This window comes from Macrosteles quadrilineatus, unplaced genomic scaffold (genome assembly GCF_028750875.1).
Source record: "Macrosteles quadrilineatus isolate MER2022 unplaced genomic scaffold, UCM_ALF_1.0 Scaffold_4__1_contigs__length_99947679, whole genome shotgun sequence".
NCBI lineage: Eukaryota > Metazoa > Arthropoda > Insecta > Hemiptera > Cicadellidae > Macrosteles > Macrosteles quadrilineatus.
The window spans coordinates 33,071,778-33,175,601 of NW_026542597.1; the positions used below are offsets into that span (position 1 = coordinate 33,071,778).

Sequence of the window (103,824 nt, forward strand, 5' to 3'; positions counted from 1 at the left end):
TATAACAGCCAACTTCATGCCACCAAGTCACAACAACCCCCCAAACATATTTTTCCCAAAACATTTCGAACAACTTCTTTTATGTGTGCCAACAGAGAAAATCCTTTTCTATTCCTGAAGCTAAACGTCATTGCAAACGTGATATCCCGGATAGATGGTCCAGGTAGCACGCTCTGCGGCAGGAAGAGTCAATGATGTGTCCGAGGGGGGCTCGGGGGGCGCCTGCGTACAGGGGCGCTACTCACGGCCCACCGTGGACAACACGCTCTGTCGCTCTGTCAGGCTGACATCGATTTGTACCATGGACAAGTGCGAGAGTGCGTGTGTGTGCGCGTAGCTATGTCGACCGTGACAGCAACCGCGCCGGCCAAAGACAATAATGACGAATCTCCTAAGAATCTGTAAGTAACGGACACTCTTATGTGGATATTTTGTAAAGTTTAAAGTTTTTTTGTGTTTTGGGAGAAGAAATATAAAATTGTGAAATATTGTGTAATACAAGTGTAAAACCAATGTGAGTGTCAAAACAACTGATAGTGACAAACACAACAGGTTTTTAAAGTTGTTTATAGTAGTTTCAACTGAGCAAATTTCTAATAATGTCATAAAATATAATTTTAGTTAAATTTCCGGTTCACTATTCAAACAAAATTGTTTAATCATAAACTTCTATTAAATCATAATTATAATAAATAAACCGAATATCAGTTTTATTTTTAGTTTTATACAATTTTGTATGTTAAAAAATGTAAATGTGGAAAATGTAACACAGACTATTTTTTATTTGCATAAAATTCGTCGTCAAATGTCACACGGCTCTCATTTGCGTTACATTGTCCCCGTTAATTTTCCTTCCTCAGAACTCACTTTACTTGTTGAACATTTTACGCTTCTTCAAATAACACTTTATATAATCCTCGTTAAATATACTTTGCTTCTACAATTGAACACCATAGACAATTTGTCATTTCCCAAACAATGTAACTGTTCTTAAGCAGTTTGTAATTATTTCCTCCCCTTTCAAACTGGCAAGTTGTTATTATTTTCGGTCAAATTTAAACATTAAACAACTAATAAGTTTGACAAAACGCAAAATCTAACCCTCATACCTTGCACGAGTAGCAATGCTAAATCAATATGTCCCTTAACGTAACTGGGCAGATATGTTAAATGTGGTACATCAGCACGTTTCGAACCCCCTCGCCTAACCTTTAAGGGGGGTTTTACGCCTCACTCATCCCTTATTCCACCCCATACCATTGTAATGGGGGGGGGTTAAAAGCACCCTAAAAGCCATTGTTGATATCGCTCTCACTTCATTGTTATCATGTTTGAAATTTGGGATTCACATCTTCTCCATTTTGCGCCTGAAAACTGTATAATTTTTAAACACCCTTAGTCCAATCAATAGTATGCCAAAAATATTTGTTAGGAAATTCCTACGCTGATAATTTTAATGCAGTTTTGCCTGCAATTATATATATATACAACCTTATTGTAATGAGTTAAATTGATCTCAAATCACAAAACTATATATTTGTGTTTAATTTCTAGAAACACATATTATTATTTGGATCTTTGAAGATTAAGTTTAAATTTCGTTCTTAATATTTATGACTGTACCACTGAACACGTAGTTAGGATTAAATTGTGAACGTCCAATTCCACCTACATAGAAATTACAAAATAATAGCCTCTACGTGACAAGGACTGCTAAGTTTGACTGGAAGAGTTTTTACGAAAAGCCAGGAGACATTAATTTATTTAATTTATTATTTTCGCTTCAAACGTGAGACTTAAACTACTTTTACCCATACAAGGAGGATACATTATAAGATGTTACTGATCGCATTACAACCTACAATTTAAATAAACAACTTTTTATGTTTAAGTGTTGTCTTAAAATTATAGATTTTACGATCCAAGCCCATACTTAAATTCACCTAGAATAAGAAATATTGTGAACAAGGAATATAAATTAGAAATACAACAAAGAACACGTCTAGGTTATAACAATATATATTAAGTGTTTATCGATGCCAGTAATTATTTTCCAGTCCATAAACTCGAGTTGTAAATCAAATTTATACGGTTAAAGTTTCTGGCGAAACTTGCACATTCCAGTTCTAAAGCTATTTTCAATTATTACTACAAGAATTTAGATGTTTAAGTTTTGTACTAACTTTTCTCATATACGTAAAGCATCGATTCTCCTTAAATTGTGTAAATACATGCTCCTCAACTTGCTAAACCTATATTTTACCGCAACAACGCTTGCTTGGGAATAATTGGATCACCTTTTTATTAGGATACTGTATTATATAAAGCTGTACGATTATATAATTGTCAATGTAACTATGAATATATTCTATATTGGGAGAGTAATATAACTAATTTTATGATTTAGTTGACTGAAATTTACACAACGATCTAGGCATGATTACCCATTATATGTTTTAATGCGAGATAGATTAAAATATAAATATAACAAGGAGGTATGACATATGGTCTAATTCATTCACTTTTTTTCAACAAATAAAAAAAGTAATTATGGTTGTGGTGAGTGCGCCAATAGACTGTTCAAAACCAGCTTGACAATGATTTGTTTAAAAAATATATTAATTTAGGTTTTGTTTATTCCAATAAATTTCCATAGTTTCCAAATTAGTTCATTCCTGGTTTTTGTACTTTATAAATTTATGTTTTTGTCATAATTATTAAATTCTATTTGCTGTCTGATTCTTAAATCGTTTTATCATAAAAGTAACAATCATAGTTAAAGAAGATTACCTACTTCTTCAATTGTGTTTAAAATAGATATCAGGGAAATAGTTTTAATGTATTAAAATATGTAATCGGACTTTTAAAAAGAAGTTGTATCTTTTTTATCGTTAGGAAGTTGGGTGATTCAGTACCTAGTTGAATGTCAAATACAATCCCAGATTGATTAAATAGTTATTTGTGCAACTAGTGAGAAAAGTTAGCAATTGACTCACTCGAGAGAAATCCTTACTCATGAGCCGTAGGCGAGTGTGGAATGGTTTCTCGAGTGAGGCAATTGTACTTTGAACTCGAGTTGCACATTATACTTTTCCTACAGTTACCATAAAACAAATAAATTAGCGAAGAAACATAACCTATTTTTACACAGAAGTGGACTTTTAATATAACATTTAATGTGAAGTGACAAATACAACAGTACAACAGCTGACCAGCTGATTTACAGCCAGTGCTGCCAACGTATTTCGCGCGCATACGACGTTGCCTGCATGTTACGCGCCCGCTATTTCGTGCCTTCACGTTGCAAATCTGGAGTGAGACAAAGTAATTAGAGTGAGACAATGTTGTCTCACTGATGAGCGAATTGGCCACTTTGCTTTCTCAAATCAGTGAGAGAACATGTACATTGTTAGGTAACTGTAGGAAAACTATATTGTAAAGGTGAATTAAATAAATAACGAAAACTGCTGATGTGCATCTAAAGCCTGTAAAAATAACGCTTGATAATCATCACTTCACATGTAGTTTTGAGTAGTGGTGAACTAGCAAAGATACCCCACTTTAGGCACGTTTTCCCCATAAGAATAACATGGGGATCATTTTTTGGCCACCAATTCCAAAAATCCTGATCTTTGCCTAAATATCCCTATATAATTGTTAAACCTTATTTCTTACTTATTCCCTATATATATTTGATATTAAGCAAAAAAAAATTATTGACCCATGCATGTGTATATGTATAGTAGTATAGGTTGTCGCCGCCGTTTTTTGGGGGTCGAGGTTTTTTGAGCCAACTCCCCGCCCATGCCTAATTGCTAGTACATCTAACATTCCCCTTTCTAGTTGATATGTTGATATGTTGTAGTCTATATTTCTGTCTTATCTATATATATTAGTTGTATGAGTTGTTTAATATTTTCATTTCTTTGTCTTTTGGGATATACCTCTTAAACTTACTCTTGGGCCTATACAAGCCTATATAAATGTACAACTCCATATCTATCCTACTAATATTATAAATGAGAAAGTTTGGATGTATCCTACTAATATTATAAATGAGAAAGTTTGGATGTATAGATGTATGGATGTATGGATGTATGTTTGTGACAAGTGAACGCGAAAAATACTGGTCGGATTGGGCTGAAATTTGGCATGATGATAGCTCACATTCCCGATTAACATATAGGCATATTCTTATTTCAAAAATCCTTTCGGGCTCCGCCCCAGTGGCTCTGGAGTTTCCCATGTTAACCTTATGAGAAATGGAATTATTGAATCTTAACAGCTGTTTCAACTAAACAAGTTGGTTCTGTTCTATGATGTTCAATAGCATTAAAGTTACAAGGATTACCAACAGGGTGCAGCACTATTATTTCTTTTACATTTATGTCAACAGCTAATTTGCAACCAAAAGGTGAGTGAGCGTAGCGAACGAACTTCAACCTGGAGGCGAGTTAGCGTAGCGAACGAGCTCCAAACTAAAGGTGAGTGAGCGTAGCGAACGAGGTCCAACCTAAAGGTGAATGAGCGTAGCGAACAAACTTCAACCAGGACGTGATTGAGCCATGCGAACGAGATAATCTTGAAAATTAAGAAGTTAAACGGGGCAAAGCCCGCGGGTTACAGCTAGTATTGTATAATTTCAAATCCATCTCCAACACCCATTCACATGTATATTCTCAAAATCATCAACTTGACAGTGCGAGGTTTGTACGCGAACTCGGCCGTGCTCCCGGCTCATGGCGTGCCCCTGGCTCACGGGCAAGCTCCTGCTTCTTGCTCCTTGTCCCTAGTGGTAGCTCTTGATTGAGTCCTGGGTGGGAAACCTCCTGTTGAAGTAATTTCTTAATTAAAAAAAAATTATAAATTTCAAAATGTTTAAAGTTAAATTTTGTAAATTAAAAATGTTAAAGTTAAATTTTATAAATTAAAATGTCTAAAGTTAAATTTTATAAATTAAAATTTTCTAAATTTATAATTTTATAAATTAAAGTTTTATAAATTTATAATTTTATAAATTAAAATTTTCTAAATTTATAATTTTATAAATTAAAATTTTTAAAATTTATAATTTTATAAAAATTTGGAAATTTCCCAAAAGTCTATATATAGAGGTGGCATCAGCCCGAGACCTCATTCCTAAACATGAAGCCGTCATGTCAACACTGCTCCGTGTCGCTCTCCACTAAAAGCAACCTGATTCGTCACTATAAGGTAATGCATCAAATGAATGTGAAACTGTGCAAGGTTTGTGATTTAATCTGTGATAATAACTTGGCTCTAAAATCGCATATATTACAAAGTCACAAGAGTTGTAATTTTTGTAAGAAAAATGTTGTTGGACATTTTAGAAGACATGTCAATTCTTGTAACAAATGTCCATACACAATGATTAAATTTGTTGGTGAATCAATTAGAGCTGAACTTGAAAATACTCTCAAGTCTTGTCCTCTGCCAATAAAATGGACTTTAGTAAGGAGAATTAAATTTATAAAATATTCAATGGATCAAAATGGAAAATTAGTTAATGAGAAAGAATGTATAGCAGATTTTAGAAGTCTTACTACCTTAACTATTGAGAAGAGAGATTTAAAGTCTCAAATTGAAAATGCACTTTTAAAGATTGATGCTTCCATACACAAATATCAAGCCCAAGGCAGTGGATGGATATATGACCATACTAAATATTGGCAGTTGCATGTTTACAAGTATAAGCCCCTAACTCCAAAGTCATATATCCCCACACCAAAAAGTATTCAATCAAAACATGCTGTTTTAAATATAAAGAATTCTGACAATAAATGCTTTCTTTGGTCAATTTTAGCAGCTTTATACCCAAGGAACTTTAATGAACATGCTGAAAGGGTCTCAAACTATACACCCTATGAAAATCAGTTGAATATGACAAACATAAAGTATCCTGTGAAAATATCTGATATAGATAAATTTGAAATACAAAATAATATAAGTGTTAATGTATTTGGAGTTGAAGGCCAGAAATGTGTATATCCATTAAGAACAACCAAACTGAATAGTAATACCCACATCGATTTATTGTTATTACAAGAAGGTCGTAAATCACATTACTGTTTAATTCGTGATTTTGATAAGTTAATGCTGCGGTCTACAAAATATGACCATAAGAAACATTTTTGCAAGTTGTGTTTGCAACATTTTTACACTAACGATATATTAGAACGCCACACAATATATTGTAAAAACTTTGATGCTCAACGAGTGGAAATGTCTAAACAAGATACATTACAATTTAAAAACTATAAATATCAACTTAAAGCCCCATATGTAATTTATGCAGATTTTGAATGCTTTATAAACTCTAATATACATATTCCATCGGGATTTGCATTTGTCGTAGTAAAAGATTCAAAAATTATTTCTGAAGAGTTGTACAGTGGCACAAATGTTATGGATGTGTTTTTTGAAAGATTATTTCAGACTTATGATTATATTAAAAATCAAATGGCAATATATATTCCTCTTCAAATGACCCCTGAGCAAGAGGCCCTTTCCAAAACTCAACACATTGTCATATTTGTGAAAAGCCCCTATATTTTGATCGGGTGAGAGATCATTGCCATTCTTCTGGCCAATACCGTGGAGCTGCCCACAATGATTGTAATTTAAATTATAAAGTAACAAAGAAAATCCCAGTATTCTTCCATAACTTGAAAAATTACGATGGACATTTAATAATGCAACATTTGGGAAAATTTAATAATCGTAAAATTAATTGTATAGCTAAAGATATGGAAAAATATATATCATTCTCTGTTGATGATTTAGTATTTTTAGATTCATACAACTTTCTGTCCCTTCCATTATATAAATTGGCTTCCAATTTGAACACATTTAGATTCATACAAAATCCACTACTACAACGTAAAGGTGTATATCCCTATGAATATATGACGGGACCAGATAAGTTCGCAGAGTCTCTACCCCCAATTGAAACATTTTACAGTTCTATAACTAAAGAACATATCTCTCCCAATGAATATGAACATGCTAAAAATGTATGGACCCATTTTAATATAAATAATTTACAAGAATATCATGATTTATATCTTAAAACAGATGTATTGCTACTGGCTGATGTGTTTGAGACATTTAGAGACCTGTGTTTAAAAGATTACAAACTTGACCCTGTACATATGTATTCACTTCCTGGACTTACATGGGAGGCCTGTCTTAGAATGACAGGAATAAAATTACAATTATTCAAAGATATTGATATGCATTTGTTCATAGAAAGTGCGATTCGAGGAGGAGTCAGTATGATTTCTACACGTTACGCTAAAGCAAATAATAGATATATGGGTGAACACTATGATCCCAATCAAGAGAGTGTCTATTTAATATATTTAGATTGTAACTCGCTATACTCCACAGCTATGTGCGAGCCACTGCCTGTGGATGAATTCCGTTGGACTAATGAGATGGACTACAAATATAATCAAAATGATGAGTTTGGATACATTTTAGAAGTTGATTTAAAATATGATAAAAGCTTACATGATTTACATAATGACTATCCATTAGCACCAGAGAAAATGAATGGCAAATTAATACCAAATTTAAATGACAAAACTAAATATATTTTACATTATAAAGCATTACAAAAATATGAGGAATTGGGTTTGATTGTTACAAAATACCACAGAATTTTAAAATTTAGACAATCTAAATGGCTTGCACCCTATATTAATTTTAATATTGAAAAACGAAAAAGTGCTAAAACTGATTTCGAAAAAGACTTTTACAAATTGTTAAATAATAGTCTGTTTGGTCGAACAATTATGAATCAACGCAAGTTTCGTGATATATATCTCAAGGATGAGTCACTATTAACAAAATATGTCACTAATCCAAGGTTTGATTGTAGCAAAAAGTTTGATAACAATTTACATGCTATACATTTAAATAAATTAGTTGTAAAGTTTAATAAACCTATATATTTAGGAATGACCATTTTAGATATTAGTAAAGTAATAATGTATGATTTCCACTATAATTATATGTCAAAATTTAAGAATAAAAGATTTCTAATGACAGATACAGATTCATTAATGTATGCTATAGTTACAGAGGATTTTTACAAGGAAATAGAATGTGACTTACAACATTTTGATACCTCTGGATATAGTAAAGACCATTTCTTATACTCTGATAAAAATAAAAAAGTCACTGGAAAGTTTAAAGACGAATTAGATGGTCATATTATGTATGAATATTGTGGTTTAAGACCAAAGTTATATTCTTATATTCCTCTAAAATGGTTATATGAAGAAGACAAGCAAGCTTTAGAGGTGAAGAAAGCTAAAGGAGCTGATGGTGCTACAGTTAAACATCTCCTCAGACATCAACATTATTTGAACTGTCTTGCAACTGGGCAAGATTACTATGAGAATGTGACAAGAATTAAATCTACAAATCATCATCTTCAAACCTTGACCATGAACAAGAAAGTACTATCTTTTGATGACGACAAGAGGTTTATTCTAGAAGATGGCATCAATACTCTTGCGTTTGGTCATTATAAAATTGATGTTCAAAATGTGTAGATATATAATAAATACAAATGTTAAAAAAAATCTTTCATTTATTTACCCTTACCATCCTCTTGATAGAATTGGTCAAACATAAATCTATATTTGCCATTATTCTTTGACCTTTCTTTGTCTATTACGAAAAAGCCATATTTAGTTTTATCCCAACATTGGTGGCAGAGATTTTTAAATTGGTCAAATGAAAAGTCATTACCAACATGATTGTGATATACATGTTTTAAATTTAAATCATCTTGTTTAAATAATATTAGGAAATTTACATTATCACGTAAATGTTTGTGTACTTTGCTGTAAGATTGACACAAGTAAAAAAAGTTAATATTTTTATGTCGACCCATTGAGAAAAATTGTGTAATATTTGGACTATTTATGTCATCAAACACAACAACTGACTGTGATTTTACATCATTTGGTGTGATTTCACAGTCAGTAAACGTGTGTAATTTCACTTCGTCACACAAACTAAATATTTCAATTATTTTTTTATATTTTTCTTGTTCTAAAGATTTAGATATTAAATATAAGTTTGTAAATTTTAATCCTTCCTTTCTTACAATTAAGTTATAAATTACAACCGTCTTCCCACTTCCACTTGGACCACAAATAACACATCGAATATTGGTAGGAAATAGACCCAACTTCTTTGGTATATACTCCTTAGTATGTGATATTTTAAATTTTTGTTTTTGTTGAATAAAAGACATTTTTTATATAATAAAAATGGTAAAAAATGTTAATAAGAAAACATGTAAAAAGGGCAAAGATTTATTCCTAAAGCCTTACAGGGGTCGAGGGTTATTGAATACTCTTATAAATAACCTTCCATTCCCACTTCACATACCATCATATCGGTACTGTGGACCTGGAACGAATATACGTGAGAATATAGCTAAAAATGTACCTCCAAAAAATAAACTAGACTCTTATTGTAAAGAGCATGACATATTCTACATGAATAATCCCGATACCGCTGCTCGGAACAAAGCAGACATGAGATTAGCAGACTTAGCTTGGACTAGAGTAACGGCGAATGATGCAAGTCTTGCTGAAAGAGCTGCTGCTTATGCCGTGACAAATTTGATGAAGGCAAAAGCAAAGATGGGAATGGGATTAAAATTTAATAAAAAAGATGGACAACTACCAGCTGTTAGAGGCCGCAAAAGACGTGCCTCACTTCAGAGGGGTGTACCTAAAAAACGAGCTAAAAAATCTAACACCAAGAGTAAAAGAGTGCGGAATAGTTAATTTAGACAGTTCATCTGGCACACATTGGACAGCTTATCGTAAAAATAAAGATATTGTAATTTATTTTGACCCATTTGGAATCCAACCTCCAAAAGAAGTAATTAAATATTTTGAGGGATATAAAATCTACTATACAACTGATCAAATACAAGATTTAAATAGTTCTATTTGTGGAATTTTATGTTTATCATTCATAAAAAATATTTCTTTATAAAAATGGATTCATTTACTATAACATTTTCGGGTACAGAGTCAGAGCTAAAGTCAGTGTTCTTTCCTCCCATAGAATTAAATGATGATTATGTAATTGGATTAGTAGATTTTCAAAGTTATAATTCTATATTTAATGTGAAAAAACCTCTAAATACTTTAACATATTACAAAGTAGAGAAAATAACATTACCAAAAGGAGAGATCTCTGTCGATGATTTAAACCAGTTATTAAATGGCAAACTTAAAGTTATAATAGATAAAAATGGAGAAGCATTAATTAATACTAAATCCAAACTTTTATTTAAAGGGCTTATTCCAAAATTAAATCAACTTAAAGGCAACAAATTAACCATTAGAGAAGGTGATGATGTTTTCTATTATGACCACAATGTTCCAGTTACAATAGAAATTTCTGAAGGAACATATGAGGTGGTTGAGCTTGCAAAGGAAATTCAAAAGCAAGTCCCAGACTTTTTCCTTACAGCTAATAATAAAACTATGAAAGCGACATTACTTTCTAGCCACGTGTTTGATTTTACAAAACCATGTTTAGGATCTTTTTTATTGGGATTTAAAGGTGTTTCTACTCCTGGTGTTCAGTTTGAATCTACAAATAAAATAAACATTAATAATGTAAATGTGATTAGAGTAAAATGTAATATTGCAAACGGGTCCTATTTAAACGGAAACAAATCACACACCATACATAGCTTTTATCCAGAAGCTCCTCCTGGCTACAAAATTATTGAAGTTCCAAGAAATATTATATATTTTCCTGTAAATAAGAGAAGTTTAGATGTTGTCAGTATTACATTTGCCGATCAACACGACAAGGCAATTGACTTTAACGGAGAAGAAACTACAATTACTTGTCATATAAAAAAGATATGAGAATTTATAAGAATTTATCTGTAAGTGTGCAAAATGCTAGGTTCCTAAAGTCAATAGGACTAAAGTTAAAATTTTCTATTAATAAAAATGGAAGATTTTCTAGACGTTACAGGGAAATCCCAATTCGACGATAGTGTGGTTAAAATTACAAATCACTCCTATGTTCCCCACAATACTTTAGCAATAAATAATTCTGATGAAATTCGAATATGTATTAATAATCAAGATTTGCTAACTCTCCCATGTAGGAGTTATCTGTATATTAAGGGAGAAATTGAAAATCATGATAAAGGTCATTTTATAAATAATGCATTTGCGTTCTTATTTGATGAAATTAGATACGAAGTTGCAGGTAAAGAAATAGACATTGTAAGAAACCCAGGAATTTCTAGTCTTATGAAAATATTGAGTTCTTACAATAAAACTACTAAATTGACAAATGTAGCATTTGATTCTGACACGAATTTAAAAGAGTTCCATAAAGGTGGCAAGTTTAGTACATGTTTGCCATTAGAGCTGTTAATGGGTGTATTCGAGGATTTTAATAAGGTATTAGTAAATGTCAAACAAGAATTGGTGTTGAAAAGATCGAAAAATGATTTGAATTGTATATTAACAACTGCTAGTGCTCCAGCCAGTGGCACTGCTGATACGATTCCTAAAATTACACTTAACTCAATTCAATGGGTGATGCCACATGTGATACCATCAGATGGAGAGAAGTTACAATTACAAAAGATGTTATTACAAAATAAAAATTTGCAAATTGCATTTAGAAGTTTAGAGCTGCACGAACTTCCTTCATATCCCAATACTACAAGACATACATGGTCAGTAAAGACATCTTCAAGTTTAGAGAAGCCTAGGTATATTATATTTGGTTTCCAAACAGCTAGGGATAATAGTGCACGAAAAAGAACTGATGAATTTGATCACTGTAAATTAAAAAATCTCAAAGTATTTCTAAACTCTGAATATTATCCTTATAGTGATTTAAATCTCGACTTTGAAAATGGAGATGTCTCTAAAGCTTATGAGATGTTTATGAGGTTTAGAGAGACTTACTATAATACTATCCCAGATCCTATGATTAGTAGGGCTGAGTTTATGAAGAAATATCCACTAATTGTAATAGACTGTTCTAGACAGAACGAAACAGTGAAGGAAGGAATTGTTGATATTAAATTAGAGATTGAAACTGCAGAAAATGTACCAGCAAATACATCTGCATATTGTTTGATAATACATGATAAAGTGTTTGAGTACAATCCTTTGTCAAATGAGATAAATAAAATGTAAATAAAAGATGAAAAACATTCAACAAGAATTGGTTGACTCTGCAAATCAAATACGAGAGAAATATAGAGCTTTAAAACGTGGCAAGTTTCTAGAGGCTGAAGAGAGGTTCCAAACATTCCAACCTTTACTAGAGCCATTACAAGAGTTAAAAAAAATCACATCAGAGAGGCCTCGAATGGAGATTCTTCCAATGACTCCATCTAGAATACCAATAATACCAAGATTACAACCATTACAACCATTACAGCAATCCACCCCACAGAAATTAGATTTTGGTCTTTTAGCATCAGACTATTTAGGAAATTACCTCAGTAAAAGTAGTATGACAGACACTACATATGGTATTAGACGAGAAGCAAATAAATTTTTTATTGGAAATAAGGAAGTTGATATTGCCAATGATGATGTTACAGTTGCAAATAAAACCTACAAGGGGACAAAAGGTTTGTGGCAGTTGTTAACTTTAAAAGAACCTGAGAACTATACTCAAGCTGATTTGCAAAATTATAAAGAGATTTTGGAAGCTACAAATGGACATTTAAAGAGTTACAAAGATGGTGCACCAATTTCAAGTAATAGACATACTAAATATCTTAATATAATTAAACCTCTTTTTAGATCTGTTGGTGAAGGTTTGAGACAAGTGACTGGTAATAAAATAGACTATATTTATTGGGATGATCCTAATGAGCTTGTAGATAGGTTAAGACTTCTTTGGCTAAGTCGCCAAGCCGGTAACTCTGGAGTGGATAATGAAATAGATTCCATTATTGAGGAATTGAGAGAAAGTGGAATTATTTATTAAATAAAAATATGTTTATAGATAAATTTTATCGTTTATATAATCCATATAATAAGCCTGCAGAACCCAGGGCGGCAACCATGAGTAGTGAACCTACTTTAAATTTACAAGATGATAGTTGGAATGGTTTAAACCGTAAAATTGGTAATGTTAAAGATGGGGAGATGGTAGAAGATGTATCAACTTTGGGACAGACATTAACTAGAAAAGGTGATGTCTTTTTACAAGGTAAAACTAAATATGAGTTTTTAGAATCTAAGAATAAAAATTGGAATGCTAAAAAACAGAAAATTACTAATGTGGAAAAGGGTGAAAGTTTAGATGATGTGCCCACTTTACAACAGACTTTAATGCGAACAGATGGTGGTACATTTTGTACAAGACAATAAAAATTATGAATTTTTAGAATCAGAGAATGGTGTTTGGAATGCTAAGAAACGGAAAATTACTAATGTGGAAAAGGGTGAAAGTTTAGGTGATGTGTCCACTTTACAACAGACTTTAATACGAAAAGAAGATGGTAAATTTGTACAAGACGATAATAATTATGAATTTTTAGAATCAGAGAATGGTGTTTGGAATGCTAAGAAACAGAAACTTAGCAATTTGATGGAAGGTACAGATAGTAAAGATGCTGTGAATGTTTCACAAGTTCCAAAAATGGAAGCAGGCTATTGGAATTTTAATAATAAAAGGTTAGTACGTGTTAAACCTGCCATTGATGACACTGACTGTGTTACAAAAGAACAGACTATAACTTATAATAAAAAACTATATTGTTTTGATGCCAGAAATCTATTTATAAGAAATCTACCAAAAGGGGAACATTCGGATGACATTTGTCTAATGTCACAAGCTATGCGTTATGATGGATCGAAATTTGTGTGTGGAGAAAAAAATTTTAATTTGATGGAATATAATCCTGATTTATTAGTTGCTGACCCCACATCTTTGAGTGGATTTAAGTATATAGATAATAGACCATATATACCAGAAAACTATGTATTTAAAAGAATGGAAGATAATCTATTGATTGGGGCTAATGGTGATGTATTTAGAGTTACAGGAAAGGATGATGTTATAAAAAATGAATGAAATTGCATACGAACTTCATAAGCCTGCAAGAAAGAATTTCATTAGAAGGTCTTTTAAAGTATTGGGTATAAACGAAACCATACAAATAGATTTAATTGATATGCAAAACTATGCTAGAGAGAATTCTGGCAATAAATATATTTTAACTTTAATAGATACATTTTCTAAAAAAGCTTATGCTGCTCCACTAAAGAATAAGACAGGGTTAGTGGTTACAGAAGCCATTAAAACAATTCTACCAAAGGGGGTTAAAAACATTCAATCTGACAATGGAAAAGAATTTTTTAATCAATATTTTAGCAAACTAATGAAAAACTTAAATATTAATCACTATCACACTTTTTCTACAACAAAGGCTGCAATTGTGGAGAGGTTTCAGAGAACTTTAAAGAATTGGTTATATAGGGAATTTAGTGCTCAGGGAAGTTATAAATGGTTGGATTTACTTCCAAAGTTAATTCGAAAATATAATAATAAAGTGCATAGATCTATAGGAATGAAGCCTAACCAAGTGAATATTAAGAATAGTAAATATGTGCATAAGAGGTTGCATGAAAAGACTTCTAAAGTAGTGCAAGTTAAAAAGCCAAGATATAAGGTAGGTGATAGTGTGAGGATTTCCAAGTATAAACATGTTTTTAGTAAAGGTTATACTCCGAATTGGACAGGGGAACTATTTACAATAGCAGAAGTTAAGAATACAAAGCCTGTGACTTATATCTTGAAAGATGAAAATGGCAATATAATCAGAGGAGGCTTCTATACAGAGGAGTTGTTAAAGACCAAGTATAAAGACATGTATTTGATAGAAAAGGTAATTAGAAGGAAGGGTGATTTATTGTATGTCAAATGGCTTGGATTCCCAAGTAGCCAAAACTCATGGATTTCCACTAAGGATGTCCAAGGGGGCGCGCCATGAGCCGGGAGCACGACCGAGTTCGCGTACAAACCTCGCACTGTCAAGTTGATGATTTTGAGAATATACATGTGAATGGGTGTTGGAGATGGATTTGAAATTATACAATATAGATATGGAGTTGTACATTTATATAGGCTTGTATAGGCCCAAGAGTAAGTTTAAGAGGTATATCCCAAAAGACAAAGAAATGAAAATATTAAACAACTCATACAACTAATATATATAGATAAGACAGAAATATAGACTACAACATATCAACATATCAACTAGAAAGGGGAATGTTAGATGTACTAGCAATTAGGCATGGGCGGGGAGTTGGCTCAAAAACCTCGACCCCCAAAAAACGGCGGCGACAACCTATACTACTATACATATACACATGCATGGGTCAATAATTTTTTTTTTTTTGCTTAATATCAAATATATATATAGGGAATAAGTAAGAAATAAGGTTTAACAATTATATAGGGATATTTAGGCAAAGATCAGGATTTTCGGAATTGGTGGCCAAAAAATGATCCCCATGTTATTCTTATGGGGAAAACGTGCCTAAAGTGGGGTATCTTTGCTAGTTCACCACTACTGTTTTGAAATACTCCCTATTTGACTTGGTATGAACAATCTATAGGAATCCGAAACTTTGCACAACTATAGAAAATATACCACATATTTTGGTGACAGGTAGAGTTTTATCATTTCCTTATAAAATGGATGTGTTTAAAGGCTTGGTGTTAGGTTATCAATTTAATTCAATCAATTATCAATTATGTTAGATGGGGACGCCACCTACATACTTATTTTAATGAAATAGGTCTATGGATAATCTCTAGTATTTCGTCTCTAGTCCTGCACAATTTCAGCTCACTTTGTTTTGTACTTTTCTTGGATTCATACTCAAAAACATCCAAATTTCACGTTTATATATTAGTAAGATAATTTTTCTATTTTTGCAGAAGAGCGGCTTATCCTAGATTACATGTTTTATATAAGTCTGTTAACAGCTAAGCTCGTTCTTAACGCGTCGTTGCCTCTTGGCCAAAACACTTCCAAGAAGCTAAGTGAAGCGCTCTCGTGCGTGAAGGGTTGGTACTCGAGGCGTTAAGGCATAGAACTTACACACTCTGTACTCTAACACTGCCTATATATTATACTGCTGCAGGATGACAACCCTGTTCTCTTGTTGTTCAAAGGTTTTTTGTTTGGAGTCCTGTTCTCTTCTTGAAAGGTTTGACAGTAATTTTTTAATTTCATATGAAGTTTAATAATTCAATATATCCTTACTTGTTTTGATGTTTAAGGTCAATAGGCTGTCACCTCAAATCAATCTTGAATCAATTTCTGCACCCAATCTTTGTTAAGGATTAAATAATCAAAATGTAATAAAATGTGAAAATAGTCATAAAATGTAACTAAATTTTATAGGTTATTGCCCACCTATGAAATATTATATATGTTTTTTATAGGTCCAATTACGTCGACTATTTTGCAGTTGTTAAAATTTCTACTTAAACAAGATACAAATTAAATCGATTATATTTAGTGCCTTCACTGGCTCCGTATTTAATAATAGTCCTGTATGCTGTAAATTATTATCTTTATATTTTGTCCAGAAGAAATTGAAAAACGATTAATTTTAAGTGGGTCAGGGAAAACTATAGTTTGTCAATAATAAAATAATATCAATAAGAAATATAGGCGAATTTTCTCGAAAACGGCTCAAACGATTGTGATATTTTAGTATGCTTTAGCCCTTTAAATTTTGAATAAAATGGTATAACGCCCATTGTCGTACGAATTACGGTTTAGAAGCTATTGTAACTTATGTTATTTTCCCATTAAAACCGAATAAAATACCGGAAAATCGGATAAAAAAACAGTTTTGATTAAAACAAATTACGTTATGGTCCTAATAATTCTAAACAAAATAATGCAACTCCCTATTGCTGTAAAAATTACAGTTCAAAAGTTATTGCAACTGTTGTGCTTTTCCCTATAAATAGCATAGTTACTCCCACCTTACAAATAAAAACGTCGTTGACAAGCTAAAGGGTTAAATTATGTGTCAGATTGCTGATACCGTTTATTTTTGTAAGGCATTGAATAACAGAATTTTAAGATCGTATATTTATTGATTTGATTTGTATATCAGTAACAGCAAATAAAATAGACTTAGTTTGCATTATATTATGTAGCAGTCACGGATATTACAACAGAAACGGTTTTGACCATAAACAAATTACTTCACTGGCCAGAAAGTAAACATTTTGTTATTAATATTGAAATGGAACGGTCACAAAACTTCCAAACCAGCTGTTACGACTATTTGTATAGATATTCGGGTTATTGGCATTATTTGTTTATGGCTCATGTCCTTTCTGTTTTAATATTCGTGTACAAAACAATGAGAGAAAGCCATCTCAAAATCGTATGTGACAGTGAATAGTCAGGACTATAATTGGCCTATCTCCAACGTCCATGTAGGCAGCACCCTGTACCAAAGGCGGATCAGCAGCTTATGTTGGATTTCAAAAAATAATAACTTTCAGTTTTTTTTTGTTTAGTTTTTTTTTCACTTTGGAAATAATAACTTTAATACTTTTCGATGAAATGGCGACCATACAAAGTAGGTATTTTAAGCCAAGTATGAATGGAGATGAGTGTAGGATGAGGGGCGCGATCTTGTAGTCTTGTTAGTGACTAAGTGTATATATAATTTAAAACCCGTTAACCAACCATAACCTCGCAACTCGAGTAACACAATGAGGTACAATAGTAGACCGTTCACATAACGTTGGTTCTAGTTCCAAAACGAAGCCCACTCCGTTTCCATTGTTCACTCAAAGCAATCATTTTCCCTCTCTTTTGTTGCGTAATGATTCCCTTTTCCCGCCTTTTTAGCAGCAAAGGGACCATGAGTCGTTAGGAAACTCGTAAAAGTGAGATCTGGATGAATTCAGCGTTTATTTTAGTCCAATTTTAAAACTTTTGAAATTAAAATTTTAAACTTAAAAAAAACATTCAAACTGAGCCACCGACTCACCAAAACCCTCACTGTACTCATTTAAAAACCCCTTTCAATAACAAAAACTTCTATTTCCTACTATCAATACTAGATTTATGCTATAATTCATTTTTAGGTACTTATATGTTTATTGATAACGTGTTAATATTTTTGCTTTAAATCATGGTATTAAGTTTTATCAACTTACTCAGGACTGTGCTCTGAAGTTGTCAAAATATGTTTGACCTCATAGCCTGTTGGGTTTTGCAATTTCGAAAGCTGCATTGGTTTGAATATATCATCATAAACAAAAAATGTTTGTGGGATCCGGACTGTATAGTAGTTAGGAGACTACTAATAAGACTTCTGCCATAAAGAACCAGGTTCAAATTATACAATTTATTTAGATTTTTCTATATTATAATACTGTAATGCGAAATGGTAGCTTAGAGCATCGTGTAAACATTAAGTCCAGGTAACAAGTAAGCTAAACAATTCCTGAGGAGACACTATCTATAATCACTACAATAACACATTCGTCGGATTAAAAATATTTATTTTCAATCATACCAAATCGATTCCCTAGGATAACGATCCAAACAGGACATAGCATCATATGCATCAGATGACCGACCACACACGAGCAAAGGGGAAACACCCCATCGTTTGACCAGATTGACGGTGATAACGACCCAAACAGGACATAGCATGCATCAGATGACCGAGCACACACGAGCAAAGGGGAAACACCCCATCGTTTGGCCAGATTGACGGTGATTGTTGTGTTAAGGTTCGGAAACACGAACCCCCAATTCACAACTTCATTACCAAGCACCCCATCCCTGTCGGGTATCAGCACAGATGGTGGTTGCCATGGTAACGATGCTGATGCTGCTGATACTAACTAGCCATGCAGCGTCAGCAGAACTTGTGACCACGCTCTGTTTAGAATTTAATTTATATCGAATGTTCATAGATTTTTAAACTTTTTTAGGGATGGAATAAAAGAGTTATTTGTACGGATGAAATTCAATATCAATTACATTTTCGATATGTTTACACTTTATTGTAATATTAATAGCTACACTTACAGCTGTAGTTATTTGTAATAAAAGTGTAGATGTATCGAGCAGTGTTGATAGACGTATTTTTGTTTTATTCATAAAACATCACCAACAGTTTAAGTCCTTACCTAGAAGTTATTTAAACATTATACTATTAAATTATCTTTGGCTATTAATACAACTTCTAATGGATACGTGGTATTATACTTTATAGTAACGTCAATTAACATATAAAATCATAGGCTAACCAACACGTATGTTTTATCTAATGCCAATAGTAAATGTTTGTGCAATACAAGCTAATTAATGTAAATTTATGTCTCGTTAATTTCAACTAGGTATTTAAGGGTGTTTGGTCAAAAATTTGATGTCTTATTTTTTGTTATTGTTCAATTGTACTAAAAATTAGGGATACAAATATATAAGAAAAAATTATTTATTTTGAATATTAAGCGAGATATGGAGCTTGAAAGTAGTAAATTTTTAATCTTTGGTACCAGTTCACAGGGAGAATGGGTAATGCGATTCTCACCAAAATTTGCATTCAGGTGTGGAAAAATAAGATAATAATCACTAGCTATTTAAAATTAAAAAATTAAAAAAAAAATTTATTTTTTATTTTTTATAAATTTTTTAAAAAATTAAAAAAAAATTAAAAAAAATTTAAAAATAGCTCTTTGTTTTTGGGAAAAATGTATCTGTATGTTGAAATAAAAAAAAATGTGATATGTTAACTCGTTTGGGCTGTGAATTCGTACCTTTGATGCCTTGCGCTGTCGGAGCACTACTCGTTGAGAGTGTGTACACTAACACCGGGGCTTTAGAATTCAACGATAAACGTATTCTTTCAATGTTAAAGGATGTTAATAATTACGTGATGTTAAAGTATTCTAAAGCCCTGGTGTTAGTGTACAAACTCTCAACGAGTAGTGCTCCGACAGCGCAAGGCATCAAAGGTACGAATTCACAGCCCAAACGAGTTAACATATCACATTTTTTTTTATTTCAACATACAGATACATTTTTCCCAAAAACAAAGAGCTATTTTTAAGTTTAAAAAAAAAAAATTTTAATTTTTTTAAAAATTTATAAAAAATAAAAAATAAATTTTTTTTTTAAACTTTTTAATTTTAAATAGCTAGTGATTATTATCTTATTTTTCCACACCTGAATGCAAATTTTGGTGAGAATCGCATTACCCATTCTCCCTGTGAACTGGTACCAAAGATTAAAAATTTACTACTTTCAAGCTCCATATCTCGCTTAATATTCAAAATAAAACATGTTTTCTTATATATTTGTATCTCTAATTTTTAGTACAATTAAACAATAACAAAAAATCAGACATGAAAATTTGCGACCAAACACCCTTAATCAAATCAAATAACGAAGCCATAAAGACTGTTGAAATGTTAAGGTGTTCCAGTGAAAAACAAGTGTGCTTTTAAAATCCTAACCTGTCTAAAAACAATAAATTTTCAAACAAATCCTGGTTATAACAATGAAGTGAGAGAGGTATTTACTCAGGGGAGGTATAGAAGAGGCTACGATGACAGCTGTGGGCTTCTTATTAGCTGAGGGAACGCCATTACCGTAACAAAACGATCTAAAGACAAGTTTGGTTAGTTCGGTTAGGTTATGATGGATTAATTTTAGAATTAAAAAATAATAAAATTGAATTTGAGGCATTTATAATTTAATTTTATGAACAGAACTATTTTTGCGATTAGTAGGCCTAAACCTTCATTGCCAATGTACTCTCTACTACAGCGCTGTTCACGGAGGAATTTTGAACTAATGCCTCATTCGTACCTCCCCTAAGTCAGACCCAAGTGAGAGAAGTCAATAACACCTTTGTTGTCAAATTAACTTTATTTTTAGTTTATTGGAAATGCCAATTCATACATACGTCTTTTTAACAAACTTAAAGAAATATTCACTTTTTTCAAATTCATGGAACATCACGGTCATTGGAAAAAATCGGATTGTTAATTTTCCAGTAGAATTGATATAGTGCTGGAATCTTAATTATATTACCATTTTTAAAAGTTACATTGTACTCATTCGATCTCTTTTCTTCATCTTCTCTTCCGCCTTATCTCCCCAATCGATTTCAATCATTGTCCCTATTCTAATTAATTACGAAACCATGCCATCAACGTCAATTTTGTACCATTATTGTACTTTGTGTTGAGGGAAAAAATAGGTAATTTTATTAAACGTTTGTTCAATTTTAGTTACATTTTGCAAGTTAATAAGAACATTTATGAAAACATTGCGATGGTTGAATTAATTAAAAATATCTAAGAGTTTACAGAGAAAATCTTAAATTTACTTCAGCCGTGTAAAGAACTCATTTACATCACACATGCATCAGTACGAGTCCGCGAGTCTAACTGCACTAATCCAACACTCGATTGTTTTGCCACCAAATCCTCCCTTACTTCCCGCCTTTTCCACCCCGCTACCCACAACCCTCTTGAGCCTTCCAATATCATCATCTTACTCATCATCCGCACTAATGACTATGTTTATATAAACACTCGCCGGAATTCCTGTGGATCATTAAAATGATGCGGGGGAATGTTTTTTCTTTTATTCCCTCTCAGTTGGAAAAAGAGGAAGGTGAGGATTTTTTATTTCAAAGTGGACTATCTCACTCTGAATTATGTTTTAGTTATGAGTGAGTTGAGTTGCTGTTTTAGATATGGAAGAAGTTTTTTTTTTATGTGGTTAGGCTAATTTATATAAAATGCAATATATTAAAGTTTTAAAGACTTCAGTATTCCGATAGGATAGAATGGTTTAAGTTTTACGTTGTGTTATCGTTTGACTAATCTAAGGCTGTGAGTTAGTTTTTGAGTGTTAGTGAATCTTAAAACTTCTATTTTAATCGTGGCGATAACTAATAACATTGACTATTTACGAAATTACTAGAATAAGAAGTTTATCTTAAGCTGACTACGAAATATTATATACTAACATAAGTTAGTAATTCTTAAGTTATGAATAAACCATAAACCCGTTGAGTCTATACATAAATATAATGTAAACGTTAGAAAAATCTTATTTCGAGTACATAGTCTAGTAAAGTATGTTTTGAGTACAACTATAATAAAGAAGAGTTTTAGTGTATTATTTAAAGAACTAAAGTTTTGTTTTTTTTCGTTATGTCCATTTGTTACATTCTTTCATGTTAATGTTTGGTGGAAGTAAATCATTATTTTTCTTATTATTAAACTTGATTTTATAACAGGATGTGTTATTGATAGTGTTATAAATTGTTTGAGTGCAGGAGAGACGTAATCCACCTTTTGCCAAAATTCGCCATACAGTTACTATCACATTTATTACTTTAGTATTATAGTATAAGTATATAGCAGAAGTATATAGCATAAAGTAATTAATGATAGTTTCATGGATCTCAACTCGTTGACAACGTCATTTTCCATCAAACAATTTGTACGATGGACACAGCAGTTGCAATTATGTTGCCTTTTTCGAGAAATAATTGTTATAGCTCCCAGTAGACCATATTAAATGTATGTATGACAGCGGTTAGGATCAACATACCGAATTTCAATATCAAATTTCGGAGGCAAAGTTAGACCTGCCTGAAGGCGCTACCGAACCAGCCACGTTGTCATGGCAACCAATATCATCGATTGATGGTGATTATAAATAGTCGGGGATTACTTTTGCTTGAATTGCGACGTTACTTTTGAGCCTCATGCCTCGATGCTGCATTGAAATGTGCTTTTCAATCCATCTTTTGTGCCTAAACTCGATCGGCTTTCAATTTAGATATTCAAACTCAGATGATATGTTGGATGGATATTAACAGATAGTCTTCAAGCTCCAATCAATGTATTTTAATTAAATTTGATGCTTTTACTTTAATTGGTATTTAATAATTTTTGTAGCTTTCAGAATTGCTGAATTGTAAGGAATTATGGACCCAAATCAAAATTCCATGCAATTATTTTCCAATTACATCAACGGTCAATGTTAGGAAAATTAAATGAATGAACCTTGATTAGTATCGTTGGTGGCTTATCTCTGTAAGCTGGTATAGGTGATCATGGTACTAGTACTTTGTTAAAGGTGTTATTTATTCATTTGGCATATTTAGTTCACTTGATTATGCGAAAACGATTACGAAAAAACAATTCCTCTTAGTTTATCAGCAATGCGAAATTAGTTCAATATCATATCTACAATGTACGAGTCTAAGCCATAAACCACATATTTTATGTGACGATACAAAAGGTTGTTCCCAACAATTTTCAAATAAAAAAACTAAAATCGTTTTACTATGTGTACCTTCTGTACAACTAAAGTCAATCGTGTTAGTACTTAGATGGTAAGTACACCCTCCAAAACACAATATACAATATTATTCAAATAAGTCATCAAACATGTTGTAGTTTTTTTTAGCGAATTTCCCATATAGGGAATAAGCTATTACCGTAGTACTCATGGTAAGACCTGGACGCGGGACCGATTTTTTTTTTCGTTTTGAGGTCCCTAGAGGCCAAAAACACCATCCGTTCAAATTCATATATATATATGTGTGTCCGTCAGCACGATAACTCGAGCAAAAATGATCCGATTTTGATGAAATTTGGTACAAACGTGTATACGTACGTTTATTCGTACGAGTTCGCGATCCAGCATGATCGGACCATGGGAACGGGGGTTTACGGGGGGTTTTATGGGGTAAAAATAGGTTTTTCCCATTTTTGACCCAAAAAACATAAAATTTAGCAATTTCTTTCCAAACCATTTTGTAGAGCTTAAAAAAACAAATGATTTAGTATATTGAAGCGTTATTATGCGCCTAATGGTTACGGAGAAAATTCAAAAAAATTGTAAATTTAAAATTCCCATGTTATTCTTATGGAGAATAAGTAAACTGTTGTAGTTTGCTTGTTTATGAACATATTTTGATCAAATTTGGAAAATGTTTTTATTTCTTACTAACTATTCACATTTTACAAAAAAAAAAAAAAAAAACAGTTTTACCCTCCCTGATGCAGCAAACCTAAGTACTTGTTAAACTAATTATATTTAAATCAAGAATAAATGTTATATTTTTAAGTAGACATTTCAGTGTAAATCCAATCAGTTAAATGGAAATTCGCTTAGTCTGCAGGTTTGCTGCGGCGGGGGTATTTTCTACTATTGACATTGTGATACAGTCTCAAAAAGCCAAAAATAAATTTTTTATCACTCGAACCTCATATGTCTAAATAATGTAAGTTAAATCGAACAGATTCTGGATGTAAAAAAAGGTGGAAATATCTTTGGTAAAGTGCGTGAAAATGCTCAAAAAATTAACTTTTATTAAATGATGACAAAATATTGTGTATTTTGTGCTGTTTAAGAAAATATATAACACTTTATACTTTGGATATTTTCTTACATAATGAGGAATCTTTAATTCTCCATTAAGATAAATTAAGGAAACTACACATTTTCCCGGGTTTTCCTGATTTACTAAGCTTGTAATAGTCTTATCTTCAATCAAACTGCATATTTGCATTTAGGATTAAAAAAAAACTGAACAATTTGAGTACCCATAGTCTATTATTGTAAATAAAAATAATATTCCAGGATTTTTGAAAGAGGGCCCTTCAGGATTCTACTGATCCTGCCCTTCAAGGGTTGAAATTTGAATATTCGAAGTTAGTTTTTATAAGTTTAGGTACCATTCTAAAGAAAACTACCTAACTCATCAAGCCCGAATTTTTCACAATACTTCCTGTTACCATGGTGAATAGTTTCATGCATTTTTAGAATGATACCATTAATTTTACTTTAAAAATAATTTTTTTATTATAAAAATAACACAATTGAAAATTAGTAATTTTAATTTAATTTTATATTTTAACAACTAGACCTAATTTCTTGTTTAGCATGAAATCGTGGAAAACAATCTAAGGAATGAATATAAAAAAAATTTAAGTCAATATCTCTAACGGTTTTAAAATAAATGTACCTATGTAATCACATGTTTTCCCATAAGAATAACATGGGAGTGGTATTCGCGCACTGCTCCCCTTAACAAACTAATGTAGTAAATTAATAAACAATAGATAAATTGGTCTTAGAAATTTAATTAAATACTATTTCTCATAGAAATAATGCCGCAGATACAAATGGGTATAAAGTGATACACACTGTCAAAAATTAACTGTTAATATTGTTCACTTTCCTATTAGTTAGTGATATTTGGTCCTAAGTGTGTAAGAGCTCACTATATCGCCGATATAAAACCTGAGGTTGTATTAAAAATTAATTTCCCGCGTAGGCGGTTCTCCGAGAAAAAGAGCATCTTGAACTCTCAAGACCTCTCAAAGCACTAAGCAATTTGATCGCGTCTCCATGACAACGGCAACAGACTATCAGCTGTTTTTACACAAGCAATTGTTGACAATGCTATAGAATCATTGCCAGAAGATTTTAGCCTTTTTATTGAGCACTTATAGGCGCTTGGATTGTGAACCATTTTAAACAACATATATAGTTAATTTGCTTCAGATTGTATCACAAAAACTAAAGTTCATCTTTTGAAAGCACTCGGCCTATTTATTTTTATGGCATGACGAATAAAAAAAAACTAACTTTTCTTGTTGATACTTTTTTGAGAATCAACAATGTCATAACGATGTTTTACGATACAATCGTAAACGAGATCTCCAAAAGCAACGTACATCTGGCCTTTATTGACCCTTAGTCGAAATTGTTACTCTAGTTATTGGAGGTGTGACATAAAAACGTGACTGCAGTGGCATAATTTGTTCTAATGAGGAAATACGATTAGGATACCACGAGGACATTTCTTAAAATGGTGTGGATTTTTATCATGTATGTCCTCATTTAAATATGTTTAACATACAACAGATATGCAAAACAATATTAAATTGTATCTAAGCTCCAATTCTTAGACTTCCAAAACTGCTGATATCCTTTGGAGGTTATACAGCTGCGAACGATATTTGAAATATTTTACATATTTTAAATAGTATATACATAAACCAAAGATATATTACTGTAAGGACACAGAACGAATGCCTGATTCACGAAAACGTGTTAATGTTGCAAAAATAGGTTCTAGCAATAAACAGATTTTCCGCCGAAATCAGCTGATTAGACAAACTCAACTATGTACCAGAAATGTTGCGTCAACTGCAAATATAAAAATATATCAACCCCTTTGCGACTATACTACAACTACTGGTGCTGTAACTATGAACTATAAACATGAAAATATATTTTAACAGTGGAAATTTTGTTAAAATGGATCAGTGAGAATAGTACAAACATACTTTGCCACAATATTCTCCTCGGTATTATCTTTACAGCTTGTCCTTAGCAACGACTTTCTGCAAAGAAATTTTAGATTACAACATTCACAGTAATGAACGAGAGGATTGCGACAATCTTGATAGCAATTTTAACCAGCTGTTTGTTACAACAATCGAAAGAGCGTGTTTATACGTTTTTACAAGCTTATGATTTGTCTCCGTTGCTTAGTCAATAATTTGTGATATAGAGAGTGATTGAACTAATGCTATTGTTAGGGTTCAACCACTGAGCTATAATTCTAACTTGAGGTAGCATTGAATGTCAAAGATGCGTGTCGCCAGCCGCCATGTTTGCGTGAGGTGTGAGTTATAAGAAGCCATGTTATTGGTTAAGAAAACTCACTGCTATACCAACCTAGTTATAGAAGCCATGTTATTGGTTAAAAAAAACTCACTGCTATACCAACCTAACAAAATCAGCGACACGCTCTTGACAGACTTCTGCCATGGCAGTTCTACCTCCAGTTATAATTTTAGCTCAGTGGGTTCAACGGAGCTTTCAGACATGATTTGGGAAGGAGTCTCATCATCGGAACTGCATAGCTCATTGAGTGAGGCAATTCAGGATTGTTGATAGATGTTTGTGAGACGGGGAGAGATCGGGCTGTCCCCAGACTCCTCCAGACGCTGTGGAGAGAATCGAAACTACGTTTGTATTAGAAATTGTTTACAAGATTCATAGTAATCAACTATGCAGATGAGAGAAAACAAAACCTTTTCAAAACAAACTTTTAACCACGCTATTTCCATTGTTGTAACAATCGGCTGTTTAAAATCACGGAAACAGACGTACCAACCGTTTGGGTTTTGTAAAATTCTTTTCGAATATCCCTGTACTTACAATCTGACAATGGTCAAACATTCAACTGAGGGACCATCTTAGACTAGAACAATTGTTGGTCAACCTAGAATAAATTGTAATATAATTTCTGTTAAATGAATTCTTATGTAAAAATGCCCGAAAAAACGACGATAAAAAGTCTACCACTCTCCGGAGTTGCAATATATGACAGATTTTTTTTTTAAATGGCTACCGTAAATATTTATGTTTATAGCCAATAAGTCCTAAATTATTACAGGTAGCTTAAATAAGTTAATAAATAAATTTTAATGAATTAAATTGTACAACTATTGGTTAACTTCATCGGCATAAATTATATAACAATTACTTCTAGGTGCAGGAACATTTTAAGCTATCTTTACTAGTCTATCTGTTGAATTACAATTCACATCCGAACCGTTATAAATAAAGTTGGTAAGCATCACTTGATCATTTGAAGCGAACTTAAAAATGATTGTTTTTTTAATGAGGTTGGCAGCCTCTTTTAACCTTGCATTTGCCCGTCCACATAGACTACAGATCTGTGCGTGGAACGTATCCAGCAAAGCAACGGGTGAGCCGGTACAGTACAAAGGTGAACTGTACTGATAAAATGTTTGCGGCAGAGACCAGGATCCGAACCCACGACATCGCTGCCTTGTGCGCGAAGTCACAGAAAACATTCTACTCCTACTATGTTTTCTGTGGCGAAGTCCGTGATACGCTACCAACTGAGCCACCGGCACTGACTTACAAATTGATCAAATAAACATGCTAGGGGCAAAGCCCTCAAATAAATTACCTGTTTGCTTCAGATTCGTCACTCCACTATATCATAATCTTTATAACTCTATCAGTCAATTGTATTGGCTGGAAGAGAGATGTAACAGACAAATCATTTGTTTCATTACGTGTAAAGATAAGTTGTTACTCATAAGAGTAACACATACTCTAAGCCTTAAAATTAAAAGGAAATCTAATCTAAAATATTTCTAATATCTTAACGTTCATTTAATTTTCAAACTAGCTCAAACAAATGGGTTTAATTTATTTTACGCTACCAGTAATTAGGGATGGCTTTATAATAGTCTTACCCAACACCGATTAAGCTGCAATAACAATTAACTACTTAATTAATTGTTGACTCTGATATCCTCCCCTTCCTGTCGACACTGTTAGATGAGGGATTTGATCTCAAGCCCTACTGTCTCTATTTCGAGCACCTAATTGGTGTTTTAAAGGACTTTGTGCATTTTCATTTATTTCTTAGATCAACACTATTTATAGAAATATGATATCAAGTTTTAAAGCATTATTCTTTCGTCAAAATTGAAAGCTCGATATTATTTCAATTTTGGTAGATATTTTAATATGTCAAAATAATGCATACCCAGTATCTGATCACATCATTGTATTCTTTAACATGTTTTAAAATGTGTAAATATAAAGAAAAAATCGACAAATATTTTAAGAAGGTTCATTTATAGAATTTTCCAACATTCTGATTCTCCAAATAGCCCAGTTTTCACAGTATAAAGTTTTCATCGTCTTCGTTTCTGATAGATAGTTTTTTTTTTAGTTTTTTCTTAACTTGGAACCACATTGTAGATTGTATTAACAAACAACTTTAAATCATTCACATCTGAACTTTAATATAAATGAAACTACTGATTCTTTTAAACTAAAGCTATCTTGAGTAATGAAGACTAAGAAGCTTAAAGCTAAACTATGTAAATGTACATTGAAACTATATGAAATGTAAAGATATTTGAGTAATCATAGTTTAATAGTAGTTTACGCAACGATTGCGTTAAGTGAGTCTTTACGACACGAGTAGAAAATTTAAGGCACGAGCCTTGGCGAGTGCCTTAAAAACTTCTACGAGTGTCGTAAAGACTATTAACGCGAGTTGCGTACACTACTTTACCTACGACCGTTTTTTTAATTACTATCAATCTGGATTTAATTACTAACAATCACTAATGATAACTTTTTAGAGAGGTTATGTTTTCGTGTATTGTCATTGCCACTGAAAGTGATGCAACGACTTGTTGTATAATCAGCTGATTTCCTGTAATTACGTGTTTGTTAAACTTCGTTAAATATTACATTGCTAGCAGCATTCTTACCATAAATAATATTGTATCATGTACAATTCGGCAAATATTTCATTTATTTTTGAACTTCCACCAACTTAATTAAGAATACGCGAGTATCAACATAAACAAGTCGGATCAACAATTAAATTGGTCAACTGATCAGCTGATCAGCTGATTAGTTGACGTTCGAAGCATTACAATTTTAATTCTTTTCTCTCAATACTTGAACCTCATTGGTCCGTTACCTGTGTGGATATGAGAAAACTATGCGGATATGAAATGAAACTATGCGGATATGAAAGTAAACAGCTGTAAAGTGAAACTTTTCAATTCTAAGAACTGGACTGAAATGGCTACTTTAAAAAACGGTCGTAGGTAAACCAGTTTTGTAACACATGTTTAAAAATTATACTAGCCTACTTTAGGATTTTTTTTTTACTGAGAAAAGATTGAGCTCTACAATTCACTTCTCCAAATGGTCTAAGGAGATCAATTGTGCTTTAGAGAGAACAAGGAACAATCTTCGTAATCCTAGATTTGCGGTCTAAACCAATCTACTTCAGCTGACTTTGCGACTCTGGCCAGAATTGATAAAGGACACATTTCGGAAATCGTTACTTATGTTGTAAATTTTTACAACATTGTTAACATTTTTGATATAAAGTTTGTGATTGGATTTTGGTTATGTGTGGTTATAAGCTCTACATTCTAGATAATTGTTTTCTGGGCTTTTAGGTACTAATATAATCTAAAATATTTATTTAAATATATACAGGGTGATTCAAAATGAATGACCCAGTTTTAACGCTTTATAACTTTTATACTATTAAACTTACTACTATAAAATACACATCAAACGAAAAAGCAACTCAAAGAGTTTATGTCTTCCAAAGACACATCATTTAACAAAATCGATCCAGCGGAACTGTAGATTTAATTGTACAAAGTTAAAAAGTAATCTCCAATTTTTTTGTACCTCTAGAAATTTGGAGGTTACTTGACGTTTTTGCAAATAACTTTTAAATGGCGAGGAAATCGACCAAAGTGGAAGGTAATATCCCGAAAGAGAATAAAATTTCCTACTATCTACTATTATGCATCTCTTGAAAATACTCAATAGATGTAGCTTAAATTTGGCTTAAAATAAAAAATTGTGAAATTTAATGTTTGCTATGTTTATTGTCTACATTAAAGACGGGGATTTTCAATTTTTCTTTCATTTTGAGGCAATTTTTGGTACCTTTCTCGAGTATTTTCAAAAATGCATAATAGTAGATTGTAGGAAATTTTATTCTCTTTCGGAATATTACCTTCCATTTTGGTCGATTTCCTCACCATTTAAAAGTTATTTGCAAAAACGTCAAGTAACCTCCAAATTTCTAGTGGTAAAAAAAGTTGGAGATTACTTTTTAACTTTGTACAATAAAATCTACAGTTCTGCTGGATCGATTTTGTTAAATGATGTCTCTTTGGAAGGCATAAACGCTTTGAGTTGCTTTTTTGTTTGATGTGTATTTTATGGCGGTAAGTTCAATAGTATAAAAGTTATAAAGCGTTAAAACTGGATCATTCATTTTGAATCACCCTGTATTTTAGATAATATATTTCTTCTTATATATTTATTTTTTCTTCACATTGAATGATTCAATTTTGGTAAATGGTTCCAGATGTGCCATGTCATTAATTCAACCAAATTTAATTGGTTGACACAATATATTGAGTACAACATGGATTGAACATAATGTTGCGGGCTTAACAGGTTCTTTACAATAAAAACTTGGCGATTTTAAAATAGCTATTTTATTTACACTAATATTCTGTATTTACAATAATTACAATTACCTAACACCTAACTAACCCTATCTAAACCTAGCTAATGCCTATTCTAATTTACAATGTTTCTACTTACAGCTAGCCTCTACAGGATTTATCACTTCTGTTACAATACTGTCACTACACTGTCACTAGAGTCACTACACTGTTACTCTCACTGTCACTACACTGTCACTGCCACTAGCACTGGTCACTCACACCGGCGTGCCGTCGCTTCGATGATTCTCGGAAGACTTAACTCAACTCAACTGCCGTGTGCCGGAAGACGGTCCCTTATATAAGTTTACCGTGGAACATTCTGGAGGCACCTAGTAGCCCAAACAAAGCTGTTTACAGATCACCGTAGAAGCTTCTGGTGGATGTCAAAGACCCCTATTGACGTAGTCCGTTGACATGGGTCCATTGTCTTTCGTAGAACCCCGTTAAACAAACAACCCTTTTGAGACGGCGCCTGGCTATTGTTGCGCGGGGCTCCTGACTTGTAACAATAACTTACTCCCATATAATTATGGCTCTTATCATTCTGATAAAAACAAGAAATATGTATCTTTTGGTTGATGTAAAGGAAGTTTAGTTGATTACTATTTATTTCTCCTAATTTAACCCTTTTACAATATTATTTAGAAGAATGAAGATCGATTTGTGAACTGTTTGATCATCCTATGGTATTAACGAAAGTATAAGACCCATTTTCAGAAATTTTCTAAAAAACACTATAAAAAAATGTTGTTGGCATCTGAGAACTCAAACTTAATTGAAAAAATACTTGCACGTCCAAGAAAAGTTTGATTTTTAAAATAGATCGTATTTGTTTATAAAAGATTTAATTTACTCTAAAACTCATCTGGTTCTATTAAATTATGTATTGGTTGGTCTATGATACAACTTCGACTTCTATGAAAAGTCAAAATACAAGAGTCTGTAGCTATGGCAACAGCCTCCTGCTCTGAGAAACAAAGGTGCTCTGGGGAAATAAATCATAATTGTATATTGTAAACAAAGTAAGCCTCTAATGAGTTGTAGAACAATACACTGATATGTGTGGAGTGAATAAAAACAATTAAAATCGGTGACTTGATGGGAATTGAAGTTAAGTCTTAGGAGGCACAGTTTGAAGTGCGATATCCATCAATCCTATTTGTTAGCTTTAGAAAATTGGCTTGAATATTTTATTTATAATACGATTTATTTGAATCAATTGTAGAAGCACCAGCATTAGCAATTGATTCTTTTAGGTCTGTGGATAATTGAGCGGAGCAAGCGAAGCTCTTATACCTCGACTCTTATATATATAAAGCACAATTCACATTATTTAGACACATATCAGTGTTATAAATCGTAAAATATTATTACTCAAATTTTAAATCCCTATTTGTATTAGATAATTTTCAATTTGTATAGTTACATTTAAATTGTATATGTTCAGGAATATTGACATATTGTCAACAGTTTTGCCAATTGGAGTTTGACATTTCCTAAGTAAATTATGTAAATGATTCAATTTAACCTCAAAAACCGAAACTCTAATTATTAGATATTAAGATTTTCAAACCTTTTTTTTAAATGTTCGACAACTCAAACTGTAATTTTAAGATCATAGCATCCATTTATTATATTATTAAAGTGAAACAGTCAAACTTGTAGTAATCGTTTATGGATATTAAGCAAATAAACATTTAGGCATGTGGCTCATCAGAATAAAGCTCAGAGTGTGTAGATTTGCCGAAAATTATTGGTATGAACGAATTCCCCAAGGGCTCTGCTCCACAGGCAGATGTTTAAATGGCTAAGCATTACAAGCTACAGTATCAAAGTATACAATTATAAATTAACAATAGCTAGTGAATGCAATTTTGATTACAATTTATTTACATTGTGTAAATCTATGAGTTATGTAGTGAGTGGGTTATGTAAAGCTTGAAAAAATGTAACAACAGTTACTGTACTTTGTTGCCGATATCATTTGAACCTCTGATCTGAATTTAAAGAAAATTATGTTCCTACATTAACTACGTTAAGTGGAAAAATAATGATTTTGTTTCTAAATTAAATAATAGAATACTAATAATAAATAATTTATACAGCAGATATAAGGAACAGAAAGATTCTATTTCGCGTACTCCCCCGTTGTGAAGCACGGGTTTAGCAGCTCGTATCCCTTTATTATGATAAGCAATGTCCATACCATACCTTTACTTTTCCATTGCCAGGAGGTACGCAAGTTTTCTTCGAAATATTCTAACATTTGTTCCTTTTTTTCGTTTCAGGGCTGATGTGGCAGTCAACCAGGAAGAAAGGAAGGATGGAGGACACAAGAGTCACGTGATCAGGATCCCTCTGCCTGAACTGACCAATGTGGAAGTGGTGAGTGGACAGTGACTATGAGGAGTAAACTGAATGTAGATAAACAGTGAATAGCTAACACAAACACCCATAAGAACAAGTACAACACACTGTAAGGTGTAATCATATTCTAGTTCAATTAAACAGAACATTGATTAAACACATAATGAAGTAAATATAATTTTGATAAAACATTTAAATAAGAATGAATTAACACACTACACACACACAGGCAACCTTCAACTCTTGATATTATCCAATAGACGATGATATTATCTACACTAGAGATTAGATACAGTAAATAAAAAATAGATAATACCTTAGAACATAATATGTAGATATAATCAGCAAACGGGTAAATGAATCAGGTACGATGAACAAGCAAAATTATGAGCAATAAGAGCTACCTATCATTTTGGATTAAAGACGTTCTATAAAAATGTTGAATTCTATTAACTAATATTCCAAATTCTATTCTACTAAATGATTATCTAAAATAATCTTTTACGGAAATATGAAGCTGAAAAACTAGATAAAATACCCCCACCGCAGCAAACCTGCAGACTAAGCGAATTTCCATTTGCCTGATTGGATTTACACTAAAATGTCTCCTTAGAAATATCACATTTATTCCCTATTTAAATAGAATCAGTTTAACACATACTTAGGTTTGCTGCAACAGGGAGGGTAAAAGTGTTTTTTATGTAAAATGTTAATAGTTAGTAAGAAATAAAAACATTTTCCAAATTTGGGCAAAATATGTTGATAAACAAGTAAACTACAACAGTTTACTTATTCTCCATAAGAATAACATGGGAATTTTAAATTTACAATTTTTTTGAATTTTCTCCGTAACCATTAGGCGCATTATAACGCTTCGATACACTAATTTATTTGTTTTTTTAAGCTCTACAAAATAGTTTGAAAAGAAATTGCAAAATTTTATGTGTTTTGGGTCAAAAATTTGAAAAACCCATTTTTACCCCATAAAAGCCCCCGTTCCCATGGTCCGATCATGCTGGTTTGCGAACTCGGATCATTTTTGCTCGAGTTATCGTGCTAACGGACACACAAATATATATATATATATATATATATATATATATGAATTTGAACGGATGGTGTGTTTGGCCTCTAGGGACCTCAAAATGAAAAAAAAATCGGTCCCGGGTCCAGGTCTTACCATGAGTACTACGGTAATAGCTTATTCCCTATATGGGAAATTCGCTAAAATGTAAATTACACATTGTGTGCAGGGTTTATGGTTTTAATATATAAAATTTTTAAATAGCACATGCTGTATATATAGGACTGTGGTAGAAATAATTTGCAGAATCATGCATTTAAACAATCCATTGTCAATTGAGACGAGGTGTCACATAGGTGCGTATTTTAGCCCAAAATGAGTGAAAGAAATGTGTAGAAAGGAGTGAGATGCTTTGTGTAGCTTTTATACTGACTTAGCTAGGACCATTTTATTATGAGCCCAATGATCAAAGCAAGAGTGGCCCAGTTTCGAACCACTAAAAAGCTTCACTATTTTCTCAAGATCGATTTCTTTACTGTGACAATTTTATGTGTGGCAGATGGTTTCCACTTTAAAGTATGAATCTAGCTCAGGAGATTTAAATTTTAAAATATATTAACTTGTTTAGCATAGGCACCCTACCTAAAAAATAATTTTTTTCGAAGATATTATTAAAGATACCTTTTACAAACCACCTTAAAATTGATATTACTCCTTGTTTTCCACAGGTAACGCAATGGATGTCCGACAACATTCTCCTGGTCCTCACCATCGGAGGAGTCCTCCTCGGACTGTTCTTCGGGTTCGTCGGACGACTCGCCAATTTCTCCGACGGGACGATCCTCCTCGTCTCCTTCCCAGGAGAGATCCTGATGAGGCTGCTCAAGATGTTCATCCTTCCTCTCATCATATCTTCGCTCATAGCTGGTGAGGCATCTGAACATATGGACAATATTGAACATCGTTAGATAGCTTAGAAAATAGATGATGATTGTGTGATTCAAATGCCTATGTTTTAAAGCATTGATCAGTAACATCTTACTTTGTATTTTTTTGTATACTATATGTCTATTTGGTGTACGTCCTAATATACTTTATTTATTTTTTGTAAAGAAGCGGTTCCTCTTTCCTTAAGAAACCCTGAAACCCTTATGAAATTATACTTACCATTACGAAATTATTTCATATACATTTTATATCGGATTAAATGTCATACACTCCCTTATATGGTATAAAATTTCAACATTAAAAATCTCAAAATCATGAAGTTGCCATTAATTTTAATTCTGGTAGTAGGCTATTTGTTTTTTCGACTAAACCTTTCCTTTGAGCTGAAAGGACTGTTAAAATTGTTAGTTATCATTGAGAACATTATTTCGTGGAAAAGTATTAACCGTTAATGGTTTCCAGTAAACAAGTTTAACCGCGCCACTTTGGTGTTACTTGTGTAATCCGACCAGACAACAAACACCACACACACACACATCTAGATCGCATTAAATGATCGCTAGATTAGATCGCAAATTTTGTCTATGGATAAACAAATCGTAGTAATATTATCATTGGTATATTATAATATTAAATTATATACCGCATTATTAATATTGCTTGATATGCTGTGATTATTTCAGTTGTTCAAACTTTTGTAGCAAATTGAGTTTTGAGCAAATTGTAGCAAATTTTATCGATCAATCATAAAATGTCATAATTTTATTAATTATGTCAGGGTAGGGTAAGTTGCGTTGCCGGCCTTCAACTTTGGTCCTGCAATAATTATACTGTTCTTATATTGCCTATCAGCTCCTGGCAGAGATGAAAATTATTCACAGAGACTTCAATGAAAATAATTAAAAAGAACTTAAACGGTTTAGCTCGCGTTTTGTTGTTATTCTTAGGTAGAAAATATTTATGGTACTATAATTTGTCAATTCTAAACAAACATTTTCCAAAGTGACATTTAATGAAAAATATCAGAATATTTTAATTACGGTATAAATGCATTTTCAATATTTTTCCAGCATAGACTAGAGTGAATATCTGATAGGTTTGCTGTTGAGAAAGATATGACGTTCAAGAAGTGAAAACGGGTAAAATCTTTCACTATTTGTAACTTACATTGCATGTTATTATCGTGTCCTTTAGTCTTTTCATGTGTACTATTACTTAATTTAATTTAAATTTAGTAAAATAAATTTTTGTATGAAAAATCAAATGACACCAGTTTAAATAAATTGACTTAAAATTTGAGAAAACTCAAATTATATTCATAATTGTAAACAAAACACATTTTTAATAACTATGTTTAACTTATTATGATCACATATTGAATGTATTTAAAAAAAAAAAAAACTGGCTTGGAAATATTGCATGGATAATTTAACGCAAATAACCTCAACCCCTAGTTATATTAGTTAAAAAAACTATTAAATTGCCAAAAACACTCAACAACACACTAAAATTCGGCATTCCAAAAATCAATTTGAAAGCCATGCATGGTACTTACAGTTGTGTTGGCTTATCTGCATAATGAAAAAAGTTAAAGAGCTTTTCCCCAGTCATCCAAGGTAAACTAATTCCTATGCTTTATTGCAAACGTATCTTTCTGAACACACTAAAATCACTAAACCGATGAATATTATAACATAAACTGTATGTGTCATATACATAAACCAATGATGTCACTGACCCGAAAGTCTACAATAGCTGTAACAGCTGGTTTGGACATCCATTTAAATATTAATAAAAACATGTTTACTTTCGGGCCAGTGACGTCCTAGGTTTATTTCATGGTCAATACAGTTTATGTTCTAATATCTTGGAATAAATCTGATGAAGTCTTGGAGTTAATGATAAGTCTCACTCTAACCAGGTTTTTTCTATATCCCACTATCTTTGTTGTAATGTAGGTTTTGGTATTTTGCAGGTATGGCACAGCTAGATGCCAGGTCCTCAGGTCGTATGGGTATGAGAGCCATGGTGTACTACCTGACCACCACCATCCTAGCAGCTATCGTGGGTATCATCATGGTCCTGACCATACACCCGGGCGACCCTCACATCAAAGAGCACATAGACTCCAAGCCAGACGACACCAAGGTTTCGACACTCGACGCCATATTGGATATCATCAGGTAGAGTTTAAAATTATTAAAAATTCATTACTGTATATAAGGGCGGGGAAGAGTTCAAAAATTATTAAAGAGTCATTCTTTTCTATGTGTGCAGAGTTCATAAATGGGTTATGCATTTTTACTATAATAACTGGAGTGTTGTAAAAAAGCATCTATTTATACGTAGGTAAACTATTTTGTTCTTTAGTAAAGCATCAGGTTTAAAATCGGTTAGTCTAGAAGCTCGAGGCTTATGTTCTACTTTATATACTGAAGTGTACACTTGTTTTTGCTAATTTTACTATAGATTATTAACCATTACCATCGCAAAAATACACTGTTGTATCATACAATCTTTTTTTTTGCAAAGTCTTATCTAATTTATCTAAAAAATGGACACAATATACATTTTCATAAGGAAAATGTTTCAAGTTTTTTCATAAGCCTGATGAATTGATTAAAACTGGACTAAGGTGTTCTTGGCTTTTAGCTTTTATCAATATTTCTGACAGGAAAAAACTTATCTTAGACATGAACAGAATGGTACACAACAAATCTAACTCATCACATACTCATCTTCTTTTCAAATTTGCCTTCGAAGCCACAAAATATGCATTATAATAATAACAAGGAATGAATAATATTAAAATTTTCTTGCAACACTTTTGAAATGTGCCTACGTCATAAGAAATTAATCTATAAGCGATTTTCTACGCACTAAATTTACTTGGTGAAGCCCCTTACAAATATAGTTTAACGATTATTATACAATCCTATCTTTCCCTTTCTACATTTCTTCCCTAACACTCGATGTATCTTAAGGTGCTAAACTAACAATTCACATCCTACTTCAAATTCAAACGACAAAACTATTTCAAAGCATTCCTCTCCTTCATATTTCCCAGTATGCTTTTCGAGTGACAATCTCGCCAGTAGTAAACAGACCGAGTAACTAAACAAAGGAGTGTTTTATTTGAAGTAGAATGCACACACAATATAGTGAAGCGGGGAGAAGTGCCAACAATGGAAGCATTACAGATGAAACCGCGCCGCATAGAGTACTCTATGGAACCGTTCTTTTAGTCACACTGTAATTCATTACTCTATGGAGACCAGCTCCATCACCACTGAATACTTTCTGAATGTTCAAGCATTGTACTTTGTCTAGTATGAGTTTAATATATTTAATTTTATTGCTGTATGCTTCAATTAGTAATACTAGTAGGACTTGAAGTTTTAACTTTAAATTTTAACTTTTAAATGTATATAAAAAGTATTATTTTCAATTATTACTGTTTTGAGTTGCTGTTAACAATATTTTTAGAACCCACTATGTTCATGTAAATTTTATTACCTACTGTAGCTTACCAGGTTTTATCATTGAAGTTGGCATGAAAAACTTTACCTACCTATATATTTTTTCAGAAACATGTTTCCTGACAATCTAGTTCAAGCCTGTTTCCAGCAAGTTTCCACGACATACAAAAAGGTATATAGATGTTTTGAACCTTTAAAGAGTAAGTTTAAACCATTATTCTGTAAGACCAGTCCTAAAGGTTAGAGCTCAGGACCTTTGCCCTCGAGATGTGGGTTCTAAACCCGCTATTCCCAAATGGCTTTTAAACAATACCGTAGCAGAGTTTTTTTGGAGCCCACTTTATGCTGTTGGCCTATAACTATATAGAAAACTAGAAAGATATATCTGTCATACAAGGATAACATTCATATATTAGAGAGCTCCATTCATCAAAGCTCAATAAAATCCTAATATTTCACAACACTAAGCATCTTTGGAGGTTGTTTCACAGATGTGTCTGACAGAGAGGCGCGAAAAGTGGGTGGTTGATTGACATTGAATGTAATTGTCAGTTGAACGGACGTTCGTTAGTCGAAAATTACGTCCGATGTCTGTTATAATCCACTTCACACTTCACACAGCTGACACTTTGCTTCATCATCTGTGACACTTAGACAATGGGGCGTAAAATAGACAGATGGGTTATAACTTTACATGGCGAAAGTGATTCGTAAATCCAGACAGTAGATATGTTCGGATGAATGTAGTGTTTTGTCTTTTAATTCAAATGTTGGAAAGCACTAAAAGTAATGATGCTAGAATAAATGCAATTGAACCCAATTTAAGAGGAATTCATTTAACTTTACCTCAATTCTTAGGGATTTTAAATTGTAATAGATGTAATTGATGTCGCTATCATTACACTGTTCTAAATACTTTATTAACAAACTTGTATTAACTCTACGAGAAGAAACTTTTCTGAAGACACTAAAAGCTCATCAAAGTTAGATTTGGGTGTAAGTTTTGTATAGAATGTGTAGGAAAGGCAGCAAGTTAGTGTTTCCGGTTTGATATTTTACTTACACAATAAGTAGATTGTCTCCAGTGGTTGTTATGGCAACTGAGGCACTTCATCCATGTATGCCACAGTGAATAAGTGGCATTACATTAGCAATAAGATGTTATATACTGTACATCTAGTTTAGTCCAATGTATTAGCGAATTTTCTACTGAAAGGGTTGCCTTATTCGTGACCACCATAGTCGGGTTTAAGCTCGAGACCTCTACAGAACTTCATTTGCGGCAAAACGTCACAATTATTATTTTCAAATTTAATTTTAGTTTCATTAGGAGTATAATTTTCCAATTTTGGGCGAGTTCCATAGAGGCAGGAATGCAGTGAACTCAACAGTTTTTAGGTGATTAGTCATTAAATTTAATTCTTAGAGTTTTGTTCCCAACAAAAGGTTGGTTTAAAATAGTATTTCCTCAGCAACAAATATGTCAAACATGTCAATCGTAAATAGATAAAACATGTTTTCACACTTTTAAGAATTTTAGAACTATAAAAAAATACATTTTGGTCAAAAACATCATTGAAATTTGTGTACAGTATGTTTGAAAAATGTTTTACTGAAATGGCAATTACATTCCTTCCAAATTAATTGGAAAAATTCCTTACCCATATTAATGGATGGGCGTAGTGGATGCAGAACTATCTTAAACCCACTAATCACCCACTATCTTAAACTATCGTCTTGTAGTGATCCAGTTCCGTCTTTTTTTGCCCTCCTGAAAAACTCAACTTTGGTTTGTTTTAAGATGACATTTACTGTAATATTAAAACTAGTAATCAACATGTGATAAATTATGTAGTGAACCAGAACATTTCTAATTCAAACAATCTTATGACCTGAGCAACTTTTTATCTAATACTTTTGTCTTCTTCAGGTGAAACCTCTAGTTATAACCAGTTCAAACCACTCGGATCTGAAACCGGTGGAAGAGTTCATTTTGAAACCCACCTTAGTCTACAAGGATGGTACTAACGTTATGGGTAAGACATTTATTTCATGTAGTATTTGGTATAAAATGTAGTATTTGTATAACACTCATGAAGTAATCAATGAATTTTAAAGACATTGTGGTTTAGAGAACGATTTGTCTTGGAATCCTTCAAGGTAATGGTAGTTTTTTAATAGAACCCTCCACCCTTACAAAGCTGATTTCAAGAACCCAAACCATTACATTTCAATTTCACTTATCTTGTACTAAGAAGACTAGATTATCCACCGAGGACAGCCTTGAAAAGACAATCATTAACAATGTGATTCCTATTGTGATAAGCTGCACCACAGCTATGACGGTCTGTCATTCCGCATATCAACCTCTAATAGCTACATCTATCTCAGTCGAAAAACGGTTGACAGGTTAGATACCGAGAAGATGTTCCACACTTGCACAACTTCCAGGAAGAAAATCAATTACATTTTTGAATACAATTCTTATGCTCAAGGCCCGTGTGCACACAAACGCTGGCAAACGCGTTATCAAAACACAAATAAAAATTATATAAATGGTGGATCGAAAAATAAACAGTACGTCTGTTCCAGGTATGATCGTTTTCTGTCTGGCATTTGGACTGCTCGCAGGTCAGATGGGCGAGAAGGGGAAACTGATGGTGCAATTCTTCGTGGTTCTCAATGAAATCGTCATGAAGCTTGTTGGTGTAGTTATGTGGTAAACGTAATAATCTTATCCATACAGAGGTGCCCATCCCCCCCAAACCCAGAGGCGCAATCCCCCCCCAGCCAAAGGTGTAGTTCCCCCCCCAATAATGCTGCTGTCGATTTAAACCTATCCTCCCCCTGCCACAAATTCCCCTTTACCTCATAAAAAAAGCATTTAAAGTATTTAGTAAACTTGAGTTAAATAAAAACAATGTATGTATAATGTATTCTGACAACACCTCTAGAAGTGGGTCTTTTTGTAAGCCTGACGATGGTGGGGTTAAATAACCGCCAAAACATATGTAGTAAGTAAAATCGACACTAGTACATAGGAATGTCTGACAAGGTGCTGAAACACTTTTTTATCATTATGACAGCTAGCAAAAAATTATCCCCCTTTAAATCCCCTCCAAAAAAGCACCCCCCCCCCAGAAAATTCCCCCCTCTGGGCACCCCTGTATCCATATAATTAGTTGTAGCTGTTGGAGTTGTATACCTAAATGTGTGAGGATTTGGAATATTTCTACCTCCCTTGTATATAAAACACAAAGATGTACTAAGGACTAGGGCATATGTCTAGAATAGTTTTTAAAAACTGGTCTAGTCTAAAATATATATATCGGATCTACTGTACATATTTTGGAAATTATATTTGTAAAAGAAAATGCATAAGCCAGATAACTACTAAGAGCACAATAATGAACTAATAAAAATAACTATAACTTGTACTAGAGCTTATACCTACTTTTAAGTCAATCTAACTGTATAAAAGGTTTGCACCTAAAATTGTATTGTAGTCATAAACATAATGTCTTTAAGTATTATTATTTTTCATTAATTTAAAATGCAACATAGCCTACAGACAGTTAAATTCATGACATGCCGTCATTGGTAAGGTCTAAACTGTTGTGTTAACGCCTTTGTCTAAAGGAAATATTAAGTATTGGTCATAATCCTATAATAGACAGACCAAAGTGATAAATACAAATAAAAGACAAAATAAATAAACGATCTAAAATTTTGCTTGATTCTTTAATTGCATTTTGGTTTAATGAGCAGTGGAGGTCTTGGTCTTGGTCTTATAGTTATGGGACAGCTGCAATCGCCACACTAGTATATGAGTCTTAAACAGTGATAAATAGAATGATAAATATATATGTTTTATTGTATAAGTGATTTAGCAAAGTCAGAAACAATTAATTGCCTTGAGGATTTTGCTAACATTCATCTCAATCGTCAATTTCCAGGTACGCTCCATTTGGGATCATGTGCTTGATTGCGGGAAAGATCATGGGCATCGACAACTTGGCCTCCACTGCCAAACAGCTGGGAATGTACATGGTCACAGTCATCATCGGACTGCTTATCCATGCCGTCATCACGCTGCCCGTCATCTACTTCATGCTGACTCGGAAGAATCCCGCAACATTCTTCCGGGGAATGCTACAAGCCTGGGTGACCGCCCTGGGTACTGCGAGTAGGTAAGTGAAAGGATACGTTTGTTAGCGATAAATTAAACTTTGGTTTGTTTTCGTAGGGAGAGGGACCGAGGATTTTCTACCAGGTAATCCAAGAGGAGACAGGTTCCGTGTAAGTCATAAGAGTGGTCTTTGGGGTCAACTGCATCATTAGTTGGAGATTGCTGCAAGACTTTTCACCCTTACTTTTAAAAATCTTTCCACAGTAGCTGGACTGAGGACTCACTTGTCTCAGACACAGTGACTCAGTCTTCCCATTTAAGAAGATGACTTTTCAGAGTAAGAGCAAAGCGTCTGTCAACAACCTTCAACTGATGACGATGTCGTCGAAAATCACTATGAATAACTCTGATAGCACAGCCTTCAAAACTTTCCGTAACATTTTACTGCATGAATTAAACTTAGAGAATCTCAAACAGTGATTAAAGACCCCGGTAAAATTAAAATTATTTTTTCTTTGAACCCACTTAATACAATACACTTTGTTATGCTTCTTTAAAACTTCACAAGTTTAAACTTAGAATACTTTTACGGAAGTTTTTGTGTCACATATTATGTTTTCCAAACAGTTTAAAACTACTTAAACTTACTTCTCTCACTTTGTTTTACTTTCTCTACTTTGTTGGTTGTTTTCAACACCAGTGGCACATTCCAGCAAAGAACACCAAACAGTATTACGGGAAACTACGCACGGCCTCTCAGTCTCAAGTATTTGAGGATAACCCACGGACTGAATTTATTCCTTCTCAAACACCAACCACTAAGCAAGCACTATATAATCATCAATAAGGACAAAATACTTATTTTTTTTTTAAATGTTGATTTGTCAATGGATGAGAATGTAAAAACACCAATAAAATCTTATGTCTTTTAAATCAAACAGCAACATATTCACTATAATTTGTCTGTCAAGTGCGGCAACTCTACCGATCACTTTCCAATGTCTGGAGGAGAACAACAAGATAGACCCTCGAGTGACGAGGTTTGTGGTGGCAGTGGGAGCTACAGTCAACATGGACGGGACTGCACTCTATGAGGCTGTGGCAGCCATCTTCATAGCTCAGATGAACGGCATTCACCTCGGTCTGGGTGACGTCATCACAGTCAGGTAAAAGAGATAAGAAAAGTGAGTAAGATACTGAACTGGAAGAATTTTTTTTTTAGGAGATACAAATCAGTATAACTTGTTGTTTGAATTGTGATCACTCGGTTATGTCGGCTAACATTAAAATAAAAAAAAAAAAAAACTATCTTAAATCTACATCCTATGGACCTGAAGTTTATTTGGTTCTTAATGATCATTACCACAATCATCCCCCACCATTCATTAGTTATCCAAACCAATATTATTCACCCTTATGGACATCCATTTTTATTTATTTCAATCTTTAACCCATCCTCTTGTTTTACCTAAAAGTTTGGGAGATACTTAGTAGAACATGAAAGATCACAGGTCCCTTGTATGCTTGCAATTTGCAGCTGTATTGCAAAGGTTTGTAAGAGACGACAAAGTTAGTTGAAGACTTTAGCTGTGTGCTAAGTTTGGGTATAATATAATATTCTATACTATAAAATCATATTCATGCTGAAAGGACACTAACTATTCTTCAAAGTTAATTTTTGGTAATCTTAAGTTAACGATTATTGCGGACATATGTTCCATCACGACCAGTTCTCAAGCATTACACCCTAGTTTTCATGCAGTTATGAGATCTGGAATCAGATTTTATAAATATCGTGAGATAAAACATGTCAAGATTAGTATAAACCCCCCCATCTGAAGCTGTAAATCATAAAAACCCATTCAGTAGTAATATAGCATAGTACACCAAGCGGGAAAAAATCTTACAAGAAAATAACTATTATAACAAAAAGATGGTATGCATACACAATAACCACACGGTGACTTGAACGAGACTCAATCCTTGAGCTACAAAGCAGTCTTGCACCCAATAATCCCTCAAACAACACGCTAACCAATTAGCTGCAAAGATATTGCGGACATTTTTATAAAATATTACTTTTTCAGCCTGACAGCCACACTGGCGAGTATAGGAGCCGCATCTATCCCCAGTGCTGCACTTATAACTATGTTGTTGGTCCTCACGGCTCTTGGACTTCCGACCTCCGACGTCTCTCTACTGTTTGCTGTCGACTGGCTCTTGTGAGTTGTGTTAACTTTGTTGTGGCTTTGAACCCTGTGCCCACAACCTCATTAATCATAACCTTCAACATAGTTTTAGGATTTGGTTAGCCAGTGGCTCAGTCGGTGACACATCTAACACTGTGATGCTAAGGCAGAGATGAATGTACTGTACCTCTTCTCCAATTGCTTTCGATATGTTCTACCTACGCAAAGGTCTTTGGAGCCAATTTTGATGGCAAATGCAAGATTAATAAGAGGCTGCCAACCAATTAAAAAAAAGCTTAAGAAAATTAGGTGTTCTGTTTTTTTTTTATTATATCCCTTGTGTTGTTACACTGTGTAGACTAATTTGAGGATTTCTTCTGTTATGTAATATTAACCAATTATTATTTTGCATGTGTAAAAAATTTTTAGAATTTGTGAAAGATAACAAAAATTTGTGATTTCAGAGATCGAATCCGGACCTCCATTAACGTCCTTGGCGACGGGTACGGAGCTGGAATTGTGTATCATTTGTCTAAAGACGAACTGGACAAAATGGATGCTGAGAGAGTGCTGGAGATAAACGAATCGAAACATGGACAAGAAATTGTTCTGGACGAGAACTTCGTCAAATCACATGGAAATCCTTCGAGCTGTTCGGAAACCCAGATGTGAGAAAGCTATGTTGTGACACATCTGGTCCATTAAAACAACAAATACTGGAGTAACACTTAGAACTTGATTCTAGGACGATTCTGACTGATGGAACAGTATCCCGATTTTGTCTCAAAACTTGGAATGTATCCGAAATATGGTATTGATATTTTATACACAGTTCGGTTCAAATAGGTTTTATTAGTAAATGTGTCAGTATTTGTAATTTTTTAGTCAATGTGATATTCAAAGTGTTCATACGTCAACAATGAGCTTCTTAATGTTTAACATATTCAGTAATTACTTACTGATATAGTCAACATGAAATAGTAACCGATTAGAGAAAATATTTCACTAGCGTCATATCATGCTATCCATGTTTGTGATTTAGTGTGGTCCTCATATCTTTGTGATGTGGAAAATTTAATTCATACAAATAAATTTAAGTACCTGCTCTGTAGATAAACTTTACCACTCTTTGTGTGTTATGGTTTAATATGTATCTTCATCCCTACATATCATTCATAGTAAAATCCTCCCAACAAAAGATTATCTATATCTTCCTAAATGTGACAATAATTTAGAATAGTGTTGAATGGCATTTATTTTATAATAATATTGAAGATTAGTACATCAAATAGCATTTATAAATGGTTATTTTATTGTTTTTCCCACTAGTTAGGTTTACAGGTGAACTGTCATTCCTCAAAATTAATAGTATTTAAAAATAATTAAATGCAAATAAATTGAGAGTTGAGAGAAGAAAAAATCCAAGTAAATTAAGTTTATAAATTGAAAACTGGAAATGTTTTTTTGTGCTTTAGGTATACAAAATAAATTGCACAGAATTACTTTCAAAAAAAGTAAAAGTACCAAGAAAACAGTTAGGCTACAAATTAGAGTACATTAAATTTTTTTATCAAAATAGACTGAAGAGTTCTTGGCTTTCATATTTAGTTAAAATAGAAACATTTTTGTATAAATTTACCACCAAGTATGTTTAAAATCACAAAATAAAACAATTATTTTAATATTGGGCACCAGAGTTTTTAAACTACTGTGATATAGGCTAGGTGTTCTGGATAAAAAAAGTTATTCAGTTGTTATTTAGCATCCTCAAACCGATTAGAGACTTGAAATCTTGACACAATGTGTCGCACTGCATAACCAATCAAAATTTAACTAAATAACAATTGTTCGCTTAAATATATTCATTAAGATTTCAATTGTTTAACTATTTTTCACTAATATTATTTCCATCAAGGAAATAAAAATAACAAAAAGTACCTTTTACAGTTAAATTTAAAAGTAACTGCCTTCAAATGCATTTACATTTTGGAAATTCTAGATCAAAAGTAGCGATATTTTGGATAAATGTACTGTAGAAGTTAGCAAAGAGCAATAGGCTACATATGTTGAAAAACGACCAATCGATTCTGACATGATGTTCATACATTTTTGGAAACAATTTGTGTAATACGAAGTACCCTTTGATAATATATTCTTATCTGCATGGTTTATACAATCTTACTCCCCTTATTACCCATATATTTAATAATGTAGTTTTATTGTACATTTCAATATACGTACTACTCTAAAAATAATCAAACTATAACTTTATGTTATATATAATCAAGTGTGTTAAACACACAATATTTTACTCGATGTTAGAATAGAAAATATTGTTACCACATTCAAATATATTTATTGTTACCTACTTACGATTATAACTGCACCCACCTTATTATGTGATGTTCTAATTTTGCGCTCTAATATTTAAGATCGATTGTGTGATTGTTAGGTTAATTAGTACTTGTTTTATATCATGTTATTGATTTAAAGTTTAAGAAGTAATGTTTAATTTATGTATCTTATTTATATATAGATTTAATTTATTACTTGTTATAACTAATAGTACATAGTTTAAGTTTGTACCTTAATTGTTTAGGATAGGTCTTGGTTGTCTCATGTGATTGCATTTTTTTCAATAAACTCTTCTTAAATGTGGTTGTTGTATGTTTTAATGTAATTCAACAACAGAAGTAGTTTATTACATACAGCTACCTTGTGAGGGGTGAGCAACATAGGTGCAGCTTGTGAACATTCAAGGGAACCTACCAGACCACTCATGACACTGTGGGACTGGAACCCAAACTCAAACTTTCGGAGTGAGTTTATCCTGAGAAAAGTGGGTAGTTTTTTGATGGTTCGAAGCTAGAACCAGGAGCTGTTTCTGATCATTGGGCTTAAAATTAAATGATCCTGACTAATGAAACAGCTGATCTCAGTCAGTAACAAAACTACACAGTTCATCTCACACAATTCCACAATCATCACTCACTCATATTTGGGTTAAAAATACACACCTAGGTGCCACCTTCATCTACATTATAGATTATCATATTTCTGTTCAACCTAATAGCACTGACTATTGGAATACGCACAGCTAATAGTAAAGCTTTTAAAGTATACTACCAAGAATAAATTAACAAATAGGAAGCACATGTGAAGTTAATAAATCAAATCAAAAATAAAGAAAGACGCACAGCTGATTTTAATATTAACGTTTCATTAAGTTAACATGGCAAATTTGAAGGCCACTGGGGCAAAGCCCTATCATACCCATTTTGTGGGCTGCACAACTTCAGAGTGAGCTCTTTACACTCAAAATCTGTTAAAACCTTAAAATAACTCTTACCAAATTGGTTGAATAGATAGATTAAGGAACGCGGCAGCGTTCCGCCCCGCCAAGTCCCCCAGCGATACACAGCTGCTGCAGTGTATATATACATGACGTGACAAAGTGGCTTTTTTACTCGTCTATAGCTCTGAAGAAACAAAAGCTATTAAAATAATTGTTCATCTACTGGATAGGGGCAATCATTCTCAACAAAATTAAAAAAAAGAATTTAAAAAACGGTTGTGTTTGAGCCAAGAAAAACTAGTTTGAAAATTCACAAATTTTCCGTGTTCTCCTTCTTCTCCTTAAATGTTGACGGACCTACAGCCCAAACCAATGGCTCAATTTTAATGTTTTTTATGTTGTTTGAAAGCCCTTAGCGTGTAGATGTGCCTTTTGAGGGTCTCAAGTCGGTGCGTTGACCCATAAACCCTTGGCAAGCCCTCAAAGTACGAGTTTGGCCCATTTAAATAACATGGGATTAAAATCAAAACAAAAGAAGGACCAGCTGCGATTAAATCTTAATTAATTAAATGTTAGAGAAATTCATAGGAACAGCTGAAAAATTATTTTAATACTTTTATAAAGTATTTTTTTCAGGTATACTGAATGATTTGAACTACTTACTATATAAAATTACTTAGAGCAGTGATATTCCCCGATACTTTCCATTGAAAAATGCAGTGTACCGATGGTACACTGGTACAGCAGCTCGTCATTTTTAACAGTTTAATACTACTTATCAAAACATATGAAACCTAGGAACTTGAAACTTAGTACTAGTACGCTAGTACTAAGGTTTGTTCTATGTTTTGATACACTAAAACAAATAAAACGATCGGGAAAATCACTCTACATATGTTAAACAAGCAATTAAAAAGTGATATGTAAATTTAGGATAAATGAGTTATTCAATATTTGTTTTGCCTTATGCTATTTCTAACAAACCTAATTAGTTTGATTACATTTTTACATCTCTAATAAGGGCTCAATTTACACTAGTCTTTAGATATACGGGTTTAATTATTAGAACACTTATGTAACATCAACACATTTTATGTTGTTCAAGATGAGCATTGATGAAATTTTAAACTGAGTTTAAGCCCAGTGGGTTTGTTAAATAGTAATTTTGGTACGTGTGTCAAAAAGTTTTTAATCTGTTTAAAGCAGATAAGACCAAAAATGTAGAATTTAGTTCTACATTAACAATATTATTGAAATTAAATGAGATGTAGTTGTGCCGTGGTCTATATATCAGAGAAAAGAGGATTTTTATTTTAACTGTTAATTTTCTACAAAAATAAATAAAATCTAACAAAAAACCACTAAGTGGTAACACTTTCCCCGCCAAGTCAGCAATCCAAAAAAGTTAATAAATCATTACTTTTTCCGCCAAGAAAAACAATGTAATGTATGTAAGTTTGGCAACTTGGCGGCAGACTTTTGCTCGATCCCTTTAAAAAATACCATAAAACTAGTTTCATTGAGCAAGTATCCCTCCCATTGGTACATTGCTAGGTGAGAGCTTATTTTACAAAATTTGACCTTATTTGTGCCACATTTCATAAATTATACTTAGTTGGACTAATTAATTAGAGAAGTTGATTTGTGAAATTATCCACGAACGTAACTTAAATGAAAAAAACCAAGCAAAAGTCTGCCGCCAAGTTGCCAAACTTACATACATTACATTGTTTTTCTTGGCGGAAAAAGTAATGATTTATTAACTTATTTGGATTGCTGACTTGGCGGGGAAAGTGTTACCACTTAGTGGTTTTTTGTTAGATATATATGTATATAATACTGTAGATAGGATATTACTTTTACAACACATGCAGAATGATTGAATCAGTCTAAATTGTAGACAGGGCAGTATTTTTAATGGAATAGAGACTATCAGCTCAACATTGCTAAATGCATATTCTGGATATTTTGTTGGAGTGGGTAAAAAACTTGGGCAAAAACATTGAGAGAGCAAGAAAGAATTTATTGAAGGGGTCAGTCTTACAATTTATTTTATCTAGAGGCACAAATGGCACACTATGAACATTCAATTCTTATCTATCTGAAATCACAATAACTAGATATTTTATGATAAGCTACAGTACTTACGGTTTGTACTGACAAAATACTGTACCAAATACAATATTTTTTTATAATCCAAGTATACAAAATACAACTTTTACATCCATTTTCAGTTTTGTTTTACATTAATTTTGTTAAGTAAATTGAAATAATTACTCTATATACATAATTGATAAGGGTAAGTAAACATTACATTTTATACAAGTGAGAACTATCAGGTCATTAAATTCAGTATACATTTTTGGACAGAATTAGTAAAATCGAAATGGACTATGTTCAAAAAGTTAAGAAAATATAATTTAACTTAACATTTAATGCAAATCACCACATGTGTAAATACAACCTATACAACTAATGACTAGTATTTTATTAATATTGTTAGTTTACTAGCAAAGTTACATAAAATATCATTATTGCTTGAGTATGAAGGATAATTTAATATTTAGTGGTTTGGCATCAATGTAATTGTAAATGTATACCCTATAGGCAATTAACTTAAATTATTAGTGAAGCTAGTAATGTGCCAAAAGCCTTGAAAAGATTTAGCTATATGAGCAGTTAGCACATAAGTTTAATTTTAAGTTAGTGGAAAATGGTTTGAAAACCAAACAAGCCAAATCAATCAAAACAATCCACAAGAGCAAGGTTGGGTGATCTATGTAGCGATCTTGGAGGGAATTAAACTCTGCTCCTGTAAAATGATTATTGATATTTCTTTCTTTCCAAGGGTACCAGTTGAGAAAGTTTCATTCTACAGTATTTTTAACCAAATTTGGTAGACCTAGAGACTAAAAAAAGCAAAGAAATTGGCAAACCTTCCTTAGCACCGATTTTTAACTTATTATTTTACCAATTCTATTGTAATTTTCTTGAAAATTACTAAATTAATAACAATATAACATAACATTTATTTTTGCTTGCTCGTCAGTCAAAAATAGATTATAAACCCACCTATACGGTAAACTAGAGCTATCATGTTAAGCGAAATAAGCATATTCAACACTATAGAGCCACAAAAGCACAAAGTATCATCACATCGAAACATGTTTACAATAAGGCATTAATTTTTTATCTGTAGGACCAAAAATCGATAATCCAAAATCAAATCAAGTAAATATTTATTCTTACAATTAAATTTCAAAATATAGCCTACAACCTTCTAAGGTGAAAAAGTATTGTGATTGTAAAATAAGAGTGAAGAAAGTTGCCATAAATGTATACCTACAGAAGCTACTAAGAATTTTTAACCATATTAAGTCATATTTCATGTATAAAATGTATAAATACTCTAGATTTATTAATCTAGCAAAGTGTATATTTCTTCACCTTACATTTTACCTGGTGCTATACAATTAGTTCAAAATACACATAAACGTAAAGGTACATTTCTCGTATATAAACTAACAGCTTACGCAGCATGACTAAATGGTGTGCGTGAAATGTTGTGATATGACATCTAACTACAGAACATACCGAGCAAATTATCACAAAAGCTTGTTTAATCTTACCATTATAATATAACTATGCAAACTAAAAAGCACAACAGGGCTAACTGAATAAATAACAAGCAATGTACACATCTTCTTAACTTACAGACAGTAATAAATTTAAATGACTTCTTTTAAACTATATTTTTTGATAGTCCAATCATTTTGAATTATGACAGTTTTATCCAACCTATCACAATTAATTTTATGATCTTAATTCATGTAAACCTATTTTATTCTTTACTGTAACAAATCTTATTCATGATTTTTTTAATCATATTCGGAAACATATTTTTCTTTGTGTTCAATGCTGTGATAAAAGTGATAATGAATGTTAGTTTATCATATTTTTGCATTTAATTTGGAGTATACTATCTTTGACAGTTGACAGAAACAGACATTACACCCACATATTACAGTTGTCTCCAGTTTTTTTATATTAAAACTAGCTGATTACCCGTGCTTCCGCAACGGGAAGATGTACTATACCAAACACTTGCTAAGCAGTTCAAATTTATATACAAAAAGCCACAAAATTTATACAAAAAAGTATCACCTACATTAACATTGTAATTATCCTACTGTTTACATGAAAATATATCAATAACATTATTTTCATAAATTATACACATTAATAAATCGAAAGCAGAGCCACGGTTGACACAGCTACAGTTATAGAATATTTGTTTTTATTTCCATAATCAATGATAAAGTTTTAGAATAAAAATAATCCATGGCAAAGGTTTATAATAAATAAACCTACCACATAGTAGGTATGAGCTGTCTGAAATTGTGGAATAGGCATTTAGCAGTTCAATTAATTTTAGCAGTTAATTTTGACTGTATCGATTTAGTATTTTAGTAGACAGACAGACAGACACCACCTCAATTTTATAATAGTATAGATGGACAAGGTTGAAATAAGTCGCTGATCGTGATGATGTGAACTGCTTATTTCTGTCGAATGCACAACTTTTTAACCAAGTGGAACTGATAGGATGTTATTGTAAGCTTTAGTATCTTTTATGTCACGGCAGTTATCTCAGTAACAAAAGATAGAGTAGAAAAAATATTAGACACTAGCACACTAAGTGATAGCAGAGACAAATATGTAGAATAAATACAGAATGTCAAAGGGAGGTTCCGCGATGTGCCGCTAGAGCGTGCTCAGTGTTTGTCGATTCGCTGCCGTCATAGGCTCACTGTCTGCTACCAGCACAACCATCCTTGGAAACAAAATGCTACCAACGTATGAGACCAAATTTTCAATATAGGTAAAGTTAAAAATTTTGAAATCCCGTTATTTAAACAAAAAAGATAATTTTTAAAAATCCCCAGAAATTTTTAAAACATGGAAAAATAACGGAACAAACTCCTAATACACGGATTCTGGGGGAATCTCCAGAAGTTGACGACCCTGGCTTCAACTACCAACTTGTCATGGCAACGCTCGCTAGCGCTTGACACTGCAGCGGTGTGCACCAAAACTACACGGCACTCCTAGTGGTGGACGCCAGAATATATGCTAACAGCAGCACTGCTGTCGGTCTATATTTAATTCTTTTGTCTATGGTGATAGGCTCATACTATGTTCTTTTTTTAAGTAAAAATTTGTCGACAGCTGGTCCATATAGAAGGAATGTCTACTTCAGTATCCAAATTCAATAGTAGGGGACTATTAACCATTGGACTATTATTAAACAATTTTTGATATTATAAGATTATGATTTATTTGGATAAGTCTCGTATCAATAGAATTTAAAGGTGCGCTCTACCTCAGCTTCGAAATCTCAGCTCAGGCTTCAGTTGCTATATTGCACCATTGGACAGTGCCACGAGAAGCGCTTGCAAAGTTTCCAAGATTACTGTTTTTGATTTAGATTTAACCAATAATGATAGCTATGCACTCTAAGCGGCTTATAGTAGTGCAAATACCAATCTATAGTTCTGCGTTTTTCAAATTTTCAAATAAAGTTTTTTCAATAAGTTAGGGCTAGTTGAAAAGACCTTTTTTCTTGTCCTACACATCAAGTTTATAAGGTGTGTATTAAAAAAAATGAAATAATGAAACACAGAACTATAGAAAATTTCACCCTCTTTAATATGAGACCTTAACTTTGATTCTACCTTCAATGTAGCAGGTGAAAACAGTAATCTTGCAAACCCTTGCATTCGGTTGCGCGTCAGGGGTAGAGCGCACCCTTAAGGTAAACACTCAAGCTAAAGACGTATTAGTAATAAAACTTATTATCAACATTATTGAGTTTGAAAAAAGATGGATTACTTCAATTTCAATAGTATAATTATAGCTACTCAGGCTTTAATTCCTAGAAGAAAAGGTTAAGCATGTTTAATTACAAGGCATGCTTATAAGATATTAAAACTACCATTACAATCCAATACTACTTTTAGGCCTTTAAAATCACAAGTATCAATAAAGTCTTAGATTAGTTTATTTTATTTTAATATTTAGCAAACCTTGTCAATAAAAGCCAAAAACACCAAAGACTAGGATTAGGTCAAATGCACATTAAATTCCATTCAAGTTATGTTAAAAGGTTTTTTGTTTGTTTACCAAAAATATATTTACTTTTTGTATGGCCTACAATTGAATAATAACCAAACACATAAAGGCCGGCGCACACAGAGACAGACAGACTCATGAGAACGGACAGAGTTTTTTGTAACACACACAGCAGCAGGAGTCCACAAGCGGACAAACTATCTCCTCCCTTCTTCATCTCGTAAAAACTATAAAAAAATAAACGCAACAAAGTGTGGAATTGGATGTCAGTCCCTCACAAGTAGGTGATGTAATTACAGGGTGTCTAGCATCCCATCAAAATAAAATTGAAGGATGATTCCAGGTGTTCCAGGCTCATAAAAAAATACATCGATAGGCTAAGTATTCATTTGCTGTATTAATTTAGGTATTTTATGACCATTGTTAAAACATTGTGAAATGTCTACAACAATAAATTGATTTGATTCAAAATTTGGACAAAACTTGCCGCTAAAAAAAATTAAAACAAATTCTGTGATGATTTATTTTGCAAACGCAGCCACATTGGTGGTCATAACGTTCAATTGCGGCAAAATCCATGATCATTTCTTATTTTCTTGTGATGTTGGACATCTGTGAACGTATCTTGAAATCAGCGCAAAATTTGAAGTTATCATGAAATCGCGACAAAATTTGTGATCATTTCTTGCGATGGCAGCAACGTAATAGTTTCCTCATCTAAAGTGATTAAACTACGCAAAACGAGAAAAATCTTTGACGGATTATGCCGCTAGTATTTAAACATTTAAATTTCCCAGCTTTTTACAAAATTAACGAATTCATATTCCCCCGAACAATATTCGCTGACAATATTCCCCCCCTCATTGAATATTACGTAAAATTCCTGGGTTCCAGGTGGGCTGGACACCTTTACAAACCCCGCACCTAGTGGCATTGTGAAGAAGTAATGTTAAAAAAGCCTCTTTGCACACACGCAGCAAAAAAAGTCCGCAGGAGGATTTTTTTAAATCGCCTGAGAGACTATTCCAAAAGATCCGTCGGCGAACTTAAGCGGACTCCTGCAGATGGACAGATTCCTGAGTGCGTTGCCACATTTGATAACATGGGGAGCAAATATTTGTCCGTCTGTCTGCGTGAGTCCGACTGTCTCTGTGTGCGCCGGCCTTAAGGTTTAAAAGCAAATCAGTTAGTTGTATTAATGTCCATCACATGAATTGGAAAGTGCAATGGAAAAACATTTAAGGGATCCAAAGATGTTAATAACAGTGTTGGTCATTTTGGATGAAAAGGTTTGCCTGTAATTAAATATTCTCATCCATTCTTTTATCAAAACTTTTAAGCCACAGCCTACCCTGTAAATATGTCTGCTTTAACAGCATTTCCATTGATTCCAATCTGCTATCTGATACAAAGTTGTCCCAACTTCATTACAATCAATGTTCTTAACACTTTCTTTACAAGGATTATTCAGAGATTTTGTTGTTTCTTAATATTATGTTAAATCTCATCTTATGAACAACAAAAAAACAAATTACTTCAAAAAGCATTACGTTTGACATACACAATCAGGATTAGCCAAAAGAAACTAAGATCAATTCGCCAAGAACTATCCGACTATTTAAGCTTCTACTTAAGGCCTCCATATTCGATAGGCTAGGTGTTTTTTGTTATTTTGCAATTAATGATTCTTAATTAATTATGTAAATGATACATGAATGGCACTAAGATTTTATGTAGGTACCGACAATTATTTCAGTATCATCTTTTGTTCAGGATGGGAATCAATGGAGACTCTGTTTTAACGACAAATACCAAGTCAAACGCTCTTACAAGTTAAAAACAAATTTGAAACTACATCTCTTTACTACCACAAAACTGATCTAGGCTAATTAAAAAGAAATAGTTTAACATTATAGTATTTTAAACTTTATAGGTACGTAGTGAAACTTTTGTAAGCTACCAGTACACCTCTTCGAAAAAAGCTTAAGGTATTTTTCTATATAACAATAGATAATTGGGATCTTAGATGAATATAAAACAATTTTTAATTTATGTTGAAAAGAAAAACACTGTGATAAGAGTAAACATATGAGCAAGTACAGAAGTTTTTCTTCTTTTTTGTGTATAACAATATTTAATAAATTTGTTTGCCCTAAAATGCTTTTATAGTTTTCTATCCCATACCTTGAATAACAAAGAAATGTTCTAACCCTATAGTTTATTTTAAAACCCATAAAACACCTTCTTAAACCTGTCAACATCTTGTATTATATTAGTATGAATGACGAATAAATAAGGACATAGAACCCTATAGCCTAATGAATTATTGATTCAAAGTACTTGAAACTGGGATTTGCAAACTGTGGTCCCATACTTCATTTAAGACATTGATATCAATTAGCAAGATAAGATCAAGAGTTACTTCTAGAAAAAAAATATATAACATGGAAGAATGAGCTTGTGAACAGAGACAAAAAAGTTTTTGTCTGATTTTTCATATAAGAATACTGGAAAATTTACATCAAAAGAAAAAAATCATATCTGTACTTGCTCGCTCTAAAACTGTTACTATCAATGGTAGCCATTTTGTTTACCAACCTCCACAAATATAGCTAAAATTATTTTACTTTAAGGTAAGGATTTAGGTTCTCTAGAGGATTTTTTTAAATATAATTTATAATTCAATCCTTGAACTATTAATTTAATAAAATAGAACTACAAAGGTGCAAAGCAACAATACAAATTTTTATGATATGGCTAGACAAAAAACTAGTCTCTTTTTACAATTGTAACGGGTCAAATTTTAACGTGGGGTATTATTTTGCGGTCATCCCAAATACGCTGATTTGTTTCAAGTAAAGGCGGCGACGAACACTGGACATCGTGATGTCATATGAAGGGGATGACCGTAGTTTTCAACCCTGACGCCGGGGGCGGTAGGAGAGAACCGCTCAAGAAGCAACCCGGGCAGCCAGTCGTCCTTCAACCTTGAAACATTCGCTACACGACTCCCTACAAACCAATATCTGGCGATAGCCGATATTAAAATCAAGGGACGATACGAACACTTGTACGTGTAGAGCCATGCGATAATGCCAGATTTAATTACCAGTCACGTTTAATATAATTAATTAAGGTTATATTTCGTATTTCGTTGATAACCCATGTTCAAGGCAGGATTCTTCGCGTACGCATAAGCATAGACTCTGTCTTACACAAGGCTTTGGTGGTTACCAAGCATTACAAACGTTTTATTACTTCAATTTGCGTTATAAACACACGTTATATTGACCGATTAAAATTAGTTACGAACAACTCTGGTGATTGACTGAGTTATTATTATTAGGATACATTTTACTTTGGTGTCAACCAAGTACCGATTCACGTTTTATTAAACCTTGTTAAATTATTCCGATATATTCTTATCCGCGCGTTATTTTCATTCTAAATTCTAAATTTAGCTTACGCATATTTTTGGAATGGCTGTGATGAGCACTAGTTATATAGGTAAGCTAAACGTTGTAAGGATTGTTGTAATTATTATTCTGAGCCAACAAAATCCAACCGACAATTAATTAACAAACACGTTAGAATCCTGGACTATCTCATTTTAGGGTAGGCTATCTGGACAAATTTTAAGGTGTGACTAATTTCAGGTGAGACGACTATTATGTATTATTTCACTAAGCCCCGATTTTAAAATCTAATTTTGTGTCTCTACCCGAAAATTCTGTCATACAATAATCAAAACAGAATGAAAACAAAAGCCCCAAATTATCATTTCCTTTGACCTTAACGTAAAATATATATTTTTTTACTCCAACAGAGATCTCCATTTTTGTTGCTGATTTTTCCTACCACATTATGGCTACCAAAGATTAACAGGGGAATTTTCAACTATTAAATACTACACACATTATTGGACTAATCTATTTCTATACATGGTTATATTCTATTGGTAAATACTATTTGACACATCCATATCACAAACATGACTGAATAGGTGACTAACTATAAATACTAATAAATACTTCGTCCATAAAGTGACATGATATTTGCATACAGCTTTGTTACTAGGTTTTATTTTTACATCCTTTATGTTATGTTAGTACACAATTTGGTAACTTGTGATGAATTAACCTTATAAACAATGAAGCACACGAATAATAGAATAAAATAAACAAACATATACTAAAAAAAAATTAAATACAAAAATATTTCATCAATTCTAAAAATTAGTGTTTTAAATTTTTGAGCTACAAGAAATAAATCTGTATTAACAGCTTTGCTGAGCAGCAATTTTCAACCTAAATTTATTATACATTTTTTAAGCCTAACCTAGAAAATCAGGAGACAATTATTAATTAAACATGCATATTAACACAAATAAATACTAAATTGTCAACATAAAATAAAATTGTTTACTAGTTTGTAACAAAAAACCTATAAATAAATATTTATAAAATCTGAAAAAACAATCCTTACTATTTTTACACCAGTTATTTCTATCACATATACTTGGCAGTTTCCATCTTCAACCTCATTGTTACTTCCTATCACAGATATAAATTTTATGCCTACTTCTGTATCGGTAACTGGTAACATTCATGAGTTCTTAGGCCTCTATTACATGTTGCAACTTTGCTTAGAAAACCTGTTTCAGTTTGGTTTCTCTAATGTTTTTTCCAGAAAGATCATAACTTTTGTAGTGTAAACAAGTGCCAGTTCAATTATTTCAGTGTTTGCAACTTAGGGGGCAAGAGTCTTATGTATATTCTTAATTGGAAAAAATTGGTTGTAATTGGAATTAAGTGTATGTGCACCAGCATTTGCTTACCTGCTGTTCTACCGTTTATTATTCCAAAATATATTTTAAGGGTACTTAGTTTTCTATAGGCCTAATGTATTTATATATTTAAAAAATAGTAGCCATAATCACTATAATTTTCATATTAAAAAATAAACATCTTAAGCAAAGTTGCAAGTATTTGAGCATTCTTCTCGACTTAAGTATGCCATGGAGTAAAAACTACTTAAGTGTTGGTACTTCTGATGGTAGTGTAGTGACTAATTAAACTACAGTAAAGTGTTGGATTTTCAATGTTTGCTACTTCATAGAAAACGTCAACAGTCTGAAGGACAACTAATTTTTACCGCTCACTGTTATTTTTTTAGAACAATATTTGTTTACAGTATGTAATTTGTAACATGCTTGAACTCATTATTGTAAGTGTGTTTTATTTTATTTTTAATTTTTTGTAATGGAACATACAAAGTTTAGATGTTTAGATCTAACTCTTGTTCAATTCAATCTTATTCAGTACAGCCATTAGAGATACTGAAAATAAAAGATGTATTCGAGTCATTCAGAATAATTTGTAAGGGGTTTGAAGTTAAGTAATCAATCCGATGTTTAAAAGGTTTACAATTTAGTGATATAGTAATATGTATAAACAGTACAGCCTTATGTGAGTGTACTTTAACATTTTTTTTTTTTATCCACATAAGAACCAAAATTAGTTATGAGAAGTCACAATTTACAGTATATAAAGCTTTTGTTGACGTTTTACCAAAATCATCCTGCAACCAATACTTTACTGTAGCATCATTATAACCATTGTTTACAACTAACCTATCAGCAGGCTCCGAGTGACTAGGTGGTGTTTTGGCTCAGTCTAGAGTGCCTCTTTTGACTCTTGCGTCCTCCAGTGAAGTACGACAGCTTCTCCAGCAGATACTCTTTATCTCTAGACTCTGCATGGAGCATTTCTCTCAATATCTCAACCATCTTCATCTGGGCGTTGGATTGGGCTCGCAAATAGTACACTCCCGCACTAGACAAACAAATAAATGTATTTTAAATTGTAAACTTATATACTTAAATCTAGCCAATTTTGGTTTTTGACTTCAAACTTTTGATTCTTTAGAATTTTGACAAACCATTACAACTACTATTTTAAGAAGTGACATGATAAAACAGCAATTGTTAACATTTGTATTGGTAACCAATAGCCATGTGTAGCAGGCAGGACTGCATAATAGGACATGGATTAAGTAAATCATGTGCCACCTTGAAGTTCTAACCCTGTCTAAAGTATCTGGAGAACTATAAATAATTCACTGACTAATCCTCTATGCGTGCAGAACAGATATGAAACAAAAATCAGTTACAAACCATCAGTTCATAAAGAGATAAAAATATGGCAATAATAATAGATAATGAATGAAGATAATGAATAATAATAACTTTCAATAGTCAATTATAATAGTCAATTACATGAGATTTAAAAATCACATCAGTTGAAGCAGTAAATTACAGTCCAAATTTTGACTTAAAAGAGTTGACTTTCACTTTAATTTTTCTGTTTTAACTGTTTGTGATTCCCAAAGCTCATGTAATTGACTATTCTTATTCTTATCACCTTGTCATATTTTTATCTTTTTAGGGACTGATGTATTGTGTAACTGATTTTTGTTCATATTTGCTCTGAACTTGTAGAGGATTACTGATTTTTTATTTTTATACTTGTTTTTTTTATTTTTTTTTTGTTTTGTTTGTGTTTTGTTTGTTTATTTGTTTTTTTTATTTATTTGTTTTTTTATACTTTTTTACTTGTTTTCTTTATGTTAAGTTTTAGATTTAGTTTTTGACGCCATTCCATGTACTGATTTATGTACAATATAAAATAAAGAAAAGACAATTTGATTTGATTTGATATACTTCAGGGTTTACCTTTGGTCAAACAGATTACATTTCCCTTTGACTATTACAGAAACACCCTCTACTGACCACAAAATTGTTAATTTATGACAAATTGACTAACTTTAATGTATCTGTGAGACATTCAATGGATATCCCTCTTGAATCAACTTATTGTAATTTGCACAAAATATCACTAGGGTATATTTTTCTATTTGTTTACACACTCGCAATAAACTCACCACATAGTCAGCAGCACCCCCGCCACCACACCAGGTTTGGTGAGGAACATGAGGAAGTACCAGAACTCATTTCCTTCCTCCACTTGGAAGGCATCCTCTAGGATCTTCTCATACATGTAGGTCTTACCTTGGAAGGGACCACAGGCGGATGTGTTCACTCTGAAACACTTCTTTTTGTAGGAACATTGCCATCATTGTAAACAAAACTTTGAGATATTTATTTTGGAAATGTTTCAAAAAGGAAATTATTTTTTTTTACTTTTTCAGAAACCATTTCTTATAGTAATAAATAATTACTCAACTAATTTTTCCAAGTACAACAGCTTTTTAAGTGACTTTAGGGGATGAATATGGTGGAACACAATAGAATAGAGTTATAAAAACCACAATCATACTGCACCAATTATATCACCTATTCTGAGGCTTACTTCAATGTTGGAAAGTATAAGACTTAAATCGCTATTTTGGTGAATAAAACACAGTAACTAATTTAATTGGTAATGTTCTACGAAGTTTAGGCAAAGAGTTAACAACCGTACAATCCTTCTCATTTTACAATCTCATTAATATTTTGCTATCTACATTAAGGAAGTTGATTTATTTCCCAAGGATATGAATGATTGATTCATTTTTATGACTTTGAAAGGGGTTGTATTCCAAAAGTTGTGTTCTTACCGTGTGATGATATAGCCATAGGTCACAAGAACTCCGAGAAGTGCGATGAAAGTGAAAACCAAAAATAAAGTTTCCGTCTGTGAAGCTCTCCAAGACCTGGACGATGGCTCACAGTTGTTCAGAACACCAAACTGTAAACACACGGAGGATTACTTACCATCCTTACAGCAGAGGAATAGCAATCTAACCACAGTTGTGTTATGAAAGTGAGTTTTATCTGATTCCCTAGCGATGAAAAAAAAATATCCACAAAGTGTTATAGAAACAAAATCAACCTACAACTTAGTTTCATATATTTCTCTGTTGTTTAGTTGTTTGGCATGATTCAACTAGCTCTTTGGCAGGAGAACACTTTACCGAATTTTAAACAAAGTAAATATATTAATAATTCAAATGTAAACAAGACTAGTCTGAGCTTTGGTGTTGTTGCCATGAAAGCTTATCAATATAATCATCAAAAAATCCAAACCTAAAAACTTAAGACACGACCATAAGGACGTGAATGTGCCGATGAATGTCATCAATCCCGCTCGCCTACCCTCCATCACCCCTATATGTTGGCTGAGGTAAAAATCTACCTTTGTGTAAGGTTAGATTTCAGCTCTGTAAGTTCAGTCATTTTTACACTCATCCTGAACAAATAAACCCTGACAGAAACCACCTCTTCATTAATGGGTGGCACATTAGGTAAAAGAACTTCTACGGCCAATTTGGATTACCTTATGAAACAAACAAGGCCTTTATGGTGGATTTACAATTATTGTCCTACTACCAACTGAAAACTCTTCCTACTCTACCAACTTTGTACCTTTTTGATATAAAACGTGAGGAACATTTTGATGACCATGACCATAGAGAGCAGCGGGCTGAAGAAGAAGCCGACCCAGAACAGTGTCTGGTTGTGTATGAGGTTGAGTGTGTTGCGGGAGAGGTCGAAGGCAGGAGCGGCCACCGACGGCCACACCCGCCTGACCAGCCTGGCTCGCACAGTCTCGGCCAGCGTAGTGGCCAGAACAGCCAGTAGCAGGTCGGTCATCACCAGCCTATACACTTCCTGGCCTAGCGACGTCTCCCAACACTGCCAACCAAATAGTTTGATGTTACCAACTTCTTTGTGTGGAAACCATTATAACATAGAATAGAGTTAATACTCCTTATGAATTAATGCGGATATTTGATTTATACCTAGTAGCTTTAGCTCTGCCATTAGGATGATTACAAGTCTACAATGAAAAATCTGTGACTGAAATCTACTAAAAAATCTCCTAGTATTAAATAATAGGTTTTCCATAATTTACCTAATTTTTAATATGATTTCTGTAAGCCATCTGTAAAAAGTAAAAAGAATAGTATTCTGAAATTGTAAAAAAAGCAAATGAGCAAATTGTAACCTCCTCTTTACTCCCTTAGAAAACAGTCAGTAAAATAATTTATTCAGTAGTATTTTTATGAACATGATTATATATTTGTAATTTGAGAGATTATTGTGGATGGTTTCTGTCAAAATTAATAAAAAAGAGTTTTCTTAATGTTTTAGGATATGGTAGCCTATCTGGTTCGGTCCTCTGGTGAGTGATTAAACCCAGAACATAACAGGATTTACACAAAAAACCCCAGGCAAAACTGCAATACCAAAAGAAAAAATATAACTGCATTATAGTCAAAACTATAAACAAAATTTATATATAATTTTCAGGGTTTGTGTACAAATCTTTTTTAGGTACTTACTAACCTGAAGATTCACCAGATCCAGAAACGTTGTGAAAACTAGTTTTTCACTAATCATGACAAGATGTCTACAACAAACTTACCCTCATCAAAAACTCCAAACAATCTTAGTAAATAGTGAGTATACTAACCAAATGGAAGTCCTGCCTCTGTAGCCAGAAGACCACCAGCACGGCCACAACTATGAGCTCCAACAAGAAGGTACGAACCATCGTAACATACAGCGACACTCTTGGCCTATGGTACTCCTCAAACCTGATAGAAGTGAACGTTCAGTCAGTTACACATTTGTAAAGTTATAGATTCAATATCCGTCACTACACTAATGGTATTATTATCTTAAAAAATATATAGCAGACCCCTGTTTTTTAAACACTTCTTGACCAGGGCCTGGTCTAAATTTTAAGTCTGCATCACAAGTCAATACAAAAGTGAATAGTAACTTGTCGAATCCACATATTATGTGTGCAAAATTAGTGAACTGCAAGAATAGAACACAATAAATCTGATTTTACCAAACAGTACCGTACGGACAGGTAGTGACTTGTTTAAATTACATGGCTATGGATAAAAAGGTGCGAGTCATATGAAGATGACAGCTAAACTATCTGAATTTTGATACAAACGGATATGAATGAGGGAGTTTATTGAACATATATTCCTGTCAATATAGAATAAGTTGTTATTAAAGGATTTGTATTCACTGTACCTGACGAGGTATGAGAAGAGCATGGGCAGCAGTATCAGTATTGAAGTGATGACAAATGATATTGCAATAGAATCTCCTGCTGTGCTCACCGACGTCTCCTCCTGGAATAGATTATTTATCAGATAACTTTAAATTGGCACATGACAAAGACCAAGCCCTTTAGGAATTGTCATGATTTCTTGATCAATATCTATTCATACTTGACTGGGTCGGTGGTGTCGTCTTGTAATCCAGGTACTAGGAGGTCACGAACTGTGGATATTTATAGGCATGCACTGTGGATGAGATACTCCCTGGTGTGGATTAACTTCCGCTTTAGTGAGTACTACGACTCCGCAGTACTATCCTGATAATTAGACCAATTCGTTAATTACAAGGGAAAAATGTGGTTCAGATTCCACTATAAACTGTAGGTCCCTTAGTTGCTATTGGCTGTATGGGCTATTAATTATCAGCTGTGTCTAAGGAATATGTCGGCCTTAGTTACTAACAAGACTACCAGATTGCGCTACTCATCCTACACTCATCTTCATTCATACTTGGCTTAAAATACCTAATTTCGTATGGTCGCCATTTCAAAGCAAAGTATTAGAGTACTAACTTGTTCATACTTTTTCAAAACTCCTTAGACCTAAAAATGTCCTCGGCTCAACTTTCACCTAAGCCATACATCGTATATTAAGGGTGGGCCCTCTCACCGGTAAAGCTACGAATTTATTACCATCTATACTTCTATGTTTCCTAATCAGCTGAAATAAAGATGCACACCTAATCCTATTGCCATTTACTTTCTAAGAACGAAAATGTGTGTCCTACTATGCATGAACAAATACACTAGCCCTTAAAAAATGTAAAAAGTGACTCGACTTAATTGCAAATTTAAAAATTATTAACATACCATTATAGTTAATCATTAAATCATTTCATAAATAAAGGTTAACACAAAACAAAAACAAAGTAAAAGTGTTAAAGTATTCAAAAATTTGAAAACCATTAAAATGCAAATGTTATTTTTTATAACAACCAAATTATTTTTAAAAACTTCCACTGGCTCTACTTACGTCTAAAACAATCTCAATGACGTCGCCCGCCTGAGAGTTAAGTTTAGCCAGGAAGGAGTGAGTGAGAAGAGCGTAGACCAGACATCCAGTAGCTCCTGACAGTACAAGGAACAGTGCGGAGACCAGACAACGCTTTATCTTGACATACAAGTCATTCCACCAGTCCAACTGTAGTAGCACTGCTCTGGCGTCGTCCTCCATTAGTTCCTGTGAGAATCATTATTGATATAGACAATACATACCTAAGACAAGACAACTGTCTTTTAAAAACCAAGAAATTCCATATGTAGGACAAGCTGTACCCATTTTATTTCAAATAGTACATAGTTGAACGAGCTTTCACTTACTGAGCAACTGGAAAACTGTTGTTTCTCTGTTGTTCGTTTCTTATATAGTTTTCCTTTTGATTTGACTTGGCTCTCATGGAAGCGCAAATCAATTTAGTCCATTATTTCAATAAATTGATAATAACTTTAATGAGAGAATGGTCTAATCATCTTCACAGTATTAAGTTAAGACCTATTCCTTTTTGCTTTACAAGTTGTTGGTCATGTTTCGCTCAGAGCTGATATACAGTGGCTGTTTGAATGTATACAGTGGAGTTTGAGGATCAAGTATGAAAGCACTGAGAATAGTAACTTTGCATCAGGCTAAATACCAACTTCAAAAATGATTTAACAAACCAAAACTATCCTCAGAAAATCACTCTTCGGGAAGAACAGATTTTAGCCTTTGAGCAATACTGTTTAACTGGTTACAAAATGAAAGCTGTTATTATAAAGCATTTTTAAGATTAATTCCTTTAAAGTCTTGGTAATATTTTGACTATGACTATTTATTTCCTTCAAGCTTGTTCTTCCATTCATTAACACAAAAACAGAACACACAAGGAGGATGGTTAAAAAGCGGCAAAATTCTTCATCATATGTGCAATTAAAAAATTATCCACTGATTTCATTAACTTCCAAACAATTTATCCTCTTCATTTTAGGTGGTCCTCTCTCACCTAGCTCTAACACAGATGGTTGAACCACTCATGAGTAGTTGTACACCATACCTAGCCATGACGGTATTTGAATACCAGCCTAAAGTGATGTTTTCTAACTGAAGTGACAATAACTTAACCTCTCAGCCAGGGTCGCCACCCGTCCTGATTCTGTTGTGAGATAGTCACGATTTTGGTTTCTTGTGTCCGTGTTTATGCACATGTTAATCCGCGGGGAGGTGTGGGGCATCCTGATTTTTTCCTAACAAAAGGTGGCAACCCTGCTCTCAGCATATTAACCATATCACTAATAAACACCCTAGCATGTTAATCAAACAAAACCCTATCAGTGTACCTTTTATTAGGTTCATGCTAAAAACATACTGTAAACACATACAATCTTTTAAAGTTCACACAGACTATGTATGTAAATAAAGAATACCTTTAGCTCCCTGGCAAGACTCTCCGCCTTGAGTTTAGCCGCTTTCTCTGTGGCTATGCTGAAGTCCCAGCCGCAGAACACCTTATGAGCGTAGATATTCTTGATACCTCCGGCTGTCTCTATGAAGCTCTTGCGGTACGAGCTCGCCATTCTGCCAAATATACAAAACAGCTGACACCTAACTGAGTAAAAGCCTCATTTGATTCATTCCTAACAAATAGGTAAAGTGTATACAATGTTTTTAAAGGATTCAACAGTTATTTGAATTAGGGAACACATGTTGATTAGGGAATTAGATTTCATTTAAAGACGAATGATGATTTAATACGTTTTTAACAAGACCCATGCTGGAAAATATACCCTGTGACATGCAATATACAATTTAAATTATTGTTGTTATTAAATCCTGGCCCTAACATCACTACTTGGAAGATCCAAACAAACAAAATTATTTTATGGCGTAAAATTTGTCTGCTATTACTGCAATAAAATAAAAAGAATTGTAACAGCAGCAACCAAACAAATTTTTAAGCAGCAGACCTTACTTTACCTCAAGTTGTCTCTGTTCCTTTTAACAACTTAATTATAAGCGTGGATTTGTAAACTATAATAAAACCATAGAAAAAAGGATCAATTACTTCTAATGGCCATCAATTTAATTAATAATGAAAATCATTCACAGACAAACTTTAAACCAAGATTTTACAACGTGCACTGCACATAAACCAATATAAAACATAACTAATGAAGCAAATTAAATTTCAAAATAGCGCTAATGTGCCTAAAACAAAATCTACGAGCAGGGACATTAAGAGAAGCAAAAAATTATATACTTACTTTACCTACCCAACTGATATGACGATAAACGTTACAGCATATGACAACAGCGCTGTGATAAAGTAGGCTTTTGGAACAGAATATCCTGATTGTAACTTTGGATCCAGCTCTCGTAAACTTGTGTAGTAGCCGTAGTAAAGAGACGAGTTGGTGAAATATCCCTGCAAACACCGAGAGCTCTTTTTTTAATTTTTATCCTGGTGTCTTTACTCGCTGGCAAATAGTGGCCAGAAAAATGTTAAACTTAATGCTAAGAAAAAATAATTTACTTATTACATAGGGATTTTTTTGTAATTGCGGTAACATTTGGAAAATCTTGTTTATGTTGCTTTAAGTGATCAGCATATAATCTAAGAAGAAAGCCAGGAGGTAAACAGATTGGTGAGTTCGTTTGAAAGCTCCAAACTCCTAAAAGAAGGGAAATTACAAATAACCATCTCATACATCTTAGAAAACCTATCTTACAATTGACTTCAAATTCAGCAATCATCATTTTGATCAAAACCATGATAACAATTTATTGTAAATATACAATCCACAGTTACAGTCAAAACTCCAACATCTTGGGTCTACACTGAGTACAATTTATCACAAACATTCTACAGCTTCATACCCCATATTTTTTGGCTATTAAACTCTCACCTACAATTTAAGGTATGCAAACAACACAATACAGTTTTACTTACTTCACCAGTGAAGACGTTTCCTAATTTGAAAGGCACATAGACAGCTTTATCCGATCTGTTATCAGTGTTGCCAACACCGAACGAGTTGTCATCAACGGAGGTCTGCCGCACTGAGGTGAGCAGCTCGACTAATGATGACGACCTGTTCTGAGCCGCAGCACGATGCTGGATCAGGTTGGGCACCACTACGAAACATAAACTGAAACAAAATCATATATAAAGGGTGCGCCAAAATAACCTGACGGTTTTTAATATTAAATAATTCAAGAACAAAATACAATTTTATGTATTAAATAATATTATATTGTACACACTACTATGCCATTTTCATTTATGAACAATTATATCACTTAGGACCTTCTCCTAATCGCAGGCTTCCCATTTTTTTTTTTTTTTTTTTTACATATTTGCAGTCACTTTAGCCTGATGAATAGAAGCAATCTCTTCCCGGATACACTGCTTGAGTTCATGGATGGTTCGAAATTTCTAAACAAACATTTTGCTTTTTTAGTATACCCATAGCCAACAGTAACACGAAATTAAGTCTGGGGATCGAACTGACCACGCACATCACCAAACCGTGAGATCACTATACCGGGAAAAGTTCACGCAAAACTGTCATTGAATAATTGGCTGTATGAAAAGTTGCGCCGTCCTGTTGAAACCACGTGTTGGTCATGTCTATCCCTCCTAACATTCGCAGTTGTGGAACCAAAAACTCCCTCAGTATGTCCTCATAGCGTTCCGAGTTTACAGTGACAGGGGGTGTTCCCCCTTTCGTCCTCAAAAACATATGGTTCGATGACTCCAAGCCGTGCCACACCACACTAGACAGTAACTTTCTTTCGACGAAGTGATGTTTCACCTAACATAACCTAAAATGGCATAACATAAGCAATCGTTCACTACAACAATGAGGCCTCTAGCTTGTATAACAGCTGAGTTATTACAAATCAGAAACCGTCAGGTTTTTTTGGCGCACCCTTTATGTTTATTTCAATGAAAAAAACATATTATGATATTAAAGATGTTTTAAATACTGTATATATATGTATGATACTGAATGTTTTTTACTCCGCCCTTGCACTACCCACAAAAGGTTTTATTGTGACAACTCAATGCTTTTAATAATTCTACTTCCAACTGAGTAGAACTTCACATTCTACTACAATGTAATAGTGATGGGTCGGTACTTAACATCAAATGTCGGTTCTACCGGTTCTTGGGAAAAGTACCGGGACCGAGAATTGATGGTGAAATGATCGATGGTGAAATGTTGGTACCGATACCCTCAGTACCAAATTAATTGGTTGTATTTTTATTTAAAAATTTGAAATTGTCAATCATGATGATTATTTTTTACTTAGGGCTATTTGAAAGGGCATATTTTTATCACGAAATATTATCAAATAAGCTATAGGATGATTTTTTCAGTGTTATTTTGTTAAGTTGTAGTCACTATGGTCAGCTGATAGAGTAGTGCAAACACGCCAATTGATTCACCATCTATCTTCAAGTCAAGCAGAAGACAGAACCAGAAGGCAAGCTCAATAAAGACCGGATGATCAAATAAGTGATTTATTTGGACTAAACAAAATTATTACACTACCTTGAAACAATCCTTTCTTTATCTGAGGTTGATTATTAATAACATATAGTTACAAGTTACAAGATTAACGATTACTTATTTAATACGCAAGCAGGTTTTTTGTGACAATTACTCCTACAAAAGTACTGAACCGATTGACATGTTTTTGGTGTCATTGGAAAGAGCGAAACGTGAAGTTGTGCAGGAAACTTTCTTTTTAGGGAAATAATTAGAGAGTGAGGCCCTGGGGCCCTTCAAAGTTTCGTATTTCTCCTTAAGATTAACATGGGAAACAAACATTGTTATGAAACTCCAGCTGTTGTCAGAAATTAAAAGTGAGAAGAAGAACATTATGTTAATTGTAAACAGTCAATAAGTTTGCTAATTCAACAGTTTGCTACAAACATTTACTGACTTGATTGAAATGAAATATTTACTATTTGAATTTGGGTTGGCGTAAATATTACAATGGAAAAAAGCGGGAGAGCCTGGATAATTTGATGAAAACTGAACTAACACTGTGCTGCTTTTCTTAGTAATCATTGAAAGAGCCGATTTGCAAACTATGGAAACATAAGAAAGTCACAGAACACCACCAAAGAGAAGAAATACAAATAATTTTTTTTTTATATTTATAATCGTTATTATGGACAACCTAATGCGGCTATGAGTAAGGCTAAAAACACTAAAAAACAAGATCAGCTTTTGAAACATGATAAGATATTTACAAGAAATGTTGATTATATCGATCTATTATGTACATCTTGAGTAGGGCCTATTTCCATAATCTTTGAGTCGGATCTTTTAAAGTCATCAAAAATTATGACTGTTGTTCGTTTTAAAATAACCTGTAATACTTAGCAATTGCTCGAATTGGAGCAACAGGTACACTAGTTTTATTTAATTCATAAAGTTAAAAATAAAACAATTAAGTAGCCTAATTTAAAATGAAGTAACAATGGTACCGGAACCGAGAACCGAGAATCAATTTTTTTAGGAACCGGTACTGGTACCAACATTGAAGAAGTGATACTGACCCATCACTACAATGTACATATTAGATATCTTACCTAGCTTATGAAACACCTAAAAAACAACAAAACTTAAGTGACTAAAAGTAAAACCACTACCTCACCTGATAAAAAATACAAACAGGTTCATCAAAAACAACCATCGTAGAAATTTAAAATAAGCAGCCACTCCACTTCCGAAATGTCCTTCAATCTCTTTCAAGCTCGAATACCACAGTTCCCAGCTTGAAAATACATCTCGCATTGTCAAATGAAGCTGAAATACACAGAAAATTTTAAGGATTTAACAAGTTTAAATTATAAATTCAAACAACAGCCTGACAATCAAAATCAGAAACTTTCAAACTTGTTTTATTTGTTGAAACTTTAAAACTAAATGTATATCAATCAATGTATATAAATTGGTGGGTCAAGTATAAATAATTAAATTCAACGTAATTGAGACTTATATCTCTTTCCTTAGTCACAATGATAAATCTAACTGAAATGAATAGCTTTAATGTTTGTCGTTTTGTTTTTTTAATGAAAATCCATGTTTTATTTATTAAGGAAATTGACAGGAAAGCGGGCCTACCTTTAAATAAGTCCATAGAGACACATAAAATACACAACACAAAAGTAGAAGTTTTTGTGACTGGAGGAATGGCAATGCCAGTTGTAATTTGAATCTATTACACCTTGTCAGGGTTGCCAACACAGCTGAAGAGTCTAAAACTTGTTTTTACTGTTGCATATGTAAAAATAGCCTAATCCTCATCCACTATATTTTAACTTTTGTATATTTACACATGTACATACATAAAAAATATACTAGCCTTCTATGAAAGGTGAGGAATGGGGATTATCTTATATTAAGGTTTGGTGGGTTTCTAGAGTGGGTGAACCATTGGTAGCTTAATTCCCATCTTCTCAGTTCTGAGTGGTTGCAGTTTGGAGGCAGTTGTTTTATTATTTTTGAAGCAGCTATTGAAATCAGATTTGGAGTGTGATGAGGCTTGGTTGATTACTGATTTGTCATTCTTATGAATCGGACGATACCAGATGAGTCATACTTTCGCCCGCCAAATCCCCTTCAAGTAGGCCAAGGTCAGGTCGTTGACCGGAGTGCGCGCATAACCTGTCACCGCCTGTATCTGGGTCAGTGTCTTGAGTGATCACTCATCTGGTATTGTTTGATTCATAATAAAACGAGGAAAGTCCTAATAACATATTTATGATAAATTGCCGCAGCGCGCTGTTTGCCTACTTGGCAGAGTACATGTGGCATGCTAGTACATGACGCATTCAACTCAATCCTCGCTGACATCACTGCCTTATGGGAGGCAGAACTCAAAGGCTGCTAATCGTAATCATGTCATATTTGGACAGTTAGTCAATTAAAGTATGTTCTTTCCAATTATGTAATTACTTTTAGTCTCCGGTAAAAAAATCACTCTAAAATAAGTGGCCTCCGTATAATACAAAAGTACCAAACGATCAGTTTACACTCACCCTGCTGAAGAATATGCAAACTCTGTACTTGGACAGTTTCCAACAACTCATTGGTCTCCTCTTAGACTTCATACTGACTGTGTTTGTGAGCTTCACTTTGACAGTTCGTTTTACTGTCAAATTCTGGGGCATTTCTCTCAGAGCTTCACTGTAATTAAGTACACAGAAATTATTAATTATAACAGCATGAATAATTAATATTATATGTTAAATGTAGGCCTATGCTATTTAATACCTTACTAATTTTGCCATTCAATGTCTAACCCATCTTGTATATGTTTTAATATAATGTTGTTTTTCTTTTCCAAATTCGTTTGGATCTTCTACTCGACCAATTTAAAAATTGGAGACCTCGATTGAGGTCTCAAATTGAAGGTATGCACACAGAGATTTCACATCAAGCATCAGCATATATTTATTTACAGTCCCACTCCGGGGGATGCGAAATACTACCCCCCAGAAAACTACCACCACCCCCATGTGAAACGTGACGTGCCAATTAACCAATCTGGGAGTACACGACTGGAATACTACCCCCCCCCCCCCTTACCAAAATGTGGTGCTATGTACAGTAGAGTCCCACAAACTCGGCGTAATGTAGACTGGAAGGGTGCCGAGTTTGTGAAATACCGGGTAATCGGGAACTAGGGTTAAAAATAAGAACAATACAATTTGTATTCCTTTTAGCTGCCTTATTTATTGATATTTATATTACAAGTCATTATTAAGTCATCAGATATAGTAAAACAAATCCTTGGTACGAGTTGCGAATGATTTGACTTGAGCCCATGTTTAACTTAGACTCGAAAAATCACTAATTTTCTGAGCCAGGTGATGGCCGAGTTATCCAGACTGCCGGGTTATTGAGTGCCGAGTTTGTGGGACTCTACTGTACTTTAATTTTAATTTGAGTAGTTCCGTTTGATAAGAGAAAAGGCATGTGGAAAATATCAAACAGAATTTTGAAATGTTACAGCATTCAGTTAGGTACAGATACATGGTGAGGTTAGGTTAGTTTAGAACAGTTTGACAATGAAACTAAAATGTCGGTGAATGGAAAATTGCCCCCCCCCCAACCCCTCTGACATCAACATGACATAGGAACCTGCTTGGGGGGGTTAGTTGTCTGGGGTGCATTCTTCCAGTGACCGCCACTCCGATTATACATAAACAAAATTTGCTCCCCAAGTATATCTTATGGGAGTTAAATTCGGTTTTTCTTTTTCGAGTTCCTTTGGCTCTTCTACCCAACCAATTTACATTATCAAGGTCTCAAATTGAAGGTATGCACACACATATTTAACATCAAGCATCGACATATATTTATCTACTGTATTACTCAGCCAAAAACATAAATCGGATTTATTTTCGAATACTTACTTCAATTTAAGATTTATTTCACCCGTTAAAATCATATAATCCTATATATTTAGGTCTAAGAACCTTCAGTGAATTACCGACTTTCATTTAAGCTATTAGTTATTCAAATCGGACGAGTTTCAAGCAAACGCAAAGTAAACAACCAACATAAACATGATTTTTATAAGGTTTTTTCTATGATTATAGCTCCAGTATTGTTTGGTTGTTTTATATGTTTTAGACTTTAAAAAATCAGTAAACAATGAGGTTGTGGCTATAACTTAATTTGAGCTTTTGATCGTTTGAATCAGTAGTTAAGTTTGAGATACAGTATTACTCAATCATAAATCATAAATTAGATAATTTCTCAGATATGATATTTATTTTAACGCTGCAGAGCAGCATGCATGGGCCCTCTTGTTTAATACTATAATACTAATTTATAAAGATTATTTGGATGGGTATCAGTTAAGTATCATTGGTGTAGTGTTTTTGTTTATTTTTAACTATACTCACTCAGTTCACAAAATGTATGCGGTTTAAGGGGAAGAAAATAAATCCTACCATTGAAACATGGCTCAACAGCTGAGATTTGTCACACGTCATTCAGCTGTAACACACAAGTAGAAAAAAGAGGGGGGAACTTCCCCTCAAACCGCCTAAATATTGTGAATGGATTAGCCTATAATACAGTACAAACTTTTAGTAAAACAAAATACTAAATATCATCTAAATTATTCTCAAGTAGTGATATAATTTTTCTTTCATAGTAGAACTCTTTTATTATTATTATTATTTATTAGCATATGAGATGGGGACGCCAACTATTTGTGAGTTTTACCCAAATGCAAGTGAAGGAATGGTAGAATGGTGTGTGTGATGCCTTGTGTAGCCTGTTTCATTAGTCAAGACCATTTAATGAAAACCTAATGATCAAGGACAGTTGGGTCCAGTTTCGAACCATCAAAAAGCTGTGAATTTGCTACCGTTGATAAATAAACCAGTTGATACACTGATAAACTATTATATTTTCTACTTAATAACTTAAAAAAATATTACAGTACAAATTTGAACATTTAACTTCTGCAATCCTCGCAGCAGATGGGCAAATCCAACTAACATCAGAATGTAATTCTTAACATCAACTAAATGACATCAACCAATCTATTAGGGAAGTGAAATGACAAGATAAGAGATACATTCATGATTGTGAATGAGTGTTTTATGACAAATATTCCTCACATCGCTCGAAGACAACTTTCAGTTTGTGATTAATTTGAAAATTTAAACCTTCTGTCCTGTCTTCTCCATTAAACAGCACTACAAGAATGAACTGGTTTTAACATAATCAATGGGAGATTAGATACCGGTACAAGAATATTATGTCGTGACTAGGAATGATAAATAAAAAATAAAAAAGTATTACACAGTGAAGTGAACTAGCTTACAAAGATGAAACAAACTCGATTTCCCAATACAAATAATGGCATCATCCATGTAACTTTGTTATTTTTTTCTAGTTGTCAGCTGTTTCTTAAGCAAGGAAGGACCACTTCCATTAAAAGCCTGATAAAGTTGGCAAAGTCAAGTTTTGACATAAAAAAAACACTAAACTAAACTTTGGAGCAAGAGTGCAAGTCCAATCCTTAGTACACTCACAAGAAATTCTAGTGTTTGGATTAAATTATAAAGTGTGTCCTGCCGTGAGTGCCCCACGGTCAACGGGTGTCCATCATTGTCCTCCATGATGGCGGCTAAATAATGAACATTTCACTGTGATATAGCGAACATTTTCAATTTGAGATCGTTCTCAAACAATGGAGAGCACTTTGAAATGAATAAAATGAAATGAAAATCCTTCTTTATTGAGGCAAACACTTTCACACTGGTCATACAGTAGTCTTAAAAAAAAATACCATTACCAAAGAAGACAAAAACAACAAAAACTACAGCCTTTATTCGGCCTAGACAATTCACAATTAATTAATCAGACAGTTTATTTTAACAACAATTTTTCATAAAAAAAGAATCAAAAACATTTATACCAAACTGAAATATAGGAATTTTGCAACTGACATCTAAAGGTGTGTTGAGATCTTTCAATGTTAAGCCCTATCCCTTTCCAAGACTCTCCAAGGCAAAACACGTTACCATGCACCTATCTATCAATATAACATCAATATAACGTCTGTACTTACAGCCGAAGCTTTTCAGCCAATGGAGTGTCATCCATTAGTTCTGTATTTTGTTCAATTTCACTTGCAATTTGATCAGCGTGTTTTTCACCCTCTTCGTCTTCTTCTATATCTGACGATTGGCCTGGGAAAAGATCAGCACATTAGCAAATTCTTATTAAATCTGTATTTTCAAGTTGCACAAGGTCATAGATTGGCTTAATTATTTTTAACGAGTTTCCTTAAGTTTTATATTTTTTAATGGGGTTCAGATTAGTTTTATTTTCCAAATGCCTACCATGTATTTTACAAAATATTACTCCCTACAATACGGTAGCCTACATTAAAATTGTATATTTTAAATATATTTCAAGTCTCAAACATTTATGAAATAATGTTTCTATAAGATTATTCTTATTCATTTAAACATAGACTATTATGTTCATTCCTAGGCTTAACCAGCTGGTGTTATCACTGAAATCTTGTTTTTCCGGTTGGAGCCGTGTCAAGTTGGTTGCAACGATGCTTCGATGAGACATCCTCAGTGTCAAAGCTGAGACTAGAAGGACAGGGGTGAATCATGGTTAAATATAGGCCTACTTTTACTTCACATGAGCGAAATGTTTGATTTTGTACATAGTGTAAATACCAACTTGACGCGGTTCCTAGTTCCATCCGGGAGATCAAGATTTCAGTGACAGACCATTATGAACTAGGAGAGTTTTGCATCAAAAATTACCTTTTAATTTGATTATTCATTGCCTGTAAGCAATTTGAATGACCGGTGTTTAATACAAATATAATTTGAAAACTTTCTCTTATGCAAAAAAAATGTTTAATCTAATAAAAGTTAAAGAGCGTTAGGCCTATAGGTCTCTCATGTTGACTTGACAAATGGGAAATGTGGTTTACGTATTGATCATCTTAGCAGTTTTAAAATTTGTTCTAGGCCTACCGTACTTTTTTATCCTAGGCTATCGCATAGGCTAGATGTTATTAGTCAGAAAAATTACTAAATAACAATGAAAATGTTTAAATACAAAACAAAATTCTGTTAAGATTAGAATTCAAAGCCAATCACAAGCATTTAAACAATAGGTTTTTTTATAAGAAACAATGTAACACATGAAGCAATAGCATTTTAGGGCTCAAAACAGCACAACGTTACTAAATTTGTTAAAAAAACAAGATTAAATCTAGGTACCATAAACTTGCAAATGTCAGTAAACAATAACTAATTTAGAGTAAGATGTTAATCAGAAGCAAAAACCAATCCAGTCCAAGCCAACATGAAATAATTCAATACTGTTTATGGTATGTTAGGGAATCATAATTAAACCCTCAAAAATGTGAAATGTACAAAACAATTTCAATTCAACATGTACTTACAACACTGTTGCTAATTTCTACAGCCCTGAATTAAAGAAAATTTTTACAAGTTAGTAAGCATTATCAATTATGTGACATTCAGTTAACGAATAAATTAGGCCTACAATAATAGTGGTGACATGTATAGCCCAACTTCACAGTTAATCCTTTGGACAGTAAAAGTTTTAACTTACCGTACCGTATGTACAATTTGGTTAAATTACATAATATAGGCTAGGCTATGCCAACAAAGTTTCAACTGTAATGTATTTATTTGAGAAATACAAATAACTTAACTTAAGTTTACAATAGAGTCTCGATTATAACCTTCTGTGTTATCCGACTCTTCATTTGGATAATGTAACCATATAACTTATAAGCTATGTAAACAGATAGAACTAAAAACGAGCCTATGCACTTTCGGCCTTCCATGTTTAGCGATTCTACAACAAGAAATCGTCTAGTACAGTACTGTAACTTCAACCACATATTCTATTTATCCTGTCTTGGATACGCTGTAGGCCTAGAGACTATTACTGAAAAACTTGTAAATTTGCATCCACATCCAATTAATTGTGAGCCGTACCTGTGACCTTTTGTAGGTCGGAGAGCATCTGCAGAGTAGCCATATGAGATGTAGAGTGAGCTCGAGGTCGGAGAAGGCAAGTTAAAGGTTCGTAATCGTCTGAACTATGCCCTGTATTCATTTCTAATTGACTCTTATTTCTTCTCAACTCCTGAAATGTTGTTCAAATTTGATAACTTGGTAAGTTATGTACATCCCCTATTTAGTTAAGGAGTTATTCAGCATTCACAATTGCCCGGACGGCATTCACAATTGCCTACAATTTTGGGGTAAATGTGAACTCAGTTGAGAAAACTAAGTTACATACTACAGCATAGGAGGGGAATTTTGATTAAAGCCTAATTCAAACTGTTCACAAATTTCCCACTTTCAATGGCATGTTACAAAAAATAAGCGTCCAAATGAGATTTTTCCGTGGTAGGTCCTACTTTGAAATAGTTAGAAAATCAGGTAGATGTAAAAATAATAAAAAATGGTCAGAGTGATTAAAATTAATGTATTGAATGGGTAAAATAGTATTCTTATACAAGAGAAAATAATATAGAGTAGTTATTTGATACAGTAGGCCTAAAGTAAAAATTGAAAGGAAATGACAAAATAATATCACTTGAAAGAGCACAAATTTGTTTTTTTAAAATTATTGAAATCCTACTGTAATAACAATCAACCATTAGAAAAGAAAACTAAATTACCTTGGTTAGATAAAATAATTAGGCACTTTCCTTTTAGGTTATACAAAATATTAGTTGTACTAAATTTTTTTTTTTATCTTGGAAAACTAGCTTATTTAGAAATCATATCACTAACAGATGTGCCTACTAACTATCCTGTCCGCCTACATCTCAAAAACTTTAACACAACCGGGAAACTTGTAAGTAATCTGTGTTTCTTTTACAGGCGGGGTAAAAGGGAACAGCGTTCACAACTACCCCCACATAAGGTAGTGAAATATTGAGGGTAATTGTGAATTTGATCAAATAAAAAGAAAATTGCTTACAAGAAGGGTATGAGGATATATAATGCATTATACATTTGAAATTCTTTCATAAGGGCTGGTTTTCATGTCAATCTGACTTTGACTTTTTTCACACAAAAAAATTAGTTAAGGTCTACGCAACTTGTTTGTCAACAAAAAACGCAACTTTTTTATTCAACCTAAAAAAAATTGTAAGCGGCTCTTAACTTTGTAGAATTTTTATCCTGTATAGAAAACAAACCAAATAAACATAAAACATTTAACATACAAAACATTGTAAACATTGAAGACATGTAGGCTACACTAGTTGCTCTTAAAGACCTATCAAAGAACAACTTCTAGACCTAACATACTTTGGGACAAACTATTTATTACCAATGTGTTTAACCCTCCAAGTGTCTCTAGTTTTGGTCTTAATGTTCGCCCATTTATTGCGCAATCGCAGGGTTTTTTTTTAATGTAGCCTATCTTAGAAACTTAAAAACAATGTAAAGTATGCTGTTTTATATATCATTTTGTTTGGAAAATTATGGGCTTCAAGATGTAATATATAAAACATAAAAAAAAATGTTCAACAATTTTTGTGGGGTTAACATTTCTCAAAAATTATAAAATAAATGAAAAAATGTATGTTTGCGCTCAATAAATTGTTATAATTTATAGGTCTACAAATATTTTAAAATAGCCACTTTGTTCAGAATTTTATGAGGATTCCAAAAATATAATAATATAAGGAAGTAGATTTGCAAATAAATAAGTTTATGGGCAAAAAACAGATTTCGGTACATAGCTTTTAGCTAAGAATGCATAGCCTAACCATAGCTAGGAATCTGGCTGATAATTTACATCAATATCACTACCTACTTCTTCAGGATCATCAACCAGCCCTTCAAAATCACTTAAATCTTCTTATAATGCACCACGTATATCACTACTTTTGATTTTTAACACTAAAACAATGATAAACGTAATAAAACACATCAGTCATCGGTGCGAGGTTAACCAAGCTGTTTACAAATACGCACGTCAGCTGTCTGCTATAATTATGATCGGCTCAAGTAAAAAAAAGCGCTTGGAGACAGACCTCGGGAGAAAGCTTAGAATCTGCCAAATAAAACGATACCGGTAACTTAGGTAGGCCTACCTAACTCAATCCAGTTCAATCCGATTTTGTCAGTCATAGAGCCTTCGCCGTAAACAGTGTTTGTGAGTCGAAAAATCGACACAAAATACTACACAGAGTGTGTTATGTGTCGATTTTACGACACATAACACTCGGAGGGTTAAATTTACTAAGCTTATATTTTACTTATACTTAGGCCTACGGTAGCCTATACTTTAATCTGAAACATATGAATATTTTAAGCCAAGCATGATTGGAGATGAGTGTAACAGGATGAGTTGCGCGATCTTATAGTCTTGTTAGGCTACGTACTGACTGAGGCCGACATGCTCCTTAGGCCAAGGCCCCACTAGAAAAACAGGCCATGCTGCAGGAACCATGACGTCACACTAGTGGATAGATTTCATTGATAAATTAATTGCCATCACCATTCCCATATGTTTTCGGTAAATAAACAAGCTGACTGTTTGTAAGATTTTAATGGTAAGAGTTTAGTACAAATATCCACCACTGTGACGTAGTGTTGCGCTGCACGTGCTCCAGCCTGGCCTGTTTTTTCTAGTGAGGCCTTGCTTAGGCAGGACTGTTAATAGCCCATACAGCCAATGGCAACTAAGGGACCTAACTTCGGTACAGTTTAAAGTGGAATCCAAACCACATTTTTACCTTGTAATAAGTTAGAGACAAATTATTGTAGCCACTAGCAATCAGGTTACCGTACTCTCCATACTTAAGCTAAACTTAAGAAAGATAACTATAAAAATGACTTGAAGTGCAACTCTATCCTTATCCTAGGTAACCTAGGCCTAACTTGTATTGAAAACTGGCTGTGCCTAAACTATTGCTAAAACAAAAATGAAAATTATAACACTTACCCCCATTGCAGTGTTATTTTCTTGAAGTAACAATGGATTATATCATTTCTGAGTATTCCCAAACACTACGCTGGAAAATCTTAAAATAACTAGCCCACTCTAAGTCCATAATATTTGAGGATGGCTAATTCTAATCTTTACTCAGAGAACCAGAAGAACATAATAAAGCAGACGACACTGACTACTCTCACTCTCACTCTCATCTATCTCTAACTATTTTTGACCGAATATTGGACCGAGACCGAGACCGAACCGAGATTAAAGAAGGAATGCTGGAACAACAGAACGCAAGGGCAGAGGAACAAGAAATGTGAACCAGTTTAGTGTTAAGTGACCATTGATTTTAGAGCTAAGCTTACGTACTTTACAATAATACAATTCTTATATACTCTTCAGATCAAGGCCGTAGCCAGGACAAATGTTCGGGGGGGTCTGGTTAGTGGTGGTTGTATCAAGGGGGGGGGGTAGGGGGATGTGGAGCACCCCCAAAAAGAAAGGGGTCTGTGGGTCTCCCCAGGAAAATTTTACATTTTTAAAGCCATTTGGTGACTTTTGATAGAAGTTTTTAACGTTTAAAACTTTGTCCAATTCTCCAAAAACACCCATTTTACCTGTTGTTTGTAAAGTATTACGTCTTACGACTTTCTTGGTCAATTGGAACTCCCATGTCTTCTGGTCCTGGAACCCGCTCAATAAGATCCGTTCGGAGCACACAACGCTTCCACTGAACTATAGAGATACCAATGGGGGTAGCACTGAAAGAGAGAATTGAGAGACGTTATACTAGCACTAGGGGTACCATTGAACAAATGTATTTCGGAACATTTGAATCCAGTGGTGAGTTTTACATTGTTGTTATACAAATACGTTAATTAGGGTTCAAAAGGCTAATAAGCAATTGCAACGTATGTTTCATGATTTTAACAAATCAGATTTATAAAGCGGCTGGACCGATTTTTATTACCGGTTCCGGTACAATTTGGTATGCTACGGACCTTATGATTCCTAGACAAATAAAGGTACAACCATTGACTGTTGTATTATTAGTCTAAGGTACAACCATAGACTAAGCAACACAAGAGATTACACCAGTTCAAACGTATTTTCAACTTTTGTGATTTTCCCCATGAAATATCATACTTACTCCTACCGCAGAATAAAGGTTGTTTGTGCTAATGGGAGAAATTTTGTCAGATTGTTGATATCTTCCATTTGTTTTACTTATTAGTAGACACTGCAAACTAGCATAATAGATAAAACATACTCCTCATGTTTTATCTATACTAGCATACAATTAATTGTATCTCCCTAGGAGATGATACCTATATAGCCATATCATGGATTTTTTGTATTACGGTATTTGTTTTATGATAAATGTAGACTAGTATAATTTGATCAAAACCAATAACGAAGTATTCTGGCTTGAATTAAAATTGTGCCTTTAAATACTTCAAGGGAGTATATACTCTGTGATCCTTTAAAAAACGTCAGCTGTCCCAAACGTAAATGCAAAACATATTTCGTTTACTTTAGAAACTTTTTTGATTCTTTATCAACACATGCACCGGGCTCCCCTGATTTTATCAATTATTAGTTTGGCGATTAGCTTCGACTATTGCACCTTGAAGTGCAAGATTGGCGGTAAATACGTAAACCACACTATGTGTCAATATAGAGAAGGCGGAGGAGAAAACTGTGCCTCATGGAAGAGTACGATGACCTTTGACATGATACGGACGCTAGAGACACGTCACAACAAGATGAGAGAACTAACCGCGTCGAGCAGTGAGACATACAAGCTGGGACCTGTCCCGAACATGTTGAGACTTGCTTGGAGTGACGACCTCATGGCTACGGCACAGCGTTGGGCCGACCAGTGTGAGAAAAACATGTCCGACGTTTGTAGAACCTCTTGGAAAGGTGTAGACACTGAACAAATCATGTTCAAATACTACTCATCTGACAAGTACTTCACCCCTTTGACCGCAATTCAGAGCTTATTAGTTAGTTTGGAGAAACAACTGGAAGGTGAAATCACAGAGATTTTACTGGGTCATAATCTCCGGATCCTGTTGAACAGCAAGTCAGACATGTTCGGATGTGGGTTTGCCTGGAGTGTGGCCAAAGAACAAGAACATCCATGGTTGTATGAGTACAGGCTGGTCTGCAACTACTTGATGAAAACTGGTAAGTTGAGTGCTTATAAGGTTGGCGAACCTTGCTCAAAATGCCCTAGAAACACCAAGTGTGATAGTTCCAGTCAGTTCCCTAGTCTGTGTGCTATGAAAGTCCTACAAAATGACCCGAGTCCTGTCACCTTTTGTGACCCTGAGGAGGATTATGCAAAAAAATACTTTAGAGAACATAAGTCCAATGGTTGTGCTTGTTTTCCTGATGTCATCAGAGTGGTCATTTGTTTAATGTCAGTTTTTTGTCACTTCATGGGATTTTTGACAATAAACCTGTAGTACGCCTAAACAGTGTAGTTTTTTTGGGATTCTCTACTTATTTAGTTTCAAATGATCATGCATATTTTTTAAATAGTCTTCATGTTCACAAGCTGATAAATTTATACCCCAGTGTTCAGTATGATTGTGAATGTTCAGAGTAGGTTATTTCTGTGATTCTTGGCTAAAACAGCCAGTGAGCCAGATAATATATACCTATTACAGTATTTAAGGTTTTTAAAACATTCCCAAAAGGTTATATATAATTAACTCCAACAGAAATTAAGGTATTTCTACCAAACTCTTGATAAGAATATGAGCTAATCATGACCAATCATGGCTGAAATAAGCCTACCTAAATCAGCGAAAGTTAAGTTGAAACCAATAATTAAGTTAGCCTATAGTTGGACAAACGAAACATAAACAGTAATAATTACAATTTTTGATGTTATATATAATTCCACCTGTCATCTCTAAAATTTACTTAGGTCCTATATGCCATTTGCCATTATATTCTAAACGGACAATTTTCTTAAGTCCATACAAGGATAGCTTTTTGTATATCGTACATGTAAGGGATTGTTTTGTTATTTTTTGTTTTATTCTGTGAGAAAATAATCAAAAAAGTATCAAGAATCATTATTTATTCCCTAGCCAATTTCCAAGGGAAATGTTTCATATCACTGCATTTCAAATATTTTATCTATAAATTTGTTGTCATATTTTCAATATTAAGAGTTTTCAAAGAAGAGTAATCACTTCACACCAGGGAGACTAATGCAGTATTGTATTGTAATATGCCTACCTAACTGCAATAAATATCATCAAAAATCGATTGCGTTTGCATACCATACAGCCCAAATTATATGTATTTCACAAATCTATGTAGTGGACAAAATATCTCTGGAATTTATATGCTATGAACCTTTAATTTTGTCCAATGTAAAAATGGAAATTCCCTTTGTTGCATTAAAACTTTGGTCAATATGTATACGAAATATTAAATATTGGTGAGTCGGTGGCTCAGTTGGTAGGTATCGTCACAGACTTCAAGCCGAAGGCAGCGATGTCGTGGGTTCAGATCCTGGTCACTGCCGCAAACATTTTTTTCAGTACAGTTCATCTTTTTACCGTACCGGCTTACCCCTTGCTTTGCTGGATACGTTCCTCGCACTGATCTGTAGTCTATGTGGTCGGGAAAATTCAAGGTTAAAAGAGGCCACCAACCTCTTAAAAAATATATATAACCACCCATTTTTTTTAAGAATAAATCAGGTAGGTATAAAATACAAAATGCGCTTTCGTTTAAACTAAATATATTCCAAAATAAAGTATTTAAAAACGAAAATACTCAACAGAGAATTTTAAAACAAATGTTATTTATTGTGGTTTTTGAAAGCTCGGACAGTTCTGTCCTTAATTACAATACCCTACATCAAATTAATTATTATTTCCAATAAACCATTATTTTTATCACAAAAGATGTTCACATAAAACCGTTCCCCTTGACCATTAATTGATTTGTTGGTCTGTGAGAGTGCGGGAAATGTTGACAGACAACAGCTGACTGGATGTGGGAGCCAACAGCTGATCGTAATGGCGCGAACATGTCACCGCCACTTAGACTTGCCACCTCTGGTCGATCGTATCGGTTTCTTACACCGATCTTTAAATGCATCTGATGTCTCCGTTCAGAGATTTCTCTCTGCTTGACAGTTATGTCAGATGCAGCCTGCTCGTATGCGAGGAACAATTTCCCAACGCGATGAGGAATAGTTTTTATATTTTTTATGTATTTGTAAATCGTATGGCTTCCTCAGCCACATTCCAAAGATGATTGATGTTGTAGAAATAGTTCAGTATAGGCCTAATGCATTTCACGGCTTACTTGAATGAATTTATCTTTAATTAATCCTATTATCACCCTGGAGAAATACTATGATCTGCAACCACTCAGTCTGAGAAGGAAATGTTACGACCTGCAGTTTCTCTTCAAACTCGTGAATGGTATCATCGACTGCACATCTTTGCTGAATAATATAGAATTCTCTGCCCCTAAAGGAACCAGGTCCAAAACGTTATTTGCCAGAGGATTCCAAGCAAGGAATTACTCCTACCATCATGGGTTGTCAAGGTTGCTGAGGATGGGTGGAGAGGCTTCGACTCACATTGACTTCTTCGGGATTTCTTCTTCCTCATTCAAGAGAGACGCCTCAAGATATTTACAAGGGAGAACATCTTAGAAGCATTTTCCTGCCCTCCTGTGGGAACAAGTGATGTGTAGTTCTTGTTTAGGTGGTGCCTTTAAAGGGCCACACCTTAGTTCTGTTTTGAGGCTGGTGTTACCTCAGCAAGGTGCAGTGCAATATAGGTGGTGCCTTTAAAGGGCCACAAATGAAAGTTGGCGCTTTTTAGCATGGTGTTTGGTGTTTGACACAGTGTTCTTCCCATGTCATGCATGCATACACACACACATACTCCCACAAATTATACTTTTGTTAATACTTTTGTAATATTTTACTGTCTTTTGTTATTATTTTCACAGTTTATAATTTGTTATCTTTGTTGCCATAGTCTATTTTGTTGGTCTTATTTAATCGTTGTTGTTATTGCCTGTTGTAAAGTTACCGTCATTACTGCTTGTTACTTGTTACCATTATTACTAGGCATAGTCTTCTTGTTGTTATTTATTGTAGTTTTCAGGTCCCACTCATGTATTTATTGCCAGCTTCCTTATTTATTATTATTGCACGATTTTTGCACATACACACACACACTCCCACAAATTACACTTTTTTAGTACTTCTGTAATATTTTGCTGTCTTTTGTTATTATTTTCACAGTTTATAATTTGTTATCTTTGTTGCCATAGTCTATTTTGTTGGTCTTATTTAATCGTTGTTGTTATTGCCTGTTGTAAAGTCACCGTCATTACTGCTTGTTACTTGTTACCATTATTACTAGGCATAGTCTTCTTGTTGTTATTTATTGTAGTTTTTAGGTCTCACTCATGTATTTATTGCCTGCTTCCTTATTTATTATTATTGCACGATTTTTGTAACCACTGTTATTAACTTATTATTTGCTACTTATGTATAGTTCATAGTATGACAAAATTGTATTAATGGAGAAACCGTTGGAATAAATAAATAAATTAATAAATTAACTTCTTCAAAAGAAAGTTAAAGGTACTAAGATATTGAAGTACATTTTCGCTCAACAAAGACTGGGAAATCTTCCAGTAAAATCCAAAGCCAACATTACTGCACTATTCACTATGCAGAAATAATGTTTAATACGAAGCAAGTTACTTATTGGTCGGTATGTGAGAATGTAATAATTCCTTCAGAACATTTAATGTAATGTTTCAAAGTAAACTTTAAGGGCTAATTAGACAAATTACAATTAAATCTAAATTATTATATTTGAAAAGTTGAATATTTTAATTGTAATTTTTTTATTCAAAAAAGATTGTAGTAGATAAATTCTAATTAGGCTCAATAGGAAACGAATCCTTTTATGCAGATTTCTAATCAAAATTCAACGTAACTTATGGATTTAAAAAAAATTCCTTTTGGTGGAGTTTTGGTGTTTAATGTGTTATTACACTACTTATTCTCATTTCATCACTGAACTAAGTACACCAAGTGTCTCCGAAATGCAATAAAACACGAAATTCAGTACAGAACTATAAATTCATCGTGACATTAAAAATACTACGGCGCTGTCTAGCAATACAGAGTCATGTGTGTATTGCGGATATTGCGTCGGGAAAATACCACGGCGTGGTCGGCTAATACACTATTGGTAAATTCAGTCGAAGATGTTATATATATCCAGAATCAGGGAATGTTTGTATCAAAATGTAATTTTTAAAATACCCCCGCCACAGCAAACCTGCAGGCTAAGCGAACTTCTATTTACCTGGCTGAATTTATACTAAAATATTCCCTTAAAATCGGAAGAATTATTTCCTATTTAAATAACAATATTTTTTATGATACTTAGGTTTGCTGCTACAGGGAAGGTAATGAGGTGTGTTTTTTATTAAATTGTTGATAGCTTAGCATGAAAAAACAAAATTGCAAATTTTATATTGAAATATATTAATAAACAAGCCAACTTCAACAATTTATGTATTCTCCATAAGAATAACATGGAAATTTTAAATTTACAATTATTTGAATTATCTTCGTAACCCTTAGGCATACAAAAACGCTTCAATATACTAAATTATTTATTTTTTAAGCTCTACAAAATAGTTTAGAAAGATAATAAGCAATTTCATATTTTTAGGGTAAAAATGTGAAACCCCAATAATTGATATTATAATATTATTATTATTATTACCCAATAAAACCCCCATTCCCATAGTACAATCATGCTGGTTCGCGAACTCGTTCGAATAAATGTAGGTTTACACGTTTGTACCAAATTTTATCAAAATCGTATAATCTTTGCTCCAGTTATCGCGATAACGAACATATACAATTTAAATAAATTAATTTGAATGGGTGGTGTTTTGGGCCTCTGGGGCCTGAAAACGAAAAAAGTAAATCGGTCCCGGATCTAGGTCTTACTATGAATCCTAAGGTATTAGTTTATTCCCCATATGGTAAATTCGCTGAAACCTTAATAGGAAACCACCGAATTTTGTTTTCCCTTCAAGTACAAAAATCCCGAAAATAGTATTTTCTAAATACAAACTAGTAGTTATTTTAACATTGACCGATCCCAATGAAAGCCTGACTTATCTAAGTGGCTGCGATTGAGTGTGGTATTTGTGTCAATATCCCGTCTGTAGACTACAGAGTCTCAAGCACCAGGAGTAGGAAGATGTCTACATGTTTCTGACAGCCACTTAGCCTTCTCTCTGCTTCACTTTATCTAATTGCAGCTTTCTTCACAAGTACTACAGTAAGTGTGGCGGTGCCAAAAGATTCCAGAAGTATTATTCAAGTTGTGGCGTTGTAGATTCGTTTTATGGATTTCAGATAGAATCGTCATTTTTACATAATTTAGACATTGTGATCCTTCTCTAACTGCTTGTTAATTTTATTTATTTATTTATTTACGGCAAAATCGCCATTTGTACAATCAATTTCATGCATAACAATTTGTGGATCAATAAATACTATTAACATGCTGTAAGTTTTACATCTTGCTATTTGGTTATGCTTTATGAATACATGCTAACACCACTAACACTAATGATTCGCAACTGAGTAATGAAAAATGAAAAACAAATATATGTACTATGAACATACAACATCGGCAAACAAGAGAGAGAAAAAAACATGCAATTGTCTTAAAATTGAACTAACATTAACAGCCTGCTTCGCTAAATACAGGTTCGAAAAAGAAAGCATACAAAATTTTGAACATTTGACAGTGCAATAAAATATAAAAACTTAACAATAACAAGTATGAACAATGAGAGTGTGACAATGATTGATTGTGACTTAGGCGCTATAATGGAGAATGTAACAACATTGGGAGGAACATGAACCGAGATGAAAGGTTTAAGAAATTAGTTGAAAATTTAACAGTGCAAATATAAATTTTCAAAGAAAACTTAACAATAACAAGAAGGCAAAAAAGGTGATCGTTTGACAATGATTGGACTAGAATAAAAAGATGGCTAATATAATGAAACTAGGAGAACATGTAGCTCCCAGTTAACCAGTTGATCAGTTGTCAATTTGTTCTAAAACAACAACAAATAAAAAAAAAAAAACAACAAATACAAAGTTCTGGAAAACAACATTTTAATAACGACAATTCTATTACAGGTTCTGCCAACACTAGCAATAAACTAAAAACTGTCAACAAATACAGGTATTTATTCATCTCAAGGCTGGCTACAGATGTTGACTGTGACACAGTTAATAAATATATAAGTGATGAAATTAGTGGTGATTACAAAGTCACACAAATGAGGAACAGGTTCCCAGGCTATAGAACATTTAAGGTAGGGGTTCCTGCTCACTTGTGGGACAAAATATATTTGCCTGAATTCTGGCCTTCTGGGGCATATATAAATGCCTTCAGGTTTGCTAAAAAAGCAACAAGCTCTGCTAAGCGTCAGGAAAATTTTTTAGAAACTCCCCCCAACTCTGTAAATTTAACGTAGAGGCTGAAGTGTCAGATAACTCTGATACGCGACTCTCTTCGCATAACAAAGCGATTGGGAACTTCTCTAACATTTCCTGGCCCCAGTCATCTAATAAAACACTATCTAGGTCAGCTAAAAAATTAAACATCCTCCTGTGGAATATTCAATCCATTTCCAACAAACTAGATTACCTACGATTGCTTGCGTATGACAGTAGTGTGGATGTGATTTGTTTGACTGAACACTGGGTCTCACAAAATGATATTAATAGCTTAAGCCTAAGAGGCTACTTAGTTGCAACCTCTTTTGCTAGATCAATGTCTAAACACGGTGGATCTGCAATACTTGTAAAAGAGAACCTAGACTTTATAATTTACGATAAGTTAAATTTGAGTATATTAGTGGAAGAACTCACGTTTGAAGCCTCAGCGGTGTACATCGTTAAGTACAAAACAGTGATTGTAAACTTCTACAGACCACCCTCAGGTAATGTTTCTTTATTTCTGGATAAACTGCATGATGTATTCTCAACTATGCATGGTGTGAAACTTGACTTCTTTTGCACAGGTGATTTTAACATAGACTTCCTGTCTGACAGCATTGAAGTCCGGGAACTTAAAAACCTAATATCTAGTTTTGGTCTTCACACTGCAATTAATGAAATCACTAGGCCTAATGTCGCAGCTGGAAGTGTAAACAAAGGTACCTGCTTGGACAATATTGTGACCTCAGTACACCCAGATAGATGGGAAGCCTCAGTTATACACACTCCTGTCTCAGATCATAATGCGGCCTTTCTATCAATGAACATTGAGTCATATTCTAAATCTAATCCAATTTCTTTACCGAGAAAAGTTACTAGGAAATTAAATCCTCAGAATTCTTTAACATTTTTATCTAACCTTGGCCAGTTGAGTTGGTTTGAATTATATGACCATAGCCTAGACTTAAATGCTAAATTCAAAGTGTTTTTTGACAAACTGTTGTGGGCCTTAAATGGTTCGATTCCCTTGAAAACTACTGTTGGTTTTAACAACAAACCTAACAAAAGGTGGTATCATCAAGGACTTGTAAAAATGAAAAATGAGCTGGACCGGCTATATTTTTTGTTTTGTAATGCAGGGACTGCTGAAATTAAAACTAAGTACAACTCGTTAAAGTTGCAGTACCGCAAAGAAATCAAGAAAGCCAAACTTGACCATAACAACAGTTTATTGCAAAACTCTAGTAATATTTCTAAAACATCCTGGTCAATCATTAATGAAATAAGCAACTGTAATAGTAAGCCTTTGTCTATTCCTGACTGCCTAACTGCCGATGGACTGAACTCTTACTTTGTCGACTGTGTTGAAAACCTGAGAAGTAATGTTCCCGCCTCTTCTAATGGTCCTGAGCAATATCTAAGTAATTTGACCTCTTGCAACGTTCTTCCGACTATTGAGGACAACGATGCTTTTAGGCTTCAACTATTTACTGTAGAAGAGGTGTATGCAGCCATCAACAGTCTTAACAATAGCTCTTGTTTAGATATTTACGGAATTAATGTCCCCATCTTGAAGTTAGCTTCTAGTTACATAAGTGAAGTTTTGACATACCTATTTAATCTCTGTATAACACAAGGTTGCTACCCAAACAAGTTCAAGATTTCTAAGGTTATACCAGTCCATAAAAAGGGGCCTAAAAATGTTATTGCTAACTATAGGCCTATATCTATTATCCCTGCAGTGTCGAAGGTCTTGGAACATCTCGTACATCGTAGATTTTCTCAGTATCTTGAGGATAGTAACCTTTTAGCAAGTAGTCAGTTTGGCTTTAGGCCCAAACACAGCACTGTCCAAGCAACCCAGGCACTGATATCAAATTGCTTTCAATGTTTAGAGGCCAAAAGTGGTATAGTATTTAGATCGTACGACATGTCTAAGGCCTTTGACACAGTGGCTCATGACCTCCTTGTGGATAAGCTTTCTTGCTATAACCTTGATGCAGTTTTGGTTAAGTTTTTTCAATCTTATCTCAGTGACAGATGGCAAAAAGTCTATCTAAACGGCACTTATTCTAGCCCTGTTCGAGTGCCCCACGGAGTGCCCCAAGGCTCTATATTGGGCCCTACCCTGTTTATACTGTATATAAATGACTTACCTTGTAATATTAATGACTTATCTGTAAAAAGCTTTCTTTTTGCTGATGACTTGGCCTTGTGTGTACGGGGTAACTCTTTGAATGACGTTACAGATACATTGGATACAAAATCTGCTGTTATTAATGACTGGTGTAATGCAAACAAGTTATGTCTTAATGCTGATAAGACTCAAGACCTGACTATTAGTCTTAGCAGTAATGGTAATGATGTAAACACTCTGAAGTTTTTGGGTTTTCATTTGCAGTCAAACTTGAAGTGGTTTTCACATGTAGATTTTGTAGCATCTAAAATTGTAAAAGGCATATTTATGATAAGAGCACTTAGGTCCACTGTGTCAGTTGATGTCCTTATTTGTATATATTATGGCCACATTCATAGCTATTTGTCCTATGGTACCTCACTGTGGGCCAACAGTTTTTATGCTAACAGGTTGCTTTTTACTTTACAAAAGAAGGCGGTGAGGTTAATTTGTAGTGTGAATAGAAGAACACATTGTAAGCCCCTTTTTGTGGGTCTTAACATTCTCACATTTCCATCTTTGTATGTTTTGGCAAGTCTGTTGTATGTAAAAGAAAACATTTCTCACTTTGAAAAGATATCTGATGTGCACAACTATTGTACTAGATCAAAAGATAATCTGTCTACACTAAGGCATAAGTATACAGCCACTCAAAATAGTTTTGAGTACCAAGGTGTTAAAATGTACAATTTCTTGCCTGCATCCATCAAAAACCTGTGTGTTTTAAAATTCAAACATGTTTTAAAAACTACTCTAACCCAGGCTTGCCTGTATAAACATGAAGAGTACTTTGTTTTAGAGTTTTAGATATTTTAGTTGCCAGAGCCATCTTGATTGTTTTGTTTTTATTTTGACGATTGTCATGAACTTTGTACATAGTTTTAACGACAATAAATCATTTCATTTCATTTCATTTCATTTCATTTCTACGAAATTAATACCTAACGTCTATCCATCTATATTATTAATAACTACGCTAAATGAAACTTTGTAAACAATACGGCCCCACAAATTATATACCAAAATTTTCGTCTAGGTGTGTAGATTTGGTAACTGACCTTACATTTTTGAAATAGGTGAGCTACCATAATAAATTAAACCATATAAAGCAATTTACTGAAATAACGCAAAAAAAGATTTTACATAATAATTAATACCCCCGCCGCAGCAAACCTGCTGACTAAGCGAATTTTCATTTGTCTGAATTGATTTTCAATTAAATTTATTTAAATAACATTAGGCTTAACGAGTACCTAGGTTTGCTGCTTCAAGGAAACGAATAAAGTGTGTATTTTAGTAAAATATTAATAGCTTAGTATAATAGTAGTTTACGCAACGATTGCGTAAAGATAGTGTTAACGACACGAGTAGAAAATTTAAGGTACGAGCCTTGGCGAGTGCTTTAAAACTTCTACGAGTGTCGTTAACACTATTTACGCGAGTTGCGTACACAACTTCACCTACGACGGTGTTCTAATTACTAAAAATCACTACTCATAACTTCTAAGAGAGGTTATGTTTTTGTTTATAACTTCTAATTGCCACTGACATTGATGCAACGAACATTGTATCAAATACTAATTGCACCAATCAACAATTAAATTGGCCTGAACAGCTGATTAGTTGAATTTCAAATCATTACAATTTTGCTTCTCCTCATTTTTCAAACTTTACATTCCCTGGTTCACACCGGGTGAATACAGTTATTTCTTTTGTAAACGTTTCAAAGTTTAAATTGCTGCGTATTGAATTATACTAGAGGTCGTCCAGTGGTCGAAAACTCGACCAAAAACATGTAACATACACGTATTGACTATTGGATACTGAAGTAGACTTTCCATCTATATGGACCAACTGTCGCCATTTTTTTACACATGTAATTGTGTGAGCCATTCACCGACAGCGTTTCTTTAATTCTATTTTCTACCTTTTTTGTTGCTGACAAAGTTGATGGGTCATAAGAGTTGCTATAGCTAATTCAAACAGTTTGACTTGGTAAAAAACATCGTGTATTCGATAGAAATTTAAGTCACATCAGCGCAGTCTGTTGGTGGCTCACATGAACTACGACGAATTTAATGAAAAAAAAAAAACTGGTGACAACTTTAACATGGGAATGTAATGTAAGCTTCTCTTCTTCAGGCTTCTCTATTTTCATTCCCCCCCCCTGTAAATAAAACATGTGATTGAAATTTCTTCCATTTGTTTTGATTTTCTGTTTATATTTCGTTGTTATTTCGTCACCATCATGGCAAGCCATAAAGCCCATGTTAAATAAAAAAAAATTCAAATTCATTTTTGTGCGTATATTTGAGCCTATTTGAATTTTTAAAGGGATTCTGCACTTCTACATGAAGATATCTTTCTAACGGTATGCGTCGATTTTCCCTGCGATGCACACGAGCTGAGAAAAAAGGTTTTAAAGAAACATGCTTGCCTATTAATATATAGATAGATAATATATGTTTTTTTTTATATCCATGGAAACAGAAATAAATAGTTGAAGTATTAATCAAGCTACAACAAATGCTACAAAGATATAAAGATAAAGTTTAAACAATATATTATCTTATGAATTAGTAATGTATCAAACGTATATTTTTGTTAGTATGTGAAACCCTTGCAATACTACCTGAGATATTTAATCCTGACACTTTTAAAGACTAAAAGAATCGGACTAGTTTAGAGCATTCATCAAATCATCACTATTTCTTATACTTGATGGTCTTTTCTCCACGTTTAAGAGACTGAAGATACTTACTTACTTTCCGTATCCGGAAATCAGACTTCGCTTTTCCAAAAATTAGCTACCGATATGGCTTTGTCATTCGCTTGTAAAAGATCATCTAATGTGCAAGACTGGTCTAGGCGTGGACAGATCAGCAGATGGCCAGGATCCTGAACAGCACCACACGCACACAAGATGTTTTCTTCGTCTGGTAAGAGACCCCATTTCTGCATTTTTGTCTTGCATTTTGGTACCTCGACCCTGATTCGATTTAGTTTCTTCCACACCGTGTAATGAAGGCCTCCACCACGAGCCAGTTCCTCCCTGGCTGGTATGGGAGGGTTAGTCAACGTGGCCTCCCACCTTGCCACCCGATTGCTTGAGAGTGATCCATCCAGGACTCGTGTCCGTGATAAAAAGCTCTTTCTGGACCGAAGCCGTCGCTCTGTAGGTTGGTGGCCGTGTAATGGGTGACGAGGGCTCGTCTCTTGCTTAGTCCTTTCTGCGTCAGCAGCGACATCACGTCGGATTGATGGAGGGGCGATCCCTATGATAGGATAGAGTTTGTGTACTGGGGTTTGGCTTCAAACACCCAGTTACAATCCGAGCCATGTCATTTACTGCAATGTCAACCTTTTTTGCATGTGACGATGCATTCCATACTGGTGCAGCGTACTCCGCAGCCGACACACTGAGCGCTAAAGCTGAGGTTCTGAGGACATTAGGGTTAGCACCCCAGCATCTGCTGGTGAGCTTCCTGATGATATTATTCCTCGCTGAGACTTTGCCTCTTGTCGCAATACAATGCGCCTTAAATGTCAGTGAGTGGTCCAGTATGACACCAAGATATTTGGGTGTAGGACAACCGGAAGACTTCGTACTGGAGACCTCCAAGTCGTATTTGAGAAATAGGAAGCAAGTTGTTGTGGTCAGGGGCGCTTCTTCTGGTGAACTATAACTAGGCAGGACGAAATTAAATACACTAATTTGGGTCTACTATTGAAATTCTCGATCCACAAACAAACACCAAAAATATAACTCGATAAAGAAAGACAATACGTTGGGAAAATGAAAGTTAGAGTATTATTTATTCGAACACATATCGACCATATAAACGCCAAGGGTTGAAAGGACAGGGCAAACACGATGTAGCCATTAGCCTTAGGCCTTAGATAAATAAAAGAATAGCAATTGGACGATCATCAGCCTGTATCTGGACGTGGTGTGACCGTTGACCAACCGCATGACCGCGACGGCGTCGGCCCCGCCCCTCGGCCAATCAGAGAGCTTGTTTACCCGTTGTCATGGATACGGCCACTCAGTTACCTCATCACTCGTATCAGACGACGTCATCGAGGTAAGACCTTTAACCCTGTTGATGTGTGTAGTTACTAATATAGGTGTGTAAAGGAGTTTTTGTGAAGATTTTACTTGTCCTAGAATTATTTGTAGTCCCTACGTTTATTACTTATTGTTCGATAGAATAACTTTCATAGACTATTTATTTATTTATTTGTTAACGGATGCACCATTTTTACATGAAAAATACAATAATCTTACATACAGAAGTAGAAAAAAATCACAGGCCAGTACAAAATCTAACTAATCTAGCTATCAAATACACTTATTTTTATTCTTGAACTTTAAAATTTAAGTAAACTTTACCATAAACGATTTCATTTAGTCCTAATGTTATTAATAATTTAACTAAGTATTTTGCAGTTACCTTTTGATCTATTGACCTATAAAAGTACGAGTTTAAAAAACAGTACACATTTAAAATGTGTGCGTGAATATGTATAAGTCTGCTGCGACGGGGGTATTTCCTAATCCAATAAATACTTTTTATATGAATTTATTTATTAACAAACGGCGATATAATAAATTATCAATTTTTGTTATGGTCTTTGGTTGTTAGAATGGAAATAAAATTACAAATCGGATGGCAACAGAAACAATGTTCAATTACAAACAAATCAATCAATTTCAATAATTACAAATTTTCATTAATAATAAATTTAAACGTAAAACCCCTTTATATCACAAAACAATTGCTTCAATCCACCATAGGCCTACCCTTAATTCCCATCCTACGTGTAGCTGTTGTTGATGTTATTATAATATCCAATTTGCTATGTTGTGGCCATTCCATATAGATACATTTATTCATCTAAAAAAAATTTGAAAAATGTTAGCTATTCCATAATGAGGCATTATTATTATTATTATACAGTGTTAGCTTTTGATATTGCTGCCATTTTTAATTCGTTTACTATATTGTTATGTTATAATATTATTATTTATTATGTAGAAAATTATTTATTACTTATTTTGAGCAAATGAATGTAGTATCTTATAAATTATTGTAAAATGGTTATACCGTATATAGATAAAAAAATAAACTAATATGGATGGAATTATTTTATTGATTCATTCTCAACGGTAAAAACCATTTTACAAACAATACATTAATTTATAAAGTGCAGACATAAAAGTGAACTAGCAAGCAGACAGTAGCAAATGTGATTCTAAAGTATCTTATATCCATACAAACAGTGGTAATATAAATAATCAAGAAAAGAGATGAGCTATACTCGAATTTAAACGATAAATAATTGAAGTTAAACGAGAAAAAGCAAAAGGTAACAAGGATAAAATATTTAAAATATAAACGTAACAAGGAAACAACGTCAACAAACAACAAGAATGAATAAATTAATTTATTTCCCATATTACAAAACACTTTACAATCATAATAATTGTTGAGAAATGTTTACAAGGAACTAAACTAACTAAAGGAACTAAACTTAACAAGGAATTAAACTTGTTTCCAAATTTGTACATGTATGTAATTATTTTACAAGCGATACGTCCCTTTAAAAAAGGTAAAATAAGTACAATTACAAAAATAATTAAAAAGAAGTGGCTAAATGACGTAAGACATTTATTGATCTTCAAGCAAAATACATGCAATCGATCTTGTCATGGGAACTTGAAATGCAAAATTCAATAATACAACGATAAAACATGCTACATTTTACATATAAATATAAATGAAGATATATACATGACCTTATAGATGAATAATGAAAAATTATTAAAAGGAAACAAAATATACTTGCATATCTGCTAAATAAGAGACAAAATATGAACAGACGGGTGACAGTATTTGAAAGACTAGACTTTTGTCATAGGTATTTGAGTGAGGAATTTACACTACGAAAGAAAACTTAAAGTGAAATTCCAAATCATATGAAGGGGAATAAAAACATAACAGTTTTCATAATATTACATTTATTTATTTTTTACGGAATCGCCATTATTACAATACGACATAAGGCAAATATTTGTACTATTTTATATGAAAATGTAATAACATTAACACAATTAATTGGAAATAATTTATAAATAAAAAACCTTTTTAAAACAAAACGTTTTTAAACGCACTAAAAAGTAGGAAATAATTTTTAAATATGTGGAGAGTATAAAGGGAGCCTACCAGTAGACCGACAAGATACTTGGTCGTCTGGCCACTAGACCGTCTTTTTTAATTAAATAGATAAATACTGAAAACCAGTACGTCGACAAGTTATTTCATCGTCATTCCAGTTGACCGGCCTGTAAAACTAAATTATTATATACGAGAAACCTATTTGTCGTCAATCGACCCGACCGACTTACCACTTGCTCGTCTTTTAGGTGGGGATAGGGGGCAGAGTGGGAGGAGCTAACCGGGGATTACCCAGGAGTTTGAGGAGCTTCTCGTGGTTGAACCACGTCGCTCGAGGCTAGAAGCCAGTCTTGCCAACTGAAAGTAGCCTAGCTCCGTCGAACACTACACACTCGGCGTGTTTATACAGTCTGGAGTTTAGTTGACGTTGGCGCGCAATTCTAAAGGATAGTTTCGTCGTTTCTATAGCAACCGTGTCGTGACCTCGTTCTCGCGCATTCCTCTGCCTTTGTATTATTTAATCTGCTTTGAAAGATAAGACTCGCTTATGTGCATTGACTATTGAATCAAATAACAATATCATTAGGGGGTTTTGATCGTTTGTTTGGATAAAACTACGTACCGTATATTGTAGAATTACATTTGTAGTGAGGTAATATGGTGTGTATATATCTATATAATTAATACGCTACACGAAACTTTGTCGGTTGAACTCCTCCGCCATTTCTTAACCGATTTTATCCATTGACGTCTCATTGGAAAGAGCGTGTCGCGTAGATTTGCAAACTGGCCTTACATTTTTGAAAAAGTCCCTTGGGCTCTGCCCCAGTGGCTTAGAAAGTTCCCATGTTATCCTTATGGAGAACTTAGTTGTTTACATTTTGATCAGCTGTATAATTTAATTGCTGTTATTTATTTTTCAATTCAAAGTCTTTTAGACTCATAGGAAATTATGATGACTTTTATTTGTTTTTAAATAACTACTTTACTTCTTTGCAATTGCTCGATTTCGAGCAACGTGTTTACTAGTATATAATTAATACGCTACATGAAACTTTGTCGGTTGAACTCCTCCGCCATTTCTTAACCGATTTTATCCATTGACATCTCATTGGAAAGAGCGTGTCGCGTAGATTTGCCAACTGGCCTTACATTTTTTACAAAGTCCCTTGGGTTCTGCCCCAGTGGCTTTGAAAGTTCCCATGTTATCCTTATGAAGAACATAATTGTTTACATTTTGATCAGCTGTATAATTTAATTACTGTTATTTATTTTTCGATTCAATGAAACGCATTGAGTAAATTTATTTACTATTTGAGTTTGTGTAAACATAACCCCCAAAACGAAAACGGACCGTGTTAGTATGGTTGTATCTTGAATTTATATATTTATCGTTGCTTTGTGTCGCTATGACAGATCGTGTTAGCATGATTGTAACTTAAATTTGTGCATTTATCGTTGTTTTGTGTAGCTATAATTTGTTTATTTGTTGTTTTTTTCTTTTAAATGCCTCCGACGCGACAACAACGAAACATAGAAAGGAGGCGTACACGTCAGCACCTGACCCTGGACAATCTCAACTATTAGGTTACGAATGCGAGCTAACACTACCCCTAAAAGACTTTTCGTTCTCAATTTGACCCTCTATCAATGACATTTGTTGCCTGTACAGCGAGGCATTTTGAGAAGGAGAAAACCAGCCGGAATGCTTAAGGTTTATCAATAACGAAGATCAGGGATTTAGGTAATCAGGGTCTGAGTTACACAATGGTAATATTTGAGTTGACTCTTTTTAAACTCTTTTTAAACTTTGAGTTAAACTTTTTTTAAATATGACTGTTATTGGTTTTGAAATAACCCCTGTAATACTTTGCAATTGCTTTAATTTGAGCAACATGTACACTAGTATATATATAGGACCTGTGTATAATTTTGGGTAACATGGAGGTCAATTTACCTTGTGTAGGCCTATATCAAAAAAGTTTAATATCTTAAATTAATCCAAACGATTCATAGTAGCCAACAGGCACAAAGTATTGTAATTATGCAAGATGTTGTAAATTTCAAACATGTGTAACAGTTAAGTTTACTGCAACAGTAGTTCGTTAGGATTGCCTATTTAAGTAAGTTGTTATTAGGTGTATAAGTCGTTCATCAAGCGTCATGAGAAACGATATCTGTTATAGAAGTGAAAAAATACAGTTAATCAAATGGTGCTGTATATAAAATATCTGCAAATAAAATTAGAGTTTTGTCTGTATACTGTTCAGAATGACATATTTTCCTCCTCGATAAGGGTTTACCTCCTCGCAAGTTATGTCAAAAAAGGTGTAATTGTAATTTTACTAAGAAAATTAAATCCAAAAAAAGGACTGGTTAATAGAACCAGATTAATGGCGAATGTTATGAATGATGAAGTCTTGAAATTATTACTTGAAGTTCAGCTGGAAAACGAGTGTTCCTCTAAAATTCGTCCTCGAAAAGTTGGTCTTTATCTGCTAGAGCTGCATCCCCTGCTTACAGCATGGGGAATTGTACGTAACAATTTCAAGATGCCGCGCTTTTGATGATCTAAAAATAATGGTTAAAGAACAACGAAACCAAGGTCATTTGGCTGAAGACGTTAGAGTGTTTACAAAAAGACATGGTATGTGAAGAGTTTCTTATTTAACATTTTAAAAGTAAGATAAACATTTTAACTGGTCTGTCAGTCAGTATTCTAAGCCTACTCTGTTAAAACCTTTATTAAAACAGTATTGAGCTTAAGATTTTTGTTTACGGTTAGTTAAAAGTTAAGCGCTTAAAATTCTTCCTTTTTTTGTATTGAGAAGTTAAAAGGTAATTAAATTTTTTTAATGATTTTTAAATAGGTACTGTATAGTTAATATTAACTGGAAACAACTAGTCTATACTAGAGTAACAAATTACAAAATACAATACAAAGGAAAAGGGCATTCCTATGAATGCTATTGAGCATTGATTATTTAATGTATTTGGGTTTTATGATGTATTACTAACCAAAGGAATACTTACTAACCAACCGCGATACCAGTGACTTAATAACGGTCAACAGATGTTGGGTATCACGAGCTTAAAGGATCGCTAGACAAAGTTGCCCGAATCGCATGGATGGTAAAATAACTTCTGGCGATGTCTAGAGAGATTGTTATTTAGAACACATGAAATCCTTTCTATAACATAAATGTCGGCTAATCGTGTGATTCCAAGTACTTTCGCCTGATTTGAAACATATTTCCAAGCCCGTGCCAATATTACTTGTTTCTGTTCGAAAAGGCCATTGCTGTGAGAATATCAGGTAAAACTAACATAGAAACTTGAAAAATACAAATTAACAATAAATTGGCAACATAATAAATATGGAGCATTACTGATATCGCAAGTAAAACAAAAAAGACTTAACTATATAAGTAATCGCAATGGGAAGAGAACGCGGAAGAAAATAATGTCTGTATATGCTGTATATGCTGTGTATGCTAAGATCTGTATAGTCCTTGCCTTATATAATTGACAAATGCATATATTTGCTCCAAACAAAAAAAAATACCAAACCCTTCAAATATTTAAGTTGACGGGAGCGGGACCTACCACTTCTAAAGAACGCCACCGTGTCTGTCATCCCTATTCTCTTACTTAAGAACACCCCTAAAAACCTTCACCGAATAGGTAAGGTACTATCGTAAAAATAACGAGGAACTTATATAAATCAGTTTTAATTTACAATTATCTGGACGTACATCACTGTGAGAACCGAAGCCTTGGGGAAAGTCCACGGGTGCGGGACTTGCCACTAGGGCGGTCAATATCTTCAAAAGAACGCCACCGCGTCTGCTTTCCCTAACTTAACAACACCCTTATAAGCCCTAAATGAATAGAGACTATCATAAATATGACAAGCACCTTTTACAACTTCTTTCCATTTACAATCAACCTGACCTGTCCTTCATCGGCGTGAGAACGAAAGTATTGGGGAAGTCCAGAGAAGCCTAGAACTGCGTAGATGAAAGAGAAGCCGCGTTGGATGACCTTGCCACCCCTTCGCATACCTTCATCAGCAATATCTCATAGTGACTTTTTACAACGCAATTTTTGTTGTCAATTTGTCTGATCTGAACAATTTAAATATTTCAAAATTAACTAAGCGAATAGCTGATTATAATTGATTATTTTTATTGGTATTTGTGTAGCCACAATATCCGGATTGAGCGTAGTAAACGAACATCAACCAGGACGTGTTTGATTGATGCGAGCGAGCTCATCTTGAAAATGAAAGAGCATTTGACATTAAACCACAATAGGACCACATGGTATATTGGATTAAAATTTGCACTGGTTATCAGTGTTCGTTGACTTTGGAAATAAGTCAAACGTCACAGTGTCTAATGCTATTCAGCAAACATTCCACATAATTAGTTCCACTATTCGATCAACTTGAAATGCTTACATTTCTTAATAACGCTGCCATTGATTTTTATCGTATTAGCTTATCTAATGGCATAGTAAATACAACCCAAGGCTTCACCTGCGGTGAAGCAGCCATAAATATTTTACAGTACAGTACATAAGAAATAAACAGAGTATTACAATCATGACAATAATCATCCGTAGTGGCTTAGCCAAAAATGACAAAAGTAAGATATTATCATCATTGTGTCACGCACAGTTTAAATAGACACAGTTTAAATTTCGATCATAGTTAGTTGTAATTAACATTATGAATCGGCATATTTTGGGGTAGGAGTTAAGAATTTTATATTTGAATTTCAACGCAAAAAATCTTTTAAACTCAATATTTGATTTTCTCCGTAATTTTCTCTCTACAGCTTAAACCATACATTTTCGAAAGTTTAAAAATACCATAATCGGATTCCTCACCTATTAAAACATACATTTTGACATACGGATCAATATATTTGTACAATCCGTTCCTTAATAAAAACCTATATATTGTCATAATCGTCGCGCGAAATATAAGAATTTGTATCGACCTTATGGCTACATTTTCGATCATAGTTGTAATAAACATTATGAATCGGCATACTTTGGGGTAGGAGTTAAGAATTTTATATTTGAATTTCAACACAAAAAATCTTTTAAAATCAATATTTGATTTTCTCCGTAATTTTCTCTCTACAGCTTAAACCATACATTTTCGAAACTTTGAAAATACCAAAATCGTATTCCTCACCTACTAAAACATACATTTCGACATACGGATCAATATATTTGTACAATCCGTTCCTTAATAAAAATCTATATATTTTCATATTCGTCGCGCGAAATATAAGAATTTGTATCGACCTTATGGCTACATCATCGATCATAGTTGTAATAAACATTATGAATCGGTATATTTTGGGGTAGGAGTTAAGAATTTTATTTTAGAATTTCAACACAAAAAATCTTTTAAATTATATATTTGATTTTCACCGTAATTTTATCTCTACAGCTTAAACCATACATTTTCGAAACTTTAAAAATACCATAAT

At 33.5% G+C, this 103,824-nt stretch overlaps 3 protein-coding genes across 4 annotated transcripts; 2 read left to right on the forward strand and 1 right to left on the reverse strand.

Moving 5' to 3' along the window:
* Positions 1-248: 248 nt before the first annotated feature.
* On the forward strand, positions 249-48,012 carry LOC128992489 (excitatory amino acid transporter-like). Its single transcript, XM_054416080.1, has 11 exons — positions 249-401; positions 33,507-33,603; positions 35,338-35,536; positions 37,533-37,740; positions 39,145-39,208; positions 40,967-41,072; positions 41,629-41,755; positions 42,993-43,226; positions 44,137-44,331; positions 45,253-45,387; positions 45,819-48,012. The coding sequence occupies exons 1-11, from the start codon at positions 340-342 to the stop codon at positions 46,024-46,026; spliced, it is 1,635 nt and encodes a 544-aa protein (XP_054272055.1). The 5' UTR covers positions 249-339; the 3' UTR covers positions 46,027-48,012.
* An 11,105-nt stretch (positions 48,013-59,117) lies between these two features.
* On the reverse strand, positions 59,118-81,585 carry LOC128993470 (transmembrane channel-like protein 5). Of its 2 annotated transcripts, none has more exons than XM_054417379.1 (15): positions 81,418-81,585; positions 78,444-78,594; positions 76,514-76,634; positions 72,957-73,104; positions 71,570-71,721; positions 68,847-69,045; positions 68,170-68,321; positions 67,324-67,474; positions 65,897-66,103; positions 64,836-64,936; positions 64,258-64,381; positions 63,207-63,476; positions 62,399-62,529; positions 61,724-61,882; positions 59,118-60,615 (listed from the first exon to the last, which is right to left on the reverse strand). In XM_054417379.1, exons 1-15 carry the CDS (start codon positions 81,421-81,423, stop codon positions 60,435-60,437), a joined length of 2,253 nt encoding a protein of 750 aa, XP_054273354.1. In that variant the 5' UTR covers positions 81,424-81,585; the 3' UTR covers positions 59,118-60,434. The 2 variants fall into 2 exon arrangements, with proteins under 2 accessions (XP_054273354.1, XP_054273355.1); XM_054417380.1 differs by lacking the exon at positions 81,418-81,585 and adding an exon at positions 77,879-77,903 and having other exon boundaries at positions 78,444-78,551.
* Positions 81,586-82,920: 1,335 nt separating this feature from the next.
* Positions 82,921-83,885, forward strand: LOC128993401 (venom allergen 5-like). Its single transcript, XM_054417290.1, has one exon. The coding sequence runs from the start codon at positions 82,977-82,979 to the stop codon at positions 83,883-83,885; it is 909 nt and encodes a 302-aa protein (XP_054273265.1). The 5' UTR covers positions 82,921-82,976.
* The last annotated feature ends 19,939 nt before the right edge of the window (positions 83,886-103,824 follow it).

Coding starts and splice junctions, on each gene's coding strand:
- LOC128993470 (XM_054417379.1), bottom strand. Junction 68,322..68,846: donor GAAACGTCTTCACTGGTGAA/GTAAGTAAAACT, acceptor CGGTGTTTGCAG/GGATATTTCACCAACTCGTC. Junction 64,937..65,896: donor TCATTGAGATTGTTTTAGAC/GTAAGTAGAGCC, acceptor AATCTATTCCAG/GAGGAGACGTCGGTGAGCAC.
- LOC128993401 (XM_054417290.1), top strand. CDS start 82,977: ATGCACCGGGCTCCCCTGATTTTATCAATTATTAGTTTGGCGATTAGC.
- LOC128992489 (XM_054416080.1), top strand. CDS start 340: ATGTCGACCGTGACAGCAACCGCGCCGGCCAAAGACAATAATGACGAA. Junction 402..33,506: donor GACGAATCTCCTAAGAATCT/GTAAGTAACGGA, acceptor TTTTCGTTTCAG/GGCTGATGTGGCAGTCAACC. Junction 37,741..39,144: donor GCCATATTGGATATCATCAG/GTAGAGTTTAAA, acceptor ATATTTTTTCAG/AAACATGTTTCCTGACAATC.